This window comes from Caretta caretta, chromosome 1 (assembly GCF_965140235.1).
Source record: "Caretta caretta isolate rCarCar2 chromosome 1, rCarCar1.hap1, whole genome shotgun sequence".
Taxonomy (NCBI): domain Eukaryota; kingdom Metazoa; phylum Chordata; order Testudines; family Cheloniidae; genus Caretta; species Caretta caretta.
The window spans coordinates 206,796,341-206,918,236 of record NC_134206.1 but is presented as its reverse complement, the minus strand read 5'-3'; the positions used below and the strand labels follow the sequence as shown (position 1 = coordinate 206,918,236).

Genomic DNA, 121,896 nt, shown 5'->3' with positions numbered 1-121,896 from the left:
GTGCATTTGGACATTTAAAGGCGCGCTGGCGCAGTTTACTGACTCGCTTAGACCTCAGCGAAACCAATATTCCCACTGTTATTACTGCTTGCTGTGTGCTCCACAATATCTGTGAGAGTAAGGGGGAGACGTTTATGGCGGGGTGGGAGGTTGAGGCAAATCGCCTGGCTGCTGGTTACGCGCAGCCAGACACCAGGGCGGTTAGAAGAGCACAGGAGGGCGCGGTACGCATCAGAGAAGCTTTGAAAACCAGTTTCATGACTGGCCAGGCTACGGTGTGAAAGTTCTGTTTGTTTCTCCTTGATGAAACCCCCCGCCCCTTGGTTCACTCTACTTCCCTGTAAGCTAACCACCCGCCCCTCCTCTCTTCAATCACCGCTTGCAGAGGCAATAAAGTCATTGTTGCTTCACATTCATGCATTCTTTATTCATTCATCACACAAATAGGGGGATGACTACCAAGGTAGCCCAGGAGGGGTGGTGGAGGAGGGAAGGAAAATGCCACACAGCACTTTAAGCACAGCACTTTAAAAGTTTACAACTTTAAAATTTATTGAATGACAGCCTTCTTTTTTTTGGGCAATCCTCTGTGGTGGAGTGGCTGGTTGGCCGGAGGCCCCCCCACCGCATTCTTGGGCGTCTGGGTGTGGAGGCTATGGAACTTGGGGAGGAGGGCGGTTGGTTACAGAGGGGCTGTTGTGGCAGTCTGTGCTCCAGATGCCTTTGCTGCAGCTCAACCATACACTGGAGCATACTGGTTTGGTCCTGCAGCAGCCTCAGCATTGAATCCTGCCTCCTCTCATCACGCTGCCGCCACATTTGAGCTTCAGCCCTGTCTTCAGCCCGCCACTTACTCTCTTCAGCCCACCACCTCTCGTCCCGGTCATTTTGTGCTTTCCTGCACTCTGACATTATTTGCCTCCACGCATTCGTCTGTGCTCTGTCAGTGTGGGAGGACAGCATGAGCTCAGAGAACATTTCATCACAAGTAGGTTTTTTTTTCTTTCTAATCTTCACTAGCCTCTGGGAAGGAGAAGATCCTGTGATCATTGAAACACATGCAGCTAGTGGAGAAAAAAAAAGGGACAGCGGTATTTAAAGACACATTTTATAAAACAGTGGCTACACTCTTTCAGGGTAAACCTTGCTGTTAACATTACATACATAGCACATGTGCTTTCGTTACAAGGTCTCATTTTGCCTCCCCCCACCACGTGGCTACCCCCTCAACCTTCCCCCCTCCCTGTGGCTAACAGCGGGGAACATTTCTGTTTAGCCACAGGCAAACAGCCCAGCAGGAATGGGCTCCTCTGAGTGTCCCCTGAAGAAAAGCACTCTATTTCAACCAGGTGACCATGAATTATATCTCACTCTCCTGAGGATAACACAGAGAGATAAAGAACGGATGTTGTTTGAATGCCAGCAAACATACACTGCAATGCTTTGTTCTACAATGATTCTCGAGTATGTGTTACTGGCCTGGAGTGGTAAAGTGTCCTACCATGAAGGACGCAATAAGGCTGCCCTCCCCAGAAACCTTTTGCAAAGGTTTTGGGAGTACGTCCAGGAGAACCGCGAATGCCAGGGCAAAGTAATCCTTTCACATGCTTGCTTTTAAACCATGTATAGCATTTTAAAAGGTACACTCACCAGAGGTCCCTTCTCCGCCTGCTGGGTCCAGGAGGCAGACTTGGGTGGGTTCGGGGGGTACTGGCTCCAGGTCCAGGGTGAGAAACAGTTCCTGGCTGTCAGGAAAACCGGTTTCTCCGCTTGCTTGTTGTGAGCTATCTACAACCTCCTCCTCATCATCATCTTCTTTGTCCCCAAAACCTGCTTCCGTACTGCCTCCATCTCCATTGAAGGAGTCAAACAACACGGCTGGGGTAGTGGTGGCTGAACCCCCTAAAATGGCATGCAGCTCATCATAGAAGTGGCATGTTTGGGGCTCTGACCCGGAGCAGCCGTTCGCCTCTCTGGTTTTCTGGTAGGCTTGCCTCAGCTCCTTCAATTTCACGCGGCACTGCTTTGGGTCCCTGTTATGGCCTCTGTCCTTCATGCCCTGGGAGATTTTGACAAAGGTTTTGGCATTTCGAAAACTGGAACGGAGTTCTGATAGCACGGATTCCTCTCCCCAAACAGCGATCAGATCCCGTACCTCCCGTTCGGTCCATGCTGGAGCTCTTTTGCGATTCTGGGACTCCATCATGGTCACCTCTGCTGATGAGCTCTGCATGGTCACCTGCAGCTTGCCACACTGGCGAAACAGGAAATGAGATTCAAAAGTTCGCGGTTCTTTTCCTGTCTACCTGGCCAGTGCATCTGAGTTGAGAGTGCTGTCCAGAGCGGTCACAATGGAGCACTCTGGGATAGCTCCCGGAGGCCAATACCGTCAAATTGTGTCCACAGTACCCCAAATTCGAGCCGGCAAGGCCGATTTAAGCGCTAATCCACTTGTCAGGGGTGGAGTAAGGAAATCGATTTTAAGAGCCCTTTAAGTCGAAATAAAGGGCTTCATCGTGTGGACGGGTGCAGGTTTACATCGATTTAATGCTGCTAAATTCGACCTAAAGTCCTAATGTAGACCAGGGCTTAGGGTTACCTAACTATGACAAGCCTTTTACCCTTTTCTGTCACGAACAATCTGCTTGTGCCTTCGGGGTTCTTACTCAGGAGCACGGTGATAGAAATTGCCCGGTGGCTTATTTTTCTGCAACCTTGGACCCTATAGCCCAGGGTTACCCCCTTGCCTACGCGCTGTAGCTGCTGCAGCGCGCCTGGTCGAGATGTCTGAGTCCCTTGTCCTCCGCTCTCCTCTCACTCTCATGGTTCCCCATTCTGTGGAAACTCTCCTTCTGCAATGCAACACTGCTCACCTCTCCTCTGCTCGCCTCACTAGGTATGAACTTTTGCTGCTTTCAGCCTCGCATATCACTATTGAGCGCTGCTCCCGGTTAAACCCTGCTACCCTCCTTCCTTTACCTAGTGATGGTGAACCCCATGACTGCCTTGCAACTGTCTCCGCTATCACTGTCCCACGCCCCGACCTTTCAGATGTACCTCTCCCTAACTCTGACCTCGTATTATTCACTGATGGGTCCTGTTATAGAAATGACCAAGGCCACCTTCTTGCAGGGTACGCTGTGGTCTCTCTCTCTGAGACCATAGAAGCTGCGCCCTTACCCTCTGTGACCTCTGCCCAGGTGGCTGAACTGATTGCTCTAACCCATGCCTGCTTTCTAGCCGAGGGGCTCTCTGCCACTATTTTTACTGATTCTCGGTATGCCTTTGGGGTTGTGCATGACTTTGGCACCCTCTGGCAGGCTCGAGGTTTTCTTACCTCTACTGGTACCCCTATCAAGAATGGCCCCTACATTGCCGCCCTCCTGTATGCAGTTTTACTACCATCTGCCTTGGCAATTGTTAAGTGTACTGGCCACTCAGCGGCAGACACCAAGGTGGCAAAAGGTAATGCACTTGCTGATGCTGCTGCAAAACATGCCGCCACTATAAAACCTTCACCAGAAGCGTTTCTTGGTCCCCTCTCTGTCTCTGTAATGCCACCATCCCTGTCTCATCTCGCTCAGCTTCAGGATTCTGCCCCAGAAAAAGAGAAAGACTCCTGGAGTGCTTTGGGTTGCTCTTTGCATTCTGATTCCCTTTGGCGATCGCCCACCGGTACCTTTGTAGCCCCCCTCTCACTCTACCCGTCTCTAGCCGCCCTGCTACATGGTGTTTTGCATGTCGGCAAGGAGGGGATGGTCTCTGCTATGAGTAAGGCGGGGTGGTGGGCTCCCCATTTCAGCTCCTTTGCAACCCGCCACTGTGCCGCTTGTGTTACTTGTCAAAGCCACAATGTAGGCAAATCTGTAAAAGTAACACAAGGGTTCCGGGGTTTGCCTCAAGCACCTTTCCTACACTGGCAACTTGATTTTGTACAAATGCCAAAGTGTCAGAAATATGAATTCATTTTAGTTATAATATGTCTGTTTTCAGGTTGGATTGAAGCCTTTCCCTGTCGCAAAGCTGATTCATTGTCCGTTGCAAAATGTCTGTTAAACCACATTATCCCTACCAAGGGAATTCCTGCCACTTTGTCTAGTGACCGGGGAACACATTTTACTGGAAAAATTGTTCAACATCTAAACCAGGTATTACATGTCACCCACCTGTTGCACTGCCCTTACCATCCACAGAGTGCAGGGGCAGTTGAAAGGCGAAATGGTGTGCTTAAAAATAAGCTGGCAAAAATCTGTAGTTCCACAGGGTTAAACTGGCCAGCTGCTTTACCACTGGCCCTTATGGAAATTCGGTCATCCCCATCCCAGAGACACAACTTGAGTCCATTTGAAATCATCATGGGACGCCCTATGAGAACAATGGCTACTATTACCCCAGCCCCAGACCTAAACCTAACTCACAGCACGCTCCTCCAGTACTGCAAAGGGTTAATGCAAGCTGTGAGCTCCTTCCATTCGCAGGTGCGAGCAGCTTGGCCCACGGAACCCACCTCTGCTGCCTGTCACACTCTTGAGCCTAGTGATTGGGTCTACCTGCGGCACCACCTTCAGAAGCACACCTTGGAACCCCGGTGGAAGGGTCCATACCAGGTACTGCTCACCACCCAGACAGCAGTGAAATTATCCGGCATCGCTGCATGGATCCACGCCACACACTGTAAGCCAGCGCCACCTCAAGGGGACCAAGCACCTCTGCAAGACCACGCAGAACCAGCTTCAACCCCAGAAGACAAAGAGGAACAGCCTGCAATACCTTACAATCTGCGCTCTCGTAAGGGTTGCCAGAAGCAGAGCGTAAGCAATCAGCAGGACCCAACAAACAAGAAGCAGTAGCGAGCCTAGCGCCTGCTGCCTGGTGGACGTAAAACCGTGACTGCGGTTCCCTCGAAAGGGGTTGTCGGAACCAGAAAGGGTCCTGCTTCCAACATGTGTCCTTTGAGAAGCTTAATCCTCAGCTACTGTGTCCTGAGGGTCTGGGGAATCCAGAGTGACAGTGACAATTCTTTCATCCAACAACAGGTGCAGATAGCCCAGATCCTGAATATTTCTAATTGCTGGGTCTGCAGCCACATCCCAGCTCACTCACAAGCTAGTATCCCCACCATGGCAATCCCTTTGAATTCCTCAGAGCTTGCTGGAGAACCCTATCCACTTGAAAGGACATGGAAGGAAAATGACACTTGGGGGCTGGGAAAAACATGTGTTCCTAAACTTATAAGTGTGGTGAAAGGAAAGGGCCACTGGTGCTGGGTGTGTAATGGGACAGGGCTGAATCTAGGGAGGAGCAGCTGTCTCCAATACATCGTGTCCCATGGTGTATGGGACTATTCAAACAAGGTTGGAGAATGGCGAACCGGGTATGGAAAGATAAACTTCCTCTCAACCTGGGATCAAACCAAAGATTCAATCTCTTGCTCCCCCTACAGCCTCCCTGAGAAAAACAGCACCATCTACAAATGTCATGTGAATGCTACCTCTTCTCCCAGTGAAAATCATCCTGTGCCCTTTGGGGGATACTATTCCTCCTTCGTAAATTCTTACATGTCAAAGGGTTGCAGTCAACCCTTCCCAGCTTTAATGGGACATCATTGGGTTTGTGGGGAAAATGCTTACACTGTGTGACCAGCAAATTGGTCAGGTATCTGTTATCCTGCTCAGCTTTTCCCACAATTCCGGGTGCTTCAATCCCTCCCACGAAATCACCTCCGTAATTTCAGGTGAAAAAGGAGGGACTTCCCAGATGCTAAATGGTATGTGGATAACATAAGCCCCCTAACTTGGGAAGAAGCTGTTGGCATTTCTTTAGTCCCAATAGGGGGTGTAATCCACCATGCAAAAAGGCTTTTAAGGTTACAAGTGGTGGTTGAGATCATGGCCAATGAAACAGGAGAGAGCTTAAAAGCTCTAGCCAAAGAAGCAGGAGCGGTCCGACAAGTGGCCCTCCAAAACCATCGGGCATTAGATATAATACTGGCAGCCAAAGGAGGGACCTGTGCCTAATTGGAACAGAATGCTGTGTATACATACCTGATAATACTAATGAGGTAATAAATTGTGCTAGCCATCTGGAGCAAATTGCATACCTTCCCCACGAAGAACCAAGTTCCTTGTGGAAATGGATAAGTAACTTATTCAATTTCTCTAGTCTGGGAAACTGGTTGTTTCAAGGAATCCTGACTATCCTATTTGGAATTCTAATAATCTTTGTGTGTTTTCAATTGATTTCTTGTTGTATCCAAAACTGCACAAGACACACCATCCATCAGGTTACCCCTAACCAGAGTGCTAATCTAATGTTGTTAAATGTCACCAGTGAAAGTAATGAAAAAGAACGATTGATGTATGGAATCCAGTAAGTCACTGGTCATGGGCGTAGCCTTGACCAAAAGGGGGGATTGTGGAAGTATTTCATTGTATAAGTATAACATTGTATAAGGGGACATGCTGGATACATTGTATATGAGAGGGCATGCCAAAACATGTTACAAAGTATCTGAGGGAGCACACGTAGGGATAGTTAGCTTTTGAATGGAGAAGCAATTAAGATAGAGCCAGCACGTCTAAGAAGCAGGCATCAGAATGGAAGGTGTGAAGGGCAATTAGTTAAGTTAACTGGAAGCTGTTAAAGGAGATTGTTAAGGGTGGCAGGTAATTGAAGATACGTGACTGGTCTCAGGGATCTCGAAGGGTGGTGACTAAAATCTTTTTCTTCTTTTGTCTGTAACTTCCCTGTAACTTGTTCTCCAAAAAACGGTATAAATTAAGAGACACAAGCCCCACTCGGGGGGCTCACTTCTAAATGTATTAGCAGAGCAGCTTTGCTAATAAAACAGAGTGGTCTGATAAATTGTGAGTCTGAGTCAAACTTTGACAGCATGAAGGGGCATATGAATGTTTACCATATCTGGCACGTAAATACCTTGCAACGCTGGCTACAAAAGTGCCATGGGAACACCTGTTCTCACTTTCAGGTGACGTAAATAAGAAGCAGTCAGCAATATCTCCCGTAAATGTAAACAAACTTGTTTTTCTTAGCAATTGGCTGAGCAAGAAGTAGGACTGAGTAGACTTGTAGGCCCTAAAGTTTTACATTGTTTTGTTTTTGAGTGCAGTTATGTAACAAAAAATCTACATTTGTAAGTCACACTTTCACAATAGAGATTGCACTACAATACTTGTATGAAGTGAATAGAAAAATACTATTTTGTTTGTTTATCATTTTTACAGTGCCAATATTTGTAATCAAAAATAATAATATTAAGTGAACACTGTGCATCCGATGAAGTGAGCTGTAGCTCACGAAAGCTTATGCTCAAATAAATTTGTTAGTCTCTAAGGTGCCACAAGTACTCCTTTTCTTTTTACTGTACACTTTGTATTCTGTGTTATAATAGAAATCAATATATTTGAAAATGTAGAAAAACATCCAGAAATATTTAATAAATTTCAATTGGTATTCTATTGTTTAATTGCTATTAATTTTTTTAATCACAGTTAATTTTTTTGAGTTAATCGCCTGAGTTAACTGCGATTAATCTACCCCCCTAGAAAAAGCTGGTCTGGCGAGATCTGATAGCAGGATCCTGGGTGACATACCTTTTTTAACTTATGTGACCTCTTGGAAACTCTGAAACCATGAGAGGCACTGTCCTTGGCTCCATCCAAAGAACTTGAATCCTTAATCAATAGAATCTATTTTGGCAGTGCCTTATAGGGTGCCTGTATAAGATGACCCACTTTCTGGCCTAGGGTTTAATATCAGACTTCCGAATAGAGGGAGGCTTCCGGGCTCCAGTACCTCTTTTCTACTCCTGAGATATCAGAACCTCTTCCAGAAGCAGTTTCTGGTACAGAGTCTTATAGTCCCTTTAGAAAATGCTTATCACAGCCCTTAGCTGGGGTGCCTTCCCCAAGGCATGAGAAACACTTGTCATGTCTATCTGAACCAGAGACCATCCAAGGTTAAGAGGAACACCTGCTAAACCCCACCTCACTCCCTCCCAGATAGGTTCATCATCTTGTGGAGGACACCAGGCAACCTAAGAACACCCAAAGTTTGGCAAGATCATTGCAAAATTAAAACAATTTTTTTCAGACACAATGCAACTATATTTAAAGCTGTTTTAAATAACATGATAAAAGAGAGAGGTGGTTTTTTGCTTCCTCCATCTATCCAAGAACAAAGAAGGGGGCAAGATATTTTTACTTCAATCTATGGAATATTGTAATCAGGTGCTCCTGCTCAAAAATGGTCCCAGGGCTAGGCAAGCAACTACTGCAGTGCGGTTCTGTAGAGGCCATGTCATGAAGGAGATTTTTTTTTTTATAAAATAAGCTTCAGGGCTTTGACAGAGTGGAGACCCTGGGCCCAAATCCCCACCGCCACCTCCTGTTTTTGAAGGTAGATTCAGGCTGGCTGGTTCTAATTAGGATCAAGACTGCTGACAACGCAGTTCCTATGGATATTTTCCACACTACACCACTCTGCAGCTCACACTGAAAATTGCCAGCCAAAGGAATTCCTGCAACTGTGGATTTCATGGAAGTTTAGCTTTAGTGTTTAAATAAACTTTAAAACCACAAGCCTCCATTCCCCCCTTTCCTAGAAAAAGTGAATAATTAACTCTGCATCCTCTGTGACCTCCAAGATAGTAATGCTAATGAGGTTACAGAGTAAATCTTCAGAGCACAGGACATAGTTGCACAATGGTACCTGGATAGAATATTAAATGCCTGCAATACATTTCAGAAGAACACAGGCTACGTACATCCACCACTAAGGCTCAGGGCAAGAAGGCTGCATTGCACAAATTAGATGCAGAAAGACATTTCCAACAAACTATATGCAACTCTGAGAAGATCTGATATGGATAATGAGAACATTCACAGTTACATTAGCTAGGATTTAAACAGTTAGAAAGGAAATAAAACCCTGGTGTATAGGGGATGAGCTTACCTCTAACTGAAAAAAAAAACAAACAAAAAACCACCAAACTTCAGTGAGCTGGATATTCCATTGTCCACCATGGTGTTTCTTGCACATGCCTCTGAATCATGCGGTTTCAGAGAGGTTACCAAATTAGCTGGCCACTGGTGTGACAATTCCTATGTCAACTAATATTAAGCTCCATAAACTGCATTTAAAAAGGGGAGTGTAGCAGAGTTAAGTTGGGGCCAATAGGCCTAGTGGGCGGGCCACACCTCAACAGTCTTCCAGTATTGGGATGGCCTTGCCTGGCAATCTGAGAGCCTAGTGGCCAAGTTATAGTCTCCCATCCGCTGATGTTCCCTGGGTTCCCTCAGTCAGTGGAGGGGGTAGGAGGGAAGGGTAGTCTTAGCCATACCATTGGGGTCTGTAAACCCCGTCACAGGGAGTGAGTTACAAAACCTACCATGAAGAGAATTTGTTTTAATCCAGGGAAGATACGTTTTTAGGGAAGGTGTAAATATTTCCAACAACTTCAGGAACCCAAACATTGTATCAAGCTGTCTTCTTTCATATGCATCACACATCGATATCTACAGGTTTCAGAGTAGCAGCCGTGTTAGTCTGTATTTGCAAAAAGAAAAGGAGTACTTGTGGCACTGTAGAGACTAACAAATTTATTTGAGCATAAGCTTTCGTGAGCTACAGCTCACTTCATCGGATGCATTCAGTGGAAAATACAGTAGGGAGATTTATATACACAGAGAACATGAAACAATGGGTGTTACCATACACACTGTAATGAGAGTGATCACTTAAAATGAGCTATTACCAGCAGGAGAGCGGCGGGCGGCGACCTTTTGTAGTGATAATCAAGGTGGGCCATTTCCAGCAGTTGACAAGAACATCTGAGGAACAGTGGGGGGTGGGGGAGGGAAATAAACATGGGAAAATAGTTTTACTTTGTGTAATGACCCATCCACTCCCAGTCTCTATTCAAGCCTAAGTTAATTGTATCCAGTTTGCAAATTAATTCCAATTCAGCAGTCTCTCATTGGAGTCTGTTTTTGAAGTTTTTTTGTTGAAGAATTGCAACTTTTAGATCTGTAATCGATTGACCAGATGCTCCATTTCCCCATGTTTATTTCTCCCACCACCACCCCCAGCCATTTAGATTGTTCAGCCATCTAACTGCTGCATCATTGAGCACAGCAAGGTGGTGCAGTCCACCCTCCAATCGTCTAATTCTGCACTCCTCCACCATGGGTCTGATTGTCTGCATTGCTGCCCCACAGCCACGCTGTGAGGATTGGACTTATCCGTATTCCTGCATTGTGCCAGCCACTCTGGACGTTCCAATCAGCAGCCTGTTAAAGCGTAGTCCAGGGACCGCATCCCAGGTTGCAAACAGGTAGATGAAAGTTAGGGCTTCAAAATTTGTCAGCATGCCTGTCTCTCTATCCCAGAGCTGCTGCCACTCTGCGAGGACATAAATGTTAGCCCTGAAATGCGGCTGTTCATACAAAATGGGCAAGAGCAATACTGTATGTGCAACCCTTCCTGCCAACACTGCATTGTAATTTTCACTTTACTGACACTCATTCAGGAAGCAATTAAAGGGCGGAGGGTATATTTTGGAGGCAAGTATCTGCCCACATTTTTGGGCAGTGAATGTTTGGCTGGGCTGAAGGTCAATAAGGGAAGTAGTTTTAAGGATTCTAATCTCAAAGAGAAGTGGAAAGTAAGAGCAAGACACACTGAATTGGTTACAATTCATGTTGATTTGTGGCCTCAAAGACTTCCTATGAACTATACCGAAGGCACTCTGGCCCCTTTGCTGAAATCACCTCCACCACTGCAGTTTTGAAGGCAGTGGCAACACTCACAGAAACTCTAGGTACCGTAAGACAGGTTGACTTGTATGCAATGGTCTTGTTGGGCTGCTAGAGCACAGATCTTGGGTAAAATTATCTAAATCACTTTTGAAAAGAGGACTAGGGTTCCTAAGACATTTAGGTGTTTAAACAAATTACCCTTGGCAACTATAAGAAGCTAGAGACTGTGTAACTTTACTTACACCCAAAACATCTTTTAATGTTCTCTTTTAATAGATATAGTGAACTAAAATTTGGCCCTTGCTTATATCAGTGAGGTGCCATGGATGGAACTGAGGGCAACATTTGAGGCCACGTATTCTCTGTAAGTGTGATATATAGAGGTACAAGGGGTGGGGCTGTTGAGGGGATGGGTTCTGTTTTGGGATCTCCACAACAGGCTTTTGCTCTGCTTGGGGGGGCTTATTTGATGCTATTCTGATTTTTATCTTTTCCAGGTTGAGCTGTAGGGACTGTGTTAATTCTTAATTGCACATGATTATTTAACACAGTATATGTCTAGCATGTGTATGTCTTCTACAGACTACCTTGCAGGGATGATAACATGGTTTTTCAGGTTTGAGGGCTTTCCTAGTATAAGTAGTTAGAGTTTAACATGAGTTTAAGCTCCCAGGCTCATCTAATTACTTATGCTAAACAATCTGTTCCACCTTGCGTTTTGCTGTTATGCTGGGATTACCTTTCCTAGACCTGAAGAAGAACTCTGTGTGGCTCAGAAGCTTGTATCTCACCAACAGAAATTGGTCCAATAAAAGATATTACCTCACCCATCTAGGACAGGCTAGGAGACTGCATCTGTTCTTGTCAGATGTGATTCATCATGACACTTCATGCTGCCCTTGCCTCTGGGTTAGAACACTGTGTGACGGGGTGGATCAACCACACACTGGGCCAACGGGAACTGACCAATCACTGTGGGCCCAGGAGACCATGCCCCCTCACCCCTACTGTGCATGCTCCAAGTGGAGGAGACAGATAAAAGTAGGCAGCCCAGCTCAGGCAGGGCTGGCAGAGGAAAAGGAAAGACACATGTTGCAGAGGAACCTGCGATTCTCCAGGTCGTTGGGACCATGGACCTGGACTATGCTGGGGACAACCAGCTGACCATGGAGACTGACTGGAACGCTGAGCTGCTGCCAGCCAAGGAGATGCCCGAGACTGGCCTTATGGTAGTAAGTGACCCAGGGAATGTATTAGAAGCCAATGTTTGAACCCTTAAGAGGGAATTTTCTGGTTCCTAGGGCCCTGGGTCAGAACCTGGTGGAGTAGGGTGGGCCCAGATTCCCCTACATCGCCCTGCAGTGCCACTAGGCATGGCTACTGGGGGCCCTAGCTAGAGACTGAGTGTTTGCTCTGTCCCGCCCCAGGGGCTGCAGATTGTTTGCTCTGCCCTGCCCCAGGGGCTGCAAACTGATTAGTTACTCGACCCCACCAGGGTCCCTGAGTCCCTCATGGCAACTGTTTGACCCAACAGGGAATCCAGACGATTGTGTGACCAGGTGTACTACTAACCCCACAATGGGCTCTCCCCTCCCCTACCCCCACCTTCCCCACGCCCATGACACACTGCACTGTACCTGATTCTGAAAATCCCTCTAAGCTATTGGCCCAGTATGGTGTTAAACAAAATGGCCAGATAAAAACATATTACACCAGCTCTCTGTACTCTACACTTGTGCCCTGTCCATTCCAGATCCATATCAAGGCCCTGGCCCTTATCTTTAAAGCCCTCAGTGAGCAAAGGGAGTTGTGCCATTTCTGGCGCCTGGAGCAAGACTGTACAGGGGTCTTTCCATAGTGACAAAGCGCCCAAACAGCCCAGCAACATCTGCAGGAAAACAGCCTCCCAGATAAGTCCCTCTTCAGGAGGTGGCTTAAACCAAGGAAGAAACCAAGGCCCCTTTTTCCAGCTTGTAAAGCTGTGGTGCTTGACTTTTGTATACGGCACCTAGATATACAACTGTGGTGTGCATTAAACAGAGAGATTTTTTCTTGTCATTCAGAGAGAGAAAGGAGACACTCAAGTTCAGGGAGAAAAAGAAAGAAGAGAGGGGTGTAATTATCCAGGTGAGCTCATTATATGACTTCATGGACGGGCATGACATTTCATGATTGCAGGAAGCTCCTATTTATCACCTCTTATTTAGCAGCCAGGCCGAGCTGAGATTTTGGAGATTTTATTGTTACACTGTCAAACACGGAGAAGCTGAGATACCTCCAATGAGAGCACTAATCAGTATTGATTACTGACAGCAATGAGTGAACCCCAAAAGGTGTGGAGGTTCAGACTAGCATGGAAGAGTATGGACACTTCTCCACTGACCTGGGTCATGCTTAGTCTGTAATAAGAGCAATATACTGAGACTCAGTATTAAAGTAAAGAGCAGGCAGATTTATTAGATGCATCTAGTGTGACTAGTCATCTAGGGCCTAAAATTAACTAAAGTTCCAGTGTCGTGCACCAGCACACATTAGGGCTTGTGTCAAACCTGCCTAATTCTTCAAAAGCTGTCTCTCCTGCAGTGTTCCCAAAGTCTCAGTGAGGGACACAGATGGGATCTTTCCAAAACATCATTTGTCCAAACTCTGAGGTTTCTGGTTGCCCATAGGGTCTTCAAAGAAAAATGGGACAGGAAAGATCTGAACTACTAATGTAAAACTCAAGGAGAAAAAAAAACCCCATCCTTTATGTAAATAAACAGAAATCTAGGCATGTGTTCATTATCCATCAGGATGAAGGAAAAAAAGGACACAAACCCAATTTCTTCTTTTTGTTTGTGTGTGTCAGTGTGGATCCCACAGTAGGTGCACAGATGCCTCATGTGCATGATGAGATTGAAGTCTTCTGAATAGCAGGGTCCATCAGGGCCATGCATGCACCTGACCTTCCTTGTGCTCCCATGTAAGGATGTGAAGGGTGGGACAGCCACAGCCCCTCACTTGATTTCGCTTAGTGCCTGTGGCAGTGAGACAGAACCCAGTAAGTGTCCGACCCACTTCTCTCTTGAGACACACTAAACCAGTTCTTTTTCAAACTATTAGGTGAAGAAATCTTATCTTCACACTTTCGTCTAAAGGACATTCCTTCTTAAAGAAGATGTGTGTGTGGGGGGGGGGGGAGGGGGCGGATTGATTGGCAATCCCCTTGTACGCCTCCTTTACAATGGGGTGAGGTGCTTTGTGCCAACTGCCACCCTTCATGGCAGACTCCAAACCCTGCGACAGGCTGATCTCCATCAAGGACAGACACAGCTGATGTCTTTTCTGCCTAGGACAGGGCCATATCCCAGACAGGTGCTCTGTGTACAAGTCCTTCTCCTCCAGTACCCTAGAGCAGTCCATGTGGGTCACTTTGGACCCAGAGGTGACAGTTATGACCAGAGCAAGACTGGATAAACCAGCACTGGCCAGTGCTCCCTTGAGTGCACTTTTGACCACTCGGTTGGGCACTGGAAACAAGGCAAAGAGGACACCAACAGAGTTGACACCAAGCACCTAAACATGAGTGAAGTCCTTAGCATACAAGACCTCTGCACCAACGGCCTCGGCACTGACTGCCTTGGTAGTGACAGTCTTGGCACCAATTACCTCAGCACCGATAGCATCAGTGCCAATTATTCTGATTTCTATACGGGCTACCTTGACACCAGCACTTTGGGCATTAAGCCAGCAACTATGCCTGTTCAAAATGGGACTCTTGTAATTGGACCAAGCTTAAACATAGTTCTGAATCAAAGGGAAGTTCCAGAAGGAGGACTGTCAAGGTTCCTTCCCCACTCTGAACTCTAGGGTACAGATGTGGGGACCTGCATGAAAAACCCCCTAAGCTTATTTTTACCAGCTTAGGTTAATACTTCCCCAAGGTACAAACTATTTTACCTTTTGCCCTTGGACTTTATTGCTGCCACCACCAAGCATCTAACAAATATTTAACCGGGAAAGAGCCCGCTTGGAAACGTCTTTCTCCCCAAAATCCTCCCAAACCCTACACCCCCTTTCCTGGGGAAGGCTTGATAAAAATCCTCACCAATTTGCATAGGTGAACACAGACCCAAACCCTTGGATCTTAAGAACAATGAAAAAGCAATCAGGTTCTTAAAAGAAGAATTTTAATTGAAGAAAAAAAGTAAAAGAATCACCTCTGTAAAATCAGGATGGTAAATACCTTACAGGGTAATCAGATTCAAAACATAGAGAATCCCTCTAGGCAAAACCTCAAGTTACAAAAAGATACAAAAACAGGAATATCCATTCCATTTAGCACAGCTTAATTTATCAGCCATTTAAACAAAACAGAATCTAACTCATATCTAGCTAGATTACTTATTAAGTTCTAAGACTCCATTCCTGTTCTGTCCCCGGCAAAAGCATCACACAGACAGAGAGAGCCTTTGTTTCTCCCCCCCCCGCCCCCTCCAGCTTTGAAAGTATCTTGTCTCCTCATTAGTCATTTTGGTCAGGTGCCAGCGAGGTTATCCTAGCTTCTTAACCCTTTACAGGTGAAAGGGTTTTTCCTCTGGCCAGGAGGACTTTAAAGGTGTTTACCATTCCCTTTATATTTATGACAAGGACATAATACATCATTCCTTTAAGGGCAAAGCCCCACAGCAGTTGGGCAAAGCAAGAAACCCAGCACCTACACTGGTACCATGATGGAGTTGAGCAAGGACCTGAGGTATCCATATAACCTCAAAAGATTCTCCTTATATCAAAAAGTCAACCAGCACCAGATCTGGCACTGACTCCATACCACCCGTCCATGCCACCCTTTGAAGAGTAGATAAACTCCTCCTTGCTGAGACTGAGCACAGATTCTTCTTCCTTGCCATTAGAATATGACCCTTAGGAGGGTTCCAGGGAGGCCCCATTCAGAGCACCACCCTAACTTGCATGGGATTGACTCTGAGCCCAGCCAGTCTCAAACAGGCCAGTACCTGTACGGCATGCCACATGGGCCATAGTGGCCTTACTGGGGAGTGTGCTACCTTGTTTTGAGGAGCAGCTCAACTTCCCATGCACCTAGGAAGAGAAGATCCCAATTCCCAGTGTCTTCACTTGCTAAGCCACCCACAACTGAACCAGACATGGGCCCAGAGGAGGAGGAGACAACAGAGGGACGACTACGACAACCCCTGTTTCTACCCAAAAATTCTCCTCACTGCTGGACAAGGCAGTAACACCAGCACCCACCCACCCTTGCAATGGATGACTTTGAGCCACTTTAGAATCCCACTCCTTATTAATGAAAGGATTCTAGAACTGGCCACAGCACTGCAGCCCCCAGCCACTTGTCTTTCCACCTCCAAGTGGGTGGAAGAAAGGTATCAGGTGCCTCTGAAATCCTTCAAGCTCTTTTACACCCACCCAAACCCAGGGTCCTTGGTCGTCCCTGCAGTGGAACAGACATCAAAGCTTACTAAAGGCACTCCTGAGGACAAGGACCGTAAGAATTTAGACCTGTTTGGATGCAAGGGATATTCTTCAGCCTCAGTGCAGCTTTGGGTGACAATTATACCAGGTATTATTCAGCCAGTATAATCACCTCATGTGGGACAGAGTCACTCCTTCCTTTCAAAAATCCCACTAGAGTACAGGGATGAAATGAAGGAGAACATCAAGCAGGGGCAGATTGTCATGAGAATGTCACTGCAGTGCAGCCATGGATGCCTTTGATATGGCTACAAGGTTGATGACCACAGCTGTCACAATGAGCCAGGCCTTGTGGCTGTAGGTATTGGACATACCACACAAGTGCATGTCAAGTGCAAGACATGATAGACAACCTGCCTTTCAAGGTGATGGAGCCCTTCAGCCAGGAGGACAGGTGAAGCTCTACATTCCCGCAAGGGCTACATTATGGCCTCTATTACCTACTGAAAGCCCCCGAAGTATCAGCCCCAATAAAGGCAAAGGATGCCTTTCTACTCCTGGGGCTGACAGACAGAGTGCCAGCAAAGGAAGAAACTACATACTCCAGGGGGCTCTCATCTTCTACCTCTTTAGCAAACACAAGACACTCTCAGAGGTAGCAAATTTGACAGGAGCGTTGAGAGTCACACTGGAGCTTGCCCTCACCTTTGGGAACCATCTTGCCCCATTCCCTTAGGCCTGGGCAGCTATCACAGTTGACAAACGGGCATTAGATATCATTGCTTACGATCACGCTCTACATTTCCATTCACAAACCCCTATCTGCCTGTCCCTCTACTGGGACCCTTCTCACGAGAGCCTGTTACAAAAAGAAGAGGCCTCATCGCTTTGTCTAGGAGCCACTGAAGAGATATGACAGCAGTTCAGGGGGAAAGGTTTCTCATGCTGATATTTCCTCATCCAGAAAAAGAAAGGGGTCTTTGTCCTGTCCTAGGGCTGGGGAAACTGAACACATACTGTTCATATATCACCTTAGATTCAGGATGGGAAGACTTGCCTCCATCATTCCATCTCTGCAGGCTCCAGACAGGTTTGTGGCTCTTGACTTGCAGGATGGTCCATATAGCCATTCACTCTGCTGACAGGAAGTACCTGAGGTTCACAGGGCCACATCACTGCCAGGACAAGGTGCTGCCATTAGGACTGCTCTCCTGAGGCATCCAAAGTGTCTTGCCTAGTGGTGGTATGGGCATTGCATGCCTCTGAAGATATTCACATCTACCCTCACTTAGATAATAGACTGATCAGGGCAGGTCCCAGCAGAGACAGCAAAGTGTCCAGAATATGCTCATTTTCTGTTCGCCCAGCTGGGCCTTTGTTGAAATACAAAAATAGACTCTCATCCCATTACAGACAATAATGCTCATAGCAACCCTAATAATCTCCAGGTCCGTGAGAGCATACCTTCCTGAAGACAGTTTCCTGTCAATGCTGTTGCTAGTGCTTGGGATAGAATCAGACCCTACTACAATGGTATGGAAGTGACTGGAGCTGCTATGCTGTGTGTGCGTACATGCATGTAAGTGACACTGTTTGCCAGACTTCACCTGTGACTGCTCCAACTCTAGCTTGGGTCGGTCTATTCCCCAGAAAAATACCCGATGGACAAGGAGGGCATGGTCCCTCCTCATCTTGTCACAGAACCGAGTTGGTGGAAGGAACCCAGAAACGTGCATGGAAGGGTACTATTTGGTGCACCTTCCTCAACAAAACCTGTTAGAAGCACAACTGGGCCATGTAAAAATGCAGGGGACTTGGTCCCCAGAGGACATCTAGCTCCACATCAATGTTCTGGAGTTCAGAGCAATCACGCTAGCCTCCCTGGCTTTCCTACTCATTCTTCTGCACAGTTTCTGTGATGCCTATTGTATCATTATCTTCGTTTAATACCAGGCACTCAAGTTCACCCATCGTAGTATTTAGACTGGTTGTATTTGTATACAAGCATTTATAAAATTTGTTAATATTTAGTTGTCTGCCTTCATGTGATGCAATTGAATGGGTCTTTTTTGTGTTTGACTGTTTCTTTTGAGTTCCTACCTGAACTTTCTCAACTTCTGTCCTCTCCTCTTTACTGGGATATATATAAATCCTCCCCTAAAGGATGTCTCTGTCCAAACTGTGTGCTCCTCTTCACCTGTCGGTTTTTCCCCAGCCCTTAGTTTGAAAATTCCTCTATGACCTTTTTAATTTTATATGCCAGCAATCTGGCTCTGTTTTGGTTTAGGGTCTGATCTGGAAATAAATATAAAATCTCTGCTGATAAAATTTGGAAATCACACAAAAAATAGCAGACAAGTAAATAATTATGAGAATAAAGCAATCTGGATTCTGGATAAACTGGGCCCAGTCAAACAAAATTAGTTTTAATACGGCCAAATGCAAGGCTGTACATTTTGGAACAAGGAATGTAGATCATACCGACAGAATGGGGGGACTGTATCCTGGAAAGCAGAGACTCTGAAAAGGATTTAGGACAAGCAACTGACCATTAGCTCCCAGTGTTAATGTGGTCGTTGGATGTATAAAGAGGGGGAAAATGAATAGAAGTACAGACAGGATTTTACCTCTATATATGTCTTTGGTGAGACTAATACTGAAATATTGGGTCCAATTCTGACATCCACATTTTAAAAAGATCTTGAAAAATTGGAGAGGGTGTAAAAAAGAGCCACAAAAATGATTCAAGGGCTGAAAAAAAATGCCTTCCAGAAAGAGCCATAAAGAGCTCAGTCTGTTTAGTTTATTAAAAAGAAGACTGAGCGGTGACTTGATCACTCTGCATAAGTAGAGAAAATATTGGGTGCCGAAGGGCTCTTTGATCTAGCAAAGAAATGCAGAACAAGAACCAATGGCTGGAAGCTGAAGCTGGACAAATTCAAGTTAGAAATAAGGCACAAATGTTTAACAGTGAGGATGATCAACCATTGGAACAAACTACCCATGAGAAGTGGTGAATTCTCCATCTCTTGGTGTCTCAGATCAAGACTGGATACTACCCCATATGCTTTCTCATGGAAGTAGTTGCCACAGGGATGTTTTGAGGCTGTGAATGGGAGAGGCGGTGCCCACCAGACAATCACTGTAGTAGGGTGTGGGCCATGCTACAAACTGCTGCCTTCAGTAAAGCTGGTGAAAATGCCCTTTGTCGGGCTGTGTGATGTGTAGGTCGCAATATTATTTAATTTAGATACAAACCTGGATCCAATCCCTGCATTCTGGGCAAGTTTAGTTCCTAATTCAGATTCAAACTACGCAGCTGCTTTCCTTTTCCTGTAATGGGCCAAAACAAAACCAGAGAGCCAAGAACCCCCTAACTGTGGGGCTCTGATCCCTCTCTAATTTCAACAAAAATATATGTTTAAAAAAAGCAAATATTAATCAATTATTATTATTTTACAGTATGTGTTAGGCATTGTATAAACATAGTCCCTGCTCTAATAATTTTACAATCTAAATAGATGAGAGAGGAAATTGAGGCACGAAGATTTACCCAAGTTGATCAGTGGCAGAACTAGTAATAGCCCCTACATTTCTACTCCTAGCTGTCTTTTATCCACTGGAATACACTCTCTCTGAGGCTAGAGAGAATAATATGATGCTAAGGGCTTGGCTACACTTGTGAGTTACAGTGCAATAAAGGAGTCCCGGGCGCACTAGCTCACTACCCGTCCACACTGGCAAGGCATGTAGAGCGCTCTGACTCCACGGCTACAGCACTGCTGGTACTCCACCTTGGCGAGTGGAATAATGTTTGCTGCGCTTCACTGGAGCGCCGCAGCACCAGTGTGAACAAGGTGTTGCTTTACTGCGCTCTGATGAACCTCTGGAAACGTCCCATAATCCCCTTAAGTCAAGTGGCAATTGTTTGGAATTGGCTGTAGGAATGCGGATATGCCCTTTGAAAGCTCCGTTTCTGACAGCTGGCTGCTTATCTGCTCCGAGACAAAGCAACCATTACTGTGGAATGCTGTGTGTGAGAGAGAGGCGGGGGAGAGGGGGGTCTACTGCTGTCTGAATTTACAAGACAGCATGCTGATATGCTCTCAGGCCCCCCAAAACCCACTCTCTCTCCCCCCACATACACACAACACACTCCCTGTCACACTCCACCCTCCCCCCGCCCATTTGAAAAGCATGTTGCAGCCACTTGCATGCTGGGATAGCTGCCCATAATTCAGCGCTCCCAATGCCGCTGCAAGTGCCGCAAATGTGGCCACACCAGTGCGCTTGCAGCTGTCAGTGTGAACAGACTGCAGCGCTTTCCCTACTGTGCTCTACAAAAGCGGGTTTAACTCAAAGAGCTCTACATCTGCAAGTGTAGTCTGGCAGCTTTCGCTGCACTCTTAAGGTATGTCTACACTACGAAATTAGGTCGAATTTATAGAAGTCGATTTTTTAGAAAGTGATTTTATACAGTCGATTGTGTGTGTCCCCACTTAAGACCATTAAGACCATTAAGTCAATGGAGTGTGTCCACAGTACCGAGGCTAGTATCAACTTCCAGAGCGTTGCACTGTGGGTAGCTATCCCACAGTTCCCGCAGTCTCCACCACCCATTGGAATTCTGGGTTGAGATCCGAATGCCTGATGGGGCAAAAAACATTGTCCTGGGTGGTTCTGGGTACATGTCATCAGGTCCTCCCCCTTGCTCCCTCCCTTCCTCCCTCCGTGAAAGCAACGGCCGACAATCGTTTCGCGCCTCTTTCCGTGCGGGCACCATATTGCTGTCAGCATCGTCATCCACCCGCCGCTTCTGCTGCCACTCTGCTCTCCTGCTCATGCCATACCACAGCAAGCATGGAGCCCGCTCAGATCATCGCGGCAGTTATGACTGTTCTAAACACCACATGCATTATCCAGCAGTATATGCAGAACCAGAACCAGACCCTGCAAAAGCAGGTGAGTAGGTGACGGCAGCACAGTGAGGACAGTGATGAGGACATGGACACAGACTTCTCTCAAAGTACGGGCCCCGGCAATTTGCCCATTCTGGTGGCAATGGAGCAGGCTCATACTGTGGAATGCTGATTCTGGGCCCAGGAAGCAAGCACAGACTGGTGGGACCGCATAGTGTTGCAGGTCTGGGATGATTCCCAATGGCTGCGAAACTTTCGCATGCATAAGGGCACTGTCATGGAACTTTGTGACTTGCTTTCCCCTGCCGTGAAACACAAGAATACCAGGATGAGAGCAACCCCCACAGTTCACAAGCAAGTGGTGATAGCCCTCTGGAAGCTTGCAACGCCAGACAGCTACTGGTCAGTCGGGAATCAATTTGGAGTGGGCAAATCTACTGTGGGGGCTGCTGTGATCCAAGTAGCCAGCGCGATCACTGACCTGCTTCTATGAAGGATAGTGACTCTGGGAAATGTGCAGGTCATAGTGGATGGCTTTGCTGCAATGGGATTCCCTAACTGTGGTGGGGCAATAGATGGAACCCATATCCCTGTCTTGGCACCGGAGCACCAAGGCAGCCAGTACATAAACTGAAAGGGGTACTTTTCAATGGTGCTGCAAGCCCTGGTGGATCACAAGGGACGTTTCACCAACATCAATGTGGGACGGCCGGGAAAGGTACATGACTCTCGCATCTTTAGGAACTCTGGTCTGTGGAAACAGCTGCAGCAAGGGACTTTTACTTTCCATACCAGAAAATAACTGTTAGGGATGTTGAAATGCCTATAGCTATCCTTGAGGACGCAGCCTACCCCTTAATGCCATGGCTCATGAAGCCATACACAGGCACCCTGGACAGTAGTCAGGAGCTATTCAACTATAAGCTGAGCAAGTGCAGAGTGGTGGTAGAATGTGCATTTGGACATTTAAAAGTGCGCTGGCGCAGTTTACTGACTCGGTTAGACCTCAGCCAAACCAACGTTCCCTTGTTATTACTGCTTTCTGTGCACTCCACAATATCTGTGAGAGTAAGGGGGAGACGTTTATGGCAGGGTGGGAGGTTGAGGTAAATCGCCTGGCCACTGATTACGTGCAGCCAGACACCAGGGCAGTTAGAAGAGCACAGCAGGGTGCGGTGCGCATCAGAGAAGCTTTCAAAACCAGTTTCATGACAGGCCAGGCTACGGTGTGAAAGTTCTGTTTGTTTCTCCTTGATGGAAACCTGCCCCCTTGGTTCACTCTACTTCCCTGTAAGCCAACCGCCCTCCCCTCCCCTCCCCCCTTCGATCACCGCTTGCAGAGGCAATAAAGTCATTGTTGTTTCAAATTCATGCATTCTTCATTAATTCGTCACACAAATGGGGGGATAACTGCCAAGGCAGCCCAGGAGGAGAGGGGGAGGAGGGAAGCACCAGGTGGGGTGGTGGAGGAGGGGAGGACGGGAGGACGGAAGGACAAGGCCACACTGCACTTCAAAACCTATTGAATGCCAGCTTTCTGTTGCTTGGGCAGTCCTCTGGGGTGGAGTAGTTGGGTGCCCGGAGGCCTCCCCACTGCGTTCTTGGGCATCTGGGTGAACTTGGAGAGGAGGGTGGTTGGTTACACAGGGGCTGCAGCGGCGGTCTGTGCTCCTGCTGTCTTTCCTGCACCTCAACCATATGCCAGAACATATCAGTTTGATCCTCCAGTAGCCTTAGCATTGCATCCTGCCTCCTCTCATCACGCTGACGCCACCTCTCTTCTTGCTCATCCCTCCTGTCCTCTCGCTCATCTCTCCTGTCCTCGCGTTCATTTTGTGCTTTCCTGGACTCTGACATTGTCTCCCTCAACGCATTGTGCTGGGCTCCTTCAGCATGGGAGGCCTGTTACCCGGGGTTCTTTCCACCCAAAGCTCTTGGTAACTTTTACTCTGTGTGAGGTGGTGTCAGGAAATAAATCAGGGAAGACACGGCCATCCGACCGATAGATGGCTGGCACAAACAGGACAACACAAGAGTGCTTTCACTTAAAGTTAAACTTTACGTAGTCTCAAGCACCTATACACATGTCCGCAACAGGTTAGTAAAACACCCCCAACCCTTGATAATTACCAAAGCTGAGTGTGGCTCTCGAGTGGCACAGCGGCAGCCCGTCTGCCAGTGGGAAACACAAGGTGCATCCAGAGAGAGGGTCCAATCCTGAAGAGTCCCACTACCTCAAACTTTTCCCCCTTATTTATACATTAGTAACAGAATGACATGTCCCTTAAAGAAAACTTGTTAAGCAAGCAGTTCCAATGGGCAAGCAAGAGGCTCCTTCTGATTATCGATTAACCAGGTGTGGGTTTTTCCAGAGTTTGCAACCTTGAGGCCCCAATAGACATTTCTGGGGCACATCCTGCTCTTCTAAGATGCACGTATCAGCAACTTCAACACAATTCCTATCAGGAAGGATGCGGGGTCAAGCTGCCCTTTCTGTGGCACCCAAAAACCCCCCTCCCCTCCTGTCTTGGTTAAGCTAAGCCTGCTGACTTGGCTAATTTACAGTCTGCTGACTTGGCTGCTTTTAGCAATAAGCAATAAGTGGTTTCAGGCACTTTACTGGTTTGCCAAAGTCTCCCCGTACAGGCCTGCATGAGCTCAGAGAACATTTCATTGCAAGTGTGGTTTTTTCGGCTTCTAATCTTTGATAGCCTCTGGGACGGAGATGATACGTGGAGCAATGAAACATTTGCAGCTGCGGGAGGGAAAAAAGGGAAATTAGTCTTTAAAAAGAGACATTTTAGAGAACAATGGGTAGAATCTTTCACGGTGAACTAAGCTGTTAACATTACATAGCACATGTGCTTTCATTACAAGGTCGCATTTTGCCTCTTATATCGAAAGCCAGCCGGTATGGTGTGAGTGATCGGTGGGCAACAGGATTCGGCTTGTAGGCAGACAGGGTAAGCCACAGTCTTTTGGCTTCTTTAACCTTCCTAACATGTGGGAATGGCTTCAAACAGCAGCGTCCTCATTTCACATACCAAGCACCCGTTGGGCTGGCCCTTTAAAATGGGTTGGTCATTTGAAAGGAGGGGCTGCGATTTTCATGTTAACATGCAGCACAAACCCAACTAACCACACTCCCCCACCCTTCTCCCCACACACCCAATTCTCTGGGATGATCACTTCACCCCTCTCCCCACCGCATGGGTAACAGCGGGGATGATTTCTGTTCAGCCACAGACAAACAGCCCAGCACGAACGGCTACCTCTGAATGTCTCCTTAATAAAATTCCCCTATTTCAACCCGGTGACCATGAATGATACCACACTCCTGAGGATAACAAAGAGAGATAAAGAACGGATGTTGCTTGAATGCCAGCAAACACCAGGACCACACACTGCCATGCTTTCTTATGCAATGATTCCAGACTACGTGCTTCTGGCCTGCCGTGGTAAAGTGTCCTACCATGGAGGACGGAATAAGGCTGCCCTCCCCAGAAACCTTTTGCAAAGGCTTTGGGAGTACATCCAGGAGAGCTTCATTGGGATGTGCCTGGAGGATTTCCGCTCCATCCCCAGACACGTTAACAGACCTTTCCAGTAGCTGTACTGGCCACGAATGCATCCCAAGTCTTCAGGGCAGATTAATCATTAAATACGCTTGCTTTTAAACCGTGTATTATATTTACAAAGGCACACTCACCAGAGGTCCCTTCTCCACCTTCTAGGTCCGGGAGCCCACCTTCAGTGGGTTGGGAGGGTACTAGATCCAGGTTGAAAAACAGTTCCTCGCTGTCAGGGAAAAGGGTTTCTCCACTTGCTTGCTGTGCTTCAACCTCCTCCTCATCTTCCTCGTCCCCAATATCTGCATCCCTGTTGCGTGAGAGTCCATTGACGGAGTCCATGCACAGGGCTGGGGTAGTTATAGGGGCACCCCCTAGAATGGCATGCAGCTCATCATAGAAGTGGCATGTCTGGGGCTCTGACCCGGAGCAGCCGTTTGACTCTCTGATTCTTTGGTAGGCTTGCCTGAGCTCCTTAAGTTTCACGCGGCACTGCTGCGGGTCCCTGTTATAGCCTCTGTCCTTCATGCCCTTGGAAATTTTTTCAAATATTTTGGCATTTCGTCTCTTCTCCCCACACAGCAATCAGATCCAGTACCTCCTATTCGGTCCATGCTGGAGCTCTTTTGCGATTGTGGGACTGCATGGTCACCTCTGCTGAAGAGCTCTGCATGGTCACCTGTGCTGATCAGCTCGCCACGCTGGCCAAACAGGAAATGAAATTCAAAAGTTCGCAGGGCTTTTCCTGTCTACCTGGCCAGTGTATCTGAATTGAGAGTGCTGTCCAGAGCGGTCACAATGGAGCACTCTGGGATAGCTCCCGGAGGCCAGTACCGTCGAAATGCGTCCGCACTACCCCAAATTGGACCCAGCAAGGTCGATTTCAGCGCTAATCCACTCGTCGGGGAGGAGTACAGAAACCGGTTTTAAGAGCTCTTAAAGTCAGAAAAAATGGCTTCGAATTTTGGACGGGTGCAGGGCTAAATCAATCTAATGCTGCTAAATCCGACCTAAACTCGTAGTGTAGACCAGGGCTTAGAAGTAGCGCTGCTTATGCTATATTGGCTGTAGCATATCTGCAGCTATAGCAGGTTGTACTATGGTTCTCTTCGCGTTGCCCAGCTAAATAAGGCTCTATTGGGTCAAGCTGTGGATGGGAGTCGAACAGAAAGTGCGCGTGGCTCAAATAGAGGTAGTTCTTTTTGCTATGTCAGGACTGAGTCGGGGTGCTGCTGCTGGAGGCAGCATAAAGCCTGAGAGCCTTTTCCTGTCGGGCATTACAGGGCCTGCAGTACCCATGACAAAGTCAGGGTCATTAGCACCACTGACCTGGCCAAAGTCTAGTCACAGGGCCTCCTGGGTTCCCCTGCAGTGTCAGCTGGGCTCAGTGTTCTCATTGGCTTCCCTGGCCTGGTGTGTGAACCACAGGGTGACCAGATGTCCCGATTTTATAGGGACAGTCCCCACTTTTGGGTCTTTTTCTTCTCTAGGCTCCTATTACCCCCCACCCCCGACCCAACTTTTCGCATTTGCTGCCTGGTCACCCTCGTTGCACAGTCCCACCCCGAGGCCAGGTGAGGCGCTCCCAGCGTGTGTCTGCCTCTCTCTCCAGGGCTGTGGGATCCTTAAGGACGAACGGGGTCGCTTGAAACTCGGCGGGCCGGATCCCGTCCGAGGAGGAGCTCCACGGCCTGGGGCGGGGGCTGCGCTGGGGCAGGCGGAGCCGGGCGGGGCGGGACGGCCCCTCCTCCCCTTCCCCGCGGCCCGGCACCTCCCCTGGGTTGCCGGGCTGAGGAGCCGGCTGCGCGCCTCCCGCGTGCCTTTACCGCTGCCCTTCCCGGTGCCCCGGGAGCCTGGAGGCGCGGGGCGAGCCGGCCCGGCAGCGGCGTCTTTTCTACTCCCCTCCACAATGCCCGGCCCCCGGGGCACCCACCTCCCCGGTCGCCGACGTCGTGACTCTCCCCAGGCAGCCCCCCATGTATGTGCCCGCCTCCACGCGCACAGAGCGGGCTCTGCAGCCCCCCGCGGGGCAGGAGCGACGGGCCCCCTCCCCGCACCTGGCCGAGGAGAGCACCTGCTCTGATGCGTGAGTCTGAGAGTTTCTAGCTCCTCTTAACCCCCCACCCCCCAGCAACGAGAATTGGCTGTTTCAAGTTCCCCTCCGTTTGGGAGGCGCCCCCCGCCTCGGACCCTTCTCCCGGGGCGGGGGGCAGATAAACTCTGCTGCGGCTCTACATACTTGGGTTTTTTTTTCCCCTACAGGGGTGGTGGTGGACTGTTTGGAAACTCCCTGCACCTCGCCCTGGGTGGAGGATAAAGAATTGTACAGGCTTTCTCTAGCTGGGCAAACACAATTTTAAACAAGAAGCACAGAAACTGTTCTTTTTAATGTATGTGTGTGTGTCGGGGGGTGTATTTTAATTGAAAAACGCACTGGCTGCTCAGATGGAGATGACGGAGGGTTGACAATTCCTTTGCAGAGTTCATGGAAAGTTCAGCTCACCAGTATATCTGGGTTAAAAGATTAAAAAGAGTGGTAAAAATAAGGCTGCGATCCTGCATCTAGCTCTGTGCAGGCACAGGGATCTGTCTAGACTCTATGTGGAACCAGTTACAGGACAGGATTGGGACCTAAATGTCCTCCCAGTGTTACTAACAGCACAGGGAATTAACTTCAGGTAGTAGTTTATTAAAATAGAAAGAGAGTTAAAATCTGACTTGCTTTTCTACATTAACGCTCTGTTTACTTCTTGTGTTTCATTCAGTTTGGACAATCAAGCTAGAATAGTTAGTTGCACTTACCCGTTCTAAGAACATAAGAATGGCTGTACTGGGTCAGACCAATGGCCCATCTAGCTCAGTATTCTGTTTTCTGATAGTGGCTAGTGCCAGGTGCTTCAGAGAACAGAACAGGACAATTATGGAGTGATGATCCATGCCTTGTTGTCCATACTCAGTTTCTGACCGTCAGAGATTTAGGGGCATGGGGATACATCCCTGAACTTCTTGGTTAATAGCCATTGATGGACCTGTCCTCTTATTCTTTTTTTAACCCAGTTATACTTTTATACTTTTGGTCTAATTCTTTTGATGACTATTGCAGTGCTCCATACATTTTCACAGAGGAATTAGCAGTGCTTTCTTGACTCTCCTGCATTAGCACAGGGCAGTAATGATTGGGTTGCAAATACTGTAGGTAGAAGTTTGCATGATGATAGAAATATCTCCTAAATAAATTACTGAACCTGCATTTGGGGCCTGACTGGCACTTTTTGAAGTGACAGGCAGATGTAACCACAATTTGCAAATTTCTTGCTACAGATAATTTTTCTGGAAAAAGCTATTGTGTGTAAATGATGATTATTTTATAGTCCTGTTGACAGCATCCTAGAAACACCTCCGCTCTCTAAAAGGCAGTGCATTAAAAGCATTTTTGCTTTGTTGTTTGGTATTTTGTGGTGACACAGCTGAGTGCCTCACTGAATGATTTTTAAAAATTAAAAACAATCCTCTGGAAAGATCCTGTTTGTAATGGGATCCTACTGGCACTTGGTAAATGCAGGGACTTCTTGCAAGAAGATCTGGTAGCAAGATGCCAAATTATGGATCTGTTCAACTACTTGTTTCACAGAAGGCCATATGTCCTCAGCAAGCCTGTTGGATTGTGTATTTTATTTTTGGGTTGGGGTGGTGAGAGGGGATGGGATGGGATGTGAGCAAACCTACTGATAAAGCTGCGTACAATCAGTCAGCATGGGGGAAGGGAGAGAGAGAAGCTGATGTGCCTTTCAGTGTTGAACCATCATTATTGTTCTACTTCTAAGCAATGGGAACACTGCAAAGCACTTGGCACCCAAGCCTGAAAGAGGCTGAGCATCTTAACTCCCAGAGAAGTCAAGTGGAGTTGAAGGGAGCTTAGCACCTCAGACCACTTGACCCTTTGCATATTTCAGAGAATGCAGTTTAATTTTTTTTCTAGGTGCCTTTGCTTAGGTCTGAATTTTCCATTGCAGATAGTTTGCAGACTAAAAGGGGCTGAGGAGTTGCCTGCCACTGAATATGTTGCCCGTAGGAAATTAGATCACAGGTAACTCCGCTGTCTGTTAGGAGCTGTAAGTATTGTATTACAGCTGGCATTTCTTATGCAACCTTTGTGTTTCTCCTCCATCACCTTATACATACTGTATAACTGCATTTTGTATGTATCTTTCATACATACCCCGGCACTATACAGTTAGCCCCAGATCCTCAGAGGTTCTTAGGTGCTTAAATGCCTTTGAGGATCTGGACTTGAGCCTGGGTGCTTATGTTCTAATGCAACAAGAAGATACGAATTTGATGCGAGAATCACTGGGGGAAGTTCTATGGTTTGTGTTATGCTGGAGGTCAGATTAGTTGAGCATTATCACCCCTTCTGACTCTCAGATCTATGTACTTGACTTTACTGTCACAAAAAAATGTTTACTCCTATTAGGCCAACATAACTATGGTGGAACAAGCTGGACTCCATTCTGCCTCCTGCATCAGCAACACAACTATTAGCTAAATTCCACAGCTGCCCTGCCCTGAAAAGAGATGTTACACTTCCTAGGGTTATCAACTATCCTGAAATTTGTGCCATCTGATTTTTGTAGCAGTTCTGCTTTGATCAGCTCCAGGAGTAATTAAGGAGATTTGAGTATGTTTGGAATGCTAGGGTGCTATTGTGAGGGATCTCATGAAAACAGTAGCTCTACCTTTAAGCCTGGCTAGAGCATCCTTAGAGCACTGTTCGGCTCTGAAAAGTGACTTATCTAAAAACAACCCTTTCTTTCTCCACAGCTCGTCCTCTTGAGCATATAGCTGCTGACTTTTGTGATTAATTACATTGTATTTTTAATTAATTGTCCCCCTGCACCTGCAGTGTGAGCTAGATGCCTATTGTTGTTTTATAAATCAAATAAATAATCAGGTTTTACTGCCTTTTACTCCTGTGAGCCCTACAGAAACAGCATAGCTAAGGGGGGGGGGGGAGCTGTAGGCTATCCTTCCTTGTGCATCATTGCATAATTGTTTACCATGCTCTGGTGACACCTGTGCAAACTCGTTGAAGGCAATGGCAATAGGTGTCACAGGGGAGGCGTAAGTGATCCCGCAGAATCTTTACTGCTGCTGATGGAGGTGACAAGGAAAGAGCCCAGCATGACCCTCAGATCCCAGGGTCAGTTGGCGGGGCTCATATTTAGAAACCCCTCATTTCACTTGCAGACTGAGCATATTTGGTATGGAAATCACTGAGGGACTATAAAGCAGAGCCCCACAGTGCCATTTTAGAATCGCTTTTTTGAGTAGACCTGCACTTTAAACGCTGGGTGGCATTGGCAGCCTGTGATATGCAGGAGGTCAGACTAGATGATCCCTTCTGGCCTTAAACTTTATGAATGTATGACACTCTGACTTGTCCTTGCATGGCCCATCACCATATACCTGGGCATTGGACAAAGGATGAAGAAGCAGTAATTGAGAGCTGTGCCCAGTGGCACAGAGATGAGCAACCATTCAACAGCCAAGCAAGTCCTGTCCCTGGGCCAATGCAGATGAAATCTCGAAACAGTGGGAAAGGACATCACAGGGAACCTCAAATGTCTTGGAAGGTAAAAGAGGAAAAATGGTTGTCCAGGGATATCAAACCTAGATTTATTGAGGCATGATGAATATATGCCAGTATGCCCCTGATATTGCATCCCAGTGTGAGGATAATGGTCCACAGCATGCTGATTTAGTGCTATAGTGGATAAGTGCAAATGTCAGACTGTCATGATACAACATCATGACATGTCTTTGTCCTGCAAGACAATAGAGCACAGGTGGCTGCCCTCAGTAGCTTTGACTCTCATGAGTAGAGCATTCAGGGGTTTGTCTATGGAGAAGTTTAAATATTCATGAGAATGGAGAAGAGAGATGCCTGGTCCAGAGTCTGAATCTGCTGAAATATTCATTGACCTCAGTGATGCTTATCTGATATTGGAGTAGGGAAGCACAAAGCAGCAGGGAGTGGCTCCTCTATTGGGCAGTGGGGAGCAGGTGGCAGGATGTAGAAACTGTAGTTAAATATTTCAAAAGCTTCGCAGGCTCAGGGGGCTGGTGCTAGAGTAGCTCATCCTTCACTCTAGGGGATTGCTTGGGATCCAGGCTGGGCTAGCGGGGTTGAAAAGTGATGATCATTTCAGGGGTGTTTGGTGATCTCTCTGAAATGAGTCTGGGGGGAGGGAGTTTCAGTCCAGTTCCCAGTGGATAAGTGTCCCCAAAACCGCCGTCACAGCTGGACCCCTGGTAGGCATTCTCAGTGAAGAAGATAAGGACTTACAGGCACAGGGACTGACGTGTGCTGGTACCGAGAGGTCTGATGGAGACACATTGGTGGGTGGTAGTGTTGTGGTTTGCCCTGTTGCTGTTTGTGGCTAAACAGAGGCTACAGATTTTCTTTTTAAAATAATAAAAGGTCTGTATTTCATTTCATTATTCCATTAAAATGTAAGACTGTCTCCGTGAGGGAGGGGGTTGTTTCCTCCTCCCAGAGTTCCTCTGCATCCATGCTGGGTAACGTACTGATGTGTGTGCACCCTTATGCCCTCCGCTTGATGGGGATAGGGTATGCATGAGTGTGTGCATGCATGTATTCTTGTTCTCTGTTCTGTGCGCTGAGGTCAGATGAATCCGTCATGATGGTAAGTTTCCCAGCCTCATGGCATTGCACTGGCACAACGTAACCTTTAATCACAACATTGTGTTTCAGCAACGTGCCCGGCAGCGGTGTGATGGGTCATGACGAGAGGCGACTCGTGGGAGGGGCATGAAGGGTCAAGTGCCCCTTCAGCAGGGAGAGGAAGGGGCGGGACCGGAGCCTCTTCCAGCCATGGTACCTGGGACCCTGCCCGGTGCAGCGCAGCGGTTGACCGGGAGAGCACCTGGCTGCAGCAGAAGCAGGCCGCCCCCTGGAGACCGCAGGGCCCCTGGACTGGGAGCAGGGCGGGGAGAAGTCACCTAGGGAGGTCACGTGCCCTCCCGCACAGTGACAACATTTGAACAATCACATTCGATCTTGGCGGTGCAGTAATCTTAGTAGTTTAGTTTGCTCTTGGTATCTGTATTGATTGAGGCCTGAAAAAAGCCAATAAGCCCCAACATAGCTCAAGTGGTATTAACCTGGGTTTGGGGGCAGTGATCACGATTCCCTTCCCCACTGCACAGGTGATTCAGCTGAAAACAGTGACATCTTGGTGGAGATGGCTATAGCCCGCCCTGAGGTCACGAGATCTGGTGTCATGGCCTGCAGCCTTTCAAGCAAAGTTGGGTCAGGGCTGCTTCTTAATTGTCCAGCTTGTTTTCAGTTGAATAATATGCAGTTCTCCCTGCCCTCAGCCATTTAGGGTCCAGCCTCTGCAGCAGGGGTGGGCAAACTATGGCCCAGGGGCCACATCCGGCCCTTCAGCCATTTTAATCCGGCCCTCAAGCTCCCGCTGACTGGGGAGCGGGGTCTGGGGCTTGCCCCACTACGCACGTGCTGTGGCTCCATGCAGCTCCCGGAAGCAGTGGCATGTCCCCCCTCTGGCTCCTATGTGTAGGGGCAGCCAGGGGGCTCCACACACTGCCCTCGCTCCAAGCGCCACTCCCACAGCTCCCATTGGCAGGGAACCATGGCCAATGGGAGCTGCAGGGGCAGCACACCGAGCCGCCTGGCTGCACCTCCACGTAGGGGCTGGAGTGGGGACATGACGCTGCTTCTGGGAGCTGCTTGAGGTAAGCGCCACCTGGAGCCTGTACCCCTGACTCGCTCCTGCGCCCCAGCCCTGATCCCTCTCCCGCTCTCCGAACCCCTTGGTCCCAACCTGGAGCACCCTCCTGCACCCCCAACCCCTCAGCCCCACCCTAGATCCCATACCCCCAGCCAGAACCTTCAACCGCCTCCTGCCCCAGCTCAGAGCGGCTTCCCACACCCTGAACTTCTCATTTCTGGCCCCACCCCAGAGCCCGTACCCCCAGCCAGAGCCCTCACTCACCCCAACCCCCAATTCCATGAGCATTCATGGTCCTCCATACAATTTCCATATCCATATGTGGCCCTTTGGCCAAAAGGTTTGCCCACCTCTGCTCTGCAACAACAGTGATCCCAAGCCCCTGGCCTGAATGCTGCAGTAAAACAGGCCGCTGGTCTGTGAACTGGTTTCAGGGGGTCTGGCTGGCGTTAGACTCGCTAGGGCCCAGGGCAGAAAGCTGAAGTCCCGCCATACAGGACTGCAGCCTGGGGCCCTGAGCTCCAGCACCTGGGGCTGAAGCGTGAACAACTTAACTTTGTGACGCCCCTTGTGGCGTGGGCCCCCAGGCAGTTTCCCTGCTTCCTACTCCTTAATGCCAGCCGTAGATTTTATATGGAGGAAAACAATTGTTGTGTTACAGGTGGGCCATGGAGTTTTTATAGCATGTTGGGGTGGGGGGGGCCTCAGAAAGAAGCAGTTGAGAACCCCTCCGCTAAGCAACTCTTTCAATAGAGCCGCTCTAGGTAAGATCTCTTGCTGTTTCACTTTCTGCATGTGAAGCGCCTGCCTGATACTTAGGGAAAGTGCTGTAAGCTCTGCCAAGCTTGACGCCTGGAGCTGTGGATTATCTCAGCATGATGGGAAAAGAGAATCCAAACACTGGGGGCTGCATTGCTTCCCTGTTGTTTTTGGAAGGCAGAGCTGTTTACAGTTTGTTTTCTTCATTTAGTCCATGCTGTGGACTTACACATGGCATTCAGCAATCCCCACAGGAGGGTTCACTATGGGGAGGGGTTGATTAGAGGGTATGGAATTGCTTAGAGTCAGTTACAGAGCCAGGGACTCTTGTTCTCTCCATCCAATACATTCTTGTCATGTCATTATCAGCTTCAGCAAGTCTTTGCGCCGAATCTCCTTTTGCTGTAAATTTCGTTTCCCAGTTTTCTTTCTTTGGGAATCTATGGAATCTATCCATCTGTCTCTGTGTATTTCTGATGTGCCTATCACTATACCACCACTAGGATTAGGCAAATATCCTGCAAGGTGCAAAGAGCGAGAGATTTGGGTGCTTAGTGCCTTGTAGAATTATCTTCCTGGTTCAGAAAACGTGAGCGCTTTTTTGGTGCATATAAATATCCTTTATTGCTGAATATAAACAGTAGATCATGGAGTGATAGATAAAGGACCTGGACTATCTAGGTCTTATTCATTCTAGAACTTAATAATAGTGATAATTTTATATTTTAATGCTAATTAAAATATGATCACTTTTTTACATTAATACCTTTTGCTGCAGTGAGTGAAGCCAAACGCAGCTGGGCTTCCCTCACTATGAAAATTGGCTAAAAGCAGAATGAAATTGACCAGCATGCTTTCACTTTCCCAAGCTGAGCAAAATGCAAAGAACAAACAAGCAGCATCAGTGGCAAGAAATTAGATTTTAAAAAAAATAATTGTTTTAATAAACTTGGGTATTAGCAGCAAAATGGGTAAGACATTTAAAAATTGAAAGAGGTCCCTTGGGCCTATTTATGTGGAAATATCTCCCACCAGAGGGTAACTCGGTGACTTCCCCTCACTGCATTTCTTGTAAAGTCAGAGTGAAGGGTTTGCGGCTCTCTGGTGTTTGTAGGGAATGAGACCTCTCCAGTGTTGCCAACTCTTGGGATATCTGGTGATGTTTTTCCTCTTTCAGTCTCCGCTCCTGGAATCATGGAGATTCTCCAGCTTTTATTTTTAAAACAATGTAAGTGGTTGCAGAGAAAAGCTTGAAAACATGAACCTTGAAGGTTTAAATATCAGAAGGCAAACTTAAAAAAAAAAACCCTGTAATGTATTATTTAAAAACACATCTTGTGATTTTTAAGCCAGTCTCATGGTTGTTGCAGGCCCTGACTCATGACTTGTGAGTGGTTGGCAATACCGCAGTGGATCCTGGGAATCAAAAGAGAAAGGATCCCTCTGGGTTTGTTGTGATTTTTGCCAGATCAGAAACCTAGTGAAAAACCTGAAACCTGGCCTGAGGGTTTTATTAAATGAAATGTAAAACCCATATTCTTGTGATTCACATTGTAGGCATAGTTACTGCAATCTTCCATTGTTCTGTACTGTTTCCTTAGACATTAAATACACTCTTTCCAAGTTACTTGCTTTTTTAGCATCCAATTAAAGTTTTAACTAAATCAGTCTGACTGTGCTAAAAACTTGTTTGATGCTGACCTAGCTGGACAGGAATGCAGGTCTTTTAAAAATTGACACAATTCCGAATTCAGCTGTTCACTCTTCTGAGATTTTTAGGTCCTCAGTTTTCTACCTTTTGACTCATTGAACTTCTTCACAAACACAGATCAAATCTGGATCTTCTATTTTAAATGCTAAAAAAGAGCATGGAACCAGCCAGGATTCATGATTTTTTGTCTTGTCTGGACTCTTGTATTTTGTATCATAACTTTTTTAAATAGTTGTTTTTATTTTTGCCTCTTTGTGTGGTTCTACAACATAATTACAGATTGATCCTTGATTTTGGGTGGTTTTAAAGGCAAAAAGAGACTGTTCTTTAATGAAGTTGAGAGCTTTGATACAGCCTGGAACAGGGATTTAAATGATCATTCCAGCTGTTCTTTGATGAGAATGAGGGCACTGAAAATGTCTTATTTGCAGAATCTTCATATTCATCATAGTTTTGTTCTTCTACTTTGGTAGACAAAGTTTTGTTCAATGATGCCTTTGATCTTGAAGAATCCAAAGAAATATTTCTGGCAGATTTCATGAGTATGAATCTTTTCTATCTTACACTTATGAACTTTTACATTAGAAGAATTTGGTGTTCATTATTTCAGGCCACTTAGTCACTCGTTTCCCATCAATTTTAGGCACGCTGAATTAGATACATTCAGACGCTGATGTTTGGTAATAACTAAATGCTAATCCATTTGCTGTATTGAGCAGCAGCTTTCACATGTACTACAGTTAAGGCTGAGAAACTGCAGTCTAGTGAATTCAACACTGAAGACTGAGGAAAAAAAAACAAACAAAGAAAGGTAAGCGAACCGGTTTAATGTAAAACTCACATTCCCAGATGCCCTGATCATCTTCCAGAACTGTCTAGATGCTAGTTGACTGAGCCCTCCTAACAATCTGTGACTCCTCTCACAAAATCCAATGCTTGTTGAATCCACCCACAAGCTACACTCCTCTCCCCAACCGGTAATGACTTCACTCGTTTCCCTTCCCCTCTAGATTATTGTTTCCTAACAAGCCTAATGGGCATAACCAAAAACCTTGACATTCTTGTCACTTTCGGAGAACTTCTTAGGCCTGGTCTACACTATGAGTTGAGTTTGAATTTAGCAGCGTTATCTCCTTTTAACCCTGCACCCCTCCACACAATGAAGCCCTTTTTTTCGACTTAAAGGCTCTTAAAATAGATTTCTTTATTCTACCCCCGACGAGGGGATTAGCGCTGAAATCGGCCTTGCCGGGTTGAATTTGGGGTACCGTGGATCCAATTCGATGGTATTGGCCTCCGGTAGTTATCCCAGAGTGCTCAGTTGTGACCGCTTTGGTCAGTGCTCTCAACTCAGATGCACTGGCCAGGTAGACAGGAAAAGCCCTGTGAACTTTTGAATCTCATTTCCTGTTTGGCCAGCGTGGTGAGCTCACCTGCATAGGTCACCATGCAGAGCTCATCATCACAGGAGACCATGTAGTCCCAGAATTGCCAAAGAGCTACAGCGTGGACCGAACGGGAGGTACAGGATCTGATCGCTGTGTGGGGAGATGAGTCCATGCTGGCAGAACTCCGTTCGAAAAGACGAAATGCCAAAATATTTGAAAAAATTTCCAAGGGCATGAAGGACAGAGGCTATAACAGGGACCCGCAGCAGTGCCGTGTGAAACTTAAGGAGCTCAGGCAAGCCTACCAAATGGCCGCTCCAGTTCAGAGCCTCAGACATGCCGCTTCTATGATGAGCTGCATGCCACTCTAGGGAGTGCAGCCACCACTACACCAACCCTGTGCTTTGACTCTGTCCAAGGAGTGGGAGGCAACTCGAAAGCGGGTTTTGGGGGCGAGGAAGATGATAGCTTACAGCAAGGAAGCGGAGAATCCAGTTTCCCCGGCAGCCAGTATCTGTTTATCACCCTGGACCTGGACCCAGTACCCCCCAAACCAACCCAAGGCAGGCTCCCGGCCCTTGAAGGCAGAGAAGGGACCTCTGGTGAGTGTACCTTTGTAAATACTGTACATGGTTTAAAAGCAAGTGCGTTTAATGATTAATTTGTCCTGGCATTCGGGGCCAGTACAGCTACTGGAAAAGTCTGTTAATGGTTATGGGGATGGAACGGAAATCCTCCAGGCAAATCCCTATGAAACTTTCCTAGATATACTCCCAAAGCCTTTGCAAAAGGTTTCTGGGGAGGGCAGCCTTATTCCGTCCTCCATGGTAGGACACTTTACCACGGCAGGCCAGCAGCACGTAGTCTGGAATCATTGCATAAGAAAGCATGGCAATGTGTGGTCCTGGTGTCTGCTGGCATTCAAGCAACATCCGTTCTTTCTCTCTCTGTGTTATCCTCAGGAGTGTGATATCATTCATGGTCACCTGGTTGAAATAGGGGAATTTTATTAAGGGGACATTCAGAGGTGGCTGTTTGTCTGTGGCTGAACAGAAATCTTCCCCGCTGTTAGCCACGCGGTGGGGGGAGGGGTGAAGCAATCATCCCAGAGAATTGGGGGAGGGGGGGGTTAGTTGGGTTTCTGCTGCACATGAACCTGGAAACCGCAGCCCCTCCTTTTAAATGGCCAACCTAACAGCTACTTCGTATGTGAAATGGGGGCACTGCTGTTTGCAGCTATTCCCACATGTTAAGAAGGTTAAAGAAGCCAAAAGACTGGGGCTTACCATGGCTGCCTGCAAGCCAAATTCTGCTGCCTGGCCCTTGCTGAGTGATCTCACACCAAACCGGCATACCCTCAATAAGAGGCAAAATGTGACCTTGTAATGAAAGCACATGTGCTATGTAATGTTAACAGCAAGGTTTACCATGAAAGAGTGTACCCATTGTTCTATAAAATGGGTCTTCTTAGCTACCACTCTCCCTTTTTTTTCCTCCACCAGCTGCATATGTTTCTCCTTCCCAGAGGCTAGCGAAGATTAGAAGGCGAAAAAACCACACTCGTGATGAAATGTTCTGACCTCATGCTGTCCTCCCACACTGACAGAGCATAGCAAAATACGTGGAGGCAGACAATCTCAGAGTCGCAGGAAAACACAATATGACCGTGAGGAGAGGTGGCAGGCTGAAGATGGTAGGTGGCGTCAGCTTGCTGAAAGAAGGCAGGAGTCAATGCTCAGGCTGCTGGAGGATCAAACTCATATGCTCCAGCATGTGGTTGAGCTGCAGGAAAGGCAGCAGGAGCACAGACTGCCGCTATAGCCCCTGTGTAACCAACCACTCTCCTCCCCAAGTTCCATAGCCTCCTCACCCAGATGCCCAAGAACACGGTGGGGGGGTCCTCTGGCCACCCAGCCACTCCACTCCAGAGGATTGTCAAGCAACAGAAGGCTGGCATTCAATAAGTTTTAAAGTGCTGTGTGGCCATGTCCTTCCCTCCTCCACTACCCCACTTGGTGCTTCCCTCCTCCACTACCCCTCCCAGGTTACCTTGGCAGTTATCCCCATATTTGTGTGATGAATAAATAAAGAATGCATGAACGTGAAGCAACAATGACTTAATTGCCTCTGCAAGCTGTGATCGAGGGGGAGAGAGGAGGGTGCAAAGCTTATAGGAAAGTAGAGTGAAACCAGTGGAGGTTTCCATCAAGGAGAACCAAACTGAACTGTCACACCATAGCCATTCCTGAAACTGGTTTTCAAAGCTTCTCTGATGCGCACCGCGCCTCCTGTACTTTAACTACCCTGGTGTCTGGCTGGGCCTAATCAGCGGCCACGCTATTTGCCTCAACGTCTTAAGTGCAGGACCCTGTACTTACCCTTATTGAACCTCATCAGATTTCTTTTGGCCCAATCCTCCAATTTGTCTAGGTCCTTCTGTATCCTATCCCTCCCCTCCAGCGTATCTACCACTCCTCCCAGTTTAGTATCATCCGCAAATTTGCTGAGAGTGCAATCCACACCATCCTCCAGATCATTTATGAAGATATTGAACAAAACCGGCCCCAGGACCGACCCTTGGGGCACTCCACTTGATACCAGCTGCCAACTAGACATGGAGCCATTGATCACTACCCGTTGAGCCCGACAATCTAGCCAGCTTTCTACCCACCTTATAGTGCATTCATCCAGCCCATACTTCCTTAACTTGCTGACAAGAATACTGTGGGAGACCGTGTCAAAAGCTTTGCTAAAGTCAAGAAACAATACATCCACTGCTTTCCCTTCATCCACAGAACCAGTAATCTCATCATAAAAGGCGATTAGATTAGTCAAGCATGACCTTCCCTTGGTGAATCCATGCTGGCTGTTCCTGATCACTTTCCTCTCATGCAAGTGCTTCAGGATTGATTCTTTGAGGACCTGCTCCATGATTTTTCCAGGGACTGAGGTGAGGCTGACTGGCCTGTAGTTCCCAGGATCCTCCTTCTTCCCTTTTTTAAAGATTGGCACTACATTAGCCTTTTTCCAGTCATCCGGGACTTCCCCGGTTCGCCACGAGTTTTCAAAGATAATGGCCAATGGCTCTGCAATCACAGCCGCCAATTCCTTCAGCACTCTCGGATGCAACTCGTCCGGCCCCATGGACTTGTGCACGTCCAGCTTTTCTAAATAGTCCCTAACCACCTCTATCTCCACAGAGGGCTGGCCATCTCTTCCCCATGTTGTGATGCCCAGCGCAGCAGTCTGGGAGCTGACCTTGTTAGTGAAAACAGAGGCAAAAAAAGCATTGAGGACATTAGCTTTTTCCACATCTCTGTCACTAGGTTGCCTCCCTCATTCAGTAAGGGGCCCACACTTTCCTTGGCTTTCTTCTTGTTGCCAACATACCTGAAGAAACCCTTCTTGTTACTCTTGACATCTCTTGCTAGCTGCAGCTCCAGGTGCGATTTGGCCCTCCTGATATCATTCCTACATGCCCGAGCAATATTTTTATACTCTTCCCTGGTCATATGTCCAAACTTCCACTTCTTGTAAGGTTTTTTTTATTATGTTTAAGATCCGCTAGGATTTCACCATTAAGCCAAGCTGGTCGCCTGCCATATTTACTATTCTTTCGACTCATCGGGATGGTTTGTCCCTGTAACCTCAACAGGGATTCCTTGAAATACAGCCAGCTCTCCTGGACTCCTTTCCCCTTCAAGTTAGTCCCCCAGGGGATCCTGGCCATCCGTTCCCTGAGGGAGTCGAAGTCTGCTTTTCTGAAGTCCAGGGTCCGTATCCTGCTGCTTACCTTTCTTCCCTGTGTCAGGATCCTGAACTCAACCAACTCATGGTCACTGCCTCCCAGATTCCCATCCACTTTTGCTTCCCCCACTAATTCTACCCGGTTTGTGAGCAGCAGGTCAAGAAAAGCGCCCCCCCTAGTTGGCTCCTCTAGCACTTGCGCCAGGAAATTGTCCCCTACGCTTTCCAAAAGCTTCCTGGATTGTCTATGCACCGCTGTATTGCTCTCCCAGCAGATATCAGGAAAATTAAAGTCACCCATGAGAATCAGGGCGTGCGATCTAGTAGCTTCCGTGAGCTGCCAGAAGAAAGCCTCATCCCCCTGGTCTGGTGGTCTATAGCAGACTCCCACCACTACATCACTCTTGTTGCACACACTTCTAAACTTAATCCAGAGACACTCAGGTTTTTCTGCAGTTTCGTACCGGAGCTCTGAGCAGTCATACTGCTCCCTTACATACAGTGCTACTCCCCCACCTTTTCTGCCCTGCCTGTCCTTCCTGAACAGTTTATAACCATCCACGACAGTACTCCAGTCATGTGAGTTATCCCACCAAGTCTCTGTTATTCCAATCACATCATAATTCCTTGACATCACCAGGACCTCCAGTTCTCCCTGCTTGTTTCCAAGGCTTTGTGCCTTCGTATATAAGCACTTGAGAACCTGCTGATCGCCCCTCATTCTCAGTATGAGGCAGGAGCCCTCCCCTCACAGACATTCCTGCCTGTGCTTCCTCCCGGTATCCCGCTTTCCCACTTACCTCAGAGCTTTGGTCTCCTTCCCCTGGTGAACCTAGTTTAAAGCCCTCCTCACTAGGTTAGCCAGCTGCTCGCAAAGATGCTCTTCCCTCTCTTTGTAAGGTGGAGCCCATCTCTGCCCAGCACTCCTCCTTCATGGAAGACCATCCCATGGTCAAAGAATCCAAAGCCTTCTCTCTGACACCACCTGCGTAGCCATTCATTGACTTCCACGATTCGACGGTCCGTACCCAGGCCTTTTCCTTACATGGGGAGGATGGACGAGAACACCACTTGCGCCTCAAACTCCTTTATCCTTCCCAGAGCCATGTAGTCCGCAGTGATCCACTCAAGGTCATTCTTGGCAGTATCATTGGTGCCCACGTGGAGAAGCAGGAAGGGGTAGTGATCCAAGGGCTTGATGAGTCTCGGCAGTCTCTCCGTCACATCGCAAATCTTAGCCCCCGGCAAGCAGCAGACTTCTCGGTTTTCCCGGTCAGCGTGGCAGATAGATGACTCAGTCTCCCGGAGGAGAGAGTCTCCGACCACCACCACCCGCCTCCTTCTCTTGGGAGTGGTGGTTGTGGAACCCCCCCATCTCAGGACAGTGCATCTCATACCTTCCAACCAGCGGAGTCTCCTTCTGCTTTCTCCCCCCAGACATATCATCTGGTCCACTCTCCGCAATGTTACCTGTGGAGAGAACATGAAAGCGGTTAGTTACCTGTGTCCGCGTTGCTGGAACCCAGACATTCCCCCTTCTTCTTCTGGAGGTCACATGTTGCCAAGCTTGTTCACTGGCCTCTTGGCTCCTCTGTGCCACCTGCTCTAAATCTTTAGAGCTTTGTGCCCGTAGAAGCCTATCCTGACTTTTGTCCAGAAAATCCTTTGTTTCTTGTATGCAACGCAGGGTCGTTATCTGTTGCTCCAGACCTTCAATCTTCTCTTCCAATATGGAGATCAGCTTGCACTTTGTACAGACAAAGTCGCTTCTGTCCTGTAGAAGAAAGACAAACATGGCACATCCAGTGCAGGTCACAACAGCTGAACCCCCCCCCCTTCCATATCACCTTCCTATTATGAGCTTCCTCAGAGAAGTTGGCAAGATGTAAGCCTCACTGGGCTCACTCCAGGCGAACTCCCAGGCAAACTCCTGCTGTGTGCCGCTCAGCTGGTTTGTCGCCGCTCTGGCTATTTTTAAACAGCCCTTCATATCAGCAGCTCAGTGATAGCATTGGCTACTTACATCACAGCAGCCCCCACAGTAGATTTGCCCACTCCAAATTGATTCCCAACTGACCGGTAGCTGTCTGGCGTTGCAAGCTTCCAGAGGGCTATTGCCACTTGCTTGTGAACTGTGAGGGCTGCTCTCATCTTAGTATTCTTGTGCTTCATGGCAGGGGAAAGCAAATCACAAAATTCCATGAAAGTGCCCTTACGCATGCAAAAGTTTCGCAGCCACTGGGAATTGTCCCAGACCTGCAACACTATGCAGTCCCAGCACTCTGTGCTTGTTTCCTGGGTCCAGAATTGGCGTTCCACGGCATGAACCTGCCCAGTTGACACCATGTTGTGCACATTGCAGGGGCCCGTACTTTGTGAGAATTCTATGTCCATGTGCCCATCACTCTTGTCACCGCGCTGCAGTCGCCTCCTCCTCGCCTGGTTTTGCTTTTCTTGCAGGTTATGGTTCTGCATATCCTGCTGGATAATGTGCGCAGTGTTTATAGTGCTCATAATTGCCGCGGTGATCTGAGTGGGCTCCATGTCCCAGTGCTATGGCATCTGCGCTGAAAAAAAAAGGCATGAAACAATTGTCTGCCGTTGCTGACTGAGGGAGGGGCAACTGACGACATGGCTTACAGGGTTGGCTTACAAGGAATTAAAATCAACAAAGGGGGTGGCTTTGCATCAAGGAGAAACAGAATGGCCCCCTCAAGGATAGAACTCAAAACCCTGGGTTTAGCAGGTCGTTGTTTTTATAGTGGGAGGGAGGAGAAAATAAATACAAAACAAATATGGTCTATTTCTTGTTTTGATCCACTTCATCTATCTTTATACATCTTGCTGGCAGAAGACGGTGCAGTATGATTGCTGGCCATCATAGTCTCCTGGCTGCTCATTAGAAGACGGTGCAGTAGGACTGCCGGCAGGACTGAATTGCCATGAGACTAAACTTAAAAGGGAAATGACCTGGCTGAATCACTCCCATGTTTGCCCAGGCGCCCCTGACCAACCTCACTGAGGTCGGCTAAAAGAGCACCTTGGAGTACGGCGACGATGGCTACCAGTCATACTGCACTGTCTGCTGCCAAAAGGCAATGAGCTGCTGCTGTGTAGCAGTGCAGTACTGTGTCTGCCAGCATGCATGAGACATGCGGTGAGCTGAGCGGGCTCCATGCTTGCTGTGGTATGGTGTCTGCATGGGTAACCCAGGAAAAAAGGCACAAAATGCTTGTCTGCCGTTGCTTTCATGGAGGGAGGGAGGGAAGGGGGTGCCTGACTATATGTATCCAGAACCACCCGTGTCAATGTTCCTCCCCCACTCTGAACTCTAGGGTACAGATGTGGGGACCTGCATGAAAACCTCCTAAGCTTACTTTTACCAGCTTAGGTTAAAACTTCCCCAAGGTACAAATTAATTTTATCTTTTGTCCTCGGAATAACCACTGCCACTACCAAACTCTAACTGGATTTACTGGGAAATGTAGTTTGGACACGTCTTTCCCCCCAAAATCCTCCCAACCCTTGCACCCCACTTCCTGGGAATGGTGAGGATTTTTACCAAACCTATTTGCATAGGTGACCACAGACCCAAATACTTGGATCTGAGAACAATGAAAAAGCATTCAGTTTTCTTACAAGAAGACTTAATAGAAATAGAAGTAAATAGGAGTAAAGGAATCACCCCTGTAAAATCAGGATGGTAGGTACCTTACAGGGTAATTAGATTCCAAACACAGAGAATCCCTCTAGGCAAAACCTTAAGTTACAAAAAAGACACACAGACAGAAATAGTCATTCTATTCAGCACAATTCTTTTCTCAGCCATTTAAAGAAATCATAATCTAACACATACCTAGCTAGATTACTTACTAAAAGTTCTAAGACTCCATTCCTGTTCTATCCCCAGCAAAGCAGCATACCAACAGAGAGACACACCCTTTGTTTCTCTCCCTCCTCCCAGCTTTTGAAAGTATCTTGTCTCCTCATTGGTCATTTTGGTCAGGTGCCAGCAAGGTTACCTTTAGCTCTTAACCCTTTACAGGTGAGAGGATTTTTCCTCTGGCCAGGAGGGATTTTAAAGGGGTTTACCCTTCCCTTTATATTTATGACAACCCGCGACAATGTTTTTGCCCCATCAGGCATTGGGATTTCTACCCAGAATTCAAATGGACTCAAATGAGCTGCAGGAACTGTGGGATAGCTACCCACAGTGCAACGCTCCTGAAGTCGACTGTTGCCACGGTACTGCGGACACACTCTGCCAACTAAATGCCAACTAAATGCACTTAGAGCATTTTTGTGGGGACACACACAATTGACTGTGTAAAAACGCTTTCTACAAAACCGACTTCTATAAATTTGACTTAATTTCGTAGTGTAGACATAGCCTTAGAAGCTGAAGTGCTTAAGTGAAGAGGCTATTACACCAAGGGGAAATTTTCTCTTGTTAGCGTAGTTCATCCACCTCCCCAAGAGGCAGTAGCTATGTCGATGGGAGAAGCCATCCTGTCGGCGTAGCTCTGTCTACATGGGGGAGTTAGATTGGTATAACTACATCGCTCGTGGTGTGGATTTTTCATACCCCTGAGCAACGTAGTTATACCGATATAGGTCTGTAGTGTAGACGTGGCCTGAAATTGGAGACTATGGGTTTCCAGTATCAAAACCCTTTCAGCTATATTCGTGTAAATATATCAAAGTGACAGAAGCCCAGAAAAGGAGTGGGGGGAAGACAACTCACAAACAATAGACGTGCTTTAGTTTTGTGTCCATTTGACAGGTGTGACTCACCACTGTGACGCCCTCTGCTGGATGTCCCAGGACTACAGCATCCTCTTCATGATGCAGCCCTCCGGCTGTGCTGCGCTCCCCACTCAGGACCAGCTCTAGGCACCAGCAAAGCAAGCACATACCTGGGGCAGAATAATTCCAGGGGTGGCATTCTGGACTTTTTTTTTTTTTTTGCTTGGGCAGTTGTGCTCTCAGAGCTTGGCGCAGAAAAAACCTAGAGCCAGCCCTGTCCCCACTTCTGTGGGAATGGCAGTCCACTGTCCAGCCACTTCCCCAGTGGTGAGTTGGGGCCAGGGGGACCTGCACCCACTCACTATTCCAGGTCCTGACCCCAGGACCCTGTAGATGGCAGCCACATGCTGCATTCCCCCTCCAACCCCTTAGTCTACTTCCCGGCAGCCCCAGCACCTTCTCCGCCCATGTCTCAGGGCCTCAGTATGCCAGCAGTCAGCTCACTCTCACTCCCCTGATCCTGCCCAGCACTGCTCTGTCAAAGGGCTAGCTCCTGCAAGGCAACCACTTTTCCCTCTTAAAGCTACAGGGAGTGACTGAAGCTGCTAGCTCTGCAGCCCTTCTTATATGGGCCAGCCCAGCCCTGATTGGCTGCTTCTTGCAGCCCCTCTCTAATTGGCTGCCTCCCGCGCAGACTCCCTAGGGCTCTATTAACCCCCTATGGGGTAGTGTGGGGCACATGACCCATCACAGTCCCCGTCAGAAAACACAGATACCTGCACATAAACCTGACTCACTGTTGTTAACCTGGCACATTGCAGCATTAGTTCAAAAATTGGGGATTGGTCCTGCTTTGAGCAGGGGGTTGGACGAGGTGACCTCCTGGGGTCTCTTCCAGCCCTGAGATTCTATGATTCAACGCCAACTTGGAGGAAGGGCACCAGCTGCTGCATCACTACCACCACTTCGTGCAACACTCTGGGGCTTCTCACTGATGTGACAGCCCTGTTTTGTGTATGAGAGCTGACAAGATGGCCGTCTGAGCTTCCTGATTGGAGCCGAGTGCAACAGTGAACTGCAAGTGTCAGTGCACCAGCCCTAATTATTACTGTGGAGTGATGTGATTTGCACTGCAACACTGGCCATTGCATAGCAAGGGCGTCAGAGCCTTCCCAAAAGGGGGCGGGGCAGGTGCCCCCACCCACGAGGCCCCGTTCTCCTCTTCCCCCCCTGAGGCCCTGCCTCTTCCCCAGAGGTCCCGCCCCTGGCCAAGCCAGAAGCTGGGGTGGGGCCAAAAGCAGAACCCTGCCCAAGGCAGGTGGAGGGACGCAGGCTCCCCACAGCTGCCCACATGGCTCTCCCCGACCTGGCTCTGGCCGTGGGAGGGGCCTCGGAGCCACCATCCAGCCATGATAAGAGACTTGCAGCCAGCTGTGGAGAGCTGCGATGCAGCCCCTCCACCTGCCTGCAGTGGGAGGGGTCTACCAAGAGCAGCCCCTGGCCCTGGGCCCCAACTCAGGGCAGGCGGAGGGACCCAGGCTCCCCACAGCTGCCTGCGCGGCTCATCCCAAGGCCAGGCTGTGGCTCTGAGGTCCCCCTCCCAGGCCAGAGGCAGGTTGGGAAGAGCTGGGCAGGCAGCTGTGGGGAGCTGGCATGAAGTCGCAGACCTTCCACCTCCACCTGCCCTGGGCTGGGCAAGGACATGGGCCAGGGGCTGCTCTCAGCCCCTCTTCATTGCAGGCAGGTGGAGGGTTTGAATGGCCCACACCAGCTGCTGGCCTGGCCGGGGGGCTGGGGCTGGGGCTGCTGTGGGGAAAAGTGGATGGGACAGGCCTGTCCACTTTCAAAAAGTGGGAGGGCTATGGTCCCTGCCCCACCCCTGTTCCACGCCACTGTCACATGGAGTTCTGCTGCTGGGGGCTGCCATGTTGGACTTATCATTGGGGCCTTAAAGAAGCCATCATCTCCTGTTCGCCTGGCAGCTTTCTGAAACTTGATTGATGCTCCTTGCTTTCCTGGGCTTTCATGAAAGGAAGCAGTGTGATTTCCACGAGTTCTAATTAGAGGAAGGAGAGCAAATGAGATGGCTGTTGCCTTTTGGCAATATTCACATCAGCACTTTATTGCATGCTAATGAGTGCTAATTGTCCTTGGTGACCAGCTTTCATGGAAACAGCACTGAATCCATTTACATAATAGTGTGAAAGTGTTTTTGAGAGGCTAGGACCTTGGAAAGTTTGAAGAATCCTCTTCCCTTGCGAAGGGGCAGCAGTGCACTGGAACGCAAAGCCTGCTTTGAACTTTGATTCCTGGACAAAGGCTCTGATTCCCTGCCAGCTCTCCACGTTGTTCCTGAAGCAGAGCTCTCGCTAGATCTCTGGGCTTCCACACTTTTTTTTTTTTTTAACCCAAAGCTCCCTTTTAGATTCATGGATTCTAAGGGATCATTGTGATAAGCTAGTCTGACCTCCTGTGTAGCACAGAACTCCCCCAAAATAATTCCGAGAACAGGTATTTTGGAAAAACATTCAATTTGATTTAAAAATAGTCAGTGATGGAGAATCCCCCACACCTGGCTGGATGGGTATATGGGTGCCCCTTCCCCCATTCCCCCCCAGCCCTGCATCCTGTGTGAGAGGAATTCCTTTGTTGAGAATTTCTCAGATACTATTTTGTATTCAGTTGCTAACAAACAGCATGGCCCACATGTGCCGCTGCGGGCAGGGCTTGCTTGGGCCGGGGAAGTGTACAGAGAGCCTCCCCGGCTTTCTGCACTGTCAGTCAGATTCCCTGTGCTAGAGAGAATCCCAGATGCCTGGAGAGTTCAGGGATGGTGCAGCTCTGCACAGGTCCCTGTGCAGGGCAGGGAGCAAAGCATACAACTTGGCCCTCTTTGGGGATTGTGAGGCTCACCTTGTTGGAAGAAATTTGGTCTTAGAATAAAGATGTGAGCATATGGGATTCAGACTGCAACTTTTGCTTTCCTTGCTGATAGACGCTCATGGCCGTCTGTTATTAGGTGTGCAAGACTACTGGGGTGACCCCTTCGGGGGAAGTCACAGGGCTAACTTATTTCCATTCTAAAGAGCTTGGCCCTGTCACTTGGGACAGGCCCTACTCTGCTAGTGGCCCAACTTGTACCCCAACCAGGGAAATCCCAACCATCTGTGCAGGAACTCCATGAGCTTCTTTAGAGGTTCCTATGAACTTCTTCATGGTGAGGCGGGATGGGGTTTGCCTCTCTGTGGAAGAAACAGGGGCTTTGGCCTCCAGATCATACAGATCTTCTGAGATATTAAAGTATTGGTGTCTGGGAGATCTGGTAAGGACCAGTGCCACCCATGCGGCAGTCCTGTATTTGCACCAGCTCCAGAGTCCCCTGCCTTCTTTCTCTGGCTCCCTCTCTGTCCACGTGCCTCCACTGACCTTCTCATGGGCAGGGAGAAATCCACACTCAGTGGGAGAATGCCCAGGCATGATCTGGGCTATTAATATTACATGGATTGTTTGCCATGGGTGTGCCTATCTCTCTGTAGTTCTCTGTGTCCTGATACCATGTCTGTGGGCTCTGGCACACTGTGCATTGGTTAGATTAAATCCAAATCAAACTTTTTCTGCAACAATATCCCTTTTTCTTTGTTCAACCTGTCATCTGTGCACTGGTTTATAAAATTCTACATTGATTTATATAAAAAACCCTCAATGACTGACCCTGGGATATATAAGTGGGAATTGCTGCAGTGATCTGAAGTCAAAGTAACAATGGTTTGGGTACTCTGATCTATCTTGTCAGCCAGGTAAGCTTGCCATTGTCATAGACAGTCCCTTACACCAAAAAAATCACAACAGTATTCAGGTTACTCCCAGTCCCAAAGGACTAGTCACTTACCCAATGTCAGTTGTGTCTTAGATCTCTCCCCAAAGACAATGCTTGTAGCTGATCCTATAACTATCTAAAAATTTATTTTATTGGAGAAGGAAATGAGTTATTTACAAGATTAAAGGAGGTAAACATAGATACACACAAATGAGTTCCAATCTTAAGTTTAAAAAAGTAATAGAAGATTCTGCAATAAGCAAGTTCTCTATGTCCTTTAGGGCTAACCCAGGCCAAGCACTGGGGATCTTTTGCTTATGTTCAAATCCTTGCCCCTCAGATTTGAAGCAGTGTAAAAGATGCATTTCTTCCTTGTCAGGAAGGGCTTTTTATTCCTTGCCCTTTTCTGCTTTGAGTTGTCAATTCAGCTGTTGGCAGCAATTTGCTTGTACAGCTCCTCTTCGTGGGGTGCGGGTGGGGGGGCAATCAACAAAATCTTTTGTCCTCTGATGTTTCACAATGGTTCGTCTGGTGCTGATGGGCCTCCCTTGGTTGGGCAGAAGATACCAGTTTCCAACAGGAGATGTTATTTCACACTTGCTAATGCTTCTCTCCTGTCTGGTGATTTACAGTTAACAGAGAAAACCTCTTACATATTACCTTATACATGGGCGGCGGGTATCATAGGCATGGGAAGGCTCTGCCTTCCCAAACAGCCTGATGTGTCCCCACCCATGCTCAGGCCCCATCCTGCCTTCTGTAAGGCTGTTCCCTTTGTGCCAGAGGCTGGGGCAGGCAGGCTGGGGGCTGTGGTGCACCCGTGGGGCATGCCATGCCATCCATCCTCCAGGCGCTGGGGCTGCGCTGCCTACCTGTCTGTCCATCCAGCGCTGGGGCTAGAGCTGGCAGTTCAGCCTGGAGGCAGCTTCAGGGGAGAGGGGGCCGGCCTGCCAGGGGTCAGACTGGGCGGCGTAGCCTGGGGAGGCTGGGGCCGTGCTGTCCGGCACTCGGGGGCTGGGGGCGGAGCTGGGGGCACTAGCCTGGGACAGGGGACAGTGGCCACAGTGGGGGCTGGGCTCCGGTGGGCATGGAAGGGGCGTGGCCTTGGGCAGAAGAGGCAGGGCCGGGCTAGCCAGGGGTTCACCCACTGCCCATGACCTTATATCATGGGATACAGATGTTATAAGTGAGATTAATGCATGCAGCAACTCACACACATTTCTTAAAAGCTTAACACATTCTTATAATTCTAATACCATTTTTAACAATACTAACCCACAGGTGAGCCAGACGGCTTCCAGCTATGTCTGTATTCAGTTGAGACTGAGGGGTCTTGGCATGAGCTGTCACCTGGTCTGCCACATCACAGCTGGATTCTTGAAAGAGCAGAATTGTGTTGGTATTTGAATGGGATATCTCAGAAGGAAAAAAATTCTGTGTCAGATTGTGGCAGGGGTGCTGCTACAGAAGCCCTTAATCAGCTCCTTCCATTCCTGCCCCAATCAGGGAGACTGAATTAGGGTTGGGGAAACTGCCCTATGTTTGCCTAGTAACTGACCACACCTGCCAGCTTCATTAGCAGGAGCTAGCTATAAGGCTGGAAGGAAGTGAGAGAAAGGGACTAAGAGTGGGAGGTCAGGTTCAGAGGGAGTAGGAGCCTCCTAGTCTGTTGCTGGCCAGATCTGTGGTAGGCCAAGCAGTTGTAAAGCCTGTATATAGTTGGAAACTGGGGGTGGGAAACTGATCATGAATAAAGAACATGGGTGTTGCACCAGACTGAAGTGTCCCTGATTAATGGAGGAGAGGGGCCAACGGCCTGAATCTGGAGGGGTGCTGTGGGTACCTCGTTGCACACATGTACAATTTTTGTCCATAAGCCTTTTAATAATAGGCTCAAATAGGACAAACTACTGAAACAGTAGCTTCTCTTTTCGCTTAAGAGGTAGCCCTCCTGCTTTTTGGATGCAGAGGTGTGGGGCTTAGTTCCATGCTGGAATGGATACCTCACAAATACAGATAATCCTGTGTAGATGTTTTAATTTACTGGGAGCCAGATTCTCAGATGATGTGAATCAGAATCTACACCAATTACACTAGCTGAGAACCTGCTCTTAGGTTCTGTGGCAATATGAGCCTTGATCATCTAAAATAAAACGTAATAATCGTAAGGCAAATCATGAGACCCTTTTTCAGTTTTCACCCAGTTCTTCCTTACACATTGAAGTCCATAAGAGTTTTGCATGAGGAAGGATCCCAGAATCTGGCCATATTTCTGACCAAAGGGAATTAATTTTTATGTCGGGGAAGCTAGCAGTGCAGTGGAGAAAACAAAGGAACGTCATGAAGGAAAGGCCATCTACATGCCAATGAACCTGATTTGCATTTAGGCTACAGTTGTGAAGATACATCGCTGTTAAACAGCAGCTAGAAGAAAAGTCTGAATTTTGCACTCACCTCATCTATTGTTATGAGCAAATAAATAATGATCTGCCACCCTTCTGTCCCTCTTCTACAACTGCTAACTGCACTGGACTCATTTCTGGTTGTGCAGCGGAAGCCAATTAAAAATGTTGCCCATGCTAATTGAATAAGGATGCTTGAATAGAAGTATGACCTCATATCTAAAATGGTAATGAGGGCTGTTAAAACCCCACAATAAAGAATTAAAGAGGAAATAGAAGCTAAGGTGATGAGGAGAACCATTGCAGAGTGACATGATGTAATACCCGGCAGCCAGAGCGCTGCGAGAGAGAAAAAATTTAGAGATGTTAGACTTTTAATCCTACTTAATAAATAGACTGGTCCAGTGTCGATAGCTAAACTGTCACTCAGACTCCCATTCAGCAAAGCACTTACGCATATTCATAGGTCCATAGATTTCAGAGCCAGAAGGGACCATTGTGATCATCTAGTCTGACCCCCTGTACAACACAAGCCATAGAACTTCCCCCAAATAATTCCCAGAGCAGATCTTTTGGTAAAACATCCAATCTCGATTTAAAAATTGTCAGTGATGGAGAATCCACCACAACCCTGGGTAATTGTTCCAATGGCTAATTAATCTCTGCTTAATTTTACGCTTTATTTCCAGACTGAAATTATGTTTAATTTAAGCATGCGAGTAATCTCTTCCCTGTTAAATAAAGCACTTAAGTCCATACTTAAATTGCATTAAATTTCAGGTGATTGTGTTGCTGCTTGTGTTATTCCTTTGTTTATTTAATGAATTTGTTATTTGCTGGAATGAGATGAATCCCCAAGAAGTCAGCTGCAGCCCCCATGGAAGGATCCAGTATATGGGCCTCCGAAGAAGGGCTCTTTCTGGTGTGCTTGTTCAAGCCACTGGTAAGACCTCATTTGGAATACAGTGTACAATTCTAGTCACCCATGTTTGAATTTAAATTGGAACAGTTGCAGAGAAGAGCTACTAGGGTAATCAGGGGAATGGAGGGCCTGTCTTATGAGAGGAGACTGGAAGAGTTTGGCTTGTTTAGACTAGCAAAAAGAAGGCAAAGGGGGTATGATTTCTCTCTAGAAGTACAGTAGGGGTAAATACCATGGAGGGTGAGGTGCTATTTAAGTTAACTGACAATGCTGGCACCAAAAAAATGGCTATACGCTGGCCACGAACAAATTTAGACAGGAAATGTAAAGGTTTCTAACAGAGGGGTGGAGTTGTGGGAGCAAACAACATAATTCATTTTAAGAAGAGCTGGACAAATTTGTGAGAGCAGTTGTATGCCACGGTTGCTTGTGATGGGGGGGGACAGGCCCAACAACCCAGGGCTCACGTCCGGTTCATGGCCCTGTGCCCCTAAGTGTCATGCTTCAGGGGTCCAGCTGTTTTTCCCCAATGTATTCTGAGAGGGCAAGTTTTAAATATATTCTTCCTCAGAAGGATCAGGGATGATGATGGCTGGAGATGGGACACTGGGCAGGGCAGCCAGGGCTCTGGGATGGCACAGAGTGTTCGCTTTCTCTATTCTCAAGCTCATGCTTGGCTGACTGGTTCTTGCTCACATGCTCAGGGTCTAACCGATCGCCATATGTGGAGTCAGGAAGGAATTTTCCCCCAGATCAGACTAGCAGTGACCTTGGGGGGTTTTCACTTTCCTCTGCATTCTGTGGGTATAGGTCTCTTGCAGGATTATCTGAGTATATCTGACTGAATCATTTCCCTGCCATTTCAGGGGCCTCAAGCACTGGTGCACCTTGCTCCCTCCTATTCTGTACCTGGAGCCCGTAATAATCTAGTCTCCTATGGATCTTATTTTCTTTGGTCTCATTTCCATTGTTGGGTTTAGTGGTAGGTGCTGGGTGGCGTTGTGACAGATTTTCGTTACCGGTCTGCCTGGGGCCTCAGTTGATCAGGCTGGGGCCACAGGATCTTTTTGGGGAGGAGATGACGAGGCACACCAAGTGTCTAAATTTAAAAGCTTTATTAATAAAATAATAAAATAACAACAGAGAGTGTTGGGAACGCTCCCACGTCACTCAGTGGAAGAAAGAAAGCGTTAATGCCCCAAGCCCTAACTCAGTTTCATACTCACACAGGCACGACCCAGACTGGCCAAGTCTGGGTGTAATGTCAGAAGAAGGGGGGTGGGAGGTGGACGGGAGAGCTGTCCTGGGCCCAGGCCGTCCAAGGATCTGCTATGCTCTCCAAGTTGCTCCAGCGCTCAGGAGGGTTTTAAGTCCTGGGCTCCTTGGGGGGACGGGGAGGGGACAGGCGGGGAGGTAATTCCACTCAGGGACCTCTGCTTCTGGTGCTCTTTGTGCCAGTCCAAACCGGCTTGCTGTGGCCTCCTCGGTTTCCCAAAACATCCCGGCTCCGGAGACTTTCTTTTCCCTTCTATTGGCCTTCGCTTTCGCCATCTCATTTGCTCTCACTGTTCTCGCTGCTATCTCTGCAGCTCTGCTCAACTTAGTTCTCCTCTTCTCACGGCTGGGCAGCTGCTGATTTCTCGTCAAGCCTGTGACCTTGGGCCGGGGCCAGCGTCTTATCTTCACATGGAGCTAGCTGAAGTGTTGAGTTAACCCGTTCTCTGCTCTTCTTCTTTCTCCCCCCCGGCCTCTCGTATTCTGCAAAGGAAACTTCCACTCTCCACTCACACATCTTTGACCCTCCCCAAAATGCTTTGCGATGCTTGCAACAGTGTTAGCCACATACAGTGCTGATCTGCCTTCCCTGGAGACTCCCTGAGGGATGGGGGGCCATTGGGGTGTGACAGCGTTGGTGGCCTGTGATACACTGGACGTCAGCCCAGATGACCTAGTAGTCCCTTCTGGCCTTCAACTCCATGACTCTGTTCTTTCCTTCCTGCACCAGAATGAAATCCTGCAGGGGATTCCCCTCTTGCAAGTGCTCTGGCGGCGCAGCATCCCCAGCCCCAGAGGCCCAGGCAGTGTGGCTGGAGCACCTGCAGGTCCTGTGCGGCCAGCCCTAGAATGCCGGACGGTGGGGTCTGAGTGCCAGGTGGGCAGCACGGCCCCAGCACCAGCCACCCCCAGTCCCTGCAGGAGGCAGGCCAGCCAGCCTGGGCCAGCCAGGGCAGAGCGCTGGGAACTACAGGAGGGGGCCTGGCCTGGGGGGCGGAGTGTGGGCGGGGCCATGCTAGGCTGTTTGGGGAGGCACAGCCTCTCCCTGCCTATGATACCCTCCAGCCATGTGGACAGCCTTCTAAAGTTCTGCAGCCCTGCTAAATTCCCCACTTCCCCCTTGCTCAGAAATACTCCTGGCTACGAATGATTTAATAACTTCTAGACAATCAGTCCTTTGGGGCTGTGTCTTGGCATGAGCTTGTGCAGTACCCAGCATCAAGGGGCCCCAATCCTGATATGGGCCTCAGGGCACTACTGTGATATAAGTGTTAAATACTAATCATTTAAACCATATGGACCCTAGAGACGGTGCATTTTACTCCATGTGCCATCTCAAATAACTGGCGCCTGTAATCATTGCTGTTCATTTCAGTTACAGGGTTAATGGCCTTCTCTGTGGCCCACAGGCGCTGTCTTCATTGCAGACCTACAGCAGTTTGGGGAGTGGGGAGAAGCTGGGGCTGTATCCATACAACAGTGGAGGAGGCTGCCACCTGGTGATGAAACAGTAAGATTGTCATGTTATTTGAAGAGGATCAATACAGCTGATTTATGCAGACCGGTATAGACAGCCAACAAGAGACTTGGCCTTGGCTGGGTGTGGGGAGGTGAAGGTTTGCACACGTACGGTGTGGGTTCCTGCTGTGACAGAGAATGCCTGTTAAATGGTTGCCACCACACAACTGTGGTTGTGTGTAACAGTGTCACTGGCTGAAAGCCGCCTGGCACACCTCAGACATGGGGGAAATGAGATGAATTTCAAGGTTGCTATTGACAGGTTTCCGCATAGCAGCCGTGTTAGTCTGTATCCGCAAAAACAACAGGAGTACTTGTGGCACCTTAGAGACTAATAAATGTATTAGAGCACAAGCTTTTGTGAGCTACAGCTCACTTCATCAGATGCACAGAATGGAACATATAGTAAGATATATATATATATATATATATATACACATTCAGATAAGTTGGAAGTTACCATACAAACTGTGAGAGGCTAATTAGTTAAGATGAACTATTATCAGCAGGAGAAAAAAAAAACAACTTTTGTAGTGATAATCAAGACAATTGACAAGAAGGTGTGAGGATACTTACCTTAAGGAAATAGATTCAATATGTGTAATGACCCAGCCACTCCCAGTCTCTATTCAAACCCAAGTTAATGGTATCTAGTTTGCATATTAATTCAAGCTCAGCAGTTTCTCCTTGGAGTCTGTTTTTGAAGCTTTTCTGTTGCAAACTTGCCACCCTTAAATCTTTTACTGAGTGGCCAGAGAGGTTGAAGTGTTCTCCTACAGGTTTTTGAATGTTATGATTCCTGATGTCAGATTTGTGTCCATTTATTCTTTTGTGTAGAGACTGTCTGATTTGGCCAATGTACATGGCAGAGGGGCATTGCTGGCACATGATGGCATATATCACATTGGTAGATGTGCAGGTGAATGAGCCCCTGATGGCGTGGGCTAATGTGATTAGGTCCTATGATGGTGTCACTTGAATAAATATGTGGACAGAGTTGGCATTGGGCTTTGTTGCAAGGATAGGTTCCTGGGTCAGTGTTTTTGTTGTGTGGTTACTGGTGAATATTTGCTTCAGGTTGGGGGGCTGTCTGTAAGCAATGACTGGTCTGTCTCCCAAGATCTGTGAGAGTGAGGGATCATTTTTCAGGGTAGGTTGTAAATCTTTGATGATGCGCTGGAGAGGTTTTTGTTGGGGGCTGAAGGTGACGGCTAGTGGCGTTCTTTGTTATTTTGTTTGTTGGGCCTGTCCTGTAGTAGGTGACTTCTGGGTATTCTTCTGGCTCTGTCAATCTGTATTTTCACTTCAGCAGGTGGGTATTGTAGTTTTAAGAATGCTTGATAGAGATCTTGTAGGTGTTTGTCTCTGTCTGAGGGGTTGGAGCAAATGCGGTTGTATCTTAGAGCTTGGCTGTAGACAGTGGATCGTGTGGTGTGTCCTGGATGGAAGCTGGAGGCATGTAGGTAAGTATAGCGGTCAGTAGGTTTCCGATATAGGGTGGTGTTTATGTGACCATCGCTTATTAGCACAGTAGTGTCCAGGAAATGGACTGATTGTGTGGATTGGTCTAGGCTGAGGTTGATGGTGGGATGGAAATTGTTGAAATCATGGTGGAATTCCTCAAGGGCTTCTTTTCCATGGGTCCAGATGATGAAGATGCCATCAATGTAGCACAAGTAGAGTAGGGGCATTAGGGGACGAGAGCCGAGGAAGTGTTGTTCTAAGTCAGCCATAAAAATGTTGGCATACTGTGGGGCCATGTGAGTACTCATAGCAGTGCCGCTGCCTTGAAGGTATATATTGTCCCCAAATGTGAAATAGTTGTGGGTGAGGACAAAGTCACAAAGTTCAGCCACCAGGTTTGCCTTGACATTATCGGGGATACTGTTCCTGACCGCTTGTAGTCCATCTTTGTGTGGAATGTTGGTGTAGAGGGCTTCTACATCCATAGTGGCCAGGAGGGTGTTTTCTGGAAGATCACCGATGGATTGTAGTTTCCTCAGGAAGTCAGTGGTGTCTCAAAGATAGCTGGGAGTGCTGGTAGCATAGGGCCTGAGAAGAGAGTCCACATAGCCAGACAATCCTGCTGTCAGGTTGCCAATGCCTGAGATGATGGGGTGTCCAGGATTTCCAGGTTTATGGATCTTGGGTAGCAGACAGAATACCCCTGGTCGGGGTTCTAGGCATGTGTCTGCACAGATCTGTTTCTGTGCTTTTTCAGGGAGTTTCTTGAGCAGATGGTGTAGTTTCTTTTGGTAATCCTCAGTGGGATCAGAGGATAATGGCCTGTAGAATGTGGAGTTAGAGAGCTGCCTAGCAGCCTCTTGTTCATATTCCAACTTATTCATGATGACGACAGCACCTCCTTTGTCAGCCTTTTTGATTATAATGACAGAGTTGTTCCTGAGGCTGTTGATGGCGTTGTGTTCAGCACGGCTGAGGTTATGGGGCAAGTGATGCTGCTTTTCCACAATTTCAGCCCGTGCACGTCGACGGAAGCACTCTATGTAGAAGTTCAGTCTGTTGTTTCGACCTTCAGGAGGAGTCCAAACAGAATCCTTTTTGTAGTCTTCGTGGGAAGGATTCTGTGGGTTAGTATTTTTACAAAATCTAGACAAGCGATTTACAACACAAATTTCAGAGTAACAGCCGTGTTAGTCTGTATTCACAAAAAGAAAAGGAGTACTTGTGGCACCTTAGAGACTAACCAATTTATTTGAGCATGAGCTTTCGTGAGCTACAGCTCACTTCATCGGATGCATACCGTGGAAACTGGCAGTTTCCACGGTATGCATCCGATGAAGTGAGCTGTAGCTCACGAAAGCTCATGCTCAAATAAATTGGTTGTCTCTAAGGTGCCACAAGTACTCCTTTTCTTTATACAACACAAACTTTGCTTCTCTACAAAGCAAAAAGGACACTAAACTATCTAAACTACTACATGCCACAAGGAACCACAACAGTGGTTCCCTTAACCCACCCAGCAATATTGTTAATCTTTCCAGCTATACTCTTAGCTCAGCAGAAGAGTCTGTCCTATCTCGGGGCCTCTCCTTTTGTTCCTCCAGGCCCACGAGCATGATACAGTTCTGTGGTGACCTAGAATCCTACTTTCAACGTCTCCGACTCAAACAATATTTTCAACACACCTCTGAACAACATACTAACCCACAGAATCTGACATCAGGAATCATAACATTCAAAAACCGGTAGGAGAACACTTCAACCTCTCTGGCCACTCAGTAAAAGATTTAAGGGTGGCAATTTTGCAACAGAAAAGCTTCAAAAACAGACTCCAAGGAGAAACTGCTGAGCTTGAATTAATATGCAAACTAGATACCATTAACTTGGGTTTGAATAGAGACTGGGAGTGGCTGGGTCATTACACATATTGAATCTATTTCCTTAAGTTAAGTATCCTCACACCTTCTTGTCAACTGTCTTGATTATCACTACAAAAGTTGTTTTTTTTTCTCCTGCTGATAATAGCTCATCTTAACTAATTAGCCTCTCACAGTTTGTATGGTAACTTCCAACTTATCTGTATGTATATATATATATATATATCTTACTATATGTTCCATTCTGTGCATCTGATGAAGTGAGCTGTAGCTCACAAAAGCTTGTGCTCTAATAAATTGGTTAGTCTCTAAGGTGCCACAAGTCCTCCTGTTCTTTTTAAGGTTGTTATTGTCGCTGGAGGAACTTGGCCCAGTGTTGGCCTCCCTTCCACTGCAGGACTGACTGCTTTCCCGCTGCCCAGAAAACAGGGCTGAATGAAGACTAAGGATGTGCTATGGAGCCTGGATTCAACTGCTCTGACTTGTGTGACAGCTACTCCAGTTGGAACAGCCAGGCACGGAGGCAGAGGACCCTGCGGGATCTCTGCACGATAACGATTGTACGTACCAAGATGGGGACTGGGCTGCTCTGACCTTGAATGCCAGGTTCTACGCAGAGGAATGAGTTTGGGGGCGGCCTCTGAGGAGGAGGAGCACATTAGAAAACTTCCTAGGGGAAACTTCTCCCCACTGGGAGTAAGGACTCTTGGTTTGTGGAGCAGTCTCCCAAGGGAAAGGAAGGAAACCCCAATACTTACGGTCTTTAAAACTTGTCTGGGTAAAAGCTTGGCGGGTAGAGTGTAAGGAACCAGCCTGGGGAAACAGCCAAGGAATTTGAAAGAATCTTTCCCAGTGAGCTAATGTGAGTGTGGAACAGAAATGACGTTCCGTCCCCTTGACCTCCCACCTTCCCTGGAACTTCAAAGTGCCTGTCAAATATTAATAAAGAGGGATTTAATTAAAAGCCAAAGCCCATAATAGATTGTACCACCCCTCCCCTTCCCCGTAAGTCATTGAGCTCTTGGGGATGACACAGGAATGGTCTTAGTTGGCTAAGTCTATTTTGATATAATTTTGGAAGAAGAATGTAAGCCACTGTTGCCAGTCTGGAGCTGCTGTCTGTGTGCCTGTCAGCGTTCACGTGGGCCCAGCTGGGCATGAATGCCATTTGGCCTTCTACTGAACCCCGTGCTAGCCCCCACGCTGACCTTTAATTAGAAGATTAAAGCTCTTTGGCTCCCCTAGCTCTGGCTGCTTTATTACAACTAATATTCCCCTGTCTGGGCCATGAGTTATACTCCACTCACCTGCCACTGAAATGCTCTCCCAGAGTTCAGAGCCCTGGGACCTCCAACAGAGCCAGGATTGTTTTTGGTGTGTGTGTGGAGGAGAGGAACAGCAGTGCTAGGCTTCCCCAGCTGGTTCCTGAGATAGAGTTTGCAGCCATGCTTCAGTCAGGGGCTGCTCAAGACAATCTGCTGCCCTAGGCAGAACATCACTATGACCTCCACCCCCACTACTCCCTTATAGCAGCATGCTCCTCCATAAACAGGCTGCTCTGGAAGGACCCCCACTGGGCTCTACCAACCCTAAGGGCCAGCAGCCCTGCCCAGCCCCACCCTGCATTAGGGATCTAGCCCCAAGAGCACTCGCAGTGTACGGCTCCATCTGTTCCCCATCTCCATTCAGCTCTGGTCCCCCATCTCGAGTGTACCCCTCTGGGTGTCAATCCAAAATGCCAGGGGAGCTGCACCAGATGGGGGGGGAAGCCATCCTGTTGTGAGGCTGGGGGGGAGGGTAGCTATTCAATACATGGGTGGAACAATGGGGGATAATACAGGGGGACTGGAGTCTGGACAGGGGGTGGGGATGGGGGCCAGGACATGGGACAGATGGGATGGGGTTCAGGACATACCAGGGGGACAAAAGGGCTAGGGGAGTAGGACACAGAGGGAAGATGGGGGGCTAGGAAAACAGGGCCAGGGAGTAGATCATGGGGCAGATAGCGTGGGGGATAGGTCACGGGGCAGATGGGGCAGGATGCTAGAGAATGGGGCGAGTGGCTTGGAGGGGAGCACCCCAGGACAGATAGGGTTGGGAGGGCGGCAGGGCACAGTGGGACAGGACCCTGGGGAAGGGGAATGACTGAGGGGGCAGACCTCAAGGCATCAGGGGCAGATGAGGTGGAAGGTAGATGTGGGGGCAGAACCTTGGGGGAGTAGATGGGCTAGGATAGGGGGAGAGATGGGGCCAGGAAGGCTAGGACAGGGGGGATTAGGACGTGGGGTGAAGTAGGGGACAGCTGGGGAGTGGGTAGTATGGGGGGAGGGACAAGGGACAGATGGGGGACATGGGGTGTCACATACCTGATTGCCTCCTGCCCTGGAGGGCCCCTCATCCTCGAGCTTGCTTGGGGAGAGACCAGCAGCAGCTCACAGCCAGGCCCAGCTACTGCTGGGCTGGGCCCTCCAGCTGTGTGCTCCATGCCAGGGCTTCTGCACAGTCATTAATGCACTTTGATCTAGTCCCTGTTTCAGAGAGGAGGAGATCAAAGTGCATTAAGAAACTGTTAACGCGCATCTGCAGGGTCTGCATGGACAGTTAGTCTGGGTGGGGTAGATTCACACCCCAGATTGCCATGCACTAATTAAGATTTTGGTCTACACTAACACTTTTGTCGGTAAAACTTTTTTTGGTCAGGGGTGTGAAATAAACACACACACACCCCTGTCTGACATAAGTTTCACCGACAACAGCACTGGTGTGGACAGAGCTATGTTGGGCGGGAGACACTCTCCTGCCCACAGATCTACTGCCACCCTTGGAGGCGGTTTAATTATGCTGGTGGGAGAGTTCTCTCCCATTGGCATAGAGCGGCTACCTGGGAGACAGTACAGCGGCACAGCTGCAGTGGTAAAACTCTGCTGTTGTAAGGTCTGTAGTGTAGACACAGCCAAAGTGTTCATTTAGAAATCTGCCACCCTAGGCAGCTGCCCAGCTTGCCTGTGTCCAGAGTGGCCTCTGGGCTTCAGGCATAGCCCAGAGGGGAAAGGGGATGACTCATGGATGGACTGATGGCAGCTCTCCATCAGCAACAAACCACTCTGTGAAGTACAGTAACATCAGGAGGTGGGTGCTACCAGCATCTTTCACCCCTACATTATTGATACAAGTCACTTTTCACCATGCTGCTGGAACAAAGCTGTCCTAAAGCTGGTGCAAAAGGCCATGGGAGGATCATGCCAGTGTAGGGGGGTCTGTCAGTAGCATCAAGCCTGTGTCATGGCTACTCTGCCCTCCTCTCCTCATCCCTGCAGCCAGTGTGGAGGGCAAGGACTGAGTGTCATGGCCTCCCACTGATCCCTAGCTGCTATATCAGCCTCTTGGGGCCTCTGACAGCTGGCACAAATTAGAGCAGCTTTCAGACTGCTCTGATTTGTGTAGGGGGACCAGCTTTGTACACAGCTGGCCTAGGATCAGGAGAGCGCAATGGTGACATAAAGTCAATTTTGATCTTCCTGTGTGCTCCTGTGCTGTAGCCAGGGATTGGGGCCAAAGTGCAGCTATGGCCCAGAAAGTGACTATGTGAAGCTTCTCAGTTCACAGATCTGTCCCCTGGATATTTTTTTAATAGTAAATGCTGGTTTTATTGCTCCAAGCCAGTGTTTACTCCTGTTAGCCCTAGGAGGCAGAATTGACTCCAGCTATGGAGGAGTGACCTGAGCATGTCTGCCTTGTGTGTAATTGGGTGGCTAAGGTCTCAGCAAAAAATGTTTATTTCTAGTGATGCTGAAAGAGGTAGAAAAAGCCAAGCCTCATTCTCAGATCCCTGGGGGAGAGTTTGTGACAGCAGCAGCTGGAAAAATAGTCTTCTGCCTTGCAAACTAAGCACATGCGATCTGGAATCTGGGACCCTCCCCATGCTATTTTTGGAGTCTTTTTCAAGGTGCGATTCTACTCTCAGAAGTGACCCTGTAAAAATGTTATTCTGGGCTCCATGTTTGTCTCCTGATGTCTCCAGATCAAATGTGCCCAGTTTCAAAATAAAAGGATTTTTGTTCTAACCACAAATAAACTCAGGGACCTGAGAGTCAAGCTGGGCTCTTTCCTTCTCACGTGTTATCCCCAGGAATGAAGATTCTACAGGTTATATAGGGTTCTTAGTTACATCTCTGCACTCCTGTTGCCTTCAATGAGTTTGCACATGTGTAACTAACAGGAATTTAATAAACAAGTCTGCTGGCAATGCACAAGAAGGTATAGCTTCAGCTCCCTTTCTTTGCTGTGTCCTGGTTTTCATTGTTCCCCTGGTATCTTTTAGAGGAGAACTGAAGTGTCATTTCAATAAATGTAAAAACTGTTTTAAGATCTCAGTAACAGACTATACGTATGATATACACAAATAACTCCATTTAAGGAATGCTGATTGGGACTGTAACTTTTCATCTAACATAGAGGGTTGCTTTTGTTTTGTTTTAAAGTGGGGTCAGTTTACACATTTAAAATAAGGATATTTTAATGATTTGTTTTTCAAATTGCAATCAGATTTTTTTTTTTAAATTTAAACTTCCTTGTATGTAATATTGAGAAGCACCAGCCAATGGAGCTATAGCCAGTGTAGCATCACTGTTCAAACTGAGGCCAAGTCTACACTACACGCTTACATCAGTATAACTGCGTCGCTCCGGGATGTGAAAAATCCACCCTCTTGAGGAACACAGTTATACCAACCTCACCCCTGGTGTTGACAGCGCTATGCCGACAGGAGAGCTTCCATAGCTACCACCTCTCGCAAAGCTGGATTAAGTACCCTGATGGGAGAAGCTCTCCCGCCGGCGTAGTAGTGTCTCCACTAAAGTGCTACAGCAGCACAGCTGCACCGGTGCAGCGCTGTAGGTGTAGACAAGCCCCCTGCAGTACAGAAAGGGAGAAACAGCATCAATGGTGAAAAGTCCATTCGTTTCCTCCTGATAAGTGACAGTGTCATTTGTCACACGCCACTGGAGAGAAGCAGTGTTTCTATGTGCTTTTTAACTGGACAGTTACTAGTAATAGTCCTTTGTGCTGGGCTGGCACTTCTCATATTCAAAGCACTTTACGAAGCCTTGCCTGGGAGCACAAGAGAGAAAAGTAGGAAGCCTCCCTCTTGCCCTGTGCCCCACGTGCAGGGCCCAAGTGCAGTTGCACTCCCTCTAATCTCCTGAGCTCAGGGACTACTCCCAGCTGGTGCCCCGTGGGGCACAAGAGGAGGGGAGGCCAGGGCCTTTCCTTCTTTTGTGACTGCACAGTTCCTCCTGGCTCCCCTGCTCCCCATCCAAAGCACACCAAGGCCCAGTAGTCACAATCTGGCCATAGCTAGTCAAGCTTCACAATCCTGCTCCTCCTTCCCATGTCCTCAGAAGTTACCCTGACTGACTTGTTTGGCTTTTGGTTTTTTAGGCACCCACCCAGCCAATACTCATCCCCATCTCTTTGTCCTTCCTGCCTTCTCCAGCCCCCTGGTAGCACCCCTCTCCCTGCTTGAAAAGCACTATAACCTGATCCCCTCCCACTGCCATTCCCGGCCTGATGGGCACTCCTGACTGCTATCCTCTGCCACCTCCTCTGGTTCCCATCAGTTCCTTGTCTGAACCTTAAGGAGTTGAGATCCTAACTCACCTCTTCTGCTCCCCAGTGTGTCCTGACTCGGCAGTTTGCTGAGGAACTGGAGAAGATGAGGTGTGTAGCATCTGCATGCTGGGGAATCAGTGCAGGGGTTTTCCCACAACAGTTTAGGTGGGTCAGAACTGGACTTGCTCCTTGCAATGGGTAGCCCTCCTTTGTGACCCAGCTAGTGCCACCAAACCCTCAAGGCTGGTTTTCAGCTGTTCTCCCTCCAAGAACAGCTGGTCAGGGTGTGGGATGAAGCCTGGGTGTGTACGGGGGTATTTGTGGGTAACCCTTTTGAAAAAAGCATTCACCTTCCCCTGCAGCTTCTCTGCACCTGCTGGCAGCTCTGCTCGTGATGAAATCAACCCGCTTGATTACACAATAGGGGCATGGTGAAAGCCTGGCTCCCCTTGGACGCCTGGCTGTGTGCATCATACTTCTAGAAGGCCTGGCTGGCAGAAAGGTGCAGTGTCTTGCCCCCTTGTGGTGGTGCTGGGGGCTAAGGGAACATGAAGCCCTTCTCCTATGATACATTGGACTCCTCTGAAAGATAGTGGAGAAAATGAAAGATTGGTCACATTGGCCCAAGGCATCTGTACAGGTTCTAATATTGGGCCATGGAGGCAGAAGACTTGGTGAAGGGAAAGATGAGTTCAGATGTGAATGGGATTTCCCTCCTTTACTGTATTTAATCACAAACTGAGTGTGTAAGTTCAGTGGATGGTGAAAGGCGGCAGACCTCAGTTGGGGAGGGGTGAAAAGTGCCAGACTGAGAGACTTGCAGAGTGAAGTCTGTATCCATACAGCAGGCAGCAGCAGGGCAGGCAAGCGGCTCCCCTACGCACACACCTCCCCTGCCAGCGTGCCGTGCACTGGGAGTGCTGCCTGTAAGGGTGAGATGGGATTTCAGCTTCCGTGGCCCATTCGGTCTCTGGTGCCAGTGCTGAGACTGCCGACAAGGCGTCAGTCAGTGCCAGCGGTCGTGGCATTTTTTACAAGGCGGCCACTTCTCTTCTGGGAGCCCCCCAGATTTCCCTCCACACCTACAGTCTCCACCCTTTGCCTTCTCTCAGACGGCCTACAACAGCAGCAGTAAGACCTTCCCCTCCTTCTCGGCTGCCCTCCTGGGAGTTGTGTGGACCTTCCTCACCGGTGGAGTCCTGCTGGCTCTTTTCTTTCTTGTCTTCACAATTCACGTCAGGAAGAACAGGTGAGCGACGCATTGTTTGGTTCCATCCTCCATTATGGAAGTTTCACACTAGCTAGGAGAACAATTTCCAGGGCTCTCATTCCTTCTGCTCCCCACCATAAGCTGATCATCAGCTGGGGGTCTGGGAGGCATTACCCCTCTGGGATAGAATTGGACCATTAGGGGCAGTTATGCGGGTCCTACCTGCCTCTGTCGCATCCAGCGTGGAGACAGCTGGAGACAGAATGGCATGGACTGTGGGTCTGACTTTGTAGGGTAGGGAGATGAGCTACTAGACAAGCCAACCATAGGCCTGATCTGCTGTTGCATCACTTATGTTCCTAAGTATTGATGTGAGTGGCAGCCAAGGAGTGAAGGTGCTCCATCCTGTTTCTCCCTTTGGCTGGGGTGACCGCTCACACCACCATTTCTGAGGTCGCCATTGGTGATCCTTAGCAGAGCAGTCAGCAGAGGTGGGACGAAAGAGAGGTGATTCCCACCTTCACCTCAGAGTCTGAGGGCATCACTTCAAGCCATGCATCTAAGGGAGTGAAGACATCCTAGTTTCAAACCATAAAAAATATAAGAATGGCCAAAGTAGGTCAGACCAACGGTCCATCTAGCCCAGTATCCTGTCCTCCAACAGTGGCAAATACCAGATTCTTCAGAGGGAATGAACAGACCAGGACAATCACTAGTTGATCAGTCCCCTGGTGTCCAGTCCCAGCATCTGGCAGTCAGAGGCTTAAGGAATCCCAGAGCATGGGGTTGCACCCCGGAGTATCTTGGCTAATAGCCATTGATGGACCTGTCCTCCATGAACTTATTTAATTCTTTTTTGAGCCCAGTTATAATTTTGGCCTTCACAACATCCCCTGGCAATGAGTTCCACTTATTCTTTCCTCATTAGGTGAAGAAGTACTTCCTTTTGTTTGTTTTAAACTTGCTGCCTATTAATTTAATTGGGTGGCCCCTGGTTCTTGTGTTATGTGAAGAAGTAAATAACACTTCCTTATTTGCTTGCTCCATACCAGTCATGATTTTATAGACCTCTATCATATCCCCCTTTAGTCGTCTTTTTTTCCAAGCTGAACAGTTCCAGTCTTTTTAATCTCTCCCTACATGGAAGCGATTCCATACCCTTAATCATTATTGTTGCTCTTCTCCATACTTTTTCCACTTCTAATATTATATCTTTTGTGAGATGGGGTGACCAGATTGGCACACAGTATTCAAGGTGTGGGCATATCACATATTTATGGAGTGGCATTATGATATTTTCTGGCATGTTATCTATCCCTTTCCGAATGGTTCCTAACATTCTGTCTGCTTTTTTGACTGCTGCTGCACATCGAGTGGATGTTTTCAGAGAACTATCCACAATGATGCCAAGATCTCTTTCTTGAGTACTAACGGCTAACTAAGACCCCATTGTTTGTTGGGATTATGTTTTCCAATATGTATTACTTGGCATTTATCAACATTGAATTTCATCTGCTATTTTGTAGCCCAATAACCCAGTTTTGTGAGATTCCTTTGTAATTCTTCACAGTCTGCTTTGTACTTAACTATCCTGAGTAAGTTTGTATCTGCAAACTTTGCCACTTCACAGTTAACCCCTTTTCCCAGATCATTGATGATTATGTTGAACAACACAGGTCCCAGTACAGATCCCTGGAGAACACCACTGTTTACCTCTCTCCATTCTGAAAACTGACCATTTATTTCTACCCTTTGTTTCCTGTCTTTTAACCAGTTACTGATCCATGAGAGGACCTTCTCTCTTATACCATGACTGCTTAGTTTGCTTAAAAGCCTCTGGTGAAGGACCTTGTCTGAGGCTTTCTGAAAGTCCAAGTACACTATATCCCTTGGATCACCCTTGTCCACCTGTTTGTTGACCCCCCTCAAAGAATTCTACTAGATTGGTGAGGCATGGTTTCCCTTGACATCCAGGTTTCCTTCATGACACAAGATCATTCGTGGTTTGGATATAGGTTGCATTTTATCTAGGGCACTGCAGTGTATTAGACCAGTATACCACCAGGCACCTGGCACAGGTTTATATGGTAGAACAGTACTGAATTCTGTAGCAATCTAAATTGATTACAAAATTACTTACAAACCTTCTGAGAATGTTCTCACCGTGGAACTGGAACAAATGCACAATATTTATTTGCCTTCTTGCAAATAAATAGTTGGGGATTGGTCCTGCTTTGAGCAGGGAGTTGGAATAGATGACCTCCTGAGGTCCCTTCCAACCCTGATATTCTATGATTCTATGTAACTGGTGAGCCTAGGAAAGCAGAGGGAATACCCCATATGCAGCTAGAGGAGGTGGCCTGGCTATTATCCTAAACCAGGTTTCAGAGGAACAGCCGTGTTAGTCTGTATTCGCAAAAAGAAAAGGAGTACTTGTGGCACCTTAGAGACTAACCAATTTATTTGAGCATGAGCTTTCGTGAGCTACAGCTCACTTCATCAGATGTATCTGATGAAGTGAGCTGTAGCTCACGAAAGCTCATGCTCAAATAAATTGGTTAGTCTCTAAGGTGCCACAAGTACTCCTTTTCTTTTTATCCTAAACCAGTGGTTCTCAAACTTTTTTTTTTCACGGACCACTTGAAAATTGGCGAGGGTCTCGGCGGACCACTTAATGATCTTTCCAAATGTTGTTTGTACTGTTAGCTAACTATTGTAAAGCGCTTTGGATAAAAGTACTATATAAAAAAACCAATTATAATAATTAACTTTTTTTGTTCTGCAAATAAAAGCACACAAGTCATATTTTAATATCAGTAGTCTTACCTTTCTAATGCTATTGATGTGCCCTCTCTCCCCCGCCGCAGCAGCCCCTGAGCTGGGGCTGGGAAGGAGGGGGATCTCCCGCACCGCATCAGCAACCAAGCTGTGCTGGGAAGGAGGTGAGTCTGTCCCTCTCTCCCCTGCCACAGCAGCCACAGAGCTGAGGCTGGGAAGGAGGACCGTCTCTCCCCGGCAGCCGCAGCCCTAGAGCTGGGGAAAGTCACCTCTTTCTCTGGCTGCCGCAGCCCTGCACATCCCAAACTCCCCCCACCCCCTCCCACCTATCCCCTATTCCCCCCAAGGCCACCACCTCACCTTACATGTGCGTCTTCTCCAGGGTCCAGGCACCTAATTAGAGGAGTCACACCTGTGTGACTCCACTAATTAGACCTTTCATTTTCTTGTGTGCGGCCGCCCAGGCGTGTACCTTAGAAGGAAATATCCGGGGACCACCTGAATGGAGCTCGCAGACCACTGGTGGTCTGCGGACCTCAGTTTGAGAACCTCTGTCCTAAACCCTGCTGGAGTGGAGCTCTGAGGAAGAGAGTGGGGTGGAAACACCTGGAATATTATGTTTAATTCTGGGCTCCATGTTACCTGGAGAGAGTTCAGAGAAGAGCAATAAAAATGATCTGGGGGTTGAAGGCACTGAGTTATAAAGTGAGATGAAAGGAGCTAAGTCTGTCTGATTAGACTGTGGTGACTAAAGAGGGGAACACATTAACAGTCTGCAAAGATCTGAAGGGTGGGAGCACTAGGGATGGAGAGGAGTTATTTATGGTTTGATCCCTGTGTACAATTAAGAGTAATGGGATGAAATTAAGGAGGAGGAACTGTAGGCTAAATATTGAAGGAAACTTTCTGGATATAAGTTGTATTAAACTATGGAATAATCTCCTCTAGGGAAGGGGTGAATGCCATCAGTTGGGACATATAAAACTGGACTGGAGAAAGTACTAGACATGCTCAGAAACTATGGTGATGAGGGTGGTATAAGAACCTATATAGTATAGAATAGAACAGAACATGTACAACCAGGGACAGTCCTGCACTGCCCCTGGAGATGGACTGGATGATCTAATAGGGATTGTCTATCTCCAACTTCTGTCATTCTATGACAGGCGGAGGGTTGTTCAGTGGTTAGGGCCCTAGTTTAGCACTTAGGAGGGCTAGGTTCAATTCCTTGCTCTACCAGAGACTTCACGTGTGACCTTGGGCAAATCACTTATTCTTTCTGTTCCTCAGTTCCCTAGCTATAAAAAGGGGATAATATCACTGCCCTACCTCACAGGGTGTTCTCAGGATGGATAGATTAAAGATTTTGAGGTGCTCAGACCTAGAAGTTGGCAGCCCTAGAAGAACCACAGATATATAGATGGCAGAGTTCCTAGTGCAGAAGTTCAACTGGTGCATAGGAGGCTATTTCCCAGAGGCAGCCCCTGTGGATATCAGTAGCCAGGTAAGAGGCCTAGCCCCTTGTTGGTATATAATAATGCTGTGTGGGAGGCTAGTCTCTATCTGTTGTGTAAACTCCCCTTTCATTAACTGTCACCCCCTCGCTTTGCTTGTTCCCTGGAGAATTGTGAAGATGTCCAGCCCCAATCTGAACATTGTGACACTGCTGGGCAGTGGCTTGACTTACACTAGTGCTTACCTCTTCGGGATTCCAGAGCAGAGTTTGTTTTCTGGAGCCTCAATGGAAATGCTCATTCAGGTGAGTGAAGTGAACCAGGTGGGTTGATTGTGTTCGTGATTTGCCAGGAAAGGTTTTTAATGTACATACCACCCCTGCTGAACTGTGACAGTCTCCCTGTCCTGGCTGCCTTGTGCACTGTGTTGAGCTTGTATTTTCATATATGCAAAGATGCTTCCAGTCTGAATGGACTCTACTGTTAGACTGAGAGCAAACAACTAAACAAGAGAGAACATAAGTAAGGTCTTCAGGAGAGAGCACAGTTTGTGTAGCAGCTGCTCCTGCAGACAGGCAAGAAGACTCCTGCACTTTTAAAGGAGTGGTACAGGGGGTATGTAAAAACTCATAGTAGTTAGTTATCTATATATAGCACAGGGACCACGGGCAGCAAGAGAACGGGCACAATATCTTGGGCACAAATATCACTTGGAAATCTTCATCAAAACTACACTCTGCCTAATTAATTCCTGATTTCTGCCCTGGGTATGGCCCCTACCAGCTAGGGACTCAGCGCAGAGCAAAGGAGGTGAGTGTGTGTGGGGGTGGAGATGGGAGCACTGCAGAGAGAAAGAACATCCAGCTCTCGGAGAAGGCAAACACTGTGGAGAGAGTAAGAGGCAGGGAGGTCGTGTTCAGTCACCTGGATGAAGGTAATTGGAGGTGGTGCCAGCTACAGCTTTATTGGTGCTCAAGTCATGTATGTGTTTCAGTCACTCTTGTGCTGCTTTGGTCTGTTTGCTCCTCTAACAGTTACTCTTGAGGGAATTCTGTGCCACTGAGCATGCAGAATTTACGCAGAAATTAATGTGCGTGCAGAAGTTCCTTCCCCCCGCCCCACACACACACAGAAATGGGCTGTAGAGCTGCTGGCTGCCACTAGGGGCTGCTGGATCTGACCAAGCCCAGCTTGCAAATAGAAGACGCTGCCGGGGTGGGGAGAGCTGGAGGGTTCCCAGCAGCTGCAGTTCTCAGCATGCCCTGAAGGATCAGGCTGTTTCTCCTTCTGGATTCCTGGGCTCTGCGAGTGCAAGTGTTTAGGCTGCAGGGGTGCTTCATGATTGGGCTCTGCGGGGAGGGAGCAGAGAAACAGGAACTAGGTCGACATAGGGGTTTCTTTAACTCTGCTCCTGAAGGAATTTTTGTGTGTGTCTGTGTTGTTACAGACATAACTTGCTGACAGGAATTTTGAAATAAATTACCAAAATAATTGAAACTGGCATGATTATATAGTGTTATTTTGATAAAATGCGCATAATTTTGCAGAATTTTAAAATATTGTGCGCAGAATTTTTAATTTTTTCGGTGCAGAATTCCCCAAGGAGTAAACAGCCTTTGGTTCCTCCACAGACTGGCAGAAAAGGAAGGGATTGCATCCTCATAGTCTGCTCCTGGCTTGTTCTGCCTCAGATACGCATGCTGGGTGGCTGGTAGCTGCTCCTGACAGTGACTCTGGGCACAGCCCCCGCCCCAGGGTGACTAGTGCCACCTCCCAGCCCTGTGGTCCTGTCCAATAACATGAGCTCTTTGGGCAGCAGCTTTGCTATTAAAGTGGTGTCTTTTTTTTTTTTTTTTTAAATTGGGAATTCCTGAGGATGGAAGGCCTCTGCCCACTGTGGTGTCCTGACTGGGAGGCCTTCTGTACTAGGTTTGACTGGAGTTCCTCAGCCCAGAGTTTTCTGTCTCCCAGGCATGGGCTGGCTGGCAGATATGGGGTCCCTATTTACTAGTTTTCCTTCCGTTTCTATGCATGTTTGGAACACCATTTGGCCTGGGAAGGGGGCAGAGCTCCCTTGGGAGCAATGTGGAAGCCCCGCAGGGAAAGTGCTATTTGTACTTGCTGGGTTTCACTGCCTTGTAACAGGGACCTCCAATCCCATCTCTCACTCTTTGCCTCCTGTCTGCAGGTGCGACTCTGCTTGCTGTGTGTTGGAAGCTCCCTGGTCTTTGGGCCCATCCTAGGGAAAAGCTGGCGGCTGTACAAAGTGTTCACACAGCGCGGTCCAGAAAAGAGGGTGGTAAGTTCTCGCAGCACATGCCCTGTGCACTGGAACACAGAGGCTCCTCACCTGTGAGGTGCTGGGGCTCTCCACATGGGCTGCACTGAGAAGCAAAGGGAAATGCTTGACAAAAATCAAGCTCTACAAGGTCCATGAATCATTTGCCGACTGTGGATGAGCTTGAAATGAGAGAGAGTGGGGAATGTGGGGACACACAGGGACCGACAGTGGGATATAGAGCTTCAGGCACTGAGATACCAGCATCACAGGCACAGAGCAAAACCTGGCTAGACCGGGACTCATTCCCCACTGCCTGGGGCAGTCATTTACACCGGTGAAAAGCAGGGATAAAATGCTACCAAATCAGAATAGTGGAAATGACAGGAGCAGCAAGACAGTGGAGAATCAGGCCCGTAGAACAGAGAGGGAGGAGGAGTTTAGATACCTTACTTATCTAGTGCATTTGTTCTCCTGCCAGGTGGGGCATGCCCATCTGGTAGTAATCACTGGTCCCTTTGTGAAATGAGTGGATGGTTTCTTACACTGTCCAAATGTCCTCATCACAAAACCCACCAGCAGGATTGCCATTAGTAGGTCCTCTTCTTGTTAATCACACATCAGTGAGTTCATGGAGACAGAACTCCCTTCTCACTCCTAGAGGGGTCTTCTTCAGTGAAGCATTGAATGAAGGAAGTTTGCCTTGCTGCTACTCATGCTTTCTGCTCATCCTGTGGATAGAGGTTGCCAGTCTCCAGGAGTGTTGGGCTGGCTCCTTTTACCAGCACTAAATTCTCACACAAGTATTTTAAGAAAGAAGAAAATATATCTCTTACAAAACAAAAAATATCTGCAAATCATCTCCTGTTTCATTTACGTGCGAGGGCATGAGTTTTGGATTCAGCAGCTAATGCCACCAGATACTTAGTACCAGCTTTTTCCAGCATGCCCACGGCAGATTTCGGTGTCTTATGAAATTGCCAGTTTCTGCTGCTGGGGAAACCCCAAGCCCGAGCTCAGTTCATGGTAGGTAGAATAAAAATATTTTCAACTGTCCTTTAAGCAAAGACCTCTGGGTGCCCTACCTTCGCTGGCTCGGACTGAAGTTTCTTTATAACAGAATTCTCCAACCAGCCCTATTGCAGGGCATTGCTGATGTATCCTCTGGGGGTGGGAATGTAAATCAAGTGTCTTTTCCAGAGTGCACTCTCTGGAAAAAGATACCAGGAGACCACAATCAACTTCTGAGCCCTGGTCATCTAGTGTCCAGAGCTCAGTCTCTAGGTTGGTGGCCTGGCACTTAGTTTTCAGCACCACTGGGGTGAGGCCCTAAGCTCAAACATCTGGATCTTGTTCCCAAACTTTGTTTTAATGATGATGAATCCAAGCTTCAGAATTTAGATCTGGATTTGGAACAATTCTAATTTTTGGGAGTGTAGAGAAAGAGTCATATCCAGGGATTTGGATCAGCTCCGGAAAGAGAGAAGCCCTTTGTGAGATTTCGTTCTGGATCTGGGTTTGGATCTCCAATCACACCTGTAGTTCTGAGCTGTTTCGACCAGGGTTTTTGTTCAGAGCCATTTCTGGTTTTTCTAGTTATTTTTAATATAAAAACAAGTGAAACAAATGTCAGCAAATATTCCAGACTCCCTTCTCCCGGTGCAGGCACTTCAGGAAGGGCTGGAGCAGACCCTCTTTCTGCAGGGGGAGGATTCTGAACACCTCTGTGCAGCACAGGAGAAAAGGGGGCATGCCGACTGTGAAGAATGTGGGAGTTACCTGTATTGATTTTTACGAATGTTATCTACATATCTGTGTGGACTTGGGGGTTATTTTGCTGCTGTGTAAAGGGGAACGAAGGCGCTAAATCAGTTTGAGCTAACTTTGGACTGCATGTACCAAAGGCTACTGGGTGCACATACAAGGGAGGAGATAATGCCTTTGAAGTTTACAAATTGGGATTTGGCTAGTCCTGCAGCCTGAGGTTAGTCTCCAGCTTGAAGTCCCAGGGGCTTTGAGATGGGGCCTTTCAAACAACAAGATTTGAAGCAGTTAAAAACCTGAGCCTCAGAGGAAAGGAGAGACAGGGGGTCTGTTGGGAGACTGATTGTAATGGTCTCCAGGTGCTGGGGCCCCACGATAAATGGGGGGCCTACCTAAACGTGCAGGTAAGGCCAAGCTGAGGTAAGACAATATGCATATATCCGCTTTTGTTATTTTTAACCTTTTTTCTTTCTGCTTGGGATGTCCCTATGGATAAATAGACCATGCTCTGTTTTGGAACACGCGGTTCTCTGTCACTGTATTTACCAGTTGGTCACTGCTCTGAGAGAGGATTCTAGAGCAGGAGCAACACCAAGTTGGACCTGCTGTACATAATATGGTCGAGAAACAGGAGGCGCTGTCAAAAATGGTCCACTTTAAATCAATGGGGTGAATTGTGGGATTCCACTATGGGGGAAGGGGCAGGTATAGACCTGTCATTTGAAAGAGCCCACAAAGAGACAGCGAGGTCACAGGTTTGCAGCTCATCCCTGAACCATAACACTGACCTTCTGTGAGTTGCAGATTATCAAAGACCTCCAGCTGCTGGTGATGGTGGTGGTGCTGGTGCTGGCGGATGCCATGCTGCTCACAACATGGATTTTCTCTGATCCAGTTCAGTGTTTCCAAAGCTTCACCGCATCCCTGAGGGTAAGAGGACAATAGCAGGAGGCTGAACACTGCACCGTTGTGTCTATGTCATGCTATGATTCAGCCCAGCAGACCTCTGCAGGCATGAAAGATGGAAGGGTTTGTTTTAGAAAAGTTCCTAAGCCGCAAAGTTTGGAGCTGACCTTCCTCAAAGGTCTGAGGTGTTGTAAACTGGGGTTAGGTTTGGACCCTTATGGAGACAGATGCCATTTGCGGAGTTCCAGCCAAACATGCCTGAAGCTGGACAGGAGGATCTGGTTCCAGAGCTTTGATTTGCTACCATTATAAGTTCTAACCAATGCCCTGTCTACTCTGCAGGGAGCATGACCTGGATTCTGCAGCTCTCCAGCATGGAAGACTGGAGAGTCTGTGGCAGGTGCAGAGAAATTTGAAAACTGAGGCTTAATGAGCATGTTGGTAGATGAATACCGAAGCTGGGTATCTTTCTTCCTTGAATTCTCTGCTCTCAATTGCACTTTCCCAGTCGTCAGACAAGCTTTCACTTTTCCACTTTGAAATTTGTGCTTAGACACCCCCTAAACCATATATCCACTTGTCTGTTTGTCCATCCTTATGGGCTGGAGCAGGAGCCTTCATTCCTGTGTTCTGACTGCCTCCCAGGTGACTGACAAGGGCATGACCTGTTCGGTGGGTAGGATGCAGTTCTGCGCGTCTCTCTACTCTGAACTTTGGCTCAGTCTCATTTTAGGGTTTAAGGTATGTAACTTCTCTATTCATCCCCATGTCTCATCTCACCTCACCTCCCTCCAGTCTAGCTGCTGCTGCTAAAATTATCTTCTTCCCCTAATACTCTGGCCATTTTACTTCCTTCCCTGGCTGCCTCTCACCTTCAAATTCAAGGTTCTCATGCTCATCTTGAAGGTTCTTCCCATTCCCATCCAATTCTGCTTCTGTGTTCTCTTCCCCTGTTGCCCACCTCCCCTGCCAAGCCTCCCTCACAAAAGTCCCCTTTGTATCTTTCTCCCAGTCTCATTTTCATGCTTTCTTTCTTCTTTCCAACCTGTATGCTTGGAACCATCTCTCTCTCTCTTTGTTTGCAAAGCAACTTCTCTCACCTCATTCAGACCTCTCCTTAAAACTCACTACCTCCTTGAACCCATAGACTACAATCCAGCACACAGATAAACTGCACATCTAGGGTATGGGACCCTGAGCCTGTGCGGCAGAACTGTATTAATAATAAACATTTAGGTTTTGTCTATATGGGGAAACTTACTAACATAGTCATACCAGTTTAATTATACTGCTGTAGTTATACTGGTTTGACTTCCTGTGTGGCCATTCCTATTGCAGAATAAGAGTGCCACTCAGGTAGTAGGACTGATACATCAATTTTATTACAGTGGTAAATTTCCCTGTGTAGACAAGATTTTAGTTCTTACATAGGACTTTTCCTTTGTAGACCTCAAAGGGTTTTACAAAGATACCATTAACCCCATTTTACGGGTGGGGAAAATGAAGGCATCCAAGGCCCAGATTTAAAAAAAGTATTTAGACATTGCTGAGGTGTTTACAAATTTAGATCAAGGTATCCAGGAGCCTTAGGCTATGTCTAGCCTTAGGCTGCTGCATTGGAAAATGTGCAGTGTAGCTGCTCTTTGTCACCGGGAGAGAGCTCTCCCAGCAACAAAATAAAACCACCCCAAATGAGGGGCAGTAGCTTCATCGCCAGGAGTGTGGCTCCTGCTGACAAAGCGCTGTCCACACCGGCGCTTTTTGTTGTTCAGGGGGGTAGTTTTCTCCTGAGGGACAAAAATTGTAACGACGAAAGTGCAGTGTAGACATAGCCTTAATCTCATATTCAAAAGGGATTTAGGCATTTATGATCCAAAATCCCATTGACAGTCTGATTGGCTTCTATATGCAAGTCCCTTAAGTACACAATATATAAGCAATTACTTGGCTGCTCTCCTTGATATGATATGTGTTGATCATCATCAGCTACTTTGCTCCTGTTCTGTATTAAATTTTCCCCAAATCCAGAGAGATTATCTTTACAGCCGTGGCCTCTATGAACTCTTACTGTTCTTGCTTTTAAAAATAAAATATTTTCTTTCCTGATGCCAACTGCTCATATTTAATAATACCCTGAGCCTGACTCTGGTCTCATTTGCAGGGTTTCACACCCATGTAGCTCCATTGTCTTCCCTGAAATTAAGCCTGATTTACACTAATGTAAGTGAGAACAGAATCAGTCCCTTTGTGTACATATGTCACTCTTTATCTTCAAGGGCATTAACATTCTCAACCCCTTGGGAGGCAGTTCAGTATTCTATCCCCATTTTACAGGCACAGAAACGGATTGACTTGCCCAAGGTTGCACATAGAATCAGTAGCGAAGCCCTTTCTAGAACCCAGGAGTTTTGAATCTGTCCTGTGCTTGTTCCATTAGAGCAACATCCTAGTTTACCACAGGATACCTTAATCTGTCCCCTGGATATTGTTGCCAGGACAGATACATAGTTTTAAATGAGACATTGATTGCTGCCTATTCTGGCTCAGGGGATTAGAAATTGGCTATAGAGCTTTTCACCTTTTTGTCACGAGTTCTCAGGTGGCTAGTGGCAGAAACCTGTGATAGTGCGATGTCTGCTTGACGGTGTGTATGAAATGAATTTGAGTCTCGGTCCAGTTCCTAGTGAGACGGACATCAACATCAGAGAAGCACCACCAGAACTGAACTAGCTGGCAGTCCCAGCAGAGAGGCCACCAGGAGTCATGGTCTGTGGCAGGGGTTCTCAAACTGGGAGTCGGGACTCCTCAGGAGGTTGCGAGGCTATTACATGGGGGGTCGTGAGCTGTCAGCCTCCACCCCAAACCCCGCTTTGCCTCCAGCATTCATAATGGTGTTAAATATATAAGAAAGTGTTTTTAATTTAGAAGGGGGGTCACTCTCAGAGGCGTGCTGTGTGAAAGGGGTCACCAGTACAAAAGTTTGAGAACCCCTGGCCTACGGAAGCTGAACTCACCTTCTTGCCCATAAAGATGGACTCTCCAGGCTGATGAGCATCCAGCCTCCCTGCAGGCTGATGCTTATTACAAGGCATTGCGAGGAGGTAGTTTGCACTGTCACTATCCCTGTTCTGTGGACAGAGTGCCAATCAACTGCATGCAGGGGTGGCAGATTTGTGTAATTTTTGGTGGCGCCCAGAACGGATCCAAGTCCTGCCCCCCTCCCTCTCCCTCCCCCCCCGACACCTGCCTTGTAAGCTAATATATATTTTTAAAAATAATGTAAAAATGTGAGGGCTTTTGGGTCAATCTAATTCTGGGCTCCCCCCTCATAATTCTACTAACACCCCCCCGCAACCCAACCCTCTGCTCAAGCCCCTCCCACACCCCTCCCTCATCTTGACCTGCAGCACCCCCTGTTATTCCAGTCTTGCCCCGTCTCCATCCAGCTCTGCCTATACACCTCAATTCTGACCTGCAGCAACATGCTGAGTATTTGCTGCTGAGCTACCATATCAAACTGAATTTCTGCATTATAGATCAAAGAGGGTTAATTAGAATTGCACTGAATGTATCTGAGCTTCATTGGCTCAGTATGGGTTGGGGGAAAGACTGTGACATACAGTAATTTTCCACACTTTGGAAATCTGTAAAACCTCTTCTCCTAAACCAAACCCCTTATCCCTATTTTCTGATTCCAGAGCATCCTGTTGATATATGGGACATACCTGGCTGGTCTGACAGATCATGTCAGCGCTCCACCAGTGAATCAGTCCTTGATCCTCATTGTTGGAGTCAACCTCATTTTCCTTGCTGCTGGGACAGTTTTTTTAGTTAACTGGTTTTTCTACACTTGGCACAACCTGGTCTTTGGTTTTACATCTGGAGGCATCTTCATCTGTACAACCACAATCAATTGCTTCATCTTTGTTCCACAGGTATGAAACAAACTGTGTTCTAAAGGCCTGGCCTGAAAGGTCTCCTCAGATATGAGGACACGTAGATAATGTGTTCTGAAATGCTCATGCTTTTTCTTCTGGGATAGCAGAACAATACAAATACACAAAGCCTGGGAGGAAGCACCAGCTGGCTCAGAGGCTAGAGTTGTGATATGGAGCCTTTCATCTTTAACTGCTGGTCATCAAGTCCAATTCAACCAAGGTGGTAGCAACTAAAAAATCATTCCCAGTCTGTTTGCTGCTCAGTGGCTTGTGTGAAATGAGTTTTGGGGCCTCTGGTTTTAAGCATTTATATTACACTCATTTATACCAGAGTCCTTGGGCTTGGTTCCTTCTTGACTGAAAGCTGAGAATCTGGAAGAGACAGTGGTGGTTTGGGAAAGGAGGTGGCATGCTGTACTGCTGCTTCCTTCCAAATCTGAGCCCTGCAAACAATGCAGGAATCCCTCCCTTACAGGACATACCAGACTGGAATGTGTTTGCCCAGCACTCCAGAAGGGGCTAGGGGAGGAAGTTGGGGTTTATCCCCGTCCTTACGTTCCTGGGGATCTGTGGTATCTGCAGAGCGCACAGGTCCTCAGGTCTGCAATTATTTTTCAGCAAATGAAACCTTGTACTTCAGTTTTTTGAATACTATTTCAATTAAATGTTGATAAATATTGACTAAAATATCACCCCCAAAAAGTGACAGTGCTTTCTCCTGTTTGGACCAATGTGGCTCAGAAGCTGAAGAACTGAGCCAGCCCTGGTGGGGTTTGAAGCTCTGGTTCCAGGGAGTTTGGACTACCACAGTAACCACATGGCCTCCAAGCATGAATCCACAAGGCCACTTTCCTTCCAATTCCTCCTGCCACTCCCTCAAAATATCCAGGGTAACTCACACCACCATCTACTTAATCCCTGAGTCCACAGCAGCTCTGCCCCTCTGGTCAACCCCCAAGAATCTAGTAGCTATGTGTCTCCTCCCACTCCCTAATGGTGCCTCCTTTCCCCCATGTTCCTGGTGCTCTGACCCCTCTTCCACTTCCCAGAGTGCCCTGGTGTCTCTGCTAGACCCCTCCTCTCCCACTTCCCTCTCTGTGGCTCTGCCCCTTATTTATGGGGTTTGGTAAAAGAAGTGGCCACTCCCATCTGCTTCTCCCCTGGGTAGGTGACCACCTCCCCACATACTGCTCCCATAGTTAAGCCAGGGTGCTCTAGGAGCCACCAGAGGAGTTTGTGGAGGGGGAAAGGAGCAAGCAGATGGGCGAGTGGCTTCAAAGGAGACACTAGCTGTTTTTCTAGCTCTCTGGTAGCCGTGGGCTCTTCCTGACATGGGAGGGGTGAATTTGCCAGTTTTCCCCACCCTACTAGTCCTCTGCTCTCCCCTCCCCTGCCCCGACAAGCAGTGATGGGAGGGGCAGCCCTTGGAGCCACCCCCAGACTTGTGACTACCAACTGCCACTGGATTTGGTCAATATGGTACCCCTGCAGGGAATACTGGTGTTTCAGAGGTCATGCTTCGAGGCCCTCCTATGAAAGACTGACCTCAGCACTATACATGGTTGCAAAGGGTCCATCAATGGGCTGCTGTGCCCATGTTCTTGGACCACGGGATTGGTTACTGCTGGTGAATCTAATCTGTTCTGCTGAGGTTCTTATACCACACCCATGACCATAGTACTGAGCACCTTACAACCTCTATTCCGTCTCTCTTGTCCTTCTCTCTCTCTCTGCCATAGTGTTCCTCTTCCAGAGAAGCAGGGCAGTGAGCGAGCCTGCATGCTGCAATGCAGACAGGCAGCCTCTGATGCTTCCTGGGCTGACAGTAGGTTTTGCTGTCCCCTGGGATGTCTGCTTTTCTCCACACAAATAGTAAAGCACAGCTCTCCAGTATGGGAGGGGGAGGAGCAGGAGCTATTTTAAGAAAAGCTATTGACAGGGCTGTGTTCATTGCTTCCTGTGTATTTCAGGAGGAATCTGGTGTGCTAGGCCACAGTCTGTCTGTGTTAATGGATACAATCCCCAGGTTGCTATAATAAGAGGGAAAAGAAGAAATGGATGGTGGTTGGTTTCTATATTGGTTAAGGAGTTGAGGGCTCAAGGGAATGAGCCAGGGGAGGGAGGAACAGAGATAAACCTTAAACCAGGCCCCGGAAAGAGTGGGTCTGTGCAAGTGCATTTGCCAGCACCCCTCAATCTTGACTGGCAGCCCCCCTGCTACTCCATCTGTGAGACTCACACAGCTCCATCAAAACATCTCAATCCTAACCTACAGCACCTCCTGCTCTTTCTGCCCACCCACAACTCGTTCCTGCTCTGCATGATGATTGCTCCCATCTGGTACTTGCACCACTCCCCAAGCCCAGTTCTGTCCTCAGTGAAATATGGAAGCTACAGAGAGGAGCGACAATACCCTTCTGTTCTGTTCAGCCAGATGGTGAGGCACTTTGGCTACCTTACTTTGTGTTCCCCACCTTGAGGCTCTTCTGCCTCAAACACTAAAATCTGCTACTCCCTAAAGAATCCACCCAGATAGTGCTTTGCCCTCCTCTAGCGCCTTCACTCCTGAGCTTCATCAACATGAATTAAAGTTCACAATCCCCTGGGAGGTTGGGGAGGTCTGTGAGCCCCATTCTACAGATGGGGAAATGGAAGCACAGTGAGCGGCAGCAAGTTTGCCTGACCCCACACAGCAAATTCATGTCAGAGCCAGAATATAACCTGGAACTTTTGATTTTCAGTTTCCATCTTCTACCACTAGATGACAGTTCTCCCTATAAAATCACCTGAGTGAACCCTGCCTTCGCTCCTCTCTCTTCCTTCCCCAGATTGGGTAATCTGTCTCCCTGGGCTGTCAGTTCAGTATGGTGCATGCTGCATCGTTACCTTCCACCTGCTCTGATGAGGACACTGGTGGTCAAATGATGAGAAAGAACAGGAGCAGGAGGAGAATATGTTGCTGTGAACGCAATTGATCAAGACAGTGGAGAGGGGACCTGATCATTTGAGCAAGATTCGTGGGACAGGGGAAAAATCTAACTAAAGGGGACACAGAGCCTGTCTCTTGTAGGGTGTCTCTTTTAATCTGGATTAGGTTAGTAGTGCCAAAGGTCATTTTATGAGAAATTCCTTAGTGGACAACAGACCACATCGCAAAAGACACCATCACAACTGATGCTTGCAGTCTCAAAGGGGAAAGCACTGAATGGACCACCGAGTTCCCCTTTCACTCCTAGGGAGGGTACCTTTTGTTTAGGGCTGAGGCACATGGGTATGGGTGGAATAGGGGAAAGTTGACCTGCTATCGCTGCCTGGGTAGTTCATGTTCTCTGGTTAAAGGCAGTCACTCTCCAGGGCTGTTGATCCAATGCCTTTCACCAGCACTATATGCATGTAAAAATATTTTTTTTAAAGTTAGTGCAATTTTAAAAGAATATCTGTTTAAGATTCCATATCATAACAGAAGTACATAAAATAACGAAGTGCAGAGAGAGGGTAAATCAGGTGCTCCTTTTTACTCTCATAATACAGGATTAATACAACCCATTTAAAGAAAAAGCCCATTGAATGATTAACCCATGGAACTCACTGCTACTAGTTATCACTGAGGCCAAGAACTTAGCAGAATTTTAAAAGGATGGGCATTTAAGTTGATAATGAAAACATCCACAGTTGCTGTCTGCGATATGTATAAATCCTCATCCTTCAAGGCAAAAGCCAACTGCTGACAAGGGTTAGGCAGAAACTTTTGCAATAAGCAAATTATTGCATAATTGTCCATTACAAGGTTTCTTTCACCTTTCTGTGAAATCCTTGGTACTTGCCATTGTTGGAGACAAGATAGTGGACTGGATGGACTAGGGGTGGCACTTCTTATGTTCCTTTCAGTAGCAGAATTCACGTGCAAACTGAAGCATAACAAGTAATTACATTTTATACCCAAATATTTGTGAATAATTCCCATCTTTATTTCTTCCTGACTTTGTGAGGTCAGGTCAGGTGCCTGTTTCTTCTTCAGGAACTAATGTCCTCAATAACTTTGTCTAGGGACGGCTGGAAGTTGCTCTGTGATAGACCAGCTGTGTCAGGAATCAGTTGCTGCAGTGGAATTGGCTTGATTAGCTAGACTGTAAGCTCTTTGAAACAGGGAGCAGCTCCTCTCTGTAAAGTGCCTAGCATTCTATTGGTGCTCTTCAAATAATAATCTCTTTTCAAGTAGTGAAGGAGGAGCAGATTTCCAGCTATTGAGGTGCACCATGCAATTTATCGTAGAGTTCCTGCATGCACAGTTGTTCTGTTGCTTATCTGAGAGCTTGAGCTTTTTATCTAGCTCAGGCTTTGTAATTCACCTTTTGTTTCATTGGCTTGATTTTCCTAATACTTTTGCTCTTCCGTCGTTCATCTGAAATAGATGAACAGCTGGAGCCTGGATGCACTAGGTTTTCATTCTGACACCAGTGAAAAAAAGCAGATATCGAGTGGTATTGGTTTTCAACATGTCATTCATGATTCAAGATTAAGAAAGTGTGTGAGAGACATTGTCTTTGTCTCTTTCTGACTCAGTGGGGCCCTGGTTTACAACACTGTTAAAGACTGTAGCACAGGCAGGATCTAACTGTGTCTACACAAGCAGCCAAAACCAAAGGCAATGCAAAGCTTTATTTCAGACATGTGGCTGTGGGTAGGTCCAATCTACACTACATCTTTGCACTGTGGTGTTACTGTTATCTCTGGCAGGCTACACAGGGGTGGGGGTTAGGGGAGGATCAAGGCGCGCGTGTGTGAATTTACCCCTTTGTCTCTGTCTCTGTGCATGTCTGTGTCACGCCCTCTCTTTGTCTCTCCCTGCTCTTTGTGTGTGTGTGTGCGTGTCTCTCTCTGCATCTGTCTGTCTGTCTCTCTGTGTGTATATATATTTCATGTGTATATAATGGGTGCCTACACTCAACAGCTTCGGCAGTGGAAAGCCTTTGAGGAAGAACAGCACCAAACCATCAGCCACATGGCAAAATATTTTACCAGCCCCAGCAAGAGCTTCCTCTCCATGTACAGTGAAGAGCAGATCTGCCAGCTGATAGGGGAGAAGAACTCCATGCAACGGCTGCTTACTGAGGTAATCTGCACTCACAGGCAGCTCATGCTAGTGGAAAGAGCAGTCCCAGCCATTGATCTCCCTCTGGCTCAGTGGCCAGCAGCTGTTGTCCTCCCTCTGCTGTACTCTCTCCCCGCCTCCTCCTTTGTCTGCTGAAGGATTTGTAGGGTAGAATACCCTCTGTCACAAACTGATCAAAATGGAGATTTCCCATTGCATCAGCTTCCCTCAAGAAATAATACATGGAAAGGAATTTTTTTAAAATAATTTTACATCTTTTTCCCAGATTCTCAAACTTGATGCATAAATTAGGGCAACTGGCAGAAAACTGGCCTGATTTTTTGGAGCTCACACAAAGATCTAATTTAGAGGGGATGCGTCCTATCCCAAAAGGTCTCCAGCTCCCACTCCCTTTCAGCTTTCTCCAAATTATACAGCCAGAAGTGCTTTGGCTGTTAGAACAACATTATGTTCCAGTGTAATTGGTGCAAATGTTTCTATATGCAGCCTCCAAAATACTCACATATGCAAATGTTCAAGGACATGTTGAAGTGCAGCTAGGAAAGGAACGGGTTGCACATGCTTCACGTTTCATTTTAAAGGTCTGTCATTCTGCTATTTCAAACTATAATTATTTAAATTCTAGAAGCTAATGGGGTGGAACTGTGCAGGGCTGGAATTCTAGAAGCTAGAGGAGATGGTTCTATATGGGACTTTGAATGATTGCATCTGGATTCTCCGATCTGTACAAAAAAGTGCCATTTCTGTACTGCAGTGTAATGGTTTGCTTCCCAGTAAGTAGGCCCCAATGGAGCAATTTTTTCCTGCTGCATTTTCTTAATGTCCCACTTTTTTGTCTCTAGGACATTTATCTATTCTAAATAGACAGCTCAAAGACCAGGTCTAGACTCACAAATTAAGTTGCCCCAGCTACATTGCTCGGGGGTGTGAAAAATCCACACCCTGAGTGCTGTAGTTAAGTCAGCCTAACCCCCGGTGTAGTCAGCGCGAGGCAGGAGAGCTGGAACAGTTTTTATAGTAGGGGCGCTTAGAGCCCTTGAACCAAACTAAACGCTGGATATGATGGAAACCACTTCAAGCCCGGCACCCCCAGCACCTCTAGTTCCCACACCTGCAGTCGGTCAACGGAAGAATTCTTCTGTTGACCTAGCTATCGCCTCTCAAGGAGGCGGATTATGTAGGCCGATGGGAGAACCTCTCCCGTCACTGTAGTTATTGTCTACACTGCAATTGTGCTGCTGGGGTAGCGTTTGAAGAGTAATCAAGCCCAAAGACTGCCACTCTAGCATTTCCTCTGAAAAACAGACTGACTTCCTGACCTGTTTGCCTTTAAATCCACAACCTTAATGAAGTATTAGCATTGTGTTCTGCACCAAAGTTGATGTATGTATTTATTTGTGATTTGTTACAGAAAAATGCTGTGATCGAAAGCCTCCAGGAGCAAGTGAACAATGCTAAGGAGAAGCTGACGAGGCTGATGTCTGCAGAGTGCAGCTATGATTCGATGGACCTCGCTGTTCCTTCCACATCCTTTTCCATCTTGCCTCAGAACACAGATAGCCATGTTGAGTCCAGTGGTTGTGCCATGGAAGCTGAAGGGCTGCATGGAGACTATTTTCCCCCTGGTCAAGAGCAGAACCCTTGGTACTGTCCCAGTCTCCCAGATACACAGTGCAATCCAGTGTCTGTTGGCAAACAAGATTGTGTTGGTATCATCCAGAACCTTAAACATATAAAGCACCAAAACACTCCACCAGAAGATCTTAGTTGCTATGAGACACTGCTTTGTAACACTATGGACATCTCCGAATACGGCTCTAAGGATGTCCAAGAGCAATGGAGGCCTCCAAACAACAAGAAATATATCGACAGTCCACCAATACCATTGAGTCAGAATCTCTCAGCAGTTGATGGGAGAGCAGAGCAACCAAAGAGCTCAGCAGCATTTGAGGAGCAGCCCTCAAAGGTCAGTGAAAAGTTGCAGGAAATCTTACAAGAGCTGAGCATTGGCGGCATAGTTAGTGCCCAGGCGTCATCCAGGGGGCCTAGGCAACCCAGCCACAATGCAGAACATGAAAAGAGTGCAGCCTGGAGACCCTGGGAGAGTCACACAGGTGTCTGCACTTACCTTAGTCCTTACAGGACAAGACGGCGAAGAAGAAGAATCCCAGTCCATCCACCTTCCACCTACTTTCCTGCGTCTATGACCCCACAAGCGTGGTGTCTCCCGAACAAGGCAGTCAGCAGGACACAGAGTGGACAGAGCACTTGGAGCCGTGACAGATTAACACAAACATCTCCGGATAAAGCAAGTGACACCAGTGATGGAAGGTTCCTCTATCAGCCATCACCCTCCTCATCAGTCATCGACAAAATGTGCAACTTCCAGCTGAAGCACAGGAAGAACTGGCCTGAAGAACAAAGCCGTGAAGGGAATGGCCGAGTTTCAAACAAACACCAAGGCTCTGCCCAAGTGAAGAACCACAATGCTCTGTTGTATCCCCCCAGTCTCCTCAGCCTCCAGCAGCAGCAGGGGGCTGCTGGGAGGCACCTGGAACAACCCCTTGTGCCCTCCCTGTGCCTTTATCCAGACTCTGACTCCAGTAGCAGCTCGGAGGAGATGTTCAGCTGCTGCCATAAGCCTCACTGTGAAATCTGCTTCCACAGCCCTGGTGACTCCAGTGACAGCTGCACCACTGACACAGACCCAGAGCCTAGCGGGTCCCTAGCCCACTGGGCAAAGCTTTATGGCAGGCCTCAGCCCATCGTGAACTTCAAAGATGATCTGAAACCCACATTGGTGTAAATGTAAATGAAGACGTCCTATTCCAGAGGCATCCCCCCAGACAAGTTGCGTTTTAAACAGTATGGAAGGAACGTACCATCTGAGGGAAGTGTGACGCTCAGAGGACTGGGAATGGGATATAAAGGCCCAGATTCACAAAGCTGCTTAAGTGCTTAATTCCCAGTGAAATTAATGGGAGTTAGGTGCCCAAGTACCTTTGTGAATCTGGGCCAAAGTTTTTACCTGTCTAGGATGCTAATTGAGATCCAATCTAGGTCAGGAGTGACTGACAATCACAACCACCTGATAGCCGGTTAGTGGTATTATTGAAATAAGTTGGTGGTTTTAATCCAGTTGCTATGGAGAGGTGCCCACAGCACATACAAACTCATCACACTAATTGGTCTTCTTGTCAGCACTCTGAGCAGGGAGGTCAAGGATTGAATTGAGCAGGCTGACTGGACTACCCTCTCATCCTAGAAGGCTGCGTCTGGGTAGGAGGTGATTTGCACACATCAGGAGCAGTGTATGGGGAAGACTTGAATAGCTCTGACCCATGCTCTCCCTGCTCTGTACAGCGCACAGCCAAACAGAGACTTTCTGTCCCCTGGAGCTGTCAATCTTGAACCTTTCACCAACATTGCATTCAATTAGAATTTGTAAAAAAAGAAATTTGGAATTATTTTCACCTTGGCATTCAGCCTTAATGAGCTAGTCTCTCAACACAGCAAGAATCTGGGGGTGGCAGAAAACACTAGACTTCCTATTTCTGTTTTGTGGTCTCTGAGCAAACTAATGAAATCCAGGGCTGACTTCTCCAGATCTGACTTTGCATTTCACTCAGTTTAAATATATGGCAGCAGGTAGATACTGAGCAGAGTTGAAGAGGGAAAGCTGAAAAAGCTTGACAGCACTGCAGACAATTTTTTAAAATTGGGTTTGTGGCCTTTTGTGCTTCTTTATGGTGGACACAATAGGTGAGAAAGGTTTGGAGTTTCTTCGTATTTTCTGTTCATTTTTACCTTAGATATATAAGGAATATCAAATCTGGTATCCCTGCTTTTGGTGGAAAACCTCTCGGGGGAGACAACCTCAGATATTTCTTGCGATCTGCCACATCTTTATATAAGAGGAGAGGGGTGCTGAAATTTTGGTTGAATGGAGGTCTGTGTTAGACAGGCATTAACAAAGATCAAACCGTTTTAAACAATGTCAGTAAAAATCCACTTTCAATTACTCGCTGGCAATGCCAGAATTCTGCTAGTGCTCTAGCCCAGGGGTTCTCAACCTTCTTCTTTCTGAAGCCCCCCAGGGTACGATAAAAACTCTGTGGCCCACGTGTGCCACCATAACTGGTTTTCTGTGTGTAAAAGCCAGGGCCGGCATTAGGGGGTAGCAACCAGGGAAACTGCCTGGGGCCCCATGAAGCTACATTACTCAGGCTTCGGCTTCAGCCCCAGGTGACGGGGCTCAGGGCCCTGAGCTTCAGCCCCATGAGGTCGGGCTTCGGCATTTTACCCTGGACCCCAGCTGGCCCCAGTCTAATGTCTTTCTACCCTGGGCTAATGCTGGCCCTGCTTGGTGGCCCACTTCAAACCTGCTCGCAGCCTCCCAGGGGGCCCCAGCCCCCTGGCTGAGAACCACTGCTCTAGCCCACATAGAATTTTCTAGGCTTGACAAGGCCTGGACTTCTAAGGTAAAAACAATCAAAAATGTATCTTTTGAATATCCCACCTTTCAGCCCTGCTTTGTCCATAATAAAGACACAAACAAGGACACCATCCCAATTTTGGTTTCCTTCACTTGTCACCTCTAACATTTGAAGAGAACCAGTTTCCCTCTAGCTGTATTCATTCCCAAGCTGCTGTTTCCGTAGCTGTCTAAGCAAGTGTTTGGGGCCGCCCAGTGTGACAGTTCTGTTGCTGATGAAATGCATTGAATAGGTGGAACCTACTGACACAAAGTAATCATGCAGCGTGGGCCACATGTACAGGTGCACAAGGTGGGGAAGGAGCAAAAGACTTCTCTCAATGCACCCCAGCACTGGGACTAGCCACCAGCTCCCCCTGGCATACAAGGCACCCTAAGGAGGTTGTGGGACACAGGAGCGTGGTTTAGAAAAAGATATAGCGCTATGCACTCTCCCCCTGTTTGCTTGGGAGCTCCAGCAGGCATTAATGCACAGGGCCTGGCAGTGCTTCCACCGTGGAGTGATGCAGAGTTCATTCAAATCTGTGGACAAGCCCCAGCTGAGCTCTGCATGGTGAACCATACCTCTTGGACTGAGGGGAAGATGCTGGAGCCTGGTGTGAATGAATGGAGCATAGAATAGAATTTTGCTGATGTTTTATTTATAGCCATTATTTTTGTGACAGGCTGCTTGGAGCTCAGCTCGCCCAGCTGGAAGTCACTCTAGCTCTGTCTCTTGTAGAGCTGGGATGCCCTACGGGACACGTGCAGCCTGCAGAGACCTAAGCAGTGGCCTCTGGCTGAGCTTTCCCTGCAAGTGCAGACAGTGCACACATCTGAAGGACTCAAACATACAATGGCGGTTCCTCAGTTGCGGCGGGTGCTGCTACAAGGCTCAGCAGATCTTAGGGGATGCTCATGGAGATGCAAATCAGGGGGAGCCCACAGAGCTCGGGGCAAATGGCCAGGGAGTTCCTTAGTGTTGTAAAGTTGGGTCACCTCTGAGGCACTGTCAGGTCTGTGAGCGTCTTGTGGGTATTTTACACCAGGCAAGACAGGGAACGTTATTGGCATAGAGCAAACAGTCCCTAGCCTTAGGCAGCTGAGACTGGAAAAAGTAGCCGTAGTTCTGAGCTCTGACGATGAGAGGCTACTGCTGCCCTGCCTTCCCTCCCAGCTTTCCATCCCTTTGCTGGGTGGCTCCACACAGGAGGGGGAGCTAGAGTGGGCAGGCAGCAGTGAATGCTTTCCACCCCCACCTCAGTGGAGCAAGGGTGTGATTTGCTGAGAGACTGAACTGTACTGCCTAGCCCCAGTCACCTGACCAAGGTCAGGGTTACAGAAGGTCAATAGCCCTGTCATGTGGGAGAGGGTTGGTGTCTAGGATGCTGCCCTGTGCAGTGGACAAGGCTGGCTGCAAGAGAAAAGGAGGAGGTATAAAGCCTTTTATTATTATGGGGTCTGTGTGCTGGGCATTGTACAAACACATAGAAAAAAGGTTTCAGAGTAACAGCCGTGTTAGTCTGTATTCGCAAAAAGAAAAGGAGTACTTGTGGCACCTTAGAGACTAACCAATTTATTTGAGCATAAGCTATGCTCAAATAAATTGGTTAGTCTCTAAGGTGCCACAAGTACTCCTTTTCTTTTTACATAGAAAAAAATAGTCCCTGCTCCAAAGAGCCTGCAATCTACGACTGTCCTCCTAGGAAGGATATATCTCCTTGCTGTACTCTGAGCCAACAGCAAAGAATGTGACCCTTATCACATGGAACTCAAAAGGCAGGGTAAGTGCCTGCTCCCAGCTAGTGGACAGGTGATCTCTGTGTTAATTGCTCCTGTTGCTGAGCGCACAGTCCATTGCATTCACTGTATTTCAGGTGTGTGTGTGAGAGAGAGATTGTGATTTCTGGTTTCTCGTTTACTTGAATATCTACCAAGCAACCCCTGGCAATCCCTTATTCTTCATGCCAGGGTTCTGTAACTCTTTCACAGTGTGAAGAACATTTTAATAGAGAGCTTGTCACTTCACACCCCTGTGGCAACTACAACATTTGCTTACACTGAAAAATAACATTAAGAAAGTATTTCATGGAGGTTAAGCGTCTTGTAATGCAATTTAACAGCTGGAAAAGAGAAGAGCCAGCTCTCTGTGGTCCACCAGCAAGTGTTCTGCAGCCACCAGTGGTTCACAGACCACAGTGTGGGAACTTGTGCTCCATGCGGTCTCTTAGGTGTGGCTACCATTTTGCATGCGTCAGATATTGCGCTGTCTGTGGGGTTGGGAACAAGCTGGGAAGAGGACTCCCATTAAGAGGGTATCTCACTCATTTATTTTGTCCAATTAACTTGATTTGTACTTTACCTTTGGTTGATTTGTACTTTCTATGGTTTCTGTTTCTCTTAACTTGTTCAAAACATTGTTTAAAATGAAAGATGTTTTTACCACAGTCTCTTGCAGTGACTTTTGTGTCTCTTACTTCCCTGAGCAGCTGTAGACCCCTGGAAGATAAAAACCATACTACTACTAGTAGCAAAGGAATGTTCCCGTGTAGCTCAAGTAGACAGGACTTGTGTCTTAGGAGCAGGAAAGTCCTGGGTTCAGTGCCCATTCCTGCAGCTAGGAGCATAGGTGGGAGTCTAAACCCAGGACTGCGTGTCATCCCCGATGCTGGAAAAGTCACTTCGACTTGCAATGCCTCAAGTTTCTCGTTCTGTAAAATGGGAATAATTCTGACCTTCTTGGGGGTGAGGTCTTGGGAGGAGAGATTCACTGGTGTCTGTATGGTGCTTTATTCTGTTTAATGATTTAAACATTTATGTTTGTGATTTATTAATTTTATTTAATTATGATTTAGCTGGTGACTAAGGATATGGGCAGACAGTTCTCCCTTCTCTGTATTCTCCATTATATGCCCCTCCATGGAGAATGAATCGCTTCTCTATAGTCCCCATTACACTTTGCATGGCCCAGCTGGATCCAGAGTTCCTGCCCCTTTCCCAGAGTGCTCTGTCAGGTGGTAACAAGCCCATATCCATTCCAGCATTGCACTATCCAGCCCAACCAGGCAATCCTGTGCAGTAAGGCAGTTATTACATTTGAGATGTTTGAGATGGATGAGCTGTTTAGGGCAGTCAACTCCCCTGTGTTTCTGCTGGAAAGGGTTTTCCAGAGGAGCCTGATAACAACAGTTCCCCCTCGGCTATCACTTGTGGACAAGAGGAAAAAACGAACTTCAAAAGATAGAAGGGAGACAGAGCAGCACTCTGCAGTGCTCCCCAGAGCAAGCTCATTAGGGTACAGGAGCTCCGCACTGGTTCTGCACATATAGAGCATGTTATTAACAATAACTAGCATGTACGCAGCTCTCTGCATGTTCATAGCTCGTTGCAAGCAGATGGTCATCTTATTATCACCCAGTGGTAGATCAGTAGCTCTATCTCTCTAAAATAATGGGGAAACTGAAGCACTGAGTAAAGTGACTTGTCCAAGACCAAACAGTTAATCAGTAGCAGAGTTGGGGATAAAATCCAGGAGCCCTGGCTACCTTGAAATCCCGCATTTTGGAAGTAAATTCCTGACATCCAACATCTGCCACTATTACAAGACACAAGACTAGTCCCCAGGTGAACTCAGAGTCATCATCCTCCCTTCTAGAAAGCGACATTTGTTGGAAGGGAGTTCAGGAGACTCTCCTGCAGGAAATGATAGTAAAGTTTCACTTTATAAGTAAATTTTGGTCAATTGGATAAGACAGGCAGGCAGCACTAACACAGTGACATTTACTGCGACTCTTGATAGCTTATGTCTAAAAAATAAAATCTACTGTGATTGTTTAATGAAACTTTCTATATATGTTATGGCAGCACAGATAGTGAGCTCTTCGGGGCAGGGACCTGGTTTGTATTTTCTGTGCAGCACTTTACAAACCCAAGAGTATTGTAAACTACCAGTACTTCTGCCTAGCAATAATGTTATTAAAAGTAAGAAGACATCACTCTACTCAGGGTGTGTTTGTGGGTGGTGGGGATGACCCACAAAGCCAGCACCAGTTTAATCTAAATGATCCCTACAGTTTACTCAGTGGATATCTTTTTATAATAAATTCCATTAAAAAAACTATATCAAAAGAATGTTAAGGTTGCCTGGTTAAGAACACAAAAGTCAGGAAATGCTGAGTTTAACGGTGGCACACGTAACCTTAATTCTCCTTACAATGCATTTTGAGTGTTATTACACTGTAGACCACATCTTACTAGAGTGATTGTGTTTTTGATACCTTCCTTCCATCCAGTATCACACAACATCCCTGTTGCAGCTACAGCAATGGTCGACATTGAAATGTATGATTAGGGAAGCACCTGGTGTATTTTTCACTGTCTTTGTGAAAGTTAGCCGCTGAAAACCAGGAGGCGAGCCACGCCACACCACTCTCTGCACTTCAGCAGCAAGTGATCCATGGACCACAGTGTGAGACCCACTATGTTACAACACAGTCTTTAATTATGTGATCACGTTTGGCAAGAGTCCAGTCTCATTCACTGCCCAACATTTGTCATGGACATTGATCCATCACCAATATCGCTGGATTCACTATAGATTTATATAATGGTAATCGCAATCAGAATGGGGTGCGAATGAAGGCACAGAGCAGCCTGTATGACCCATCTCATTCATTATGTTCACTGCATCATTCAGTGCACGCACTCTGATCTGTTACTAAAAAAGTTATTCATTGGAAACATCAGAATGGCATATCGGAAGCATCAGCTTGCCCCTCTCCCAGAACCACGTCATTGGCACAGAGTCTCAGGCCCTGATGTGCCCCTGGAGCATCTTGGTGCCTTCAATAGCTGAGAAAGTCTATCAGTACCTAGTACAACTAGATTAGGAGGCTCAGTGGCACCTCACAGTGTCTTAGGCAGTCTGCAGGGAGGGAACATGAACAAACAAAAGTTGCAGTATCATGGCAGCCTCTAATACATCAGGATACAGTAACTTTATCATGTAGAGCAAATCTAAACAGCTGGGAATCCTATGAGGGGTATTTGGCAGTTTTCAGGGAGAGTGCAAAACTACATACATGATCTAATTCAAATAAGCAAGGAAGATGCTTAAAACCCCAGAGAGCTACAGGAAGTAACGTGGGCCAACACCTCTGCGTCTTGTATTCGTAGCAATGCTGGGCAGGGCCTTGAATAGTGGGTTACACTATAAATTATTACAATACATAAAAGCCCTTGTTAGAGCACAGCTATTTTTGAACTGCTTACCCAAATAATAAAGATGCTAGATAAAGACTGATTTTCCTCTGACAGTTAAATCTCTCTCTGTGGTAGATTATAATGGTTGTAAATATCAGCGCATGTTAGCCCCATTACAATGGTTTACATACCAATAATAGTACATCAAGTACTCTCCTGCTTCTTAACCCAGCCCCCATGCTGCTCTGATGGAGAGAGAGATTTCCCAGTTCTCAGAATATTTGATATCCGTGTGCGTCAGTAAATCAGCTATGCAGTCCTTCCTGTCCCTATACGCACTGCATTAGCTGATCAGCTATTGTGTCATAGGATAAATTCTTTGGGTTATATTCTGCCCTGCAATGTAAAAGCACCGAGTTCTCAGTAACTTGTATTACAGCTACACGACTATATCTGAAGGCAGCATTTGGCCCTCAAAATAAAATGACAACAGAACTAGGCCCTGGGGAAGAAATGTGGTCTATTGGTTAAAGGAAAGAACTGGGTGTCAAGAATCTTGGCTTTGCTTACTGACTTGTGTAACCATGGAAAAATCACAAACTCTCTGAGCTTTAGTTACTGTCTCTGGAAAATGGGGCTAATAATGATTTCAAGGCTTACTTAATACACATTTGCAAAGCACTTTGAGGTCCTCCGCTGCCGGATGCTAAAGATGTGCTGAACATTATAAGACCAACAGCATGAGAGGACATGTTCCTACTTATCCCAGACAACAGGCCTTGGGTCATAATGAAGAAACCAAAATGTATGTTCAGGCAATGAATAAGCAATAAAAGAGCCTGAACAGGGGGAGAAATGAAGGGGAAAAAAAACCTGAGATGTCAGCTCTGGAGATCGCTGTCTTCTCTCCAGAGAGATCCGATACAAATTAATTTTTAGATAATGACCATTTACTCCGTGAGGGTCAGTTGTTTGTAATCATCGGTTTCAGTTAATGCAATCTTACTTCTTTGTGTGGTTGCATTATGTGTTTATACACATCGAGCAAGAAAACTTCAGTTATAAGGGTTACCTGACTTCTGGCTCAAATTGGAATGGAACCATAGGCTAAGTAACAAGCCAAGAGCCCCTCTCACATTCAGAAATGTATCTGCTACTGTAAATTTGGGATTTCTATCACACACCTAAGTGGAGATTTTGCAGACCCCAACAGCACTGAAACAACACCAAGAGGAAGCCAGAGAGGTCTGATAATATATTTCAAAATCTCTGCCCATGGGAACTTGACTCGCTGTGCAATCAGACTGCAAGTGGCAATGGTCATGGAAGTAAAACAGATGATTTTATACTGGAGCAGCAAAGTCCTGTTTATTTAGTGGCACTGGACAAGCTTCCTCATAATCCAGAAAGTTAACAGTCTTGCAGCAGCAAGGGGAAAGCTAGGTTTCACACTGACCAAAACCTGCCATAGCTACTCGAAATCCAGAATTTTAAAAAGAATTCATAGGATTTAGAGAGTAGCTGCCAATCTCTGTGCATGTGAAACCTGGACAACTGAGATTTTGCCTCGCCTTTTACAGGATTATGATAAAATAATTTCCCTTTGTGACCAGTCTGGGCTGCTTTGATGCAGAGTCAGAAATGAGACACTGACTTTTAAAGAGCTTCCTTCCCTCAGGGGTGATGGGTGAAAGAACAGATCACAGCTTTGTTTTGCTGCAACATGTCTGGAACTGTTGAGAGAGATCTTTTCATTATAGCAAAATCTTCAATTCCTCAGTGTTCTTCCAGGTTTGCAACCTACCTACGTTGCATAGAAGCAACAGGAATGCCTGGTGACTGTAGCTATCTTAGTGGCTTGGCTTAAAAATGGAAGATAGACATCAAAAGTTGCCCTTGCAATGGACAGCTCTGCTGAACACAACACAGAATTGTCCATCTGCATCATAAACATAGTATCTCTTCCCACAAAATCAGCAAGTCTGACACAGCCCCAAGATCAGAGTATCAGAAATGCATTTACTATAGCAAGCAAGATGATTGATGGGAGAGACCCGGATGACTAATTGACTGGGGTGGAGGTCATTCAACATATTCCTTTATTTGAAACAGCCCATTGTATTTTTGTCACTGTCTATGCTGCAAGTCCACAGTGAAGTACCATTAAGTACTTTTATTAGTGGGATATTTGTGACCAACCAGTTGATTAAATCAATTAATTTTAGGACACTAAAGATCATACAAAATTGTGCTGTCTATATTCATTAATTCAGAATTTTATCTACCAATAAGAATGTCCTTGTGACAGGCTGAGATCCCATCCTGGGCTGGGGAGGGTTAAAGGCCAGATACCCACACTTGCTCTGGATTAGGTTTTAAAAAGGGGGAACTCTTTTTAAAGAGTTTAAAGAGTTTAAAGGGGAGGCTGGGAAGGGAAAGAGTGTAGAAAGGTAGGGATAGTCAGGAACTAGAAGCCTTGCTGGGAGGCAAGGTATGGTCTGAGGACTGTGGCTGGCCAGACTTGGTTGCTGAAGGAAGGCTCAAGCCAGGAAGTTAGTGAATGAACCTGAGCTTTCTTTGTGAGAGGCACAGAGCCTGGCAGACAATAATGTACAGGGACTCTGTATATGCATAAAAAGAAAAGGAGGACTTGTGGCACCTTAGAGACTAACAAAAGTCCTCCTTTTCTTTTTGCGGATACAGACTAATACGGCCACTACTCTGAAACCTGTATTCATAGATTCCAAGGCCAGAAGGGACCATTGTGATCATCTAGTCTGACCTTCTGTATAACACAGGCCATAGAAATTCCCTAAATAATTCCCAGAGCAGATCTTTTAGAAAAACATCCAATCATTTAAAAATGGCCAGTGATGGAGAATCCACACTCACCCTTGGTAAATTGTTTCAGTGGTTAATTACCCTCACTGTTAAAATTTTGTATCTTATTTCCAGTCTGAATTTATCTAGCTTCAACTTCCAGCCATTGGATTGTTATACTTTCCTCTGCTAGATTGAAGAGCTCATTATCAAATAATTTCCCCCATGTAGGTACTTATAGACAGTAATTAAATCATCCCTTAACCCAGTGGTTCCCAAACTAGGGGCGCCGCTTGTTCAGGGAACGCCCCTGGTGGGCCGGGCCGGTTTGTTTACCTGCTGCGTCCGCAGGTTCGGCTGATCGTGGCTCCTACTGGCTACGGTTCGCCGCTCCAGGCCAATGGGGGCCATGGGAAGCGGCGGCCAGTACGTCCCAGTACGTCCCGCGTGGCTTCCCACAGCCCCCATTGGCCTGCAGAGGCAAACCGCGGCCAGTGGGAGCCGCGATCGGCCGAACTTGCGGACGCAGCAGGTAAACAAACCGGTCCGGCTCGCCAGGGGCTTTCCCTGAACAAGCGGCATCCCAAGTTTGGGAAACACTGCCTTAACCCTCTCTTTGTTAAGATAAACAGATTGAGCTCCTGGAGTCTATCACATAAAGGCATGTTTTCCAATCCTTTAATCATTCATGTGACTCTTCTCTGAACCCTCTCCAGCTTATCACCATCCTTCTTGAATTGTTGACACCCAGAACTGGACACAGTACTTCAGCAGCAGTTGCACAAGTGCCAAATATAGAGGTAAAATAACCTCTTTACTATTATTTGAGATTCCCCTGTAAATGCATCCAGGTAACCTTTTCTGTGGGAAACACTAGCACCCCACGCTTTAGAGTTTGAAAATTAGCAGAAATTTGGCCTTCGTGCCAGACTTGTGCCTTGTTCTGGTCCTGTGAAAATCTATCCAAATTTGGCTGAGCTATAGAAAAATCTTAGTTTGCACATACTCAGTGGTGACTTTTTAGAAAGTTTAGTGGCTAAAATCTCTGAAGATTCTATGCACCCTGAGCATGTTCCATCTCCTCATAGGTTCTAGGGCTGACCAGACCGCACATGTGCCATCCCCAGAGAGTGACTGAGCATGCTCCAGCCCAAGGCTACATGGGCAAATCCTGAAGTTCTCTGTAGTTGCTGCTCTGGATTGCTGTGGTGCTAGTAAACAGAACTGAGAACAGAGATGCGGTTTCTCTTGTGCTTTCAAAGACACATGCTCCCACCCCATTGCCTGCTGGTGCCCAGGTAGTGTGGAGTAGGAAGCTGCCTGACTTGAATACAGCAGGTACAAGAGTCAAACCAGGAGGAAGGGAAAGAAGATTGAGATGAAGAGCCTGGTGAGATTGGGACTGAAGGGTGGGGAAGGAGAAAGTAGGAGCTGGGAATAAGGGGGTGTGAAACTAGGAGCAGGTGAGGGACTGGTTGCGGGGGGGTGGAGAACACTGAGAGCAAATGAGTCCTGGGAGGGGGAAAATGGGGGCTGGTGGGGAGAGAAGATAGATCTGACAAGGAGCTGGAATGTGGGGGAAGCTGGTTGGGCAAAGAGATTGGGGAAAAGAGCTATGTACAGGGTGGAGGTGAAAGAGACTAAGATTGGATGAGGAGCCTGGAGAGGGACACAAGGATGCACCAATGAGAAAGGGATAGGGATGAAAAGCTAGGGGTAGGGAAAAGACAGGTCTGTGGCAAGACAGAAAGAGTGTGGAACAGGCAAGAGGGTCTGTGCCCACTAGAAGACACTCCCCTCCACAGCTGGGAATGGAACCCAGGATTCCTCAGTCTCACCATTCCTTTGCTGTCAGCAAATAGCAATGAAATCCACAGCAAGGTATGACTTATATCCCTTTGGTCCTGGTCCACATAGAGGATAACATCCTACTACTGCTAGCAGTTACTTCATTACTTCAAGTGGCAGAACTCTGTGTGGTGGATTGAAAGATTTCAGCCATGCTTATGATCCATGCAGGGATTTTTAAAAAAAGTTTCTTTTAAAAAAGCCCCTAAAACTATGATAAAAGAGCATTAAGGTTGCAAAATCAAGCCCTCAAAAGTTAGGAAATACCAGAATTAAGTTTGCTTGTGTAACCTTAATTTGGCCCCCATGTGCATATGCATTATTATAAATATTTATGTGATCACATACTATTTTTTCCACAGAACCCCTGCCTCATTTAGCCACTCAACTATAGAGTCATTCTCAATGTTTCTGGCCCAATTAATATTGGATTATTTATACAAAGTGGAATGGCTTCAACAACAGAATATGAGAGAAACCTCCATCAGAATTATTCCATGGTCCAATCACCTCATCTGAGAGGTGGGAAAACCCTGTTTAACTACCTTTGCCTCATGAGGCAGAAGGGGAAATTGAACTATGGTCTCCCACCTCCTAGTTAAGTATCCTAACTCCTGGGCTAAAGGTAATCAGGGAGGCTGCGTCCTTTTTTGGCTATCTTCTGTGGAGCCAGGTATGCTCTGAGCATTGTACCAGATCAAACCCTGCAGGTGACATAGGTGCTGCCCTGCCTATCTTCACCTGGTTTGAGTATCATGCTGGGTGTTAGGTGTGAGATAGGCATCTGGACACTTGCCTGAGGCAGCAGCACTCATGCTTAGAGGCAGAAACTTAGGCACCTACTGGACCTTTTACAGCAAAAATGTAGGGACCAAGTGTGGGCTTTGTGGATTGCAGTGGTGCCTAAAACTGGGACTTAGCCTCCTAAGTCTGGGCTTTAGGTGCCTAAGTGCCTTTGTGGATCCAGGACTAAGTTCTTGGCCTCAGTGACATTCTGTGCCAATGAGTTCTACAGTCTAATTACACATTATGTGAAAAGCAGAGCAGTGCCGTCCATAGGATGGACAGGGGCAACTGCCCGGGGACCTGCGCTTCAGGGAGATGCCAGGGAGGGCAGGGTGGCCTAGGGGACTAGTGGGGGGCCTGACAGCAGCAGCAGGGGTCGGACCCACCCCCCACATTCACCAGCTGGGCATTTATTTCTTTTTCTTGCCTGCAGCCCCACAGGCTTGCCCCAGCCTGCTCCGCTCTGCCGGCTCCCAACATCGCCTGCCACTGCAGAGTCCTAGTGTCCCCCAACCACTAGTGGCAAGGCAGGCTTACCCTACCCTTCCGCCAAGGATGGACCCTTCCATTTTCTGGTGGGACCCTCCACCAGCACAGGGGGCCTCCTCGTCCCTAGCACAGGTGAGTGCCAGCCAGTAGTCTCCATCGTCCCTCGCCCACCACTGGTGTCCCCCCAGTACCTCACACCTCCCCCTCCACTGCCCTTTCTCCCCTCTCCCAGCACTGGTTGGGGTCCTCCAATGCCACTTCCAGGCCAGGGCCAGCCCTTATCACCCCCCTTCCTCAGGGTCCTCCTTGCCTTTCAGCTCTCCAGTCTTGGGGGTCCCCCTACCCACAGTACGAGGTCCTGGGATCCCACAAGTCTGCTCTCTCTACCACCCACCAGGACTGGGGTCTTCCATCCATCTGCTTTTCCGCCTCCCCTCCCTCTCCCAACCCCCAGAGAAAACAGATCTGAGAGCCCCTCCTCCACGCTGGAAGGTCCTGGAGTCCCTCAGCACCAGGGCACATGTAGGCCCTTCAAGAGCCACCCAGTTCCCGAGACATGGGCTCGTAGTGTTGCAAATGTGTAATTACATTTAAAAAAAATCCACAGAGGGTAGCGAGACCATATACATCTGGGAAGTGAGTTTGCTGCAAGGAAGTCCAGGAAGGTGGATTTCAGAATGTAAGCGGTGCGACACGGATCGTGATCGGTGGTTTTTTTTAAATTACATGAATTTCATTATAATTATAAAAAAGAACTACAATATAATATATAGCTGGGCACTATCAATATTTAACCTGCGGCCAGCAGCTGCCCTTGAAGTTCACTGTAACCAGATTTCATAGGACTTTTAACTTTTCAGTGGTAGAGGATTATAGTTTCTATCCCTGGTAGTTCATGAGATCCAGACCTTAAATAATCTCTGGTCCCTTGGACTACTTAGAAACATAGGTCATTTCCCAGAAAGACCAGAATACTTCCAGCAAGCATCCTTGGCTACACTGCGCTGGGGTGAGCAAAGGACCATTTTGCTTTAGTTACCTAGTTTATTTTTAAAGCAGCATTTCTACTTGGAAATAAACTTGTTATAAAGGATAGGGTTTTAGTTACCATCAGCCAGGTCTGCACTAGAAATGCTTGCTGGTATAGCAACTTCAGCTCGGGGTGTGATTTTTTTCCTCAACATTCTTATGCTGGGAAAAGTCCTAGAGTAGACAGAGTTATACTGGCAAAAAAGTGCTTTTGTTTGCTCAATGAACCAGTATAAGCTACACTGTCAAAAACACTTTGTTTTGTTGAAACTGTGTCTGCATTAAGGAGGGTTTGCCATATAGCTACACCAGCAAAATACAGACTAGGCCTCACTTATCCTGTTTCAGTTTTTGGTAAGCATCGTACCCATCTATCAAATCTGTTTATGTCGTTTGATAGCCATGTGGTAAAGAAACCTGTACTAGGTTTCCCTGTGCCCTGAGATGAGCAAAGTGCTGAGCAGGACCATTTTAAATTAGTTTTAAACTTTATCACATGGTTCTGAATTTATCACACACCATTTACCAAATCCTCCTGTTCCCCTCTGCCTGATAATCCCAGGCTACTTCCAGTTTTCCAAACCTAGTCTAAGCATCTTGTCATCTTTTTTTTTTTTTTTTAAGAGCAACCTTTCATAGAAATACATAGACATACAGAGAAGGTGGAAGTTGCCATATCCACCTTCTCTGTATGTGTATATATATATCTCTATCTTCTTACTACATGTTCCATTCTATACATCCAATGAAGTGGGCTGTAGCCCACGAAAGCTTGTGCTCTAATAAATTTGTTAGTTTCTAAGGTGCCACAAGTCCTCCTGTTCTTTTTGCAGATAAAGAGTAACATGGCTTCTACTCTGAAACCTTTCACAGAAATGTCTCCTTTCCCCAACTGTGGAATTTCTCCAGAAAAATTTCCTAAGGTGCATGACAGGGACTATTCAGTGCAGTAGTAGTGACAGATTGGAAGTCTGATCTTTTATGTCTTGGCAGAGATCAGAAAGGTAACTTCATATAATTACACACAGAAGATTCACAGCTTCCCCCAACACTTGCTTTTAGGAAATTCCCAAGATAATAGACCTTAAATCATAACATTTTGTTTCACATAACTATTTTTGGACATTTTAAAGAAGTTCCTGCACCATGTAGAGCAAAACTCAAGGTAATTTAGACAGTTGGCCTTAAAGGCAAAAGTCACATAAAAGTACCCCAACACCATTTTTAAACTCTTTGAAACAGTCATTCCTGTTACACCTGCGGCACACAGAGACTGCACAAGGGTGTGCGTTGATGGACAGGCTTTACCAGCAGACCACAGGTGTTGCTCATGCTTAATGCGACACCCCCCCGCCCCGCCCCGCCCGCCCGCACCCTGAACGTTCGCCAGCCCCCATCCTGTACCACCTAGTCCCTGCCAACCCCTGTGAAGGGAAGGGAACAGGTGCAGCGTTACGCCTTTGTGCGGAGGGCTGGCAGCAGGCGCGGCTGTGGGGGGCTGTGGGGGCAGGGGGAGCAGGTGCGGGCGGGCGCAGGGCAGAGCTCGGGTTGCTGGCTGCGGCTGGAGGGATTCCTGGCGGTTTCATCACATGACACGATCTTTAATTCGAGAGTCATCGTTCATGCCCGGAGACCCCAGGGCGACCCTGGGCAGAGCCAGGGCTGCCTTGGCACGTCCCAGCCGCCAGCCGGGCGGGGGGTGCCCGGGGCCGCTGTGCGGGAGGTCACCGCGGCGCGCTGCTGCAGACGGGCCGCGCGGTGCCACGTTGAGCTGCGCGGGCGGAGCCGGAGCCACTCCGCAGGCGGCTGCGGCTCCCCCTCCCACCGCCTCCTCAGGTCACGGCGGGGTGGGGGAGCAGCCCCTCCCCGCGCGGGAAAGGGCCGGGCTCGCGTCCTCCCCTCGGGCATGAATGGGCTCAGCGCCGCGGCTTCGCCCCTGGCCCGCCCCTCCCCCAATAGGGATGCGCGTTACAGGCAGCACGTCGCTGGAGATTGGTACCGCGCAGAGAACTGGCTCGCCGCCTCATCCCTCTTAGCCAATCACATGACAAGTTACAGCACGCAGCCCGGATAGCCAATCACAGCCTCAGCCGCTCAGCGCCCCAGGCTTCAGTTTGAAGCCCTGTAGAGTGACTGAGCGGCTTCTGATTGGCTTGAGGAGAAAGCTCTTTCTATTGGATCGGCCCTCGGGGCTGCTAGGGCGGCGGCAACGGCTTTTGATTGGGTCTCTGATTATCTTCGAGTAGGTTCGGCTAGTTCCGTACCGGCCTCACGATTGGCCCCGATGTATTCCGGATGTTTCCGTTCCCGCTCGGTGATTGGCCCCACGCGGGTGAGGTAATTACCGTATCCACCGCGGGATTGGCCCCGATGTGCTTCGGGTGTTGCCGTGCGGAGGCCTCGGGCGGTTTGACTGGGTATTCACAGAAGCTGCTTAAGGCCGTTGCGCAGCGTAGGGCGGCGACGGGGATAGGCGGCTGCGCGGCGTTGGCGCACGGCACACACAGAGCGCAGCAGCGGCCGCAGCAGCAGGAGCCCGGCACGGAGCGGCGGCAGCAGCGGGGACAAAGGGACTGATCGGCGCGGCCGCGGGGGCTCCCGGCAGGAGGCAGCAGCTGCCGGCGCCGGAACCGGCGCGGGGGAGCGGCAGGAGGGTCCGGCCGCGTCGGCGGGTCCCATGTGCCCTGGGCGCCCAGGGGAGCAGCCGCCGCCAGGGCTCTGAAGCCGGCTGAGGAGGAGCCGGGGCCGGGAGCTGCCGCCATGGCCTGTGCCGCCGCCTGCGGCCGCCGCCCGCATTGCAGCCGCCTCAGCGCGAGCCGCCGCCCGCTGCCCCTGCGGGCGCTATGAGGAGCCGCGCCGGAGCCGTCGCCTCATCCCCGCACTGAGGAGCCGGAGCGAGCGAGGGCGCCCGACCGCTTCACTCCCCCACTCCGCCCGCCGAGGATCCCAGCGCCCGCGCCGAGTCCTCTTCCACGCTCGCCTTTGCCGTCGCCTCGCGGAGCAACGCGCAGAGCCGGAGATCCTTCCGCCGGAGAAAATAGTGCCATCGCTGCCGCTGCTGCCTCCCTAAGAGGAGGGGGGTTGGGGGGAGAGAGAGAGAAGGAGAAAAACCAGCGAGGGAAGAAGAGGAGCTCGGCTGTAGCCTGCGCCCCATGTGACTGGCTCCCAGGGTGGGGGCAGCAAGGCCTAGCAACCCCCACTGTTTCGCAGCCCGCAGCAGGAGCAGCATCGGGGGGGGGGGGGCTTGTGTGCTGGGTGGAGGCAGTTGTTGGACCCAGTGGTGGTGCTGGGAAGGATGGTTTTATAAACGAGGAGTGAAGAAGCCCTGAGAAGAGAGATTCAGAGGGGGAGAGGGTTTCCCCTGAGGGGGAGGGGGCTGGAATTTAATGTTGCATTTTTTATCCCTCTCCACCTGAGAGGCACGCACACCAACCACCAGGAAGAGAAGAAGGCGAAAGGAAGAAAGGAGGAGAGGTGATCAGAGGGAGAGAGAGAGAGACCATGTCAGGGCGGCCCAGAACCACCTCCTTTGCAGAGAGCTGCAAACCAGTGCAGCAGCCTTCAGCATTTGGCAGCATGAAAGTTAGCAGTGAGTATTGATTCCGCATCCACACCCTGTGCAGATTAAACACTGGGTTTTTAAAAGAGAATTTGCATTGTTGTTTGTCAGTAAACGTAATCGTGTGAGGGATTCTGGGCTGGTCAGTGGAAGAAGATCTAGGCTCCCTCCCCCCCCCCCCCAATTAACCTTGAATAGGCACACACCATGGTTTCCCTTTGGGCCTCCTGTTTAACAAGAAATATTTGTGTGGTGCTCCTTTCTGCCTTTTATCTGTAACAATATTGTTGTTAAATTGACCAGCTAGTTAAAGGGAATATTTCTGTTGCAATTTGGTTTTAAAGAGCTATGTGCTGCGTTTCTGTCTATGGAGCAACCGAGGGAAGGAAATGAATTACATGCACATGTGATCATCACATATTTGTACAGTTGTATACTTCTAAACATTTTCTGTTGTGTGACCCTTTGGAAAGTGTAATGTTTGCTATAAGTCGGAGGTGAAAATAAGCTGATAGGTCCCGTAGGGCATACTACCAAGAGCCGGTGCACAGTACTGGGGCAGCCTGGCTTCCCCAGGGGACAATTTAAAGGGTCTGGGGCCCCCAGCAGTGGATGGGGCCCCAGGCCCTTTAAATTGCCTCCAGAGCCCCGCTGCTGGAGCCCTGGGGTAGCGGCGGGGGGCCTGGGGCTCCCCTACTTCTACCGCCCTGGCCCTTTAAATAGCCGCTGGAGCCCTGCCGCCGCTACCCCGGGGCTCCGGGGGCTATTTAAAGGGCCAGGACTGCAGAGGCAGCTGGAGCCCCGGCCCTTTAAATAGCCCCTGGAACCCCCGCTACCCCAGGGCTCTGGGGGCTATTTAAAGGGCCTGTGGCTGCCCTGCTTCTGCTGCCCCGGTCCTTTAAATAGCCGCTGGATCCCCGCTGCGTCCCCAGAGCTCCAGTGGCTAATTAAAGGACCGGGGCAGTAGAAGCAGGGGAGCCCCGGGCCCTTTAAATAGCCCCCAGAGCCCGGGGCTGCTGCTGCTACCCCGGTGGGGGAGGGGGGGAAGGAGGAGAAAGAAGGGCGGGGCACTTACCTTACAGGATGGGCTGGGGCTGGCTCTGACCCCCTCAGCCCCGCCCTTCCACCCTAGGCCCCGCCCCTTCCAAAGGCCAGCGCTGGCCCCAGTGTACCAGTAAGTCACTCTACTTACTTTCACCCCTGCTATAAGTATGCACCCACAACTGGGGTGTGTACACTTCTTTTGTGCAAGCTTACAAGGAGGCTTAGAAAGGTCTATCCCCATAATATCTTGTGTTTCAGGCTTTGTTAAATGTGCTGTGAAAAAAATTCTTGAATATGATGTACTGTATGTTCTTTTTCACTGGCTTTCGGAATTTGAGAAATATTTTTTAAGGATGAGGCCTGTGGCCCCATTCTAAACAGTAGTATTACATGTATATTTGAAATTGGGTAAGTGGTTTAATATGTGCTTATCCTTGATCTCCCAGTTTATGGCATTGGGATTTTGAGGAGAATTAGAAATATATATTTAATTCTGTTAATCAAAAAGATAAAGTGTTGGAGGAAAAAGGCCCTATTGTGTGTTTCAAAGATCAATTACATATTTATAATCTGGAATTTGTTGATTACTGGTTTAAGTATATTCACATGCAAAGGTAAAATGATCTTGCTTATCTATGTGAATAATTTCCATTCGAAGGCACTTCAGTTCCACTCTTGTAGAAATCTGGATGGCTTTATAAAAGGACTGTGAGTGTCTAATATACATCATATTATTTAAACTGTTCACTTTGAGACTTGCATTTTGACTGGCAAAGCTGTGTTTATATCATATTGCTTTACTGTACATGTGAAGCTTTAGTTCACATCAAAGCTTTAGGTAATTGTGAGCTTTCAAACATTTGTCAGAAATTCTTGTATTTTCTAGTCTAAGATGCCTTCCACTGTGGTTGGAGCTTTGAGGAAAATATTGGCTTTATGGTCTGAAGTCTACCCTGTCAGTCTGTGTGATCAGAGTACCTGCAGTATGAATGAACATTTTGAGTAGTTAGCCCATATTAGCAACATGAAACTGTACAGTTGATTAGATATTGCAATAACGCATTTCACTCTCCATTTATATGGAGAATATTGTATGTCTCCATTTTATTCTCATTCTCCTTATATAAGGGAAGCAGGAGGTGTTAATCAATAATCTGCATGTGACTATGTGTAAAATAGACCCAGATCTAGAGCTGTCATGATCAGAAACTAAAATGGTCTTTAAGCTTTTCCTCTTATTTTTGAAGGTTTGGTTTGAGTCTCTCTTCCTATTTGAGGTCAAAGTCTAGGTAGATGCATGCCCATAAATTGGTTTAGGCTAGCAAATATGATTAAATCCCAAATATATAACACAATGGGGAAGCAAAGGCCTTAACGTAAAGCGCCCATAACGGTGATACCCCTCTTCCCCCCCCATTGTGATCATGTGCTGCATGTCCTGTTGGTGTCTTTAAAAGGATATGCTTCAGAGTAGCAGCCGTGTTAGTCTATATCCACAAAAAGAAAAGGAGTACTTGTGGCACCTTAGAGACTAACCAATTTATTTGAGCATAAGCTTTCGTGGTTGGTCTCTAAGGTGCCACAAGTACTCCTTTAAAAAAAAAAAAAGATATATAATCAGAGCAGCAGAGGCAAGGACTGTGTGGAGTAGGAGACAGTGTCTGGTCTGGAGGACAGCAGGACTGCCATATGCCAAAAAGGGTAACTTCTAATGGGATTCAGAATTTTTGGTGGCCTCTTTGGGTATGATGAGGCAAGATTCAAATAATCAGAGTTCAGGTCTTGGAAAAGTAGGCTTTACTTTTTTTAATGATGTTTCTAGCCATTTTGGTTGTAAAAAAAAAATTCCTGTATATGACCATCTGTATATTGATGCGGTGCGGTTTCTGAAGTCTGCAGGCAGCTCTGGTGCCTCTGACACTGATCAGAACTTCCTAAACTGTAGCAGAGTGAAAACTGACCTGTTTTGGGTCTCTTTCACTGCTTCTATTCATAATTCTGTGAGTAGTAATGAAACTGAATGATCAAGTAAACCTTGCTCTGATGCTGCTGTGGAAAGACAGGAGGAGCAGCTGCAGTCGGGCACTGTAGCTACTCTGGAGGAAGAGAGGACTCCAAAAGTGGAGGCTGTGGGAGGGGCAGAGTAGCAGAGACTCTACCTACCATCACAGCATCCAGGAGGATGTGGGTGGGAACATAGTGAATACTCCCTGCTGTTGAACTGAAGGAGCATGTGTTTTTCCCCTAAATTTATCAGATGGTTGCTCACTCACTGCAGACTGATAGGAAAGAATGAGACTTGAAGCTAGATCCAGGGACTGGCATAAGATTCCCAGCACCTCTCCTTTCCCAGCTCCAGTAAAGGGAACTTGTCATTTGTGCTTCACATGCTGCCCACCTGTCTGGGATAACAGTTGTAGGGATTGTGGTGTCCCAGGATTCTTTCACCAAAGGTAGAAGTAGTAGATGTTGCCTTGTCAGTGTTAAGAGCATCTTCCAAGATCCACTAGGTAGTTTTTTGTTTTGGTTTTGAGAGCACTTACGCTCCCCTGAATTTGTATATTTTAAAATTTAGTTAACTTCAAGTGGCTTCCTCTGTGTTTACAGTTCTATAATATTGGGTTTGCAAACTTATTCTGTGCAAAAAAACTTTTTTTTGTGTTCCTTAAAAAGACATACTGGTTGGGCCTGTACTAGTTTCTAGGAATGAATTGAGGGCAATATAAAAAATATTAGATGTATTTTTCATTTTGAAAGGTCTAGCTGTGATCTTATTTAAAAGGTAAATATGTTAGTTGGATTTGTAAGGTTAAATATAAACATTCAGCTAATAACGTTTGGACTTCTGGGTTGCTGTTTAAATTGATGCTTGCTGGTAAATTCCATTTGCCGAAATTGAGGTATGGCGCTTACCATGGCTTAGTGCTGTACCTAGTTGCTTTATTCTGGGAAATGATGTACAACTGGAAGCAAACATGAGAAATTATCCTGAAAATGAAGTGCGGTCTTGCAACACACAACAAAAAATGCATCTTTTCATAAAAATACAAGTCTTAAATGGGAAAACTCACAACTTGCAGATTTAAACAGTAACCTTTCATGGCTGTGAAACTGCTGTTGATTATGAAAGAAAGTGTTTTAAAGAACATTTAAGACTTGATACACTTAAAAATACTGTCTTCAAACTATTACTTTGTCTCTGCCCACAGTCCTTAATAACAGGCTAATTCTTCTCAAGGGTTGCAATAAACTATTCACTGCATATGTAAATGTCGTATACATGTAATAGAATTACTTGTAATTTTTCATTAAAATAAATTTAGTGAATGCTGCACAGCTGCTCACCTTGGGTTAAATGCCCAAATCTAGCTACCGTGTGTACTCATTCATAAGCCGAATATTTTTGGTAAAAAAAAGTGACGCATCAAAGAGCGGGGTTCGGCTTATGAACGGGTCTACACCAACATTTAATGATTTTAAACGCTATGAAATCATTGAATTGAATATCTAATACATTGTCATTTTGTTTAACTGGAGCATCTGCAGGCACCGAGCCCCTCAGCTCCCTGTGGCCGGGAACAGCGAACCGCGGCCACAGGGAGCTGAGGGGCTCCGTGCCTGCAGATGCTCCAGGTAAACAAAACGTCCCAACCCGCCAGTGGCATACCCTGACGGGCCGGGAGCCAAAGTTTGCCAACCCCTGAAATATAGTGTCCGCTTATGAAAGGGTCATAGAGTTTTTACTATTTTTACCTATCCATCTTGGGGTGGGTCGGCTTATAAACGAACTGGCTAATGAACGAGTATATACTGTATTTTCTTGAGTGATGTGTGTAAGTTGATGGCCTCTTGCATTTTCATAATTTAGACTATGTAGCAATTAATTCTAAAAGAATTTTGCGCCAACAGCAAACTTGCCTTTTGTTCAAGTTCATTGTTTCTACTGCTTACTTAAACTTAGTCAGTTTTTTCATATGGAAGGATCCAAAAGTGCACAAGAAGCTCTCTGTGAGTACATATTACCCCAGTGCTGAAATGCAGCCACGTACAAAGTGGAACATAGTAGCAGCTTGACAGTTGCACGGCCTGTTAGTTTAGGATAGTAATGGTATCAAAATAAATCTGTAAGAAAGGTTTTTGGGTAGGAGGCAACAACTTGGTTAAAAGCTTAAGATAAATAACGGCCCCCTCCACCCCCAAAATAAAAGGCTATCCTAGCTGAAAAGAAATCATCTTCTCTCGCCAGAGCCTCCTAGCTGCTGAGAGTTGTGTGGGTTTTAGCCAACCTATCCCTCATCCAGATTTTTAGCTACTTCTGGGAGGGGGAGTTTCCTTTACACAAAAAATGGAAAAAATTACCTGACTCCATATCAGGGTGAAAAATGTCTTTATATTGTCATGCCCCAAATCCACACTCCTGCAGTTTCAAAAGGGGAATATAACAGCCGTGTGCTGTGTCTACATCACCAATCAATATTGTATTTATACTTTTAAAAAAAATGTTAGAGGGCTAGTTGAGTAGAACAGAAATTTCTTAGTTAATAAAATATTTATCAGTCTTCATGAATGCCAGTGAAATTTGTCACATAACTGCCAAACACAATTCAACCAACCCTTTTTACTTCATCTCCTGCCCCGATACACCTTTTTTCCCTTTCCAGCTTCACTAGTTTGGTTGGTTGGAGTAGTTTTCTTTCTAGTGATGTATATCATGGTGTATCTTTTCCTGAGGTCTCTTATTTTTTTTTTCTTTTCTCTGCCTTAGCTTACTTGATGTATATTCACACTTTTCCCCTGTCTCATTGCATCTTTTCCCCCATCCAAGCAATATACTCTCTTAATACTGTATTTTCCTATCTTCCCATCAATCTTGTCCTCTTTCTCTCCCACCCACCGTTAGATCACCTCACACACCAGTGTGTGTGAACCCACACATTGAACTAGGAAACTTTACCTGTCTACATTCTGCCTGGTTCTCGTTAGTGATGCTGTTTCCTTGCCTTTAATTAGGAGGTCACAGGATGTGCTACAATATCATTCCGGCACCCGTGATGGTGGTTATGGTTCTGCAGAACTTGAGATTTCTTTTTTCAAACTAACATGTATAGTCAATATTGATGAAGAGATGAAGAAAGACTTAGGGATGTAAAATATAAAATTGTTAACTTGTAAGCATTAGTCTTACCGTTAACCCCCAGCCCCGGGCTTGCCAGAGTGGCCCTGACCCTTCTATCTTTGACTGGTTAACTGGTGTAAATTTGTAAACAATATTTACCTCCCTAACAGGACTATCTTCCTGGAGCTGCCTTGCTCCCCAACTTAATTTATCCGTACAATTTATTCTCACTGCTGATGCGGCACTGGTGCAAGTACTACGTTAGGCAGTGCATAGACATTTTTACAACACTGTCAACTGACCTTACTCAGAGCAGGTCTAGGTGACTATGGTAAAAATACTAGCTACTAGTCTATGCTCGTTCTCTCACTGTTAGAACTGATGAAGTTGCACTGGTGCCAGAACAGCAGAGAAAAGAAAAAAAAAAAAGAGACCACAGGAAAAGATACACCATGATATACATCACTAGAAAGAAAACTACTCCAACCAACCAAACTAGTGAAGATCTAGAGAAAATCCTCAGGGTAGACAAAGGCTCTGAGAGTCTGCAAAAAACTTGCAGTAGTAGGTCTAAGAGGTGTGAGGTGCATCCTTTCGTCTCAGTGGGGCATTAACACTAAAGCTTTTAGTCATTTGAACACACTTTAGTTTGCTTATTCAGCATGGTTGGATGTAATAGGTCTTTTCCCCCCACTAATACTTCTCATGCTGATCCCCTCACGATAGCCAGTACAGAATTTTTGTATTCTGTAGAAGTTTGTCCAATTCAATTTAAAGCCTCAAAGCCTCATCACTTTACAGTTTGAGGAAACTATTCCGTGGACTGACAAGGTAGGTGAGGTAATATCTTTTATTGAACCAACTTCTTTTAGTGGAAGGGACAAGCTTTTGGGTGGCAGAGTTCTTCCTCAGGTCTGGAGAAAATAACCAGAGTATCTAAGCTAAATACCAGGTGGGACAGAGTAAGCATAAGGGTTTCACACATGCTGTTGGGGACCAATTAAAGTGGATAACGAAGGGGTAGCAGGCTGTGTTACAAATTGTAATGAGTCATAAATCCAGCATCTCTTAAATTCATAGTTTTTAGTGTCCAACAAAGTTAAGAATTTTAAGTTGAAGGTATTACTCAGATTTCCTTTGAGAAAGAGGACTGAGAGGTCAGATATGGAATGATCACTTTCTGAAAAGTGTTTGCCCACAAGTGGTAGGATGTTTTTGTCTTATCATTTTTCTGTGAGAATTCATTTGAGAGCATAGTGAAAACCCATATAGATGCTGGGGCATTTGGTGCACTGGTTAAGGTTAGGCATCTTGTGGTAGGTATGTTTAGAACCCATGGATCTTGAGTTGTGTTGTGGAGCGTACTGATGATTGTGGGAATGGAGTTATGTCTGCAGGTTTTACATCTGTTGCTCTGGCAGCATGTGGTGTCATTTTCAGTTGCTGTCGCCTGGTTGGTCGGGAGCTTGCTTCTGTTTATGAGTTTGATGATGTTGGATGGTTGTTCAAAGGCCAGAAGGGGGTTTTTGGAAAACAATTCTTTCAGGAGTATGGTAGGTGACGACAAGGCAGGGTGGATAAATATCAATGATTTAAAAAATAATAAAAAATAGGGTTTTTTCCTCAAAAAGCATTTTATAAAAAAAAATCCCATCTGAAGATAGTTTTAATTAAGATACATTATAGCTCAAAGATATCTCATCGTGGAATAGGGATTATAAATTCTAATTCTATAGTATGAGACAATATATTCATGTAGATTAAGAAAAGTTTTGTAAATGAGTTCCAGGGACCCAATTTTATGGGGTGGCAGGGGCTTCTGTATAGATTATTTGGGTTAATCTTTCTATCTACGCAGTGGGACTCAGTGCTCAGTCTAGAAGATATCATCAAACTGTGGATTTGTGTCTCCAGAGATAATATACTTGTTAACAGCAAAAATGTTTTTAAATAAATAAATAAATATATAGAGGTGAGAAATAATAGAGCTCAACCCTATTGTCCCTCTGCAAATTTGTGCACACAGAGCCAATCCCTTACCTCTCTCTAAAAGTGCAAAGTTTCAAAAAGTTCAATGAATAGAAGATTGTTGGGGGCGGAATAGATCTGGAGAAGAAGAAGTCTGGAGATAAATGTGAGAAGGGAGGGACAGGCAGTAGAAACAAAAGCGAAACTGTTTGAACAGCATATTCCAGAAGTCTTGAGATCTTTCTGAGTGTGGTCTTCATTGATTAGAGATCTACCATACCATTCTCTCACTAGAAGGGAAAACCTATAATGGCAGCAGGCCGTAAAAGTCCATAAAAATCCAATTTAAATCAAATCCACTCTGCAACAAGGGGCGTCAGGTTTTTTTTCTGTATTTAAAGCAGGTTATTCTGGGGTATTTGGGTGGTTCTATGATGCAACCTGCTTTTCAGGTGGAATGTCCTCGTTTAGTGAAGGTGGCTTCAAGTCTGTTTAGGTGTGTATCCTGGACTTGCTCTTTGGAGCAAATTCTGTGGCATCTCAGTCCCTGCCTGCCTGTAGACAACAGATTTCTTGGGGTGGCTTCTGAATTTGTGAAAGTAAGTATGGTGATGTTCAGGGTTTTTTTGTATATAATTGGTTGTAGTTCCATTGTTGAAGCTGATCGTGGTGTTCAGGATGTTGATGCTGGCGTGGGAGTGTTCTATAGAGAGGAGAGAGGGATGGGTGGTGGTGGTTGATGTTTGTGGTGGAAATCTGTGAGGGAGTTTAGGTCATCTGTCCAGAGGATGAACATATCATTGAAGTATCTCAGGTTATACAGTTTGTTTTGTGGTGCATTTGAGGAGGCCCATGAAGAGGTTGGCATATTGGGGAGCCAGATTAGAACCCATGCCTGTTCCCAGTCTGCAGACTGAAGTCAGGAAAAATTTCCTATTATTTTTTTTTCTAATTTAAAGTTTCCTTTTTAAATTTCATTCGAATCTTGTAACTCTACCTCATCACTTGAAGTCAACCACAGTGGGAGACATTGGAGAGAATTAAAGGGCTGGCAGCAGCCTTCAGCTGAAATCCCACAGCAGTTAGTTGTACCACTTAACGCTTGAATTTAATGAACACCAGTTTAGCATATATTTGAAATATAAGTACAGCATTAAGGGAACTTGTTCAGTGCTTTGTAGGTATTTGGATTTAGACAAAAATAAAAGAGAGCTATCCAAAACCTTGAGGGGCATCTGGTGTACGTTACAATAACAAACTATGAGAGCGGTTTACAGCCCCTCTCCTCTTTACAGCTAACCAATCTAAATCCTTGTGAAACACAGATCCGATGAAGTGAGCTGTAACTCACGAAAGCTTATGCTCAGATACCTTTGTTAGTCTCTAAGGTGCCACAAGTACTCCTTTTCTTTTTACAGAACTTCATGTAGACTTATGAACCTCCTCCTTCCACAGAAAACTCTGGAGTGTCCTGAAGGTTAACAGATGTTGGCTATTTTGGAGTGAGGAAAGCTGGTTCCAGATCTGAGGATCCCTCTAGGATAACGGACTATCACTAGCTTCCTTTTTAAATCTGAGGGATCCAGTTTGTGTCTCTGCTGATAACATCTTTGGCAGTATGGCGTGAAGAAAGAGTCAGCCTCCCAAGCCACAAATATCCAATCCCAGCTTTATAGGCCAAAACTAGCGCCTCTAATTACAATCTAGAATTTCACAGGCAGCTAATGCAGACCATGGAGCACAGGTGTCATATAATGCCACCAGGTAGCATAATTAAATAGGTGGACTGCCACATTCTGCACCATTTTAACGTTTTGGATTGATTTAAGGTATAACCCCCATGTAGAGAGCATTGCAGTAATCCAGTCATGAAGTGACAAAGGCATGAGTCATGAATTTTAACAGGTCTAACGATATTAGCATGGGCACTCAGGCTATGTTTACACTAGCACGTTGGTTGGTCGGGATGTGAAAAAAAGCCTGTTGGGGTAGCTTCATTATGCCAAAGCCAGAGCGCTCTCCTGTCAGAGCAGCTACACGGGAGACTAACAGCGCCACAGTTGCAGTGGCACAGATTGTGTGATGAAGTAGTCTCAACATCTGTAGTATCACAGTGCGCATCTTAGGCCTAAACTTGACTGGGGACCTAGCACAGCAGGTCTTAATTCACCCAAGGCCAGTGGCCCAGCGTACTCAGTCTGTATCAGTTTCTGAAAGATGTTTTCTTAAGTTTCTGCACTGGTAGCATGGAGTTTGCTTTATTGAAGGAACTTTACTATGGAATTCAGGAGCATTTGGGTGTTTACAGTAGAAAGCTAACTCTGGACCCTAATGTCACAGAAACAAGTGCTTTGTTTCCAAGACAGGTGGTTTACTTACTCAGTTCTGTGTGTGAGTCTACACATTCTCAGTTTTGTATAGGTTTGAATGTAATTATGAGCAAGTTGCAGCACTTCTGTTTTGCAGGCTTTAGTAACAATAGTAATCCTATTCAATGTAACAAACTTGTGCATTTCTTGCCAGTATTCCTGTAAAGTGTGCTTTGAACTTAAATATATAAATATTATGGGCTAATTGTTCAGTTAAAAATCATCCGGGAGAGGGGACAAGGGGAGCAATGTTGCTGTGCTGCTGTTTCAGTTTAACTCTTTGGTTCGAGTAACTTCTGTTTCCAAATGCAAAACCAAAGTCAATAGATCTTAGATTTAAGAGTTCAGAGAATTAAGTGATGTGTGTAAATAGATGCTCTGGTTGTCTCCAGTCATCTGGCCAAATTTGGAGAAAGCCTTCTGCCAGAAGCCCTGGACTAATAGAAGTGCTATCTGGGCAAGAACAAATGTTGGATTTTATGCCTCCTATCTGGACTAGGACAACAGAGGAAGCTAGGGTAGGCTGAGTGGTATTAGGCACATCACTATTAAGCTGCTGGTCCAAAATGAGGGGGAATGGAAATATCAACTATGCAAGTAATGTCTTGAAAAGGGTATGGGATCAGGGAGAAGTGCGCTGCTGAGCATGCTTGAAGCTGAGCTTCTGTTTGGATATGTCAGTTCTTTGATCAGATGTCTGTGGTGACTTAGGAGAAGAGAATTTGAGTGTGGGCTTTGAAGTTATAACAAGAAGGGAAGCAACAGTTTAATTTTCCAGTCAAGATGGAGTAGGCTCTTTTAGAGCTGCAACTGCTACTACTGCAGGACATAGTTTGTTTTGATTTTTAGTGGGAGTGTAATGCTTACAAGTTGTAGGCCTTGGCCCTATAGTTCAAAGGCAGTATCTTAGGTCAGAAAAGCGAGCAATAATTTAATTTTTCCAACCAGGCCAAGTGTCGTGTGGTAAAATAAACAGCAATCTGATTATTTGCTGCTGCAAAGCATACTTTGATTTGTTTTTTAGGAGGGAGATGACTTCTCGCCGATACTTAACTGCTGTTGCTAGAGCGAGTCCATTTAATTTCATTAACTTATACACTATTCTAAACACACTTATATGCCCTCTATATATACACACACAGAGACTCAGTGGGTTTAACTAGAACAAAACATTGAAAAATGTCTGAAACATATCAAACTGTTCTGTGTGGTGGGGTTATTTTGTGTGTGTGTGTGTGTGGTTTGAATCCATCAGCCCAAATCTCTAGATAGAGTTTGCCTGTGGTCTAAGTAAACATGAATCACCTAGCACAGCTGTTAGTCAAGGAAAAACTTAGCCATAAACATGCTTTCTAAAATTTATAGACCAATTTAAAGCCATATCAGAAAGAATTTTATTTATATATTTATTTATTTATTTATTTTTGGTAACTTGCTGAAAGCATAAGAAGCTTTCTGATAAGGGCATCCCTTGGAAAGTGAGTGTAAAATTTTTAGTATGGTTATATTATGTGTACATTGCTGATCACCTGAAATTTGTGGATGCAGAAAGTCATTTTGTTCATAAGAAACTTCTATATGTGGATTGTTCTGTAAAGTGTAGCACAAGAGAAGCAACGTTTGTTACCACATAGAACATCACATCTGCCATTGCCAAGTATCATTTCAGTTTTAGAGACTTCAAAATATCAAAAACTGCCTTAATCTTGGATTAAACAGATAAACACTCATGGAGCAAGAGACTTCGGAGGCCATTACAAAGTGTTGTAGAGAAGTGTCTTAAAAAGGCTTATAGAAAGCTAGGTTTATTATTGTACTTGCTGATGGAGTCACTGGGGTGTCTGTAGCTGAGCAAGAGTCTGTGTACATCAAATCAGTGCAGTGTGGGGAAGCTTGTACTCTTTACTGAGGTAGTAGACTTGGAATCTAGGATAGCTGATGGTATCACAGTGGAATTAAAAACTGCTTTGGGAATTGTGGGGATCGAGACAGAAAAACGAAAACATTGTTCACTGAATTGAATTCAACCTTTAGCTTGTGATTCTGGATCTCAAAAATTATCAAAAGCATGCATTTATTTTGAGATGCATTCAAATATTGCTACTTAAGTGACCAGGAAGCAGCAATTGCAATCTGTTTTGAGGCATCTGCCATGTTTGCTGGGTTGCTTGTCAGACCACAGTGGTAAAGGCAATGACCAAAAATTATCATTTGGCTGTTGCTCATCTAGAGGATATTGCAAAAACCAAGTAGCGTTGATGTAGCCCAAATAGAAAAATTCCTTAAGGAAATCAAGACAGAGAATTGTGTGGGCCCTTTATTTCGTGATGCACACAAATGCCAGTATGACTAAAGCTCGCTTTCAAGGCAAGAATCTCCTTCTCTGAGGCTCTGGGAAGGCTCAGAATTGCTATGCTGGAACTTATAGCAATAAAAGACAGTCCTAGCCGTTGCTTTCCAGGATGGCAGACTTGAAAGGCTAAACATTTCTGGGATCCTGGAGAGACAGCAGTAGAATCTTCAGGTCTGTATGGGTGAAGTAGCCCTTAAGCTTCTGGATACCAGATATTCATGAGGCTACAGCAAAACACATTTGGTGTGGTTTCAATGTTATGACTTTATGCAATAGTCTACTGCAGAGGTGGGCAAACTACGGCCCACGGGCCACATCTGGCCCTTGAGTTCCTACTCTGGGCAGCAGGGCTGCAAGCTCCTGCCGGGCAGCACGGATGTGAGAGCTGCCGGCCTGCCCCGGTGCTCTAGACTGTGCAGTGGCATGGCGGGCTCCTGCCTAGCAGCGTGGCTGCCAGTCCTGGTGCTCTGAGCAGAATGGTAAGAGGGTGGGGGGAGGGGGTTGGATAAGGGGCAGGGGATTCCGGGGGGCAGTCGGGACAGGGAGCAGGGGATGGTTGGATGGGTGTGGGAGTCCCGGGTGGGGGGGTGTCTGTCAGGGGGCAGGGGTGTGGATAGGGATCGTCGGGGAAGTCAGGAGACAGGGAACGGGGGTTGGATAAGGGACGGGGGTCCCGGGGCAGGGGGGTGGTTAGGCATGTGGGCATCTCAGGAGGGGGCAGGTGGGGACAAGGAGCAGCGGGAATTGGATGGGTCAGAGGTTCTGAGGGGAGCAGTCAGGGTAGAAAGTGGGAGGGGGTGGATAAGGGGTGGAGGCCAGGCTGTTTGGGGAGGCACAGCCTTCCCTACCCAGCCCTCCATACAGTTTCGGAACCCCAATGTGGCCCTCAGGCCAAAAAGTTTGCCCACCCCTGGTTTACTGGCTAAAGACATTTTTATTTATCTATTTATTTATTTATTTTTAAAATGTGCTGGATTGCCTTAAATAGGTAATTGGTGGGGGGAGAAAAAGAATGTCCTGTCTCAGTGGTTGCCTCTCAGATTACATATAAATATCTTCAAATCCTCCCCAGATAAATTTAACAAAGCATGTAACCACCAGGCCAACTGCTTTCCAGGGTGTATGGCTCTTGGTGGCAATACTGTTCTCATTTTCGTGTAATACTGTAGTGGTAGAATGTCGATTTTTTTTCTTCCCCCCCAGAGTGAACTTAATCAAAACAAGCACTTACAAAAACCCACTTCTTTCACAAAAGCACTATGAAAAGAGATGGACCTTGTAACATGTCCAGAATGTTAACTGATTTTGGCAAGCCAAGTTGCTGGGAGTGAATTCCATTTAAGGACCCCTCATGGAAAATGCCCTGCTGGCAGCCCCTTCATGTTTACGTTAAGAGAGCTTGATAATTGGCTGATCACAGTTGCAGCAGTATAGCATAGGAGAAAAAAATGGGGTCTCAGATAGTTGGTGACAGCTATAAAGTCCTTATACCCCTGTCTTCTGTAGACAACATTTGGGCAATTTGTTGCTAAATCTGGGTCAATGGTTATCAAATCTTGGGTACAAAAGCTTTGAAGAAAGTTCTTTTGGAGTCGGATGAGTAAGAACTAGATTTTCTGCTTCTAGAAAATTTGTGCATGATTAAAAATAGTGTAACTTTCAAACTCCCATGTGGTCAGTTTTCAAGTAAAAATGAATAGTTACTATGAGTTTGGAGGGAAAATGGGTAAAATTAAAACTGAAGTCCTTGTTTGTTGTGGTGGTATAAGCCGTGTTGATCTCAGGATATTAGAGAGACAAGGTGGGAGAGGTAATATATTTTGTTGACCCAACTTCTGTTGGTGAGAGAGACAAGCTTTTGAGCTTACTCAGAGCTCTTCTTCAGATCTGGGAAAGGTACTCAGTGTCACGGCTAAATACAAGGTGGAACATGAGTTAACTTGTTGCAAGAGACCATTCAAGGTGGAGTGGGTTGTTACTACCTCTGCAGTTGTAGGAAAAAGGAGGGTTAGTGGGTTATAGATTGTTGTAATGAGCCATCTTGGTCCTCAGCCGGGGTGACTACATCAGTGAGGCCAACTGACTACTCTCTGATACCACCTTTTATGAAGAATTCAAAGAAGACTCCGTACTACAATTCACCCTACCACAAACAACTCCAAGAGAAACTCTACAACCTCATCCCCCATGAATCCACTCCAGGGATCTTCCATATGCTTTCCAAGATGTGCAAACACTGGTCCCGATGCAATGGGATGTTCACTCCACACTATTGCTGGAGGGGTTAATATAGGCAAGAGAGGCCAGTTAGCGATATGCTGCACCTGGAGGGGAGCCAGGATGCAGTGGGACATAACTGGGGATGAAGCTCACCTGGACAGAAACAGGTGGAACTTCTATAAAGCCAGGGAGCTGGAAACAGAGAAATAGGGCCTGAAGTGAGGAAGTCACTCCCTGAAGCAAGGGGGAAGAGTGGGAGCCTATAACAGGTAGCGTAGGACTCAGTCCAGGGAAGGAGCAGTAAGGGCTGGGAAGAGTAAAGACCTGAGCTGCTTGGTTGAGGGTCCCTGGATTAGAATCCACTGTTGAGGGTGGGCTCTGCTTTCCCTAAAAGCCACTGTGGGAGTGCCATGTGAAGGGCTGACTATTTAGGGCCTGCTGGGGACAGTTTGGTACAGTTAGGGGACACTTGGATAACCTGAAATGGGGGAGAGGGGAATAAACTTCAATGTGACTTGGCTGGAGGGCTAAACCATAAAGAGGAAAGTGCTGCACCTTTGGGAATATGAGAGGGGCCACAGAGTGAGAAAGTGGGATGGGCTGAGCAACTGCAGGAAGGGGCATCAGACAAACTGGCGAGCTAATCCACTGATGGGTCCTTAGGAGGTGCCAGGGTGGTAAGAACATGCCCTGTCACACCAGGCAGACCCATCATATTTGGCCTCTGTACTTTTACTGACAGAATATTGGGACCATCGTCTAAGCACTCACCACACAAAGGACTAGTTTCCTTCAGGACACAACCAACTCCTCCGAAATGTCACACCATTAACAGCCTCATTCAGAACACGATCCTTGCCGCCATGGATGTCACTTCCCTATACACTACCAAACCTTAAAATAACATCACTGCCTCCTAAAATATCTGTAAGACAATGGAGAACCCTTAGAAATCCACCCTAAACACAACATAAAACCAGAGGTGAAAGTAAGCCAGTACGCACCGGTACGGCATACCAGCAAGAGCTGGTGTGCCGTACTGGCTTGGATCGGCTTCCCCAGGCACAATTTAAAGGGCCTGCAGCTCCCAGCAGCAGCTGGAGCCCCTGGCCCTTTAAATTGCTGCCAGTGCCCCGCTGCCGGAGCCCTGGGGTAGCAGTGGCGGGGCTAGGGCAGCGATTTAAAGGGCCCGGGGCGGTAGCGGCAGCCGAGCCCTGGGCCCTTTAAATCTTCCCCAGAGCCCCACTGCTGCTTCCCCAGGGTTCTGGCAGTCTCCAGGGATGATTTAAAGGGCCCAGGGTGGTAGTGGCAGCTGGAGCCCCATTCCCGGAGCCCTGGGGCAGCGGCGGTGGGGCTCCAGGGATGATTTAAAGGGCCGAGGGCTCCGGCCACCGCTACCGCCCAGGGCCCTTTAAACCTCTGACAGAGCCCCCAGCTGCCGCTGTTACTCCGGGGAGGGGGAAGGAGGCACTTGCCGGTACAGGGTGGGCCGGGGCTGACTCTGATCTCCCCCAGCCCTGCCCCTTCCGCCCAAGGCCCAGCCCCTTGGGGGGGCCAGAGCCGGCCCCAGCCCAGCCCTGTACCGGTAAGTCCCTAGACTTACTTTCACCCCTGCATAAAACTCATCCATTTCATCCTCCTGTAAGAAGTTTACATTCAGCAAGACTTTGTTCAAACCATGGGAACAGCTATGGTACTAGGATGGCCCCAATATTGCAGCCTCTTCATAGGCCACCTCAAGGAAGAATTTCTGGACAAATGTACCATGAAGCCAATTGTGTATACTTGAGATACATCAATGGTATTTTCATCCTCTGGACAGATGACCTCATGCTCCCTCATAGATTTCCACCACAACCCATCCTCTTTCTAGAACATTCCCACACCAGCATCAACTTTCTGGACACCACAATCGGCTTCAACAATGGAAACCTACAGACGACTATGTACAAGAAACCCATGGATCAGCACATTTACCTTCACAGACCCAGCAACCACCCCAGATATACCAATCCATTGTCTACAGCCAGGCACTCAGATAACACAGAATATGTTCCAAAGAGAAAGTCTGGGATACAGACCTTACTCCTGGAGGAATTCTGCACCCCCCCCCAAAAGAAGAATTTTTCCAACAATATTTTAAAATTCTACATATTTCATTCATGTCGGTATGTTTATTTCAAAATACTTGTCAACAAGTATGACTGTAACAATACAAACAACAAAAAAAAGATTCAGGAAATGTTTTTTGACAAATAGATCCCTTACTACGCATATTAATTCAGAACTTTGAGTAGTAATTCATTTAAACTACAAAACAGAAACATATTTTTTACATCTCTCAGAAGCAGTGAAACGGCTTGGGGGAGTAGGGGACAACAAAGAAGTTGAGGGAGAGGGAAGTAATTGCCGGGAATGAGCCTGGGGGTGAACCAAGAGGGTTGTTGGGTGTGGGTGGGAGAAGTATGGAACAGGTTTTGGGGTGGTGGTTTTTTTTTTAGGGGGGAGGATTGTTAGCGAGTTGGGGATCCTTCCCCATGGAGATCCTGGCTCACCTCTAGCCTCTGTCAATCAGTCAGGCATATCTGCCACTATCCCCATGTGTCCCTGCACTCACACTCAGCCCCCCCCCCCCCCCCCCCGCTTAGCCACCCCTCCTCCCCTATATGTCCCTGTTCCCCCCTGCCCCCTATCCCAATGTGTCCCTGCATCCACACTCAGCCACCCCCTGCCCCCATGTGGCCTGCATCCCTCCCCCCGTCCCCATGTGTCCCTCTACCCCCACTGCCATTCAGCCCCTGCTCCAGTCTGTCCCCTCACTAGGCCTTGTGAACCCTACTCTGTGACCCCTAAGCAGCCCCCCCGTATCCCATGTCTCCTCACCTGGCCTTGTGAGCAACGCAGCCTCTGATCTCTCCCTGTTGGCTTCTGACTGCTATGGCTGGTGAGCAGTGAACCTGCTGCCTCTGTTCTGGCATCATAGCCGCTCCCGGTGGATGTAAGGCGTAACTGCAGAGCCTCCAGCAGAATGTATTTTGTGCGGCGAGAAAAAAATCTGCGGGACACGTGAATTCTGCATGTTCACAGTAGCACAGAATTCCCCCAAGAGTAACACCTGAACACACTTAAAACCACTTTCACCAAATAAGAACACAAACAGAGAAGTAGATTGTATTATAGAACAGGCCGCCCAATAACCTGAGAGAACCTGCTTTGATATGGGGGGGGAGCAGGAACACCCTTCAACTGCACAACCCTACTTGTCAGTTACACCCACACAGTTACAATTCATACTCAGTGAGGGCCACATCCTGAACAAAATGTTTCCCGAACCCCTTTTTTTGGTCTTCAACAACCCCCCCCTGCTCATCATTAGAAGCAAGCTCCCCATACATTAGGACATACCAACAGAAAGCACCAGACCCTACCAGAGCAACACAGTAGAGGTATGTCTGCAAGTTTTACATCTGT

The 121,896-nt window shown here is 47.2% G+C and overlaps 3 protein-coding genes and 1 long non-coding RNA gene across 19 annotated transcripts in view; 2 read left to right on the top strand and 2 right to left on the bottom strand.

Moving 5' to 3' along the window:
• Positions 1-526: 526 nt before the first annotated feature.
• Positions 527-26,343, bottom strand: LOC125621743 (uncharacterized). Of its 2 annotated transcripts, none has more exons than XM_075119117.1 (6): positions 24,837-26,343; positions 23,258-23,882; positions 10,264-10,422; positions 9,776-9,852; positions 1,651-2,254; positions 527-1,064 (listed from the first exon to the last, which is right to left on the bottom strand). In XM_075119117.1, exons 3-6 carry the CDS (start codon positions 10,388-10,390, stop codon positions 544-546), a joined length of 1,329 nt encoding a protein of 442 aa, XP_074975218.1. In that variant the 5' UTR covers positions 10,391-10,422; positions 23,258-23,882; positions 24,837-26,343; the 3' UTR covers positions 527-543. The 2 variants fall into 2 exon arrangements, with proteins under 2 accessions (XP_074975218.1, XP_074975223.1); XM_075119122.1 differs by having other exon boundaries at positions 1,651-2,059.
• GPR156 (G protein-coupled receptor 156) lies at positions 11,854-90,069 on the top strand. 8 transcript variants are annotated; one of them, XM_075119093.1, is made up of 12 exons: positions 26,478-26,782; positions 28,710-28,783; positions 54,648-54,748; positions 58,440-58,657; positions 64,820-64,956; positions 69,319-69,454; positions 71,338-71,448; positions 73,996-74,121; positions 74,743-74,838; positions 77,796-78,032; positions 82,987-83,148; positions 84,560-90,069. In XM_075119093.1, the coding sequence occupies exons 4-12, from the start codon at positions 58,553-58,555 to the stop codon at positions 85,952-85,954; spliced, it is 2,505 nt and encodes an 834-aa protein (XP_074975194.1). In that variant the 5' UTR covers positions 26,478-26,782; positions 28,710-28,783; positions 54,648-54,748; positions 58,440-58,552; the 3' UTR covers positions 85,955-90,069. The 8 variants fall into 8 exon arrangements, with proteins under 8 accessions (XP_048674892.2, XP_074975194.1, XP_048674889.2 ...); XM_075119085.1 differs by lacking the exons at positions 26,478-26,782; positions 28,710-28,783 and adding exons at positions 33,982-36,931; positions 37,832-38,022; XM_048818935.2 differs by lacking the exons at positions 26,478-26,782; positions 28,710-28,783 and adding an exon at positions 11,854-12,007.
• LOC142069005 (uncharacterized) lies at positions 48,744-60,733 on the bottom strand. 3 transcript variants are annotated; one of them, XR_012664810.1, is made up of 5 exons: positions 60,464-60,733; positions 58,856-59,026; positions 53,190-54,734; positions 49,915-50,015; positions 48,744-49,257 (listed from the first exon to the last, which is right to left on the bottom strand). It is a non-coding gene; the product is annotated as an uncharacterized LOC142069005 (long non-coding RNA). The 3 variants fall into 3 exon arrangements; XR_012664809.1 differs by having other exon boundaries at positions 48,744-50,015; XR_012664808.1 differs by lacking the exons at positions 48,744-49,257; positions 49,915-50,015 and having other exon boundaries at positions 53,064-54,734.
• A 12,149-nt stretch (positions 90,070-102,218) lies between the features above and the next one.
• GSK3B (glycogen synthase kinase 3 beta) overlaps positions 102,219-121,896 on the top strand; it is a 270,397-nt gene continuing 250,719 nt past the window's right edge. For 2 of the 6 annotated variants that reach the window (XM_048818892.2, XM_048818899.2), the window contains exon 1: positions 102,224-103,385. In XM_048818892.2, coding sequence (XP_048674849.1) covers positions 103,298-103,385 — 88 coding nt within the window. In that variant the 5' untranslated portion in view covers positions 102,224-103,297. Of the gene's footprint in view, positions 103,386-121,896 lie in introns of all 6 variants that reach the window. The other 4 variants (XM_048818855.2, XM_048818865.2, XM_048818908.2 and 1 more) reach the window with 4 other exon arrangements.

What these genes read in the sequence shown, in the direction of transcription:
- LOC125621743 (XM_075119117.1), bottom strand. Translation starts at nt 10,390, where the DNA reads ATGCTGACAAATTTTGAAGCCCTAACTTTCATCTACCTGTTTGCAACC. An exon ending in CGCCCGCCGCTCTCCTGCTG is followed by an intron (nt 2,255 to 9,775) that starts GTAATAGCTCAT and finishes CTGTTTCGCCAG; the next exon opens with TGTGGCAAGCTGCAGGTGAC. An exon ending in AGGCGGAGAAGGGACCTCTG is followed by an intron (nt 1,065 to 1,650) that starts GTGAGTGTACCT and finishes TTTCTCCACTAG; the next exon opens with CTGCATGTGTTTCAATGATC.
- GPR156 (XM_048818935.2), top strand. Translation starts at nt 58,553, where the DNA reads ATGGAGCCTGGATTCAACTGCTCTGACTTGTGTGACAGCTACTCCAGT. An exon ending in ATCTCTGCACGATAACGATT is followed by an intron (nt 58,658 to 64,819) that starts GTACGTACCAAG and finishes GCCTTCTCTCAG; the next exon opens with ACGGCCTACAACAGCAGCAG. An exon ending in GCTTCACCGCATCCCTGAGG is followed by an intron (nt 74,122 to 74,742) that starts GTAAGAGGACAA and finishes ACTGCCTCCCAG; the next exon opens with GTGACTGACAAGGGCATGAC.